At 39.1% G+C, this 124,822-nt stretch overlaps 3 protein-coding genes across 7 annotated transcripts in view; 1 reads left to right on the top strand and 2 right to left on the bottom strand.

Moving 5' to 3' along the window:
• Positions 1-3,251: 3,251 nt before the first annotated feature.
• Positions 3,252-34,603, bottom strand: LRIT3 (leucine rich repeat, Ig-like and transmembrane domains 3). Of its 2 annotated transcripts, none has more exons than XM_032145436.2 (4): positions 34,482-34,603; positions 30,937-31,409; positions 8,600-8,905; positions 3,252-6,904 (listed from the first exon to the last, which is right to left on the bottom strand). In XM_032145436.2, the coding sequence occupies exons 1-4, from the start codon at positions 34,595-34,597 to the stop codon at positions 5,760-5,762; spliced, it is 2,040 nt and encodes a 679-aa protein (XP_032001327.1). In that variant the 5' UTR covers positions 34,598-34,603; the 3' UTR covers positions 3,252-5,759. The 2 variants fall into 2 exon arrangements, with proteins under 2 accessions (XP_032001327.1, XP_058292619.1); XM_058436636.1 differs by lacking the exon at positions 34,482-34,603 and adding an exon at positions 32,218-32,346.
• A 3,416-nt stretch (positions 34,604-38,019) lies between these two features.
• On the bottom strand, positions 38,020-67,118 carry RRH (retinal pigment epithelium-derived rhodopsin homolog). 3 transcript variants are annotated; one of them, XM_058436637.1, is made up of 12 exons: positions 66,650-66,793; positions 66,275-66,500; positions 64,563-64,717; positions 63,602-63,661; positions 60,174-60,315; positions 58,655-58,723; positions 49,494-49,684; positions 47,406-47,505; positions 46,713-46,866; positions 45,259-45,427; positions 40,254-40,432; positions 38,218-38,897 (listed from the first exon to the last, which is right to left on the bottom strand). In XM_058436637.1, exons 2-12 carry the CDS (start codon positions 66,486-66,488, stop codon positions 38,783-38,785), a joined length of 1,548 nt encoding a protein of 515 aa, XP_058292620.1. In that variant the 5' UTR covers positions 66,489-66,500; positions 66,650-66,793; the 3' UTR covers positions 38,218-38,782. The 3 variants fall into 3 exon arrangements, with proteins under 3 accessions (XP_032001235.1, XP_058292620.1, XP_032001316.1); XM_032145344.2 differs by lacking the exons at positions 58,655-58,723; positions 60,174-60,315; positions 63,602-63,661; ... (1 more) ...; positions 66,275-66,500; positions 66,650-66,793 and adding an exon at positions 54,552-54,759 and having other exon boundaries at positions 38,020-38,897; XM_032145425.2 differs by lacking the exons at positions 38,218-38,897; positions 40,254-40,432; positions 45,259-45,427; ... (2 more) ...; positions 49,494-49,684; positions 66,650-66,793 and adding exons at positions 57,953-58,272; positions 66,855-67,118.
• A 13,544-nt stretch (positions 67,119-80,662) lies between these two features.
• Positions 80,663-124,822, top strand: part of CFI (complement factor I) — a 62,843-nt gene continuing 18,683 nt past the window's right edge. For both annotated transcript variants that reach the window (XM_032145311.2, XM_058436631.1), the window contains exons 1-5: positions 80,663-80,832; positions 118,397-118,667; positions 120,536-120,689; positions 123,559-123,734; positions 124,611-124,724. In XM_032145311.2, coding sequence (XP_032001202.1) covers positions 80,683-80,832; positions 118,397-118,667; positions 120,536-120,689; positions 123,559-123,734; positions 124,611-124,724 — 865 coding nt within the window. In that variant the 5' untranslated portion in view covers positions 80,663-80,682. The remainder of the gene's footprint in view (positions 80,833-118,396; positions 118,668-120,535; positions 120,690-123,558; positions 123,735-124,610; positions 124,725-124,822) is intronic.

Below are 124,822 nucleotides of genomic sequence, written 5' to 3'. Positions count from 1 at the left end.
GGGAGGAGAGAGGAGGGAAGGGGAGGAGAGAGGAGGGGAGGGGAGGGGAGCAGACGGGATGACAGGAGAGAGGAGAGGAGGGAAAAAGGAAAGGAATAAAAGGAAAAGAAAGGAAAGGAAGGGAGGGGGAAGGAAAGGAAAGAAAATTATATAAGAAGGGGAATTTGGGGAGTTCTGAGAAGGCTATCCATTCATACAGATTATGCCTAAACTAGAATTATTTTTTCTTTTTAATTAAGAAACATTTAGAATGAACAATTTTTCCATTCTACAGCTGCTTGTATTATAATTTCTAGAAAGTATTACCTTAAAGTCAATCCATTTCTTACACAAAATATTGTATTTTCTTATTATTTTAAATTTAAAAATTATTAAATTTTCTTTCTATTTCAGGACTGCTGACACAGCTTTAGAAATCTATTCTATACTCCCAAATCCTCCCTGTAACGAGAATATAATCTTTAGCAAGATGGCGGCCACAACTGCCCTCACTGCATGCTTGTGGCATCAAGAAAGGGAAGGGGGTGGAGGCCCAGAACACTAGGGGGACTTCTACCCATGCCGGGGTAGAGGTAAGGGAATCCAAGAAGGGGGTGGGTGAGACTTGTAGACAGGAGTAAGGGAGAGTCACAAGAACAGGACCTCTACACCCTCTTTGGGCGGCCAGGTGAGAGGTGCCCGGCCAGCAAGTCCAGGTACTCCAATCAGCATTAGGGTGTCCTGCAGAAAGCATATTATGAAGGAAAGACAGGAATGAGTGGCATCCTTGGAACCATCTGGTGGGAGTTGAACTGCATCGGCAGAGGGGGTATGGCAAGTCCAGCATCCAGTTGAGCAATTAAGGGAGATCATGAGAGCAGCGTTCAGCCGTGGATAGGGGTCAGTCTCACCATGGATAGGGGGCAGTCTCACCAATGGGTAGGGGGCAGTCTCACCAATGGGTAGGGGGCAGTCTCACCAATGGATAGGGGCAGTCTCACCAATGGATGGGGGCAGTCTCACCATGGATGGGGGCAGTCTCACCATGGATAGGGGGCAGTCACACCAATGGCAAAGGAGGGGCAGTTGACAGTAACCAGGGCTTGATTGTGAAGAGTGGACAAGTGGCTGAAGGTTGGTGAAGGGATGATCAGCAAGCCAGGTTTGGCCACTCAGTGGGTGACCAAAATGACCCTGAGGGTGGAAATTGTCAGTGACTTCAGTACCGAGTAATCAGTGAATAGGTCTCAAGAAGCAACATCTCAATATAGAATGTTGGGCCACCTGGAGCAGTGAAAGACAGCAGGCACACTGGGGCTTGGAAAATGGCTCTAGGGACATAAAAGGAGTTGAATGGACTTGGCAGTAGCAGGCTTGGAGCTGCTTGATTGCAGAGCAATGACAGGCCAAAATGGAAGAGGAGGACCAGGAGAACTCAGAACTAAGCAGTAATGGCTGCAGACACTGTGCACTGGAGGATGTTGTAGATACAAAAGTGTGATTTTGGAGGTGGTCCAGTGAAGTCAGAGTTTCAGGTTTTGTCCATCCCAGATGGCTGCCCAGCACAACTGAGGTTTCCAGGAGGTGCAGGCCATAGAAACTGCGGTGGAGGTGGCCTACTAGGCAAATGCCAGGTAGCGATTAGTCAAGGTTGGTGGGCCAGTCTCCATGGCTATCCTGGGTGTTAACAGTGGAGGTGTCTTCCAGCAGGTAGAGAAGTCTATGTTCGGTCCAAGAGGGCATGAAGTAGTCACTGTGGATACGATGGGACAGGGGTCCTCGTAATGCTGATACAAGGTGCACAGGCAGTGTCTGGGCCCAAAATGTGTCTGTGAGGTGAAGGTAGAGAAACTTTTGTGCACAAGGCAGCTCCTCATAGACCAGATAGACTCAAGCTGGGGTTAAGGGCTAGATGAGTGTTGCCTCTGTCCTGTGAAGATGGAAGGTGTGTAAACCCACTGGAGCACACCTAAATGTCTCAGTAGCTCTCTTCCTCTCTTTGTGGTAGGTACATCATCCACTTTCAGCCCTGGTTGTAAGGAGGCTCATGCTGGATTGTGCTGCTTGCCAGGCCATAAACAGCCACTGCGACAGAGCACAGGAATAGCTTCTGTCACGTCTGCCTGCTGTGGGCCCAGAGTCCCACCTGACTGTGCTTCCTGGAGAAGCTTGACAGAATCTTTAAGTAATGAAATCAATCTTCCCATCTTTGGAGATAGCTGCCAGCTATTGTATTCTTGGCCTGTGAATTGTAGACCCTTCCTGTTCAGTATGCACAGTACAGCCAGGTGGCACCTTTCCTGTTGGGCCTCCGCATCAGGTGTTTGAACGGGCTTCGAATTTCTGCCTGTGTCAAGGGGCCTACAGTAGTATCCCCTTATTCGAGGTTTTGTTTTCCACGTTTTCAGATACCCAACTTCAACCACAGTCTGAAAATTTTTAATGGAAAATCTACAAATAAACAATTCATAAATTTTAAGTTGATCTTGGAGGTAGTCCAATCAAGCTAGAGTTTCAGGTTTTGTCCGTTTCAGATGGCTGCCAAGCACAAGTAGGGCTCTGAGTGTTTCCAGGAGGTATGGCTGTGAGTGGTCTGATGAAATCTTTTGCCATCCTGCTCTGTCCCACCCAGGACATAAGTCATCACTTTGTCTGGAGGATCCACATCATGCACTCCCTGCCCATCAGTCACTTAGGAGCCGCCGTGGTTATCAGATAGACTGTCACGGTATCACGGTGCTTGCATTCCAGTAACCCTTGTTTAACTTGACAGTGGTCCCAAAGCACAAGAATAGTGATGCAGGCAACTTGGATATGCCAAAGAGAAGCCGTAAAGTGCTTCCTTTATGTGAAAAGTTGCAAGTTCCTGACTTAATAAGGTTAAAAAAAAAAAAAAAAAAAAAAAAAAACCCTCATACGCTTCTATGAAGCATAAGAAACCCTCATAGGTTTCTAAAGATTTAAGGTTAGAATGCATCTTCTATCCATAAGAATTTTCTTAGTCTGTTTTCTGTGGTCATAACAGAATAGACAGGCATAAGGGAGAGTCACCAGAACAGGACACTGAGTAATTTATAAAGAAGAGAGGTTTCGTTTGGCTTACAATTCTGGAGGCCTAGGAGTCAAAGATCTGCCTACTCTATCTGGTCAGCTTTCAGTTAGGCATCTGCCATGTCACAGCATGGCAGAAGTGGAAAAGGAAGTGAGTGTGAGAAAGGGATCCAAGGCAAGGAGGAACCTCACTTTGTAACAACCAGCTCTGACAGTTACTAACCCAGTCCTGCTAGAGAGAGTGCTTGCTTTGGGATCTGGGATTCGTTCTTCCTCACCCTCGCTGTTTGTGGAGGTGGCAGCTGCTTTCTTAACTGTGGCCAGGTGGTGACTGGCAATGCCTGTGGTGCTGCTGGGGGTAATCTGGTGCACTCAGGATGATCACGCCACAGCTCACAGGCCTCCAGGTCAGCCAAGTGCAGAGTGGCAACTCTGAAGTTGGATGTGCTCCTCATGGGCTGCTGCTGGCAGCACCCAGCAGGCATTGTAGGGGGTGGTAAAGCCCTGGAGAAGCCGCACTGTCTCACTGGGAGCATGCAGAGGAACAGGGATGGCAGCAACATGCCCGCTGGTGATTTGGTGACTTTGCTAATGGCATTAGACCAGGGATCTGTTGGAGAAGCCTCTTTCCCCGGTTGGTGGACAACAGATAAGCTTTCTGTGGAGAAGATGTACTTGAGCCTTCTTGATCTGCGGGATCATGATGCCAGGACCTTTGGGGACGAGGAGCTCCTCTCCCACAGCTGAGGCTAGAAACATACCATCTGGTGGTTGGCTCTTCAAGCCCAGGGTGTTCCCCAGCCTACAGCATTCCTACCACCCTCCTCCTAGGAGCCCACCTTCCTGTGGGACCAGAGTGGTCTTAAAAGTAATTTTGGCAAATTTTACCTGGTGGTGACCTCCAAAGCAGAGGCACGAAGTGAAGGTAGAAGGCAGCAATAGACGTGAAAACAGAACAAAAACTGCCAGACCCACTGTAGAGTGATCCTCAGACCTCACCCAATCTCTTGATCAGAGCCAGGCCCTGGCCACTCTCCCTTGATCCTCCTATAGAAATGTGTGTCATCACTCATTGGCTTACTCAAATTTCATCCTCACTGCTAGTTGTGTTCTGAGGTTTTGGGTGGTCCCAGTTGGCCAGCTTCACAGGGGTGATTTATCCCTGTCATCAAAGATGAGTCTTAGACACCATCTAATGCTCAAGTAGCTTATTCCAGCAGTGCTCTTACAAGACAGAAAGCAGGAGCTGGCTGGTGTCATGGGCCGGATATAGTCAGAGGTCAGATGACCAACTGACCGGAGAGCTTCTATTTGAGGACCATTCTCAGAGTTTGGGAGATCTTTCCCATTTCTTATACATGCATGTATTCAGTCTGGGTCAATTACCAAGTGTTTCTTTCATAGAGCAAGTTTAATCTAGTAAGGTTAGGCCTTGTTCTAAGATTTATGAAAGTTGCATCTGTGCTGAGGTGGCCTTGTCTTCTGGAAATCCCTGGGCCAGGCTGCATCCTGCTAAGTGACATGTAATAACACCCCTGTGAGATGCTTGAGTGGGCCTTATCACTATCATTAATCTTAAAGCCACGAGATGCCTCTTGTATTATACTACAGTTATTAAAATATTCTCTTCCTAAAAAAACTAAATTTTATTTATGAACTCCTTTCCTATGTATTTAAGTTCCCCGATGTTTTTAACCTAGGAAAAGAGTCTAACCAAATGAATCCACTGAAGCTTCCCTTTTAAAGTCCTAAAATATCCTTTGGGGTTCTAAAACAGGTTTTCAAAGGGCAGTAAGTAATTTCAAAAGCTTTCTCTTTATCAAGAGAATCAAAAGATAATATGGCAAAAGACAAACAGCTTGGCTCGTGATCTTTTGGCAACTTGTATATCTTCTGACAGAGCAGAAGAAAGAAAGAATGAAAGAATGAAGGAAGGAAAGGGAGGGAAGACAAGGAAGGAAGAAAGAAGGGAGAAAATAAGAGCAAATAGCAAAATATTAAAAGATTGATTTAAAGTTATTTTTAAATATCCATATAATCTGTCAGCAGATGTGTTTAAATGCAACAGTTACCATTTTTAAAGAAATGGTCTATTTGTCATAATCCTCTTTGTATACTTACTTTTGCTAATACCTATATTTCTAAAGAAAAGCAAAGTTTTTCTTACAAACAATATGAGCACAACTCTATAGTATCATAATGCATAATGGTACCAAGAGACAGAGCCCTCCCTCTCCCGTGAGTTAGATTTAACCTTAGTGAATGCAAAATCCTTTATGATCCCATGCTCTCCATTAGGCAATGTCAGAAAACGTCCACAGCAAATGCCATAATGCATTTTGAACATGAATAAACATCAAGGCTTAGCTGGTTTTGCTAATGCTTCCTCATTACTCAAAAAACTATATTTTTAAATACAGAGTTCACTTGCTACTTTCACATGAACTTATTTTTAAGAACTAAAACATTACCTTAAAAAGTATTAATAATTTTTTAAGCACCACTCTAAAAATTATTTCTGTAGACCTTTTCCACACAAGAAAAAAAATCAACATTATTTGTCTTTTCAGTTCAGAGGTCTCATGGCATTTTTTAAACATACTTAAAACCATTCCATTTGTGATTTTCATGTACAATGTGAAAGTCTGTCCAAAAGTCATCCAAACCTAGGGTCAATTATACCCTCAGATGCTAGTTTTGTAGCTCACATGCACCTGGGCTGCAGAACCTTAGCAATAATACTCTGGTCTGGAAGCTTCACTTTTAAAAGTCACCTGAGATTCCACACTTGACCTAGAACAAAGCAGCAATTTCTCTGAGTCATCCCTGCGCGTTCGTGTCCAGAGCTCACCTACACTTTGAGACCTGGGAAACAGGGTCTCAAATTGGATATAAGTCTCTTTTGCCAAATCATCTTCCCAAAAAGGTTCTGACTTACATTGCAGTTTGCAAACTTTGTACAACAAGAAACAAATCAATGGTAGGATAACAACACAGGCAGTACTGGTCACCACGAGAAGGAGAGACCATTGAGAATCATCTCCTTCAACTCTTTCGGTAGAAAAGGTGATGCATTGGTCTTTCTGGGGAGGCACTCCTTTTGGACAGACACAAGCCATGTATTGCCCACCAGGTTCCAAGCCATCTATGGTTACCTGGTTCTTGCTGGAGTCTGCATTCAACAGCAGCAGGTCCTTCCCACCATACTTGGAATACAACACAGTCACTGCAGAGTTATGTGTGGTGTTGATCATATTCCACGTCAATGTCACACTCTCTTTAGTCTCACTGACCACTCTGAGGTTTTCTATTGTGGCATTTGTCTCCGTAAGCATTGTTTGATCCAACAATGCCAGCTCTTCTTTCTTACTTGTGCTGGCTGGAGGAAGTTTACTTCCATTCTTTGCCACCTTTAAATTTATTTTCTCACCTGGGCGGAGCTGGAATGATCGCTTGTTGGCCATGGTGGTACTTGCTGAGATGCTTGCGCTCAGAGTTGTGGTTGAAGAAACAGTGGAGGAGAAGAAAGGAGATAAAGAGAAAGAAGCAGTAGAGGGAGGAGGCAAAGTAGAAGCAGAAAAAGAAGATGTGGGGGAGAAGGAAGAGGACCAAGGATATGATGATGCATTAGATACAGATGTAGATCTTCCAGATCCCGGCTGGACATCCCACTCAGGATGATCTCCAGTTCTTTCAGAAGTGTCTGGTGGTATTGGAGTTGTGGTAATGCCAAGCACTGTCACAGTAACCACAGCTTCTGACATCCCAGCCAGATTTTTGGCCTTACATTTGTAATCCCCAGCATCTTTGGAAGAAATGCCTGTCAAGCTCATTATGGACCATCTGACTCCTTCCTCTGGAGATTCTTGTATTACTGGAAGAAAACAAATATATACTCTGTGAGGAACAAAAGGAAAATTCAAGCCACCAGTCCAACTGAGGAGGAAACAACTATCCACTCTACATGCATCCTCTCCCAGAAGCCAAGAGGGAAATAGCACCCTGCAAGTCTCTGACAGTGGGCGATAGTTCTGCAAACTGCTTACATCCAGGTCGAGGACCTGCCAGGTGTTGTGAGGTCTGTATAGGGAATAGGATTTTTCAAAGACAAAAGGCTGGGAATCAGGAGACTTGGGTTCTAGAAATTTTTGCCCACCAAATAGTGTTTGGTTGTGGATAAGTCAATTCGTGTCTTTAGGCCTGTTTCTGCATTTATAAAATAAGAGGATGAGACAAAGTAATCTCAAAAGTCCCTTTCAATTTTAAGTCACTGTGATTCTATAGAATGTTTTTCATAAGACCTTACTTAAGTATTTCTTATTATATGTTTTCATGGTAATAAAATGCATATATCTCTATAGCCAGAGGTACGGCAGATCATTTTCTGGCATGGCAGAGTTATCATTTGTATTCCGAATAATTTATTTTATATTTAACTTAGGTAAACTGGCAAATCATGGATTCTTTTGTTTGCAGAATAACATATAGTTTTTTAAAAAACCAGAATTTTGCTATCCTAAACTCTGATATCTGGGTATATTTTCATTCTGCCTTGATTTCAGAAGCTTTTCAAAGAATAATAATAATGCGCAGAACAGTATCCCAGTAGCCCAAAACTTAACTCACTAGCTGAAACTGTGGACCACTGACTACCTATATATAGGAACATTAGGCCTCAACTTCTTTATTTCCATCAGGTTTCATTATTTCAACCTGAATTTTAGTTTAATTTTGAAGAGTTTTAAAAATATCTCACTTTAATTGTCAGAATATCACTCTTGAAATTGGGCACAAAGCATGCACACTGTCACACTAGGATCTGAAAAGTCTATATAATCAATATTTCTAAAAATTATACTTTTTGATTCATAATAAGGTGTCCATGTAATTTATTATTTAAATAATTATTCAAAAATGAGAGATTTGTACAAAAGCCCCCCGTCCTTTTTTTTTTTTTTTTTGAGACAGAGTCTTACTCTGCAGTGGCGTGATCTTAACTCACTGCAACCTCCATCCCCAAGTTCAAGCAATTCTCCTGCCTCAGCCTCCTGAGTAGCTGGGATTACAGGTGCACACTACCAAGCCCAGCTAATTTTTGTATTTTTAGTAGAGACGGAGTTTTGCCATGTTGGCCAGGCTGGTCTCAAACTCCTGACCTCAGGTGATCCACCCACCTCGGCCTCCCAAAGTGCTGGGATTACAGGCGTGAGCCACCATGCCCAACCAGCAAAAGGCCCTTTTTAAAAAATTGTAAAGGCTGTACATTTTGAAGTGAGCCGTATCCAAGATGATGAAGCAAGACAAAGGCCTTGTCTGCCATTGATCCATCCACTGCATTGTTTCATTCTACCTGAGAAAAAGAGTTTAGATTGTTTAATTTTATCTAGGTAGTTAGATAAACTGAGGAGAATACTAATGAATAAAATGTGTATCTTTAAAATCCCTTGCACCCAATAATCTTGAAATATTTTATTAGTGTTAACTAGCTAATTTCAAATCACACAACACATGATGTTAACTTCAGAGCTTAGTAAACTCCTTTGATCATGGGGCTGAATTAAGAAAATACCTGTATAATTAACTGGTGAGCTGTCAGATCTGGTCCATGTGAGCTGTGGGGTGGGGAAGCCAGTGGCATCACACCGCAGTAGAACATTACTGCCCAGAGCAGACATGATTTTGGTGGCTGAGGTCATCACTGATGGTTTCAGACAATGCTCCAATTCAGCCCGCTGAAACAAAATTCCTGTGAGGCGCTCAGGTTCACTGCAAGTCATCAGTGGATCCAGAAGCACTATAGCAGGGTCAACAACCTTTGACAACTCAATCATTTTGGAAATATGACAGTCACAGAACCAAGGATTGTCCTGTAGACCTAAAACAGAAGGTGGGAAAGGTTGACCAAGATTATTCTGATGACTTCAGTTTACCTCCTGCCTCTTGAGAAAGTAGGGATCAACACTGTCTCCCTATAAACAGAAGTGCTTTGTGGGATGAAGCAGAGTCACCTTTATGTCAGTTTTGCTCTGCAATCCAGCAATCTCGATGAACATATCCTGTCCATTAGTTCAGATCATTAATAATCATGGCTAATACTTATTGAGCATTTACTCTGTGCTAGATTATGTTCTAAGCACTTACCTGTATTATCACATGTAATCTCAATAATCCTATGAGAAAATGATATTATTATCCCTATGTTAAAGATGAAGCTCAGACTTCATCTATCCCTATGTTAAAGATGAGGCCTCAGAGGGGCCCAATAATTTGGCCAAGGTCACAAAGCGAATTAGTGTCAGAGCCAAGACTTTAATCCAGGTACCATAGAATGCCATAATACAGTAATAAAGATCTTTCAAAGGTGCTATGAAAGTATTTACAGTATTGTAAGTATTATAGGGTGCTCAGAGGCACCTAACTCAGCCTGGAATAGGTTATGGTTTTATCTGATTTGAAGGTGTACTGAGGTAATGCAAGCTTTGTGTGGCAAAAAGTATAGAATGAGATGCTGGCAATGGCAGTAGAGAAGTCTAGAAAGACTGGTGGAAGCAAGAACATGGCTTGGCATGAATGTCATATATGGTGACCATGAAGGTGACTTGCTCAATACTCCCTTCAAGAGAGAATCAGCTGCAAGCAATGCGGTTATCAGACAGCTTCCAGTTGCAAGCATCTTCAGGATGTCTCACTTTCAGAATTGTTAGCAGAAGCCTTTGGGCCTTCAAGGAGGCTATCAGTGAGGGCTTGAAGAGAAGTGAGGAAAATGTTGCTGGAAACTAGAGGAAAGAGGATCCTTGCTATGGAGTAGCAAAAAGTTTAGTAGCACTGTCACCTGTGGTCCACATGGAAAATCAAAAACATACTCAATGCAATGTGGTCTACCTGCAGATATTTCCACAAAGAGTATTGAAACTACTCCCTGGTGTGTTTTAGGTAATAAAATACAAAGGAGAGGCAAGAGTTAAAGAAGAACTGTTAAATATAAAGGAATCAAAATTTGCTGAGTTCAATTAAAAAACTGTTTCTTATTCTTGGCCTCTCCAAAATTCTCAAATTAAGATAGAACTTCAGAGCAAACATTAAATCTAGGTGGGACTATAAAATTTGGTGCTAAAATCTCAGAAGGATCTAAGATGGAGCTTTTGAGCATTCTGCCAGGCAAAAGTCTCTCTAGGATCTTAGGAGTGATGTTCCATAACAGCCTCATATAAAGCCCAAGATAGAAAAAAATTTATCACAGAGATTTGTGGTTATAGCTTTTTACTAATGGAGTGCATTATAAATTGAGAAGAAAAGACAGAACTGCAATCTTACAAATTCTAACCACGGTGGAAATGTAACTGTTAGTTCATAAATTCTATATTTTTATTATATTTTTTAAAAATTATAATAGCAAGTCATGACTGGCTCGTATTTTTCTGCCAGGATTGGTAAAACTTTACTTTCTCGTCTCCTGTTTTAGAAGCATGCTTTTCTTCCATGGGTGAATAACTTTAAACTTTTCCTCTTATATTGAATCTTGTTAATCTATACCTAGTTATTGAATCAATATTAATTTGAATTCTATTCTCTTAACTGTTGGCTCTTTCATCCAATTTTATGTGGTAAGCAGACTTTCTAGTTTATTTTATATTGCTATGACTAAGTGTGGCTCTGGAACCTAATGTCTGGGCTGAAATCTCGGTTCTGTCAAGCTTCACCCCCATGAGATACCTATAATAACAACCTCTCTCAGCCTCATCTATAGAATGCAGTAGTTCTTTCATAGAGTTGCATGAATTTTTAATTACATAATTCATGGAAATTACTTTGAACAATGGTTTATTCATAGTGATCTTTAACCTTTCTTGCTAAACATAGTACTTAAAATCTTTTGTAAAATATAGTCATTTCAATCTCTGAATAAGTAACAAATTTCATTCACATAAAACATATTCCCTATACTAGGGTCCATATTTTCTTGATCTTAACAAAAGAAACCAAATGTAATACAATCTGTATGTCTGCTAAGAAAGAATTCAAAACAAGTACATAAGTAATGGTGGAGATATGATCTGATAGATACCAAAACACCTATAATAATGCAGTCAGTTCATAGACATTCAAAAACCCATTTCACCACCAGATACCACATTAGATATTCAGTCATTATTGTACGTATTAGTTGACCTGATACGTGAAGGTCAAATTTACATATATAAAAGAGAAATTTTAAAAGTAATAGGAAATGACATTCTCACCAACTTTACTGTGCCTGGGTTCCTGATGAGGCTCAACCATTAATTAATTCTGTGACCTGGGTGATGCAACCTTGCTGAGCCTCAGTTTTCTCATCAGCAAAATGGAAGAGTTGACTAGATAAATGCTAGAGCTTTTTACAGCCATAACGTTCTATCAGCCTATAAAATAAAAATAATGATCATAGACTAAAAGAAACCAAAGATGGAACAACAAACTAACACTAAAATCCATCATCACTCAGTAAAAAGCAGAAGAAAATGATAGAATGCCTAATTTGTAACATTTTTATCTCTATTGATTGAGGTGCTAAAGATAATCTGTGGATCTAGACTCTCCTAATAGTGCTTATTTTTAAATGTTAAATCTTTCAAGTTTGTGACTTTTCTATGTTTATACTGATACACAGTTCAAATGTGAATATCATACAAAGTGAAGCCGGTTTATCAACTTTGACTACAATACAGACTAAAAGTAGTCAATTCTCCTTTTACAAAGAGTGTAACTGATTTTACTTATTAAAACGGAGGGGAGGGGGAATCATGAACCTCTTCCAAAGGCTGAAATCCCTTCAGTAGTTTATTTTACTTTGTACACGTATTTTTTACATTAACCAGTTTTGCCTTATATACATTTAAATGTTATTATAAAGAACTAAATTTGGAATTAGATTGTTAGACTGTGACCCACACAGTTTAACAAATTAATCAGGTCAGTTTGTGTATAACGTGCCAATAACCTCTACAAAAAGTTACAAAAGATTAAAAATGTTGCTATCAGTTGGTGTTGTCAGCATTGTGAGCTGTAATTTGCAAGAAATCAATGAATAAATATATGACTTGCCTCTCACAAATAATTAAATATCAAAGTGAGGATCCAATTGCATGTCTGCTCCCTGACCAAGAGAGAAAACCAGCAAAGAGAAAAGCACAGGACGCAAACTGGTAAGTGTCCTCTAGGGCAAAGGGATGTTATCATAGTGCCTAAGAGGAGGAAAGGGAATATTTTAAGTTAGATAAAAACAATCAAAAGATTTAGAAAGGAACATGTAAACACTCACCTTAATATAGTAAGAATTCATAAATAGAATGATACTAAAACATTTATATTGAAATAAAAGGTTACTTATATTTTATATCTAGAAATTTGTGTCAATATTCTATATATAAAAACTATGCTCATCATAGCTATTTTATTATTTAATTTTAAGATTAATTTCTAAATCTGCCAGCACATCAAATTTATTCACTTATATCATATGTATAGACTATTTCATACTTTGAAAACACTTCAACTTATGCCAGATTTTTTCTTTATGTAATACTACCAATGCAAGTTACAAGTTGCTGTTTGCTTCCTACGTGGCAAAGACCGTGCTCGTCCAAAACTGCAGAGGCTCTGAGATTTGACCCTACTTTAGGGTGACCAACCTATTTCAGATTGACAGCAACTCATTTCAGTTTGCCCAGGACTTTCTTGCTTTTAGCACTGAGAGGTCCACATCCTGGGAAACTTCTCAGATACGGGCAAGTTTGCCTGCTATCATTTCATGGATGTTGGTAGAAGACACAAGACTCCTGCTTAGGGTTGAAGGAGTTCATTGCTCACAGCACTGAAGGGAGACATCTTTATTATACTGGGTAGTAAGCATGCTTACCCTTTGCTCTGGAAGCAGATATATTTCTACTTCCAAAGCTGTTCTCTTGAAAAGATAGTGCAGAATAAAAGGTAATCCTTGGAAAGATAGTGCAGAATAAAAGGTAATCAATGTCTGCCTCTGCTCACAAGACATGCAGATTCAGGAGATCAAAGAACAGCAGCACTAAGCGTCTGAAGGATGGACTGACTCAATCCTCACAAAAGCATGGGATAGCTAGTACTATTATCATCCCCATTTTAAAGATGAGAAAACCAAGGTTCAGGAAGCTTAAGGAATCTGCCCAGGGTCACACAATTGGACAGCCAGGATTTGAACTTCAGTATCCTGATCTTCAACCACCATGCTGGTTAAAGATTTTAACCACCCACCACGGTGGTTAAAGCTCTTAACCGCCATGTTATGCTTTATACCACCTCCAGAATCTGGTATTATTCTTCCAGTTTTACACCAAAGGAAGCCAAAACACAAAGATATTACTATCTTGACTTTGTAAATGGCTTAGAATCCTATATCCCAGATTTTTTTAGCATCCTGATCTAATACCCTTTCTATCATAACTCATCTCTTTGCCATCTAAAAACATTTAGAGTCATAGTGACAGTCATAAGTGCTATTATCTACAAATAAAAAAATGTCCAGGCACAACGGCTCACACCTGTAATCCCAACACTTTGTGAGGCTGAGGTGGGAAGATTGCTTGAGGTCGGGAGTTCAAGGCCAGCCTGTGCAACATGGCGAGATCCTGTCTCTACAAAAAATACAAAAATACAAAAATTAGCTGGGTATGGTGGCGGCACTTGCCTGTTGTCCCAGCTACCCAGGAGGCTGAGTTGGGGGGATCAACTGAGCCCAGGAGTCATGGTTTGCTCCACTGCACTGCAGCCTGGGTGACAAAGTGAGATACTCTTTCAAAATAAAATAAAATTTAAAAATGTTAAAGCAGCAATATCTGGAGTATAAATGTTGACATAGGGAAAGATTTAAGAGCTATACAATGTTAATTTATTTCATGCTTTGAAATTATTAAAAAATGTATTAATGGTGAAAAAAATTCTTTAAAAAATTAATTTAACTGGTTATATATAAAAGTTATGTAAATATTTTTAAATCCTTCAAAAATAAAATGTCTATTTACTCCAGCTTGAAGCATCTAAGGTCAAAGGTACAATTTTTAAAACGTGAATAGAAATAGTGATCCAAGAACTGAATACATTTAAGTGTTTTTTTCTTCTGAGGACAAAGGTAAGAGAACTCTCTCAAGTTAAACTGTTACTTGCACTGCATTCCTTCAAGGCAACACATCAACTACAATTACACTAATTTGCATTAATTAGTTTACTTTATATAACTATTCTTGGATGGGACAAGTGAACTTTATCCTTTCTAAAAGAATAGTATTTATATGCATCAGAATAGTTGGACTAAATGTACTATTTTTGTGTGAAAAGTAAGCAATAAATTTTCGTACAAAAGTTATTCTGAGGACTATAAGCCCTTGAAGGCAAAGACTATGCCTACTCAGCTTTGTGGAGACAACCATGTTTAACAATTCAGTAGGGAAAGGAACGTCTTTTTAATGAATGGTGCTGGAACAAGGGGACATGTATTTGCAAGCATATAAACCTCAACCTCTACTTTACACAATACTCCAAAACTATTTTGAGATAGATAATAGCTATAAGCCTAAGAGCTAAGAGTACACAGCTAAAAATTGAGTATAAAGGCTAAAACTATAAGAAAATATCATATCTGTGATTTTGAGGTAGGCAAATATGTTTTAGATTATACACAGAAAGCATTAACTGTAAAAGAAAAAAACTAATGAATCAAATGTCATCAAAATGTAAACCTTTTTTTACCAAAGACACCAGGAAAAAATGAATAGGCAAGTCAGCCTTGGAGAAAACATTCACAATGCATATAACAGACAAAAGACTTATATTCAATAAAGAAAAGACAAATAGACCTTAAAAATTAAGCAAAAGATAGTTCATAAAGGAAGATATACAGTGACCCATAAGCAAATGAAAATCTGGCCAACACCATTAATAATCAGGGAAATGGAAATTAAAAACACATTGTGATACCCCTTCCTGACCCACCCACTCCCCAGAATAGCTGAAATGGAAAAGACCAACAACATTAAGTGTTGGTGAGGATATGGAGCAACCAGACTGTCATGCAGTACTAGTGCGAATGTATAATGTTATACAGCCTCTTTGGAAAATGAGCAGTTTCCTTAAAAGTTATACATATAGCCATTCTTTTTTTCCTTTTTTTTTCCACCCAGGATGGACTGCAGTGATGTGATCTCAATTCACTGCAACGTCCGCCTCCCAGGTTTCTCCTACCTCACCTGAGTAGCTGGGACTATAGGCACACACCACCACACCTGGCTAATTTTTGTATTTTTTAGTAGAGGTGGGGTTTTGCCACATTGACCAGGCTGGTCTCAAACTCCTGACTTCAAGTGATCTGCCTGCCTTGGCCTCCCAAAGTGTTGGGATTACAGGTGTGAGCCATGGCACCCAGCCATAGAGCCATTCTATAATCCGGCAATTTTAATCCTAGGAATTTATCCAAGAGAAATGAAAACATGTGCCACAAAAAGCTTTGTACAAGAATGCTAATTGCAGCTTAATTTATTATGGCCCCAAACTCAAAACAGTCCATGTGTCCAACATCAGGAGAAAGGATGAACAATTGCCTCATTCATACAATTGAATACAATTTTGCAATAATGAACTACCAATACATGCGACAGCATGGATGATTTTCAAAAACATGATGCTGAGTGAAAGAAGCCTGGCACAAAGGTGCATCTTATATGATTCCATTTACATAACATTCTAGAGCAGGCACAATTAACCTATAGTGATGAAAATTCAAATAGGTGAGGCAAGATTGGAAAGAAACACAGAACTTTCTGGGGTAATGGAAATACTCTGTATCTTGATGATGGTGTAAGTTATGTAAGGGTATACATTTATCAGAATTAAACAAACTGTAGACTTACAATCCTGCATTTCACCTATACAAAGTATACCTTAATATTTCCATTAAAAACAAGGTTTTAAAAAGTAAAGAGTGATGTCTTTGGAGATTAACTGTAAATTTGAAACTTGACTCTGCCAGCTATAGAAAGAGGGTGAGGATTAGAGCACCCAGCAAGGCATAAACCTTACCTATACGGATTTGTTTCCTGAAACCAAAAAAAGGGTGGGGCACATCTACAGAGATTGATAATTGTTTTTTGAACTAAATTAACACCATTTTAGAAAAGTCTGGAAATACTAGGGCTGCCACTGTCCTTCAGGCAAACTCCATTTCAAATAGGAAAAGAGCCCATGTTTACAACTCAGCAAATTTGGGTACAAGTTAAACAACACCCCCCAAAAAAAAGCATTTTATGCTTTATCCTACCACAGGCCTTTTTCTCCAAGACAAACAGTGTCAGGACTTACAGAATATGCCTGTATAAATATTTACTTAATCTTGAGAAAGAGGCCATGGAAATTTACCTGCATTGCAGAACAAAACCTGGTTTTATAGTTAATTCCAATGTTTATTTGCAAAGCAAAAGTTTAAGTTTTCATGGATACAATAAAGGACAATTTTACTAAGTTGATGTTTTTACTCCTGTAGAAGAGAAAGAGTAATTGAAAAGCCTCATCTTATGTAGGGAGACCCCCTGAAACTATTGCTACAGAATAAAAGATGAAATGCTCCTGATTATTATAAATACAAAATTGCATGCAGGATTGTGTAAAGACAATGCCAGGTTGGACTGCCAGAATGAGCCAACAGCGTGTGATGTGCTTCCCCCTGCAAAGAGCCTATGAATGGATGGCAGTCAGGGAGGTTTCACATCACCAAGATTCCTATCTCAGAAAAGCAGATGTTCATAGCTCTGGGAATGGAATGTGACCCTGGTGGAGAGCCTATAAACGGACGCATGGTGGGGGGGGGGGCGCCTGTCCATATGGATAAGATAGGGCTATAAACACCCTCATCTTGCCACAGCTCTTCTAGGCCTCTTTAGGGTGAAGGCATACTCCCTTCTGAGAATTTCTGGTTTAACTGGTTGTCTACCTTCACATCCTGTTTCTATGGATTGTTTGTAACCAGCTTTTGCTGCAACTGTTACTGCTGATTAATATCTTGCTAATCATAGGTTATGGAAAGACTGTGTTTCTGTTTTAAGGCTCTGTTAGAAATTACTGATGCACACACTATATTGTAAATTCTTATCTCTGTATACTGTATTTCTGCATACAGATGTTATGTTAAAGAATTATTTCATCCCCATGTGAACATCTCATCTCATAATCAAATGACCCTAAATCCCTCACTAACCTAACCCCACCATCACTAAACTTAATAATAAATGCTGGTATATCCAGTGCATTGGTGGCACCGTGGGACCAGAAGGCGGTGACCCCCCTGGACCCAGCTTTCACTATCTTGTGTGTGTCTATTATTTTTTGACCTGCCGATCCACCTGGGAACAAAGAAAGAGCCCCATTGCATTGTGGGCTGCTGGCCAGATCCTGCAATATCTGGCGCCCATCTTTTGGAAAATTAGCTTATGTGCATGTCACAGTTGACACCTTTTCCAATTTCATCTGGGCTACCTGTCAAACCGGAGAAGCCACTTCTCATGTTAAAAAACATATGTTTTCATGTTTTGCGGTTATGGGAATTCCTAGTGAGCTCAAAACAAACAATGGCCCAGCCTATTGCAGTAAAGCTTTTAAAAATTTTCTTGATCAGTGGCATATTAAACATATTACTGGTATTCCTTATAACCCACAAGGCCAAGCTATTGTAGAAAGAAGTAACCGAACTTTAAAATTACAATTACTTAAACAAAAAGAGGGGGATAAGGAGTTGTCTACCCCTCACATACAACTAAACTTGGCATTGCTCACGTTAAATGTTCTTAATATTCCTAAATCTAGTTCTGTTACTGCTGCCAAAAAACATTTCTTTGGTAACCATCCCATGGTAAACCAAGGAAGGGAAGTATGGTGGAAAGATGTTCAATCTAATATATGGTCAAAAGTGTCTATTTTAATGTGGGGAAGAGGCTACGCTTGTGTTTCCCCAGGTGAGCATCATTCTCCTGTCTAGATTACTGCTAGACACCTGAAATTGTGTCCTGAAGATGCATGCAACGAGACAGAGAAATTTGCTGAAAAAACGCCACAGCACGAAACAACTAACACATCCAATTGTCAAAAAGAAGAAAATGACCACGCTAACTCCTTTACAACAGACAATCCAGTCAGCCATCCTGAACAACTTGTCTACAGCAATCCAGGTCCGGCTCAACCTCTGCCTCCTCCTGATGACACTGCTCCTTCTACCCTCTGTCACTCCACAGACTGTTAAAAACTATACATATTGGGCCTATATTCCTTTTCCTCCTCTTATTCGAGCCATGATGTGGATGGACACTCCCATCGAGGTCTATGTTAATGATAGTATTTGGATGCCTGGTTCTGTAGATGATTGTTGTCCTGCCCAACCTTCAGAAGAAGGGACCCCTTTCAATATCACTTTAGGTTTTAGGTATCCACCTTTGTGCCTGGGACACACTAATGGATGTTTCTTATTAGATATTCAAACTAAGGAGGTCACATTACCAACTGGTTACTCTGTCCCTCCTTTAGGATACTTGGTATCAGGGCTCTCATTAAAACCTCTAAGATCAAAATAGGAATCGCTGATTATATTCACACATCCCAATATAAGCCTTTAGGACCTGCGTGTCCTTTCAACTTGTCTTCAAATGCTGACAAATTAATATGGAAGGATTGTGTTAGTTCAGAAGGAACTGTGTTATTTAATTCTTCTCATTACACCATTGTTGATTGGGTTCCCAAAGGTCACATTACTAATGATTGCTCTCAGGGTCACAGAGATTGTCAACATTTTCTCTATGATATTACTTATCAAAAAAGTAATGACAACCCTCCCTTATTATATCATAGATTTAACTCCTTTTTTCCTTTTAAGTGGAAAGGGGCAGGGATTGCCCCTCCAAAGCCAAGGCTCATTGCTCCCCACTTAGGACCTGAACATTCAGAATTATGGAGATTAACCATAGGTATGACTGGTATGAGAGTTTGGGCTGGAGAAAGTGTTATAAGTAAATCCACCTTGTCACCCTGAAAACTAAGACAATGGATTGATGTACACTACTATTTCCACACAGCCAAAAATATCACTATGGCAATCGTCAAAAGGTCAATTCAAAGATGGGACAGTAAAGATTATGAGGACTTATACCCCCCCTGTTGCTAATGTCCCCCCACCACCTCTCATACAACCTATTCCCCCCACCCCACATTCACAAAAAAGAGTACCATCCCAAAATATATACACTATCTATATGGAGTCCAACAAAACTATACTACTTAAAAGTTGTGTTAAACCACCATATATGTTATTAGTAGGAAAGATGCATATTAGTTCAAAAACCAACATAATTAACTGTGTTAATTGTTACTTGTATACTTGTATTGACTCATCCTTTAATCAATATCATAGTATTTTAATAGTCAGAGCCAGAGAAGGTATTTGGCTCCCTGTAGCCTTACATAGGCCTTGGGAATCTTCCGCTTCTATCCATGTTATTAATAATATTCTACAGAAAATTCTTAAAAGGAGTAAACGATTTATTTTTACATTAATTGCAGTAATAATGGGCTTGATTGCTGTTACGGCAACTGCTGCTACTGCTGGAGTTGCATTACATAAATCTATTTAAACTGCTCATTTTGTGGATAAATGGCAAAAAAATTCCCCTCGTATGTGGAATTCTCAGTCAGGTATTGATCAAAAATTGGCCAATCAAATTAATGATCTACGACAAACTATTATATGCATGGGAGATAGAATTATAAGTTTAGAACATAGATTACAAATGCAATGTGATTGGAATATTTCTGATTTTTTTATAACTCCGTTACAATATAATGAGTCTGTTCACAGTTGGGAATCAGTAAAACGCCATTTACAAGGAAGTGAAGATAATTTAAGTTTAGACATAAACAAGCTAAAAGAACAGATTTTTGACGCCTCTCAAGCACACTTAACTTCTTTACCCAGTGCTGAAGTTTTAGACAGTATCTCTGAGGGGTTATCTAATCTCAATCCCATTCAATGGGTAACATCTTTGGGAGGATCCACTATTGTTAATTTTGTTCTGTGTATAATTTGTGCTATTGGTTTATTGTTCATGTGTAAAATTGGAAAAAATATTCTTCAATCCAATCATGATCAGTGCCAAGCTATGATTGCTATGGTTCATTTAAATCAGAGAAAATGGGGAGATGTAGGGAGAGCACCTGAAACTATTGCTATGGAATAAAAGATGAAATGCTCCTGATTATTGTAAATACAAAATTGCATGCAGGATTGTGTAAAGACAATGCCAGGTTGGACTGCCAGAATGAGCCAACAGCACGTGATGTGCTTCCCCCTGCAGAGACCCTATGAATGGATGGCAGTCAGGGAGGTTTCACATCACCAAGATTCCTATCTCAGAAAAGCAGATGTTCATAGCTCTGGGAATGGAATGCGACACTGGTGGAGAGCCTATAAACGGATGCATGAGGGGCGCCTGTCCATATGGATAAGATAGGGCTATAAACACCCTCATCTTGCCACAGCTCTTCTAGGCCTCTTTAAGGTGAAGGCATACTCCCTTCTGAGAATTTCTGGTCTAACCGGTTGTCTACCTTCACATCCTGTTTCTATGGATTGTTTGTAACCAGCTTTTGCTGCAACTGTTACTGTTGATTAATATCTTGCTAATTATAGGTTATGGAAAGACTGTGTTTCTGTTTTAAGGCTCTGTTAGAAATTACTGATGCACACACTATATTGTAAATTCTTATCTCTGTATACTGTATTTCTGCATACAGATGTTATGTTAAAGAATTACTTCATCCCCATGTGACCATCTCATCTCATAATCAAATGACCCTAAATCCCTCACTAACCTACCCCCGCCCTCACTAAACTTAATAATAAATGCTGGTATATCCAGTGCATTGGTGGCACTGCGGGACCAGAAGGCGGTGACCCCCCTGGACACAGCTTTCACTATCTTGTGTGTGTCTATTATTTTTTGACCTGCCGATCTGCCTGGGAACAAAGAAAGAGCCCCATTGCATTGTGGGCTGCTGGCCAGATCCCGCAATAATCTTAATTTTTTTATTACATAAACATATGGATGTAAAGTGATAAATAAAGTAATGCATATATGAAGAAAGGAACTCTGTTATTATATACTTCACATTACAAAGAAGGGGAGAAGGGCCTGGGTTCTGGAGCTGGATGTCCTGTCCTCAAAGCCCAGCTCCACCACTATGTAGTGAGTGAATTTGGGCAAGTGTCTTAACTTGTATCTCATTTTTTCATCTATAAAATGGGGATGAAGTGGTATTTACTACAGGGTTGATGTGAGACTAGAAGTTATATAGGTCGAGTATAAGAACCCGGCCTGGCATTGAGTAACTCCACCAAAATTAACTATTAGTATTATTATTAAAAATAGAACCTCCATCTGCTAACAATAATCAACACAGAGTAATAAAAATTAAATAAAAGCAGACTGTATCCCACTATAACAGAACAGAAGCAAATTCTACAGGACACCTGGAAAGATATAAATGCTATACTTAAACACTAAGTTCTAGAAAATCTAGGACTGGTTCTTATCACTATATTCAGTGATGCAACTAAAAGGCTCAAATATTGTTGGAATAACAAAAAGGCCAAACAAAGAAGTCTTTATAGGACACTCCCATCCCAGTCACAGTTTCTATAGTTAATTGTTGATCTAAAAGCATAATCTCAGAGACTGTAGACTTCGTATTCTAAAGGACTGCTACATGAAATATTTCATTTCTTCTCATTACAGTCCTGTGAACAAAATGGAGCAAACCCTGCCATCACCATTTTCCAAATGAAAAAACTGAGTTTTCTGTGCATGATTTATCCACATCAATAAGCCCTCTCTTCTTCTCCTTTTGGGAACATATCAAACATGGCTTTGCTAAAGTCAGCTGCCACTCAACATGCTTCAAACGATCCTCTGTTATTTATTATCATGACTATTTTTATCTTTATAAAAGTAATGCATGATCATTGCAGAACATTTTGGATATATAGAAAAATGAAAACATGTCCCACTACCCAAAGAAAATAGCTAAACAGCTAGTGAATTTTTTTCAGTCTTTGTCTTTGCACATTTTTAAATAGTTATGGTAACACTTTTTATACAGTTACATAGCCTTGTATTAAAATTTAATGTTATACAAAAGTATTTTCAAGTTACTGCTTTTAAAAAATCTGGGCCCTAAAATGCAGTTAAAATTATTTGGGTAACTTCCCATGGACAGTAAAGTTTCATAACCCTTTCCCTTTGATCCCTAAATTCCCATCCAGATTTAACTCCCAAGGGAAAAATATGAATGTTCAATAATTGCTTCTTCATAGTAATGTTAGTAACTGATCATTAAAAAGTTGTTAATTGCAATTTCGTAATTGAATTTTATTTTCTACTATATTATTCCATTGGGTAATTCTATTAGAACCAAGAATTACTTGCCAGGAAACTTAGAAAAATAGATAGGGAAATAAAATCTTCTAGCTATTAATCTTACTCATAAGATTCAGATTGGTGGCTAAAATAAAGTAAATAAATACCACAGTGTAGGTTTACATGTGCCTATCAGTGTATATAATAAGAACTCCACGAATAATCTGTTAAGTTAAACTAATATGATTTTATTCTCTAACCCATTCTACAATAGTACTTTTATTGTCTAACAGAAAATGATTAAAGGACTAGATGAACAGTTGGGAAAAACATGAACTAGCTATATAAGAAGAGCTTATATGAGTTTTCCTCTTCCTACTTGGTTCTTATTAGTCATAATTTTAGTCTCATAAACACGAAATACATTGACATTTCAACAAAAGCAATGCTAAAGCCATGTGAGTGCTGTTACAGCACTTCCTTTTTTACAAATATATCTTTTACTTGTGCTTTATTTCAGCAAATATTTGATCATGTGATACTGGTCAGGAAGGATGCATGGCACAAAGTTAGCATCTATGTTGTCTTGCACTCTAAAAGGCTTGTAAGTCATTTCACTGGCCAAATGCCCAGAAGTTCTTTCACTTTCCTGAGAAATATAACCTCTGCTGCAGCTATGATGAAAATAACTTGGGAATGGACAACACAGACTTATTGGGTGAAAAATGGAACAAAATTTTAGACATCAAACTGATTGATCAAAGCTTCAGGCTTGTGTCTCATACAAAAGATTACAATGCTTCACTGCCTACAGATACCCCTGAAAAGGGTCCAGTTCACTAATTTCAATCAGGCAATTACATGTTCTAGGCATTCATCATGTACAGAGCTCCATGCAAAACTCACTCGCTTTCTCTTTCTCTCGCTAGATAGATAGATGATAGATAGATAGATAGATAGATAGATAGATAGATAGATAGATAGATGATAGATAGATACACACACGTGTGTGTGTGTGTGTGTGTGTGTGTGTGTCTGTGTGTGTGTGTGTATGAAGAGGAAGAGAGGAACTTACTGGTAGAAGGAGATTACATTTAAAGAACCACAGAGAAGGTGGCTGGCAAGACAGCCAAATAGGAGCAGCTCCAGTCTGCAGCTCCCAGTGAGATCAACACAGAAGGCAGGTGATTTCCGCATTTCCAGCTGAGGTACCTGGCTCATCTCATTGGGGCTGGTTAGACAGTGGGTGCAGCCCACAGAAGGTGAGCCAAAGCAGGGTGGGGTGTTGCCTCACCCAGGAAGTGCAAGGGGTCAGGGAACTCCCTCCCCTAGCCAAGGGAAACCATGAGGAATTGTGCCATGAGGGACGGAGCACTCTAGCCCAGATACTACACTTTTCCCATGGTCTTTGCAACCCAAAGACCAGGAGATTCCCTCACATGCCTACACCACTTGTGCCATAGCTTTCAAGCACAAAACTGGGTGGCCGTTTGGGCAGACACTGAGCTAGCTGCAGGAGGTTTTTTTCATACCCCAGTGGCACCTGAAATGCCAGTGAGACAGAACTGTTCACTTCCCTGGAAAGGGAAGTGAGGCCAGGGACCCAAGTGTTCTAGCTCAGCAGATCCCACCCCCACAGAGCCCAGCAAGCTAAGATCCACTGGCTTGAAATTCTCACTGCCAGCACAGCAGTCTGAAGTCGACCTGGAATGCTCGAGCTTGGTGGGGAGAGAGGCATCCACCATTACAGAGGCTTGAGTAGGTGGTTTTCTCCTCACAGTGTAAACAAAGCCACCGGGAAGTTCAAACTGGGCGGAGCCCACTGCAGCTGGGCAAAGCCACTGGAGTCAGACTGCCTCTCTAGATTCCTCCTCTCTGGGTGGGACATCTCTGAAAGAAAGGCAACAGCCCCAGCCAGGGGCTTATACATAAAATTCCCATCTCCCTGGGACACAGCACTTGGGGGAAGGGGCGGCTGTGGGCTCAGCTTCAGCAGACTTAAACATTCCTGCCTGCCAGCTCTGAAGAGAGCAGCAGATCTCTCAGCACAGCACTCAAGCTCTGCTAAAGAACAGACTGCCTTCTCAAGTGGGTCCCTAACCCCCGTGCCTCCTGACTGGGAGACACCTCTCAGCAGGGGCAACAGACAAATCATACAGGAGAGCTCTGGCTGGCATCTGGTGGGTGCCCCTCTGGGATGAAGCTTCCAGAGGAAGGAACAGGCAGCAATCTTTGCTGTTCTGCAGCCTCTGCTGGTGATACCCAGGCAAATAGGGTCTAGAGTGGACCTCCAGCAAATTCCAGCAAAGCCGCAGCAGAGGAGCCCCACTGTTAGAAGGAAAACTAACAAACAGAAAGGAATAGCATCAACAACAACAAAAAGGATGTTCACACAAAAACCCCATTCAAAGGTCACCAGCATCAAAGACCAAAAGTCAATAAATCCATGAAGATGAGAAAAAAACAGCACAAAAAGGCTGAAAATTCCAAAAACCAGAATGCATCTTCTCCTCCAAAGGATCACAACTCCTCACCAGCAAGGGAACAAAACTGGATGGAAAATGAGTTTGACAAATTGACAGAAGTAGGCTTCAGAAGATGGGTAATAACAAACTCCTCTGAGCTAAAGGAGCATGTCCTAACCCAATGCAAGGAAGCTAAGAATCTTGAAAAAAGGTAAAGGAATTGCTAACTAGAATAATCAGTTTAGAGAAGAATATAAATGGCTTGATGGAGCTGAAAAACACAGCACGAGAACTTCGTGAAGCATACACAAGTATCAATAGCCAAATCCATCAAGTGGAAGAAAGGATATCAGAGATTGAAGATCAATTTAATGAAATAAAGCATGAAGACAAGATTAGAGAAGAAAGAATGAAAAGGAATGAACAAAGCCTTCAAGAAATATGGCACTATGTGAAAAGACCAAACCTACATTTTATTGGTGTACCTGAAATTGATGAGGAGAATGGAACCTAGTTGGAAAACACTCTGCAGGATATTATCCAGGAGAATATCCCCAACCTAGCAAGACAGACCAACATTCAAATTCAGGAAATACAGAGAACACCTGTTGCTCAAGAAGAGCAACCCCAAGAAACATAATCGTCAGATTCACCAAGGTTGAAATGAAGGAAAAAATGTTAAGGGCAGCCAGAGAGAAAGGTCAGGTTACCCACAAAGGGAAGCCCATCAGACTAACAGCAGATCTCTCTGAAGAAACCCTACAAGCCAAAAGAGAGTGGGGGCCAATATTCAACATTCTTAAAGAAAAGAATTTTGAACCCAGAATTTCATATCCAGCCAAACTAAGTTTTATAAGCAAAGGAGAAATAAAATCCTTTACAGACAAGCAAATGCTGAGAGATTTTGTCACCACCAGGCCTGCCCTAAAAGAGCTCCTGAAGGAAGCACTAAATATGGAAAGGAAAATCCAGTACCAGCCACTGCAAAAACATACCAATTTGTAAAGATCATCAACACCATGAAGAAACTGCATCAACTAACAGGCAAAATAACCAGCTAGCATCATAATGATAGGATCAAATTCACACATAACAATATTAACCTTAAATGTAAATGGGCTAAATGCCCCAATTAAAAGACACAGACTGGCAAACTGGATAAAGAATCAAGAACTATTTGTGTGCTGTATTCGGGATACCCATCTCATGTGCAAAGACACACATAGGCTCAAAAATAAAGGGATGGAGGAATATTTATCAAGCAAATGGAAAGCAAAAAAACAAAAACAAAAAAACCAGGGGCTGCAATCCTAGTCTCTGATAAAACAGACTGTAAACCAACAAAGATCAAAAGAGACAAAGAAGCCCATTACATAATGGTAATGGGACCAACACAACAAGAAGAGCTAACTATCCTAAATATATATACACCCAATACAGGAGCACCCAGATTCATAAAGCAAGTTCTTAGAGACCTACAAAGAGACAATAATAGTGGGAGACTCTAACACCCCACTGACACCCCACTGTCAATATTAGACAGATCAACAAGACAGAAAATTAACAAGGATATTCAGGACTTGAACTCAGCTCCGAACCAAGCAGACCTAATAGACATCTACAGAACTCTCCACCCCAAATCAACGGAATACACATCCTTCTCAGCACCACATCGCACTTATTCTAAAATTGACAACATAATTGGAAGTAAAAACACTCCTCAGCAAATGCAAAAGAACGGAAATCATAACAAACAGTCTCTCAGACCACAGTGCAATCAAATTAGAACTCAGGATTGGCCCGGCATGGTGGGTCACACCTGTAATCCCAGCATTTTGGGAGGCCGAGGCAGGAGGATCACAAGATCAGGAGTTCAAGACCAGCCTGGCCAATAAAGTGAAACCCCATCTGTACTAAAAATACAAAAAATGTGCCAGGTGTGGTGGTGGGCACCTGTAATCCCAGCTACTCGGGAGCCTGAGGCAGGAGAACTGCTTGAACCTGGGAGGTGAAAGTTGCAGTGAGCCGAGATAGTGCCATTACACTCCAGCCCGGGTGACAGTGCGAGACTCTGTCTCAAAAACAAAAAAGATCTAAGGTTTACAAAACTCACTCAAAACTGCACAACTACATGGAAACTGAACAACCTGCTCCTGAATGACCACTGGGTAAATAACGAAATTAAGGCAGAAATAAAAAAGTTCTTTGAAACCAATGAGAACAAAGACACAATGTACCAGTATCTCTGGGACACAGCTAAAGCAGTGTTTAGAGGGAAATTTATAGCACAAAATGCCCATAGGAGAAAGTGAGAAAGATCTAAAATTGACACCATAAAATCACAATTAAAAGAACTAGTGAAGCAAAAGCAAACAAATTCAAAAGCTAGCAGAAGACAAGAAATAACCAAGATCAGGGTAGAACTGAAGGAGATAGAGACATGAAAACCCTTCAAAAAAATCAGTGAATCCAGGAGTTTTTTTTTTTTTTTTTTTTAAGATTAACAAAATAGACTGCTAGCAAGACTAATAAAGAAGAAAAGAGAGAAGACTCAAATAGACTCAATAAAAAATGATAAAGGGATATAACCACTGACCCCGAAGAAATACAAACTACCATCAGAGAATACTATAAACACCTCTACGCAAATAAACTAGAAAATCTAGAAGAAATGGATAAATTCCTGGACACATACACCCTCCCAATACTAAACCAGGAAGAAGTTGAATCCCTGAATAGACAAATAACAAGTTCTGAAATTGAGGCAGTAATTAAATAGCCTACCAACCAAAATCAGCCCAGGACCAGATGGATTCACAGCTGAATTCTACCAGAGGTACCAGAGGTACAAAGAAAAAAAGAAAAAGAGGAACTCATTTTATGAGGCCAGCATCATCCTGCTACCAAAACCTGGCAGAGACACAACAAAAAAAGAAAATTTCAGGCCAATATCCCTGATGAACATTGACATGAAAATCCTCAATAAAATACTGGCAAACTGAATCCAGCAGCACATCAAAAAGCTTATCCACCACGATCAAGTCAGCTTCATCCCTGGGATGCAATGCTGGTTCAACATAACGCAAATCAATAAATGTAATCCATCACATAAACAGAACCAGTGACAAAAAACACATGATTATCTCAATAGTTGCAGAAAAGGCCTTCGATAAAATTCAACATCCTTTCATGCTAAAAACTCTCAATAAACTAGGTATTGATGGAATGTATCTCAAAATGATAAGCGCTATTTATGACAAACCCACAGCCAATATCATACTGAATGGGCAAAAGCTGGAAGCCCTCTGAAAACCAGCACAAGATAAGGATGCCCTCTCTCACCACTCCTATTCAACACAGTATTGGAAGCTCTGGCCAGGGCAATCAGGCATAAGAAATAAAGGGTATTCAAATAGGAGGAGAGGAAGTCAAATGGTCTCTGTTTGCCGATGACATGATTGTATATTTAGAAAACCCCATCGTCTTAGCCAAAGCTGAAAAGCAACTTCAGCAAAGTCTCAGGATACAAAATCAATGTGCTAAAATCACAAGCATTTCTATACACCAATAATAGACAAACAGAGCCAAATCATGAGTGAATTCCCATTCGCAATTGGTAAAAAGAGAATAAAATACCTAGGCATACAATTAACAAAGGATGTGAAGGATCTCTTCAAGGAGAACTACAAACCACTGCTCAAGGAAATAAAGGAAGATACAAACAAATGGAAAAACATCCCATGCTCATGGATAGGAAGAATCAATATTGTGAAAATGGCCATACTGCCCAAAGTAATTTACAGATTCAATGCTATTCCCATCAAGTTACCATTGACTTTCTTCAAAGAATTAGGAAAAACTACCACTTTAAATTTCATTTGGGACCAAAAAAGAGCCCATATAGCCAAGACAATCCTAAGCAAAAAGATCAAAGCTACAGGCATCACGCTACCTGACTTCAAAATATACTACAAGGCTACAGTAACCAAAACAGCACAGTACTGGTACCAAAACAGATATATAGACCAATGGAACAGAACAGAGGTCTCAGAAATAACACCACACATTTACAACCATCTGATCTTTGACAAACCTGACAAAAACAAGCAATGGGGAAAGGATTCTCTATTTAATAAATGGGGTTGGGAAAATTGGCTAGCCATATGCAGAAAACTGAAACTGGACCCTTTCCTTACACCTTATACAAAAATTAACTCAAGATGGATTAAAGACTTAAATGTAAGACCTAAAATCATAAAAAACCTAGAAGAAAACCTACACCATACCATTCAGGACATAGGCATGGGTAAAGACTTCATGACTAAAACACCAAAAAGCAATGGCAACAAAAGCCAAAATTGACAAATGGGATCTAATTAAACTAAAGAGCTTCTGCACAGCAAAAGAAACTATCATCAAAGTGATGAACAGACAACCTACAGAACGGGAGAAAATGTTTGCAATCTATCCATCTGACAAAGGGCTAATATCCAGAATCTACAAGGAACTTAAACAAATTTACAAGAAAAAAAAACAACTCCATCAAAAAGTGGGCAGAGGATATGAACAGACACTTCTCAAAAGAAGACATTTATGCAACCAACAAACATATGAAAAAAAGCTCATCATCACTGGTTATTAGAGAAATGCAAATCAAAACCACAATGAGATATCATCTCACACCAGTTAGAATGGCGATCATTAAAAAGTCAGGAAACAACAGATGCTGGAGAGGATGTGGAGAAATAGGAACGCTTTTACACTGTTGGTAGGAGTATAAATTAGTTCAATCATTGTGGAAGACAGTGTGGCAATTCCTCAAGGACCTAGAACCAGAAATACCATTTGACCCAGCAATCCCATTACTGGGTATATACCCAAAGGATTATAAATCATTCTACTATAAAGACACATGCACACGTATGTTTATTGCAGCACTATTCACAATAGCAAAGACTTCAAACTAAATGCCCATCAGTGATAGACTGGATAAAGAAAATGTGCCACATATACACCATGGAATACTATGCGGCCATAAAAAAGGATGAGTTCATGTCATTTGCAGGGATATGGATGAAAGTGGAAACCATCATTCTCAGCAAACTAACACAGAAACAGAAAACCAAACACTGCATGTTCTCACTCATAAGTGGGAGTTGAACAATGAGAACACAGGGACACAGGGAGGGGAACATCACACACCGGGGCCTGTTGTGGGGTAGGGGTCTAGGGGAGGGATAGCATTAGGAGAAATACCTAATGTAAATGACAAGTTGATGGGTGCAGCAAGCCACCACGGCATGTTTATACCTATGTAACAAACCTACACGTTCTGCACATAAAGTATAATAATAATAATAAAAAGAACCAGAGAAATACACATAGAACCTAAACAAGACCAAGTTCAAAATTCCAAAACTAGTCACAGCTAAACTAAGAGACCAAATCAGTTAGCAGACCCTTCAGGGGCCAGTAAAATAACTGGTGTTTCCACCATTTCTTTTTAGATTAAGGAAATTTAGAAGCTATTCTTCCTAACTAATGAAGCCACTGCTATCGCATAAAGATGACAGTGCCCCTCTCCTGCTCCTGAAGAACCTAATGAAGAGTTCAAAAGCAAACTGAGCAGAACTTTGTACCAGAGTATGGAGCAATGCTGTGCTCACAAGAGTCTATGCAGGTTGGTGGATTCTGTCTCTCAGCTGGAGGCTCTTTAAGAGAAATGGTCCTCTCTCCATTTATGACCAAGTTCTCCTCCACTTTTCCACACATGTATGTATACACATGTGTGCACACACACACAGCCCTTATACCTTACACAGGAGAAAGAGGTAACTTGACCTAGGTTAACTAATAAGGTACTATTCCACTAAAAGTGCAATTACAGAGTAAAAAGTCAAATCCAATAAATTTTAAAAGACTGGACAACAAAAGCTACGCATAGCAAATTATCTATAGATGAAAAGCCCAGAGGCTTGCGAGCTTACCAAGAATAATCCTGCTTGGGGAAAGGTCCAGGACTCCAGAAGGTGTTGTAACTAAATGAGACCAACTCTCCAGGAAATCTGGTGGCAATGTGGTGAGTCTGTTGCTTGATAAATCCAAGTAGGCAAGGTTCTTCAGATACCTGAGCGCCTCATTTGGCACACTGGTTAGTTTGTTATTGTGCAAGTCCAGGGTCCTCAAAAGGGGCATGTCCAGCAGAGACGCCCAAGGGAAAGCAGCCAGAGAATTCCCATCCAAGCGCAACTCATGCAGTTGCTTCAGGTTGTAAAAGCTGCTGACGTCAATGCTGGCCACAGAATTGTAAGTCACCCAGAGATACTGGAGCTCCACCAGGTAATAGAAGGCCTCCGCGGAGATTCTGCGGATGACAGTCTTCTCTATGCGAAGCTTCACAGTGTCCACGGGGAGGTTCGTAGGCAGCTCGTTCATATCCATGTCATTACATAGCACCAACCTAGTGTCACAACATGAGCAATGTGAGGAAACTCACTTTCCAATACCCATTTGAAAAAAATACTTCTCATTTGAAAAATGTATCAATTTTCAGCCGGGCAGTGGCTCACGCCTGTAATCGCAGCACTTTGGGAGGCCAAGGAGGGCCCTGGTTCAAATCTAACCAAGGTCTAAGGTCGGCCACCTCCTCTGTGGCCATGGAACACCACTTCACCAGTGTCTCAACCTCATTTTCCCATATGGCACTGTTATGGATGATTAATTACAATGGATGTAAAACTCTACAACTTCCTGGCACAAAATATGTACTCAGTAGGTATTTGCTGCTACTGTCAACAACCTCCGTTTTACATGGAAAGTAACTGAGGCCCACCAACATTCAGTAACTTCCCAAGGTCACCCAGCTAGTGGGTTTCACAGCCACCTTTCAAAACCACTTCTGTCCAACTTAAAGTGCACCTCTTTAGGAAATGGTCCATTTTAAAAGAACCCCCTGTTAAAATAATAAATCAATCCTTGTTCAGAGAACAATTTATTTAGGTGAAAAAAAAAGTGTTCACAGTACATGTTTAAAGTTGAGCTCTGTTTTAATAACATTACTTGCACATTGCTTTCTGCCTGAGGAATAAACCAGAAACTAGGAGTTGACCTTGAGCAAGTCACATTTTGATCTTGTTTGTTGGCACATATAAAACAGGCATAGAAAAACAACACTGTCCCAGCTGGGCAATGTGGCTCATGGCTGTAATCCCAGCACTTTGGGAGGTCAAGGTGGGCAGATCACCTGAGGTCAGAAGTTTGAGACCAACCTGGTCAACATGGTGAAACCCCGACTCCACTAAAAATACAAAAATTAGCCAGGTGTGGTGGTAGGTGCCTGTAATCCCAGCTACTCAGGAGGTGGAGGTGGGAGAATCGCTTGAACCTGGGAAGCAGAGGTTGCAGTCAGCCAAGATCATGCCATTGCACTCCAGCCTGGGTGACAGAGTGAGACTCCATCTCAAAATAGAAAAAAAAGAAAGAAAGAAAGAAAGAAAAACAACACTGTTCCATGTGTAAATTTAAAGTATGAGGAATCTGAGAATTTAGATTCATTTTAGCCTGGAAAAAGACTTATCTCCTATGAGATACTCATCTGAATTACGAAAAATAAACAATAAGAAGTTTTGCAAAGTATCATCTAAATTATAGCACACTATAAATTTAGTAAATAATTACAATAAAATAACCCTTTAGTGAAACACATGACATTAAATCAGTGGATTTGAAAAACCAGCTCATAATGTATACACACGTAAGCAGCATAAAGCTGCAATGTAGTGGTAGTGTTATGTCCTTTCTATAACTTCAGGAGAAGACCTCATGGAATCTTTGAAATCCTGTAGGGGTATCTCTTACTTTTCATCTCTATTTTGTATCACAGATTTCAGAACTACTTTATACCAGAATGGTAGCAGTTTCTACTCATTAAGAAAGTATTGGCTGGGTGTGGTGGCTCACGCCTATAATACCAGCACTTTGGGAGGCCAAGGTGGATGGATTACCTGAGGTCAGGAGTTCGAGACCACCCTGGCCAACATGGTGAAACCCCGTCTCTACTAAAAATACAAAAACTAGCCGGGCATGGTGGCACACGCCTGTAATCCCAGCTCCTTGGGAGGCTGAGGCAGGAGAATTGCTTGAGCCCAGGAGATGGAGGTTGCAGTGAGCCGAGATTGTGCCACTGCACTCCAGCCTGGCTGACAAAGCGAGACTCTGTCTCAAAAAAATAAATAAATAAAATAAGTATCTCAGCATGCTATCACAGAAGAAAGCCTAGTTTGTACGCTAAAAGATCTAGCATCTTTATGAACTTAGTTACTATATCAGCACAATTATATGATCCAGGACAAGTCATTTGGTCTCCATACAGTTTAGTTTCTTCACTTATAAACTGACAAGGGGTTGAACTAGATTATTTCTTGCTAGGCCGAATATTCTATAATTTTTATAAAATCCATCAATAATGGGGTCACCACAAAGAAGGAAACATTTCTGTGATAGTTTCTCAAAAGTACCCTGGCCTGATCCTTCACTGCTGCACGTCCCTGGACAAGTAGGCCTTTAACTTGCTACATTCTCTTCATTGTCTTTAACCACCCAGTGAATATCTCAAAAAATACCAAGAATTGGTTAACTAAAGTTTATACAATAACAAGATAAGCTTTTCACAAATACGTCTTAGTTATTATTATTTATTTGTTTAAAGTTATAAGACATAAATTGGGCAACTCTTTTAACAAATTATTTTATCTGAGACACCGTTTACTTCAACCAAGTCACAAATAACCTGATTTTCTTATTAAATACCCTCTCAAAAAAAAATTCAAATTCCACTGTGTTTAGCTAGCAAGAGTTCTGTTTTGCATTTAACATATCTAAAAGGCCTCGTGCACATTACAAGTAAATAACTCTTCTCACTACGCAAGTAGATGCTAAAGCAACCTAGAGATTGAATAACTTCTGTGAGATCCTACAGTGTCTGCAACAGACAGTATCTTTTTCAATCTTCTTTATTTTGTAAATTCCATCAGCTTAAAATGAAAAATCTCAACTATTAACCTCTCTAACTTCACTCTTGAGATCTTTCTTTCTGCCATTCAATTGGCATGAATAATTCTCAAAGGAAGTGGAGAGCCATGAAAGCAAAGGATCTGAGCATGTCACAGAGCTCCTGTTCAGCCTGCCCTCTTAGCCTTTCTATAATCAAGGGCTGAGCTGGCCACGCACTTTTAAATGGTTTGATCTCAAGCAACAATTTGCGAACATGAGCATAATAAAAATTTTGGAACACAGAATGTGTTTAGAAATTTCCAATAACTTGAGAGACCTCTGAGAGTTAAACTACTCAAAATTAAAACAGTGAAGGAGTAGGTGACCAGTATTAACACAATTAAGTTAAAGCTTATGGACACTAAACATTCTCTTCTGCGATTTCTGATCCCCAAACATTTGCTTTCAAAAGTAGGCTTTCTTGTTTGGGTCCTTTTTGTCAAAATAATGAGAACACTTAGTAACAAGCAGAGGAGCATACCTTGATCCTGAGCCGTCATTTCTGCCGTGATAATCACAGGTGCACTGTGAAGGACATGAACAGCCCACTCCTTCCAAAAAGCTAAGGACAATGCACAGACATGCAAAGAGATGCATTGCTCCTTTTAGAGGTTATTTAAACAAAAGGTAAAAACCGAATCCTAAGCATTCAGAAACTGGTATGCCTGGAATACAAACAGCCATTTAGTAACAGCAGATTACACGGGATTAGCTGAGATCTGTAGTTACTTAACCTTCAAGTGTATCTTGCAGGAGATCAATTGATCCAGCCTTTGAATACAGTTTCAGCAAAGTAACACATTCTAAGGAAAATGAAAATCAAACACATGACAAGCAATTTCAATAGTTACCCATATCTAGATTTGCAAGAAAATGCCTATTAAATCCCTTTCCTCTGGATGTACTTGCCACTACACCTTAAAAATATACTTAATGTTAAAAATAATTCAGTCTTGGCAGATGCAAGAAAATTCTGTAGATTATTTACATGTTACAACATTATAAAATGTTTTGTGTTTGGTTTTTGCCAGCATGCATTACTAATTCAGTTTTACAAAATTTAGTTTTAAAAATAGAAGCACATGACATAAAAATGATTTAGAAAAGAGTTATCGATGTTGCCACATACTGGCTATCTCTAAAAGTAAAGTAAAACAAGTCAGTTACATAGATTTTATAGGGAAAACGCTTCAACCCACTACTGATGTGGCAGGACTAAGTTCTCCAATGAGAACGTGTTCTGAGACTCTTCCAGGTCATCTCAGTGTGTGGAAGGTTTATCCCAGCACGTTTATTTTTAATGCAGGCAACTATCTCTGTTCAATAGTTTCCCAAGTTATCAGCATCAAAGCCATATTTGAAGATCAACTCTAATTCTTTCAGCTGTACTAGACTCTGTCAGAAAATAAAAATTAACTGTAATTAAATTTAAAACTATCTCCACACTCATAAAGTGGAGAATCCACAGGGACAATCAAGGATTTAAGTAATAAATATATGTCATTTAACCTTCTTAGTGGCTGCTTCTAACCATCCTTTCTAACTAAAAACTTTTTTAAAAGAAAATTAATTCTATAAAAATAAGCATATTACAGAAAATGTTATTTAAAACTAATAGAATGTATATAAAAACCATAGAGTCTGAAAAACTGTGCTCAATTAAAATAAAATACTGCAGGTTTTCAGATTCTGCACAACTCGTTCGTTCATCAAATATTTACTGAGTACTTATTCTCTGCTGGGCACTGAGGGGTACAAAGATGAATAAGACAGTTATTACACATAAGGAACTCACACGATAAAGGGAGGAACAGACTACTAAAGAAGCACGAGAAAAGAGCATCAAACCCAGCCTGTTAGTCAAGCAAGACTTCCTAGGGTGGGTGGTGCCTGGCTGCCTTTTACAGGGTGCATGACGACGTATTATGGGAAAATCCAGAAAGTCGCATTGCAAGCAAAGGGAATAGTGGGAACAAAGGGAGGGAAGTGAGAAACAGTGTATTGGCCTCAGAGGATTTCAAGCACTTCTTGTTGCTCAGGCATAAGATTTTGAAGCAGGAAGTTAAAAAAGATAAAGCTGGAGAGATAAGTGGGGGTGAAGTTATCAAGGAAACCCTTAGATTCCCTATGGAGAGCTTACTCTCAGCCTATAGGCAATGGGAGCAATAAAAGTTAGGCTTGGGAGTGGCATATAAGCTTATCCTTTTAGGAAGAATTCTCTGGCAGCTGTGTGGAGAAAAGGTTTAGACAGAGCAAGCAAGAAGAAAGGAGGAGGCTTCTAGATAGAGCAAGCAAGAAGAAAGGAGGAGGCTTCAGGTGGATGGTCTGTGGTTATAGTCCAGGTGAGCAGCCATTCGGCTACAGCCTTGACTGCTGTGCTGGTAATAGTTAGGATAATGCAGCTTCAGGAAACATCCAGGAGAGAGAAATGATTGATTAGATGTAAGGATGAAGAAGGGATTTAAAAACAACCCTAAGGTTTCCCAGTGCTGGAGATGCAGTGAGAGGTGGTGGCCTCGAGTTTTTGAGCACAAGATGAAAAAGAAATAGGATGAGTAAAGCTCTGATCGCCAAGTGACCAAGAGTTTTTGAATCATTAATTTCATGGATGTTATGACTTACATGGAAGCAAGATGTGCCAAATTGAGCATAGAAATGCTGTTTAAAGATAAAAACATCAGAAATTAGCAAACTAAGAGGTCAGAGGGAACTATGTAACCAAAGCCAGGTCTTCCTAGTTTTATCATATAAGCAAATTAAAAAATAAATAATATAGCATTGAAATATAATTACTGTACACTGTTGAGGTCCTTTATATTTGAGGCAAAGTTGCTTCTTGCTTATTGCTGGAAATGAGTTCATGGCCTTGCAAACTGGAACTCTGAGTCCATTTTTCTAGACATTATTACAGAAGTTGTCCTGGACTTCTAATGGCTCTGGGACTTTGGGAGCAGATTTCACTATGCTTTCCCTGTAAAAAGGCTCGGCTACGATAGACAGGATGAGCAAAGAGCTAGTGAAACAAAGCATTCAGAACTCTCTGGGAACACTAGACATTTTAATTTGGCCACGAAGAAAGACAAAAAGCTGAAAAGTCCCTTTTGAAGTATGTTAAAGAGGGCCTTGAAAATCCAGCTGAGGGGTTTATACTTACTTGGTGGGTGAGTGAAGGTTTTTAGCCAAAGAATTTGGGCATTGGAACTTTATTTTTAAAAGATTAGCTATGAAATTGTATTGATTGCGGTTGTATTGTATGAATTGATTGCAGTGGGAAAGTCAGAGAGTTAGGAGATAAGGTAGATTACTATAACAGTTTACCTTTCCATATACGTAGAGGACTATACACATAAAACTAATACCTGTATTTTGCTTAATATGTAGCCAAAGGTGCTAAAGAGACAATTTACAGGAAGAAAAAATAGAGATTAAAAAATACAATATGCAAAGATACACAGCCTCACTAGCAGTTAAAGAAATGTGAAATAAAATGACTTTAAGTTAGAGTATATAACTCATAATTTAAATATATACAGCACTATTAGCAGGAATATGCAGTGAAAAGCTCACTTAGACACTGCCAGTCTCAGTGTAAACTAATTCAATCTTTCCAGAAAGGAAGCTAGCAAAAATAATAGTGTTTTTGTATTTGTATCCCGTATTTCTAGTCTGAAAAGAAACACTCACTGTAGTCCCAGCTACTCGGAGTGGCTGAGGCAGGAGAATGGCGTGAACCCGGGAGGCGGAGCTTGCAGTGAGCCGAGATCGCGCCACTGCACTCCAGCCTGGGTGACAGAGCGAGACTCCGTCTCAAAAAAAAAAAAAAAAAAAAAAAAAAAGAAACACTCAAACAGAATAACTTCTCCCAAAGAAAAAATATGTTTGCACTGAAATATTTTCAGTGGTATATCCATGAAACTAAAAACTGGAAAGCAATTTAAATGTCTACTATTTAAACAATGGTATTTTGTACTATGCTTAACAGTCATTTAGAATGACAAATATGTGAGTCTACAAATTCATTTGACATTGAAAAAATATTTATTGAGTGCCTACTACATGCCAGACAGAATTGGGTATATGTGCTAAGGATACATCAAAGAACAAACATATAAAAATCTCCACTCTGATTGAAGTTAACTCTGTTGGCATATATATGGAATATATATGCAGAAAAATGGTAATCAAAATTGCAGAAAACATCAAAATATGCACAGGGGTTATAATGCTATATAATATATATGCATTGACTTAACATTTTATTTAGAAACAATCATGTTTAATGTTCATTTGATTATTTTTGTTTAATAACTTAATTGATTTAAATGTTAAAATGTTGAAATGCAAAAAATGCTTTCTATTCTAACTGGGAACATCCAACAACTCATTTCAGTAATTATCTAGAATTATTCATTATTATTGTTTTTATTCATTTATTCTAACATTAAATTAGTGACTGCTTCTATTCTAATAGAGGAGCCAGGCAAGTTAAAGGTCATCAGTACAGTGTAATGCATGCTATAATAGGGAGAAAGAAAGGGGACCTTAACCTCCGATGCCTAATTCATCAAAGGAGATGAGCAATAAGTTGACATATCAGGACACAGAGAGGCATGCACTACAGCAGCCAGAATGCACAAACAGAAGCATGAGCTGCGCTTGAGGAGCTTACAGTCTCATAGGACAATGATCCATGTCTGCACTTGATCTAAATGGGGTCATATTGAAAAGAAAAGCATTGTCAAAATACTAAAGTGTTTTGATAGTGTGTCCTTTTCTCTTATTTCAGATTCTTCCAGAAGTCAATGGGTTTTGAGATACATCCATGGGTAAAATACTTGTCACAGGCATTGTTTGGTGAGTCTGACATTTGAACATGGCAAGCATTGCCCTCCGAAACCTACAATAAAAAAGGAAAATCTGGCATTAACCCATAATGATTTGGAACTTCTAAAGCATTTTCAAATATGGCTAAGATGCCACTACTGCCAATTTACATCTCTAGATAAATTTCTGCCTCCAACTTTAACATGTCCTGTTGAGAACCTTTATAAATATATAAGGTATATGGTACCGTTAAAGGCCAGTTTTGCACTGTTGATTCTATAGATTGAAGATATCTAATAAAAGTAAATAATTATATGTATTTAAAAGGACGCTACTAATGTCAAGTGCCATGAGTTGTTTATTTGAACTAACAATGTGTATTTCATCCATCTGTTCTTCCTAGCAAGAATTTTCCAAAAGAACTACCAGCAGATTCTGAATTTAAAATGTGTTCTTCATTCTTCTTATGTGGTCTGTTTGGTCTGTAAAATTTTATGTTTCTTCACGTACCTGTAGCTAAAACTGCTTTTCCAAACATTGCCATTCCAGGATAAAATTACCTGACCTCGGCTGGGCGAAGTGGCTCACGCCTGTAATCCCAGCGCTTTGGGAGGCCAAGGTGGGCGGATCATGAGGTCAGGAGTTCAAGATGAGCCTGGCCAAGATGGTGAAACCCTGTCTCTACTAAAAATACAAAAATTAGCCAGGCGTGGTGGTAGGCACCTGTAATCCCAGCTACTCGGGAGGCTGAGGCAGGGAATTGCTTGAACCCGGAGGCAGAGGTTGCAGTGAGCTGAGATCACGCCACTGCACTCCAGCCTGGGTGACAGAGACAGACTCCATCTAAACTTCACTAAGGAGGCAGCAAAGGAACATTTTGCTAAGAAACCCAAAAAAGAGAGGAGGTAAGAATTCTCTAGTATCCAGATGCCTTTTATGCTGGGACTAAACTTTTCCCTTGCATTTGAATGATATGTCTTATTTCTTGTAAATATACATCTATGCTACCCACCAAGTGAGCCCAATGTTGCCTTGTCCATTTTCCAGTAATAGAATCACTCTTTTCTTTGGAAACCACTATTCCATGTATTTGGGGTGGGGGTAACCATTTGAACTAAGCTGACCACTGACATCCCAGGGGCTTTTCTGCCAGAGAGCCATCTGAGATGCAGTTGGCATTTGGGGATGCTTAGCTTGTAGAACTTGGGTCTGGGGTTGCCCACAATCATCTCTGCCACTGTGTGGGAAGAGTCTGTAACAAATCTGGAGCTCTAGGCATTTAAGGTCCTAGATGCTGCTCCAGTCACATGAGGCAAATGACCTTTATGCTAGATTGAAGTGGGTTTCTGTCACTTCTCTCCCAAGAAGTCTTAACATTCTTTTTATATCAGTTTTATTTTGTATTGCAAGCATTTTAGACATTACTTACTTTTTATTAGCAACCACATAAATGCAGGGGTTATAGAATGTAGAAGATTTTGCAAACAGTGGAGCTATGATGGCCATGGGGGGAGGAATCTTCTTTGGATCACCAAAAGAAGCCCATAAGCACACGATGGAATAAGGGGACCATGCCACCAGAAACATGCAGATCATGATCACAGACATCTGAAAAGAAATAAATATTCACCAAGCCCAATACCTAAAATATTTAAATATTAATATATCTAAATTTGGGTAAAAATCTATCTAGGTTGGAATTTGAATGTGTTTATGTTTTTGAGGACATAAAGGAAATAGCTGAGTTTTTTTTTTTTGCCTTCAATGTTCTTTTTTCAAGTGCCTGAAGTCCTCTATCATAATAAGACCTTGTGGCATGGGTATATCAAGAATATGTAACATTGCTTTTAAGAATGGTACACACACATAAGGAATGCCCTCTTTCTTTCTGTATGCTAGGGGAGAGTACAAAAGCTGACTTTGATGAAAGACAGATAAAAACCCACCCCATCCCACTTCACACCATTATGCTATGAACTCCTGGCATGGCTATTATTATTATTATCATCATTATTATTATTTGCTCTTACTGGGATTATCTGCTAAATTAACAAAAGTAACTTCCTAACTTTCTAAACTCAATCTGGAAACAAATACAATCCTATCTTGAGCTCAGTGAATTCTAACACAAGCCATTTCTGCTGTGTTAGAATCTCTTGCATCTTGTTTAAATGGAAAAATTATATTTTTATATTGCTTCCCTAGATTGCCTGCTAAAATTATGGAACAGAGGTTAAAGAAGACATAAAACTGTGAGGACAGAGAATCAGAGATTAGATAATACATATTTTTTAACAGAAACAATGACCATTGGACAAGTGGCAAATTATGTAAGAAACATGAGAATAATTTTATAAATAAGTAAATAAATAAATGTTAAAAAGAGCCAACTATGAGGGAAAACCAGATACAGACCAATCCATACTACAGAGCTACAGAAATTCTGGTAACAAAGGGTACCAGAAAACTCTAGATGTGGGGGTGTACATGGAGCTCAAAATAGAACTGGTTGAAATCTACGAAGAAAGTAGACTTCCAAATCTTTTTCCCTGTCCACTCAGTCTACTCAGTAACTTCCCCTTCCTCTCCCTGGAAGACTTCCAGAGGCTCAGTATAAAAAAAAAAAAAAAAAAAAAAGAAGGCTAATTTGGGAAACTCAGAACACAGGGACACCAGGTTCAGCTAAGCACTTCAGTACTGTATTGAAAAGAGGGGTATCTGTGTGCTGCCCCCTCCCTGCACTGAGTGTGAAAAAACTTGGAGATAGACTTTTACCTCCCACCAAGGAACATGAAAGGAACTGATCTGCCCAGAATAAAATACCTAAAGATAGTTACCTAGACAGTTAGAAATTCCCCCAAACCTCCATTACATCATTTTAGCAGGCAATCAGGAGGGAGCAACATGAAAAATATAATTTTTCCATTTAAACAAGATACAAGAGAGCTCCTTTACAAAATTATCTGCATCATGTGTAATATATATCCAGCAGAAATGGCCTGTGCTAGAATTCACTGAGCTCAAAATAGGATTGTATTTGTTTCCAGATTGAGTTTGGAAGTTAGAAAAAAAATTTTTTTTGATTAGCAGATAATCACAGTGAGAGCAAATAATAATAATGATGATGGTGGTCATAATAGTAATAATAACTACAGAGACAATTAGAAATTCCCCCAGAAGAAACATCTTGCTAATGAGCATCTCCATGCTCACAATCAATATTTTTAATGCATCACTCTTAAGTATGAAGGGACAATCATTGACCACCAGACATTAAGAAAACTTTTACACTGACAGGCAAAGAAAAAAAAAAAACAGTGCAAGAACTCAAGGGAAACAAAAATATGTGGTAAACAGAAGGAAATATAAATATATACATAATATCACAGAAATAACAGGAGATATACATCCATAAAACAAGGAGAGAATGGAGTATAAAATAGCTGTTTTATGAATAAAAATGGTTTTTAACTCTAGAAGGGAACCCAGGCAATACCATTCAGGACATAGGCACAGGCAAAGATTTCATGATGAAGATGCCAAAAGCAATTGCAACAGAAGCAAAAGTTGACAAATAAGATCTAATTAAACTAAAGAGCTTCTACACTGCAAAAGAAACTATAAACAGAGTAACAGACAACCTACAGAATGGCAGAAAATTTTTGCAATCTGTGCATCTGACAAAGGTCTAATATCCAGCATCTACAAGGAACTTAAAAAAATTTATAAGAAAAAAACAAGCAACCCCATTAAATAGTGGGCAAGGGACATGAACAGGCATTTCTCAACAGAAGACATACATGCAGCCAAGAAACATGAAAAAAAAAAAGCTCATCACTGATCACGAGAGAAATGCAAATCAAAACCACAATGAGATACCATCTCATACCAGTCAGAATGGCTGCTAAAAGAAAGTCAAAAAATAACAGATGCTGGTGAGGTTGTGGGAAAAAAACACTTTTACAGTCTTGATGGGAGTATAACTTAATTCAACCATTGTGGAAGATTGTGTGTGGCAATTCGTTAAAGACCTAGAGACAGAAATACCATTTGTCCCACCAATTCTTTTACTGAGTATATACCCAAAGGAATATAAATCATTCTATTATAAAGACACATGCACATGTATGTTTATTGCAGCACTATTCACAATAGCAATCATGGACATGACATGGAATTAACCTAAATTCTCATCAATGATAGACTGGATAAAGAAAATGTGGTACATATACACCATGGAATACCATGCAGCCATAAAGGAATGAGATCATGTCCTTTGCAGGGACATCGATGGAGCTGGAGGCCATTATCTTTAACGAACTAATGCAGGAACAGAAAACCAAATACCATATGTTCTCACTTATAAGTGGGAGCTAAATGATGGAAACACACAGACACACGGCGGAAGAAACACACACTGGGGCTTGTCGAAGGGTAGAGGGATGGAGGTGGGAGAGCATTAGGAAGAACAGCTAATGGATGCTGGGCTTAATACCTGGATGGTCTGTGCAGCAAACCACCATGGCACACGTTTACCTATGTAACAAACCTACACATCCTACACATATACCCCTGAACTTAAAATAAAAGCTGGAAATTAAAAAAAAAATGGTTTTTATCCTATCTGTAAAAGTGAGAGTAGAATGTTAAAAATGTTACAGAAAGGTTGTATGATATTATCAGGCTGGGATCAGGGGGAGGTGAATCAGGTGAATTATATAAGTGCAGGGTTGGATCCTGTTTTTATTTAAAATTTCTATTTTGTTCAACATAATTTTTACATTAATATTGTTCTTTAAGTACTAGATTAAACTACTTTTTTTTATTAATGAGTTTTTTGGTGCTTGCTTGAATTTTGCACCCAAGGGTTGGCCTTCACTATCCTCACCCTTATCCTAGACCTAGATATGGTTAAGCAAATCTCCCAGAAAGTAGAAACAAAAAGAAACAAACAACAACCACAAAAGAAACAAACAAAAATAGACAATATAGGAGAGAAAATTTAAGAAAATTGGAAGATAAATCTAGCAGATTAAATATCTAAATAAAAGGAATTCCAGGAAAAGAGAAGAAAAGAAAAAACAGAGGGACCGGAATAATCAGAGAAATGATACTAGAAATCTCCTAGAAGAGGAAGACTGGAGTCTCCACACTGAAAGTACTCACCAAGTACCCAGCGCTGGATAAATACTCATACCAAGGTGCATCAGTATACATTTTCAGAAAACTAGAGACATAGAGAAGATCCTATAAGCTTCCAGAGAGAACCCACAGATCACCACAGAGCATCAACCACCAGAATGCCATCAGCCTTTGTAGCAGCAATGCTGGAAGCTAGGAGACTGTAGAGCAATGCCTTCAAAACTCTATTACTTTTGCACCTAGAATTCTAGACCAGGCAAACAATCAGTCAAATAAGATAGTAAAATTAAGACATTTTCAGTCATGCAAAGTCATAAAAATATTTACCTCTCCCATAGCCTCAGGAATTACTTGAAGAATGTGCTCCACCAAATCAGAGGAAATAAACTAAGAAAAAAAAAAAGGAAGACAAGCATTCCAGAAAACAGGGAATTTGACCCTGGAAGGAGGTGAAAGCATCCTGAGCTGGTGATGAAGGGAGACCTGAGGATGTTGGCTTTCTGAGCAGCGGTCCTCAGGAGCAATCAGTTCAAACCAGAGCAAGAGGCCCCAGGGAACCAGGAGGATGGCTCCAAGAAGAGGATAAGGTTCATCACATCTGTGGTGTGTTTTAACATACTGAGAGCAGAGAAAGAGCCTCTTTATCTAACCAAATATTGTTAACATTATACTGACAGGTAAGGAGAGAGAAAGGTGTGGAGGAGGAGTTGGGCAGGTGGGTGGTGTAAGAGAATAAATCCTCATCATCCATAGTAGGAAATCAAGAGATGATGGCCAACAAAAATATCCAAAACAGCAAACAGCATATCATTCAGAAATAAGAAGGCAAGTGGCCAGGTGCATTGGCTCACACCTGTAATCCCAGCACTTTGGGAGGCCAAGGCAGGCAGATCACCTGAGGTCAGGAGTTCAAGACCAGCCTGGCCCAACATGGTGAAACCCCATCTCTACTAAAAATACAAAAAAAATTAGCCAAGTGTGGCAGTAGGTGCCTGTAATCCCAGCTACTGGGGAGGCTGAGGCAGGAGAATCACTTGAACCTGGGAGGCGGAGGTTGCAGTGAGCCGAGATCGTGCAATTGCACTCCAGCCTGGACGATAAGAGTGAAACTCCATTTCAAAAAACAAAAACAAAAGCAAAAAAAGAAATAAGGAGGCAAACACAGAAGAAAGAGCTGGGGGGTGAGAATTGGAGATGAGGGAGAGAAGACTGCGGTGGTCCCAGGGACTCTTTCAACTATGAGTGGGTAAAAGCTCCATGACAACAATTTTTCAAGGATTTTGATCTCTTACCTTTGTTACATCTATCTGATCTGACCAGTCTCTGTTGAGGGACTCAGTGCAGTCACTGGTAGTGTGATGTTTAATGGATAGCGTGACATGGTAATAGCAGTAAAACATCACTGTCAAGGGCACAATAAAATTTATCGCAATAACTGTCATGGTGTAAGACACAAAAGATCTGAAAATAAGAAAAGGCAATCATGATTGCTCATTTAATGTCCTAAACAGGGGAAGGGGAAAGAGGAGATAATTATTAAAAACAATACTGGTAGTCATTATATTGTTAAATAGTTTTAGAAGTATATTTGACTTTTAGTTCATTTAGGCCCGGAATTGACAAACTATGGACTGTAGGCCTATTTCAGCCTTTCACTCATCTTTGTAAATAAAGTTTTATTGGAACACAGCCATGTACCCTCATTTACATACTGGCTATGGCTGGTTTTACAGGACGATGACAGAGTTGAAGAGCTGTGATACAGAATATCTGGGCTATAAAGCCTAAATTATTTACTTTTAATTCTTTTCAAGACATAATCTTGCTCTGTCACCCAGGCTGGAGTGCAGTGGTGCAATCACGTCTCACTGTAGCCTTGAACTCCCCAGCTCAAGCCAGTCTCCACTTTAGCCTACCGAGTAGCTGAGACCACAGGCATACACCACCACAGCCAGCTAATTTCCCACCACCCCCCGCCCCCCGCACCACCCTCCACATTTTTTTTTTTTTTTTTTGTAGAGACAGGGTCTCAATATGTTGCCCGGGCGGGTCTCAAACTCCTGGGCTGAAGTGATCTTCCTGCCCCAGCCTCACAAAGTGCTGGGATTACAGGCATGAACCACTGTGCCCAGCCTTTACTTTCTGAATCTACAGAAGAAACTTTAGATCTGGTTTGAGATCTAGAAATTTTCTGTTCATTTTTATATCATCCTTCATTTCCTTTAATGAACTAAATTATCATCTTGTTCCTGGAAAATATAAAGAAGCCTCACTAACTAGCAGGCAAATCTTTGCAGTGACTGTACTTTTGCTACACAGTTCTCAGAATGTGCTTGAACACCAGACCATCTTGAAAAGACAGCAGGGAGGCAGCCTGGGCTTTTGCCAGAACTGCACACTCTGTCTAGCTTCACTAACCCTTTTCCTGCTCATGATCCTATCTTTGAGATGTGCAAATATTGGAAGGGTGATTGGTACCCTGCATTGCTGCCTTAAGAGAGAACACAGGGGAGGGAGGAAGGAATGGGGTAAAGGAGACAAAGGGAGCTGGATGACCTTTACTTGCAAACAAGCATAAGTCACTTTTCTCAATTCCGACTTTGAACTGAGAATCACATCATCACTACCAGGGAAGTGCTTTGCCACCTTCTGTATGAAGAACACATGATCTGAGCTTAAATTTGAAAGGGTGAGAAAATGTCTACATTAGAAGCATTTGATTATAAAGTGTAAACTTGTCTCTCACCTATCATTTTTCCTCCAGTTTATGGTACACGTAGCACCAGTAGGATCTGGGGCATAACTAGCCCACCCTATGATAGGCATCAAAGCCCAAAACAGGCCATTGATCCAGGCTCCCAGAATCAAGCCGATGTAAGTGTTAGTGGTCATTCTTCTCCCTATTATCAGGCATAGGAAATATTAGCAGCATTTGCCATTAATGGGACTCACTTTTTTAAACTTGCTTGTTCGTAAGTGTAATCAAGTAGATTCTTTACAGAGCACTTTGGTTGGCCTTAGGAGCCAAAACGTGAGTGCAACACCAAATAAAATTAACAAAAATATTCTCCCTTTTACTAAGCCTATCTACAGAAGTTCACATTCCGGAAAAAAAAAAAGACATTTAAGCTGAAACCTAAATGAGAAAAGAATCAGCCAGAGGATAAGCAGGAAGAGTAGCTTTCCAGACCTAGCAAAACAGCAGATGCGAAGCCCTCACTTTGGGCTTGGACCGTACCTCAAAGTGTGAATGGCCTTATGAAATTTGGATTTTATTCTAAGTACAATAGGAAGCCACTGAAACATTTGAACAATTATTGCCAGAGAAATAAAACTGACCCTAACTACAAACCATTAGGTTTATATTTTAGAGTATATATATTGAGTGGCCATTAGTCAAGAAATGGATTCATTAAGAAAGCTGAGAAAAGTGTTGTACCTACGTCAGGAAGGCAGATGGTCAGGTATCGGTCCACAGCCACAACCGTGAGTAATCCAATGCTTGCCATTCCAAAAAAAATATTCAATCCAGCATAAACCTGAAAACCAAAATTGAAAAGACTCTACCATTCTAAACACCCTCCCAAGAAACATTTAGATTTTTGTCCATTGTTAGAATATATCTCAACTATACTAAAGGTTTTTTACTTTACTACTTTAAAATACATCTTCATTGTCAAATTATAACTGGTTTAATAAAAGAATTTATGGAAAGTAGTTTGTAATTTCATTAACTAAAATGAACTTTTTTGAAAATTTTAAGACTTACAGTGAAATTTCTTTACAACACTCTAGGAACAGAGTGCAGAACAACCACAAACCAGCAAAAGACTAGTATTCAGAAGATGGGCAATTCAACAGGAGGAAAAGACAAACGCAATAGAAAAATGGCCAGATGATGAACGGAGTATTCACACAAGCCCATTAGCATTTGAATGTTTATAACATAAGACATACAACCACAATAAATATTCAAAGAAATACTGATTATAAGATGGCATTTCACACTCATGAAAATGAAAATTTAAAAGTCTGACAATCCCAAATGTTAAGGAGAATGTGGAGTAATAGATGTTCTCATAATTTGAATAACTATTTTGGACAGCAATTTGGCTACTTCTGATAAAGTTGAAGATGAACATTCTCCACAACTTAACCATTCCACTCCTAAGCAATGTGGCTAAAGAAACTCACATATTGCAGAAGGAGACATATATAAGAACATTTATTGAAGCCTTGTCTGCGATAGAAAAAAAAACGGGGGGGCTGGGCACGGTGGCTCACACCTGTAATCCCAGCACTTTGGGAGGCTGAGGCGGGCAGATCATGAGGTCAGGAGATCAAGACCATCCTGGCTAACATGATGAAACTCCGTTTTTACTAAAAAAAAAAATTAGCCGGGCTTGGTGGCAGGCACCTGTAGTCCCAGCTACTCCGGAGGCTGAGGCAGGAGAATGGTGTGAATCCGGAAGGTAGAGCTTGCAGTGAGCGGAGATCACGCCACTGCACTCCAGCCTGGGCAACAGAGTGAGACTCCATCTCAAAAAAGAAAAGAAAAAAAATGGGAACAAAGGTCCAATAAGAGTAAAATGAAAATATACATTGGGCTTTCTATGTTCACAAAATGGAATATTATATAGCAGTTAAAATGAATGACTTACAGTCATATCCATCAACATGGATAAACCTCAAAAACATAATATCTAACAATGAAAGGAAATAGCATAATGCAAACAATATGATACCATTTACACAAAACCTAAAGTATTTAGACAGTATCTGGTTTATGTGCACATATATTAGAAAGAAAAACATGCATGGGAGGAATAAGATTTAAGATGGTATGTGGTGCCCTTCATCATTATCTGTATAGTTTTATATCTTTAAAAAGAAAAACAATCTGAAGCACAGATTGCAAAACATTAAGATTTAACAAAACTGGTTGGTACTTACGTGGTTATTCAGTATTCACTACTACTTTCATTTTATTCTCTATAGTTTTTGGCTTATGATAGTAAACTGCTAAAAGAATTAGGCCAAAAGTAATATTTGCTTACTATCTTAAGGCAAATTAATATTAACTCATTTCTTTTTTACTAAAAAATAACAAATTACATTTAGTAGCAATTCTCATGGAGGACTTTCTATAGGAAAAATTCAACATGGTAGCTTAACTATCTTCCATAATATTATGATTAAATCACTACTTTATTGTTTCAGATGAAAGCAGGGTATTTCTTTTTTAATTTGCAATATGCAAATACTTATTTGAATATGCAAATCAGCACTCTTCTTTAGTTGAATGCTAGTTGTTTTGTTTGTTTCTTCCTTTGGGTTGGGAGAATTTTGAAAATATAACAATGGTTGGTGATTTAATTTCTCCTAGTCACTTCTGTTGTTTTCCATAAAAGCACTGTATCTATTATTCTACGATATTCAATTTAAACTCTTGGGATCCTTTTTAGACATTTAAATTTACATTTATTTGATCTATTTATTTTGTTTTCATTCCAATGATTGCCAATACCTGACAGCCTGCGTATCCAAATTTCCAACTTCCATACAGATCTGAGGCAGCAGACATGGGATAGCCAATGCTACTGACCCCTATATCAGTAACAGCCAGGTTAATAATAATTGCATTTGTGGGTGTCCGAAGTTCCTTGTACTTAATGAAGATGCCCAGAACTATTATGTTGCTGATAATACTTATCATACCTGAGAACACACACAAAAATACGATGCATTTTGTTTAATTTGAATGTTTCAAAGTAGACTCAAAATTAAATATTTAAGCCCCTTTAAAAACATAACAGATCTATTTTAGTTCATTTATTTGAAGAGCTCCTGCTGTTCTTAAAACTGTATGCAACATCTTCACATCCCTTCTGTGAAACAGAAATGAGAAAATTAAAACACGAAGAATCTGCTAATTGCACAAGGCAGCACTGAAGGTTGGTTTTAATGTCATCGCTATTGAGTGTTCTGTCCTTGAAACTCCTTCATTGGCTTTCATACCATTCCTGTTGATTTTTAGGACAAATGTATGACTGACCATACCGTCTTTTTGGCAGCTTAACTTCCTCCTCTTCCTTCCTGGGGCCTGGGGCTCTTCTTTTTCGATAGTTGCCTTTCTCAAACTTTTTCTTGAAACTCAACATGTCCAAATTCTTCATTCACACACACACACACACACACACACTACCCCAATAGAAGAATGCATACTACAAGACTTGACTATCAGAGTGGAAGTTGAGCCAGCTTTTTGGTTCATAGAGAAGCCTCACAGCTGATACCACCTTAATCAAGTTTCTGACTCTTTGCTTGCAGGTCCAGAACCTCAGTGTTGTCAGTGCCCCAGATTGGTTGCACTGAGATAGACAGATAACTAAACTTATTAACCAGAATGCCACTGTATTATTTTACACTGAGAAATACTGTTGAGTGTACTGGATGTGCATGTTCAACATACCCTACATGCTGTAAAGGGCATAAGCCAGATATGGGCATACTAGATCCTAAAGGGATGTGAGGGGGTGGGGTGTGAATAGATTTCAGCCAAGAAGCTAGAATCATTACTGGATTGTTAGAGACTAAAGGAGGGTTGCGCAACAAGCAGGAATAGAGTTGAGTTCCCCATCAAGAAAAGAATTACTTGGTGATCAATCCCCAACTATTGTCAGAGAGGGACAGTTTCCAAGCACCAACATACAACATCAGCTCAGTAAAAACTTTTAACATATCTTGGCACTTCAGTCAGAACTTCTGCCTTAGCCTGTTACACTAACCTTCCAGATTCCTGTTCTTTTCCCCTCCTTGCTTCTGGCAGAATCAGCTTGCTATAACATAGACTTAACCATGGTTCTTCTCCTCCGGAAAACTTGTGGTATTTCCCACTGGCTGTGGGATAAAAATCCAAATGTCCCAACCTGATATTCCAGGCTCTTTGCCTCAATCTGTTGTCACTCTCTAGAAGCAAATTTCTACACTTGTCAAGTGAACTCTCCATTCTAGTTTTTCCCCAGATACACCATGCTTGACTCATATTTCTCCCACTTGGAGCACCCTGTTCCTTCCCTTTGCCTATCCAAATGCCATCCATCCTTCAAACTTCAGTTCAAGCCCCTAAGCCTTATCCTACCCACACTATCCTCTCCTCCCTAAATTTCCGAACTACTTGCTTATGATTAACTTAGTCTTATGTAACACTATATAATTTAACTGTTACTTTTCCTTGTCTTTTCATGCAGATTTCAGGCTCCTCATGATTTCTGTGGTTTTTGAATACGTGACATACAGCAGATTTATTTAATAAGTGGGCTACAACTAAAACCCATATTGCTTAATTTCTATCATTCCTTCAAGATAATTAGCACACAATGACAGCAAATTTGATTCTTTGGCCCTATTTTTAGCATCTAGGATTGTAGCATGTATACAAGATACACTCCGAAGAATTTAATGAAATGAAGACTCTTTCTGGGCTAGCTACAAATTCAACGACTTTTTAAAGTTAGATAAAAACAGTGCAGTAAATTGCTGCCTACCAAGTACGCAACCAGAATAAAGGAATTATAATTCTGGGAGTCTTAGAAATAATGGGGGTTATGAACTAAACAGTTTAGCCCTTTTCTCTATTCTCTCTGTAGCTGTGCCAAGCATGCTGCCTTGTTTCCACAGCTGTAGGTCTTGTAATGAGTATATAATAGATCACCTAGTTGTTAGATTTTAGTTAAGTCCCATTTCACAGTCAGTGTAAACACTAAGTAGCACTTGATGTTGACTTCTCCTTCACTCTTGAAATATTTTCCTTCTTGTCTTCCGTGACTTCCATCCAATCTCTTCGACAGACCCTTCTTGATCTACTTCCTGGCCTTTCTTTCTCCATCTATGTCTTATTAAATATGTGCATTGTCCAACCTTCTGTCCTAGATCCCTTTATTTTCACATTTAACACATACTCTGAGTGATTTCTTCATACCCAAGGCTATACTCTGATACTTTTCAGCCTCCAGACACTCAAACCCATGTGTCCAGCTTTTTATTGGACACCTCTCAAACTGAACTGAGAGACTTTTTCTCCTGCCTCAAACCTCTTCTTCCCCAGGTGTGCTCCCATCTGATGAAGAGCATCACCATCTATTCAGTGGCTCAAAAAAGAAACCTAGGCATCATCTTTGATACTTCTCTCCTTCTCCCACAATCCCATTATCCAATCATCAATTCCACCTTCTAGCTCTTGAATGTATTTACTTTTTTCTGTCCCCACTACGATTACTCCCTCCTCAGAATCACTGCAATGGCCTCCTATGTGGTCTCTTAGCTACCACGATAGCACATTTCTAAAACGCAAATCAGATCATGTCACTCCCATTTCAAACCCTTCAGTGACTCCCTGTCACCTTTAAAACTTACATGGCTCGTCACTGTCTGGTACTCAGCCATCTTTTTCAACCTCTCACCCTTCATTTTACAGTTCATCCATAATGGTTTATTTCAGATCTTCAAATTCACCATGTCCTCTTACCTCCCAGCCTTAATTGGGGAAAGGCAGAGTGCTCAAGGACACTAAATTAACAAAATGTCTGTTGCACTGGAAGTTGTAACAGTTTATAGGAGCCAAAATATAAATGAAAGATCAAATTAAAAATTAAATAAAAAATAAAAAATCTAAATACGCTCTTGGTAAAAGTAACAAATGAAATAAATGCTTTCACTACACCCTTTCCTCATAGTTTTTGTTTTGATTTGCAACTTTAAGTGAGTTTTATTAAAGGAGGAAAGTTAGGGGATCTAAAGAAAAATAGATGCTTGATACAGGGGCAGAACAAAAGCATGAAGAGGTCAGATATGCTTCCCTCAGTGGATCCACCAGAAACACAAGCAAACCACACACACTCATTGTATACCTTGATAAAGCTGACTCTTGGATTTATATGTGAGGGCTCTAGAACCAAAATGCCTGGGTTCAAATCCTGGTGTAGCTACTTAGTAGATGTGTGTGCTGGACAAGTTTCTTAAGCTCTTCATCTGTGCAAACTACAGAAATAAAACTGAAGAGTAACTTACTGAATTAGTGTAAGGATGAATTATTCTGTACGTGTAAGGTTTTAGAACAGGGCTTGGTATATAGCAAGTATTCAAATGATAACATTAGTAGCAGTAGTAGTAAGATTACTATTATTATTACTGTTACAGAGATAAGAACTAAATAGAATATTTCCTGCATGCTAATTTTGTAAGCAGGTCAAAAAAGGATAGTTTTGGTTGTTTTTTGGATTTTTTTTCTTTTTTTGGTCATCTACAAATAACTAACTAAACCAAACACTTGTATACAAAGTATTTCCATGTAATTGTTAGGAGATTTTCTCAGTCTTTTTTGCAATTACAAAAAAACTAGAACTTGTCTAGTACTTATCATACAGAGGTATTCAAATGAACGAGATAACATGTCACTAAAATCGCAAAACTTAACTGAGGAACTCAATTTCTAGTACTAGAAGTAATACACTGAATTATAAGGAAGAAACTAAACAATTATAAACTGGGTATAGGATGATGTGTTATACTTTTCACTCTACTTTTGAATGTTTGAAAATTTTTATAAAAGTCAATCCAAAAAATAATGAACTCAATATAACAGTTACTTCTACAACTCATTAGAGTATAAAGTTGAAAATTAAGTGATTGCTCAATATAAAAGTTACACAATTCAATGATACACTAAAAAGATAAAAAGTTTCTGTCATTCCCCCATCCCTTTTTTTCTGCAAACAATCCTTCACATCAACGAGTGTGTGAGGAGGAAAGGGAAAAAGAAACAAATATTTGTCCAACACCTACTATATGGCATTTATGTGTCACTTAATTTTACTCCTTATAACAATCATGACAGGTAACTTACTCTTATCCTTGTTTTACAGATGAGAAAATGGAAGAACAAAAAGGGAAGAAACTTGCTCACAGTTGCAAATATACTAAAAGATGAAATCCAAAACTCAAGAGTTTTCTAATAAGCATTCTGGAACAAGCTGAATTTTCAGACTCTGTCTTCAATGACAATATACTCTGCTCTGTCTTCTTAGGACTTTTTCTTTCCAGAACCTTTAAGTTCTTAGCTAAATTCTACCACCAAGAACAAAAATATGAGGGTTATAAGAATAGTAAATGATATAAAAATATATTTTTGCCATGGTGCATACTCTTCTCCAAAAAAAACTTTAACAATGCAATAACCAAATACATAGATTTTTATAAAAGAACTATTTATCACACAGAAAACTTTTCTCAGCCCCACTTCACTGCTCTTACATTATTTATCAAAATTCAAAATAACCTGTGACAATGGCCATCACTAACAATGCTTTCACTTATTCTTTCACCCACATTCTCTTATTTGCTCTTTACAGCCCAGAAATAGAATATCATCGTCCTCATTTACCAACAAGCAAGCCAAGTCAGGATAAATGACTTGTCAAGGTTGGCCAATAATATGGAACTTGAAACGATGCATGCCTTATGCTGAAAACTTCTGCCTTTCTTCACCCATTCTAAAGAAAGATAACTGTTACTTAAATATCCATACCTGCCATAATCAAGTAAGTTGCAACAATATTGTGTTCAGTCTGTGAAAAGACCGAGCCATCTTCATTTTTAGAGTCTGAACTGTTGCCTAAATTATTTCTCAGCATTTTGGAGGGAAGATACCGAGACACCCTTCATAATAAGCCTTTGATAATTATGAACTGCTTTATGAGCTACTGAGGAAAGATTTTTTAGGACCAATCATTTCCACTTAGAGACCTCAAAGAAGGGCCTTTTCATAGAGGCCCTCCCTTAACAAATTTAATTGGGCTAAAGAGGAAAGGACTTTAATTCCCAGAATAAGGGAAAAGCTTATTAGCAAAACAAAAAGAAATACCAAGCACCACACATTGTAACCTATTTGGGCATCAGTCTTCTATCTAAGGAGATTATCAAGCACACACATCCTATTTAACAATAAACAAACTCAGGAAATCAGTATAGGAGCCAGCCTTAGTCCTCTAAAACTATTCGGATTAAGGTCCCTGTTTTCTGTTGACCATTCAAGTCTTTCCATTTCGTCTCCTTTTGCTTTTTTTTCTTAACAATTTAAATATCAGTGATAAAGAAGTAGTCTCCTTCCTACTTCCAAATCTCACTCTCCTAAAGGTACCAGTATTGTTTGGTGCATATCCTTTCTTAGGCTTTTCTCTGCTTATACACATATTCATACAAGTGTTTGAGGTTTCCTCCACTTTTTTCTTATAAATAAAAATGAGGGAAAAAATAAGTACAAATGTATATATATAATGCAACTTTGCAACTTGTTTTCCCGTAAGGCTATATTATAATATCCAAGTCAATAAACCCAGAATCTAATAAAGTCTAATTTATTAGTAGCTATGTACTTCATACCATGGATATAACATGATCAACTCCACCATCCATCTGTTAATTTCCCCTATAGTTTGATATGCACGAGTAATTAATATTATCTGATGATAGTAATCATTGTATACTTTGCCAAAGTATCTGAATTCAATCACTGATATTGTAAAGTACAGAATAAAAATATTCTGGATTATCACATTACAACCTGAAAACCAACCTGAACATGTTTTGTTAGAATAATAAGGTATCCCTATTACCTTTTTTCCCCATATTCTTTATGCCATTAACATTATTAAAATCTGATTCTCCTCAGTTTCCTAAAATCAGTAAACATTAGAGAAATGCTTAGATGCACCAAAGTTAACAGTGTAAGCATAAAACAGAACCACTAGAGGGCTACATTTACCCACTTAGTTTAATTTTATAAAAATCCTAGAATGGCACAGGAGAAACCTAAGATAATCCTTTTGCCTCAGTTCTCTTGCCTGTGTATAAACTCAAGATGAACAGGTTGATTTATCTGTCCCAAATCTTATAGCTACCAGTACTCACATTTTTATAAATGTAATATTGTTATACCTATACTAGAAAAGCGAATCTCATCAGTATTGTTTTCAAATGACCCTAGAGCAAAAAACATAATACCCAAGATGAAATCACTCCCTTTAAAATGTCTTTTATGTCTTTTCTTTCATTCAGTATGCAAAACAAAACTTAAAATTTTTGAATTTGCTTTGGGTCATACTACCTTCTTTTTCTGTAATAAGTTATACCTAGTTGTAGCATCCATGAAAAATTTTCCAGAAATAATTATTTCTAAGAACTGAGAAATATATAATTTCAGATAGTCAGCTTTCTGCTGCAGATGAAAGTTTTGATATGAGTGAGGTACATGCATTCAAAGTTCTTTTTTATGCTTCCTTCATGGGTGATACAGAAAAGCTATATTGGGATAAGGCTTAGAAATACATGTGAACTTGATTCAAAATGAAATGCCTCAAAAAAACCCAGAAACTAGGCCAGGCGCAGTGGCTCACACCTGTAATCCTAGCACTTTGGGAGGCCAAAGCAGGCGGATCACCTGAGGTCAGGAGTTCGAGACCAGCCTGACCAACATGGGGAAACCCCGTCTCTACTAAAAATACAAAATTAGCTGGGCATGGTGGTGCATGCCTGTAATCCCAGCTACTCGGGAGGCTGAGGCGGGAGAATTGCTTGAACCCGGGAGGTGGAGGTTGCAGTGAGCCGAGATTGCACCACCGCACTCCAGCCTGGGCAACAAAGAACAAAACTCCGTCTTAAATAATAATAATAAATAAATAAATAAACCCAGAAACTATAAGGAAAAAAAAGGAAAAGATGCGGAAATAAAAGCTTAAAGATGGACAGTGACCAAAAGATATATATAAGCTAAAAGGTAAAATTTCCAAGTGGTTTGTCTACTGATCTATACATTATTTCCATTATTGCCATTTTAGATTTATTTTTAATGTTAAAAAAACAAACTCTAGAAATGTTGCACTATTATTATTTGTCCTCGGGACAATGCCATCACCCTTTGGTGCTTACTAACATCTTTTCCAAACCACGAGCAAAAGCCCTGGCCCTAACACTCCATGAAAATTTCATCACCACAGTCCTAAATCAAATAATCTCCTGTCCTAAGCTGTAAAAGCATAACTGCCTATTCCTGTAAAAACTGTAATTTTCAACACATTTGCTCATCATATATATTAATGGCCTATGTATTCATCCTGCTGCAATTCCATCAATCAGAAAAAGATAAAACCCCAAATACTGACAAAGACAACACTGTATGCTCCTCAAATGAGCATTCAAGAGCATTCCTCCATGAGCATGTTAGAAAATTTAACAAATGATATAGAAACATCATTCCTTTTGAGAAGTGAAAAATGAATGGCAGAGTAAATGGCTCCATATCATGGCATTCTAACTTGCTACCACAGTCATTTCTTTACATCCACTAGCAATGGTGACCAAAACCAATTTCATTTTTAACATCCTTACCCAGCAATCTGAACATGTAGTATGCAATCGAATTCATGTAGTATACTACACGAATATTTACGTGTAGTATATAACACCTTAAACTTTTAGAGTCCCTTTAAAAAAGTAAAAATAAAATAACATTCAGTAAAACTGTTAATATTCCATTTATGTTGGATGAGAAAAATTAACTGTTTTTTTAGAAATTTCTTGCTATAGTTTTCACTTCAACAGAGCTACTCTGTCTTTAATACATTACTAATATGGAAAATTTTTAAATCAATTATTAATTGCAATTAGAGAAACAGCTTAACTGATTTATGTATTAAAATACAAAAGGCAAATACAAAGCTATCTTCTCATACGTAAAAGCCCAGGGTTTTGAAAGGCGGTGTCAACTTGTAAATTATTTTAAAGTACTGCTACAGTAGTCTATTTTTTAAAAGATCAGTAATATAAATAAACAAATCCTTTTCTTGATCTGCAATTCACTGGGTTTAAGCTTTAGTTATTCCTTTCTACTTTAAAAAATGGGTTTCATTTAATAAACACACTCTAAATAACTTAAGGGAATAAAACACTTTATTTTAAAAATTCAAATATGCTTCAAATGAAAACTCCTATCCATTTATTGAGCACCCACAGAGTGCCAGGCACTGTACAAAACATTAGAAAGACTTGTTCATGCTCTTTTAGAGCAAAATTCACTATTCCGTTGCACTTTGCATGATGCTGACATTTTAGATCCATTGTCATAAAATGACCAAGATCTTCAAGACTTGTTCAAGAAACAAGTTTCTAATCCATAGTAGAAACAGATCATGCAGGTTAATGCAGAAGTCAACTGGTGATGTCTGTCAACTGTTTCACTTAATGTCCTCTCCCTGATTAAGAGAAAATTAAAGTATTAAGGGCACAGAAAATGGATTTTTAATAGTATTATAACCTAAATCTCAAGTTTAAAATCAGCATTAGTTCCAATAATGTTTAGCAAACATACTTTACCAAATTTAACTGTCATTCATATTACACCTTTATTTTTCAAATTAATAATAAAGCAAAACAAATTAGAATTAGGCGAAAAAATTGAAAAGAAAAGGCAAAAAAAGTGATATAAAATGAAACCACAAATTAGGCTAAGCAAAGAACACCATGGTGTTCTATACACTTGCTGGCAGAGAAAATTAAACTTACGTAAAAACAGAAAATGCCAGATAATATCAATTTTAAAAATTAAGCAATTTAAAGACTTTTTAAAATACTCACCTCTGAAACCACCACCTCTTCCTCCTCTGAAGCCCCCACCTGCACCTCCTCTTCCACCTCTAAAACCACCTAAAAAAATTTATTAAATAATGCAAAATATTTAAATAACAATATAATATAAATAAACATTAAGTTATTAACTGTAAAACCTCTTATATTGATAAGCCTAAAAAGATCAATACAATAACTAATTATAATGAATAAATATAGATTCACATATTTTATCATGGAAAAAATTTTAGAAGATAAAAATGGAGAAACTATACTAGTTTACCAACTGGGCAACAGGCTAAAACCCCAGATTATTCCATTTCAATAAATTAGAAAAACTTGTTACTTTAAAGTATGATTCAGTCTTGTTAAATGTATGATTATTGCCTTAGCTCTTGCTTATGATAAATACTTTTTTGATTCAACTAAGGATAGTTTGATGGAACTGTGGCTTTTTATCCTAACAACAAAGGGTGGCAGATATGGGTGCTTTTGTTCTGAGGGTAAGATAATAAATATGATAGTTAAGGTCAATTGAGCTACATAAGTAAGAGTTTTAAAAAAATAAGACAGCTGTGAATTTTTTGAAATGTTAAATGATACTCAACATCAAATGAGAATAGGGGAATCTCTGTTCATCAAATTCTCAAGAAGGTACCCCTGAAAATTTTCCTACCTATATGGACACAAAAAAATACCTTTATAGAGTGAAATGGTGATTAAATTAAGAAATGCCAAAAGTGAGGCGTTCCTTCTCTTTTTCTGATCCAGTAACAAAAGCTGTCCGAGCCCAACTTTCAGCTCCTCTCCCTTTCCACTTTGGCTCTGCCCATTACCCCACCACTCGCCCACTCCCCAGAGCCCTGCTCATCACCTAGCTATCCATAATGATGAATGTGCCCAAACCTTGGGGGAAAGGCATACATCAAAACAGGCATACATCAAAATACTCCAAAACCTTGGGGGAAAGGCATACATCACAACAGTGAGATCACAGTAATGAATTTATTAGTAATAGTTCTTGATATGACATCAGAAGATATGCATTTTAATTCTTGGTCTGCCAATTGTTTGACTGGGACAAATTAATTTCTGTAAGTCTCCATTTCCTCATTCATAAAATAAGGATATCATCTATGTCAAAAGGTTTCGCTGAGTATTAAAAATATATACATGGAAATTAAAAGAATGTATGACCAGCTTTCAGCATGCAGTCTACACTCAATAATATTAATAACTAAGGAATTAAAATTAAGATAATCTTATGGTTTATTAAAATGCCCAAGAAAACATGAATAACCCAAAGAAATGAAGTCCCTCAAAAGTATACTTTAGTAGATTTTCTTCTTTTTAAGTAAGTTGTTGAAATGAAGCATTATTATTATGGACAATCTGCCAATATTTGAAAGCAGCTTTAATAAAAAGAACCATAAGGGAGGTTTGCTATGTACAAAGCTAAATTCTATTATATGAATTCGCTGTGAAAGTCACAGCTAATTTCATTAGAAATTTTCCCCAAGTAACTTACCGCCTCTGCCACCACCTCTGCCACCTCCTCCTCTTCCTCCTCCTCGGCCTCCCCTGCCACCACCTCTTGGAGGTCCTTTCTCACCTGGAGGTCGAGGTAAAAACCTCTGCAGTGGCAGCAGCTTATATGGGTCTATATAAAACTGGAAACATAATAGAAGCAATTAGTGTACAACTTGGGGGATAGTATAGTATAATCATTAAGAAGCTACATGATAGAGTCAAAACTACCTGGGTTCAAACCCCAGTCCTACCACTTTCTACCACGTATCCCTGGGTAGAGACTTAATTTCTTACTACCTTAGGTTTCTTTTTCTTTTTTTTTTTTTTTTTTTCACTTTAAGTTCTGGGATACATGTGCAGAATATGCAGGTTTGTTACATAGGTATACATGTGCCATGGTGGTTTGCTGCACCTATCAACCCATCATCTAGGTTTTAAGCCCCGCATGCATTGGGTATTTGCCCTATTGCTCTCCCTCCCCTTCCCCCCTAACCCCCGACAGGCCCAGGTGTGTGATATTCCCCTCCCTGTGTCCATATGTTCTCATTGTTCAACTCTCACTTATGAGTGAGAACATGTGGTGTTTGGTTTTCTATTCCTGTGTTAGTTTACCTTAGTTTCCTTATCTGTAAAATGGAGAGAATAGAGTATCTATCTCACATGTTTGTGTGATGATCAAAAAAGTGATGTATATAAGGCACTTGTACTTTGGCACACAATAAGCATTACATGCATATTAAAAAATCAAGACCAATTCAATATCATTTCTCTTTAGAAATAGATTATTTAACATTTCCACTCAACAGAACTGCCGTTAAGAAAAATAAAACTATTTTAAAACATAGCATTAAAATTCAGAATAATTTTAGTAAGCATTCCCATACTAGTTGTTTGAAATCTTTAATAAAGGATCAAAAGGGTATCTTCTGAACACACAAAGTAATGAAGGATATACAGAAACTATACCCATCCTATAATTGGGGTTAAAGACGACATTTCTCAGATAATGAGATGTAAAGAGCATATTGTATCATAGTTCTTCTACACAAAACACATGAGGATTTCAAAACTGTAATATATTAATAAGATCTCTGAATCCCTCTCTAGATATCACCTAGATATTACTCATCTTCCCTTCACAGCCCATCGTCTCAAAAATATTGTCTAGATCTACATTGTTCAATATGGTGGCCACCAGCCACAGTTGGCTTATATTTAAATTAATTAATGATTAAAAATTCAGTTCCTGAGTTATATGAGCCACACTTCAGGTGCTCAATAGCTACATGTGGCTAAGAGCTACTTTACTGGGCAGGGATTCTCATCACTACAAAAAGTTCAAGTGGAGAGCACTGGTCTACAAACTTCATAATAGTGCAGGCTGGGTAAGGAGGGCTGAATCTCAACATAGCAGGGGTTATGGAAACCGGGAGAGGTAGAATGTACTCAAGTTAGTATCTGTAATTAAAAAGCAAAAACCCAAAAAACTAAACAATAAGCCCCCAAATAAATAATTCTGAGAAATTTAAGTGATTTAAGGGATTCTGATGAATTTAAGTGGCTATTACCAGCATTTTTTTTTCAGGTCACAAGATGAGAATCCCTTTTCAGCATTGTTTCTTTCTGGGCTCAACAGCTCCAGGCATGCCAGAAGCAGTCAATCCCCTGAGTACTTGCCAAGGTTTCTACAACCGGTAGCCATATGCTAACAACAAGCTATTGTCTCCCTCTCACTTCCTAATCCATTCTGGCTCCTGGGCCCACCAAGGCACTGGCTCCATGACTCCGTGATGTCTATGTGGCTGTCTTCCAATGAATACTTTGCAGCGTTTTGCCATAGCTGAGCAGTCCCTCCTGGAAACACTCTTTGAATTTTTGTGATACCACTTTTATGACAGGGTTGTGGTTTGCCTTTTTTTTTTTTTTTAACTGGCAATTACTTCTGAGTTTCCACTAACAGAACTTTAGTTTTAAGAGGTACCCCAAAACTCTTCATAGGTGCTCTTTTCCTTTCATTCTTTCTTCCTACACTGTTTCATGTACTGTCTGTATACTTAACAAATTCCCAACTCTATTTCCAGTCTAGACTCTTCCTTTAAACTGACCATGACTGTCTCACAAGTACCTCAACCTCACTATGTCCAAAACCGAACTCACTATCTTCCCCCAATCCCCCTCCTCTGCATTGTTGCCCATTTCATTAATCAGTACCATCACCCACAAAGATGTTGATGTCAGACATCTGAAAGATGGTGATATTTTTTACTTCTTCAATTTCAATAGCTAGTCAACTACCAAGTCCTATTGATTCTACTTCCTGTACCTTTCATAAATCCATTTTTTCCATTTCCACTGTCACTAGCGAGTCCAAAATACCACCTCTTTTAGAACTATTATAGCCTCCTATCTGGCCCCTCTCACACAATATTGACCTCTTCCCAAGGTGCCTTTTTATCTTCCCAGTATTCTTTTGAAGCATTCATTTAACTGTGTTATCCCATTATTCAAAAATAAAACACAATTGAAACTAAGGTCTAAACTCTTTCCTGTCACCTGAAGGCTTAAGTTAATCAAACCCCCTCCTACCTCTCTGGTCTTAATTCACAACTTTCCCCACCTCTCCTAAATGTTTCATTCCTAACCTATATGTCTGCCTTTTCGTATCCTTTCAGTTGCGTGCTCTCAGAGACTGCACATACTGTTCTCTCTACTTGGAATGCACTTTCCTCTTCCTCTGACTAGCTCAGCAGCTCTCAAGTGTTTGCCTAACTACATCAAAATTATCCAAGTGCTTTTCCTTTTTAAAATTGAATCCTGGACCCTACTTAAGAGCTCCTAGGTCAAATTTCCAAAAGTGGAAACTAGAGGTACATCTTCTTAAAAGCTCCCCAAGATAACTCTGACATGCAACCAGGTGTGGAAATCACTGTTAGTCAACAATCAGGCCTCAGCTTCAAGCTCACTTTTTCAGGAAACACTACAGACTAAAAAGTTGGTGGCACTACAAAGCTTCTCACGGCAACCTGTATTTTTCCTTCACAGCATCTACCATGTTATTGAAGTTCTTGTGAAATCACTTAGTACCTACGGCCTCTCAAATAACGTAAGTTTTATAAATTAAGATTCTACCTAGAATGTTTGGTCATGAAAGCTTTTCAATAAGAGAGTTTTACATAAACAAAAAACTCTTACTCTAGCAGTTTACAGATTTTGGCAAAAGTTGTAATTTTTACTTTCTAAAGGCTGTATCAAATAAATCACTTTTAAAGATTAGTGTGTTCAATATTTATAGCACAGAACATTTCAGTTTAAGAGCTTTACTAGTGATACGTTGGGGAAAGTCTCAAGTGCTCCAAGCAGGACTTTCCTAAGATAGGTCATTCCTTTATAAAACCAAGGATCCCAAGTATCATAAGTTTGACTCACCTTCTGTAGTTTTTTAAAGGATGAAGCCTTCATGTTCTCTGACAATTTAACTGAAAAATACTGTTATTTTTATTAAGGAAAAAATGAGCAATCAAGATGAAAGACGATATTGAATGTTCTGAATTCATGTATAATTTCAAAAACAAGGTTAGAATGTACGGACATATATATGAAAGATAAGAAATGAATTTCCAGGGGCTGGGCATTGTGGCTCACACCTGCAAACCCAGCACTTTGGGGGGCCAAGGCGGATGGATCACTTGAGGCCAGGAGTTTGAGACCAGCCTGGCCAACATGGTGAAACCCCACCTCCACTAAAAATACAACAATTAGCCAGGCATGGTGGCGCTCATCTGTAATCTCAGCTACTTGAAAGGCTGAGGCACGAGAATTGCTCGAACCCAGGAGGCGGAGGTTGTAGTGAGATGAGATCGTGCCACTGCACTCCACCCTGGGCAACAGAGTGAGTCTCTGTCAAAAAAAAAAAAAGAAAGAAAAAAGAAAGGAAGGAAGGGAGGAAGGGAGGGAGGGAAGAAGGCAGGGAAAGAGCAAGAGAGAGAAAGCCAATAGAGAAACAGAGAGAGAAAGAAAGAGAGAAAGAGAAAAAGAGAGACAGAAAGGAAGGAAGGAGTTTCCAGAGTAGTGGGGGCACCAAACAACTTCTAATTCTACATTTCCAGTGGCACCACTACATCCAAATCAGCCAACTTAATCCTGTAGTACTTACCCAAATAGCCACCATCAATAGAATTTTCCAAAAAAAAGTCACCATTCTAGGGTCTGTCATTTTAATATCTATGGATGAATACATTCTCCCCTTGATTCTCCTTCATGGTCCAATCTGTAGCAATCCTGTCTAATTTAATGAAGCAACAACTTTAATTTATACTTAACTGCCGCCTCAGAAAAATACAAATAGCAACCTTTGAATATTATTAGGCCTTCCAATGAAAAAGGATACAAAATCTCTCAGTTGTCCAAATATTTCATCCACTTTTCCAATTTGTTCTTTGTTTTCTAAGTAAACAGGAGCATTGAAATAAGGCACCTTATTTTCATCTGTGGTACATTTACAAACTATGTCATCTTCACAGGGATGCAGGAACTCTCCTAATACTGAAACAGGACAAGAAAATGTTAAAACATAGAACTATTTCAAACGATACTGACCGACTACTTCTGGAAGCTTTCTTCTTGGCTACCTGGGACCTCATCATAACTGCTCTCCTCTGAGGCAGAAGACCACAGTCTTAGGACTTCCTGGGCTGGTATACCAGCTCCACAACACACTAGCTATGTGACCTAGAATAAGTTGCCCACCCTCTCTCTAATTCAGTGTCTCATCTTTAGTATGCACTAATAACATATAATGTATAGCTATACCTAATATACAGTAATGTAAGGACTCAATGGTATAACAAATGTCAAGTGCTTAGAACAGTGCCTGGCACATTGAGACTATTCAACCTGTAACAGTTATCTTATTATAACTTATTATCTGATTCAAAACTCTGCTTCATTCTCTTGGTTCTTCCTTTTCTTCAATGCCTAACAGAATCAGCCTTCATTCTTTTTTTTTCTCTTGCCTTAGAACTTTCTCATTCCCACTACCACCTCTTTAACAATGATTTATTGTTTTCAAGGACATCTGGAATCTCAAAATAACTACCTTTATTTCTAACTAGACTGTCACCTCACACTAAAACACTTACCACATTCCTGCAAAACCAACTCTTCATTCCTATCACCCAAGCTCTAAACCTGGAACCCTTTATTATCGGCATTAGCTAAGTTCTACCAATTTTGTTTCCTTGGAAATCTCTCTCCTATCTAACCCTTCCTTTTTTTCCTCACTGTCACCATCCTGATTCAGGCTCTCAAGGTCTCATGTATGGACTGGTACAACAGCTTGTGGGCTGGGACCTTTTATTCCAGAAACTGCTCCTTTCAAACCATCCTGCATACTCATCCAACCCATTCTTAATTAGACACTCTTCACCCTCTCTCCTCTTTAATGTAGAAAGTTTCACTTTCTGTGACTTCCATTCCCATCTCATTGTTAATTACTCTAAAACTACCCTAAATGGGTCTTTTTCTCGACTTCCTCTCTGGCAGTTTCCCTCTCAGGCAAATTGTTTTCTCACTTATCTACTTTTGAGCAGTAATAGAAAGTATGGGCTTTGGAGTCAGAATACTTGGCTTTGTATTTCTTTCTTTTCTGTACAGACAGGGTCTCTTGCTTTATTGTCCAGGCTGGTCTCTAACTCCCGGCTTCAAAAGATCCTCCCGTCTCAGCTTCCCAAAGTGTTGGGATTACAGGCGTGAGCCACCGCACCCAGCTTGTATTTCAGCTGTATCACTAATTGATCACTTATCACTAACCTTATGACCCTAGCAAAAAAACCTTAACTCTAAATCATAGTTTTCTCATCTGTAAAATCGGGGAATTAGGGATAAGTACTCATGATTACCTATTTAATACCTTCCTGTCAACCCTCAAGTTCCACCTCCATGATGCATTCTAAGTATCCCTCAGCTTTCTTGATCTCCCCACCCCACCCTTAAATGCTACATTCTCCACAGGCTTGTGTATCCCAAACTTGCTGACTAACAACACAAACCCCCAACCCACCACTACTCCTTCAAATAGGCTAAATATTGAAGACTGCATACAGACTACACGTTCTGGAGGTCCTTGGTCTTGGCCTTTGTTAAAGCCTCCGCGGCCACCCCCTCGTCCAAATCCTCCCCTGCCGCCGCCTCTGAAATTGCCGCCGCCTCCACCGCCGCCTCCACCTCGGAAGTGGTTGCTGCTGCCGCCTCGGTTGAAGCCGCCACCTCCACCACCTCGATTAAAGCCTCCACGACCTCCGCCTCGAAAAGACATTCTCTCTCCTCCCTGATGAAAAAAAACGACCCGTGTCTTCTCATCACTGTGGCCTCTGAGTACACTCCAACCCCTCGGAGCCGCGGTGAGAACACCATAAAGGGGACAAAAGCAGCCCTGTCACCTCACCCACGGTCAGACAGCCAGTGAGGACCACCAACCTGATGGGTGAAGAGTTTACTTCTCCATGGTCTCGTGAGCGCCGACCGACCACACACCAGCCTTGCCGCCCCAGGATTAGTATCTCCTCCCCCTACAGACAGCAAGGTCTTCGCACCGCACCCGCTTCCTTCCTCCCCCCCTCCCTCCGGCAGCTGGGTTCCACATCCAGCATTTTCAAACCCTCCGGCTTCTACGGCCACTCACCGGCGCCACGTGCCCCTCTGGCCCTGGCCTTGCGCACACACCCACCCGCGGGGTACTTCCGCCGCGCTGGAACCTCCTCGGCTACCGTAACGCCACAGGGTTTTTTAAAGACCAGAAACTTGAATAACTGGTTTGCAAAAAAAAAAGCCAGTCACCCGCGGAACAAGCAACACTGCTTCCAAAACAGCCTTTAGCGCTGGAAAAGTGGCAATAATAGCTAACCTTAACCACTAATTTATAACAGTGAGGTCAACTTGCCTAACGCTGAGCCGTGGAAGTGACGTATAACAGCGGCGTCCTTTGCAGCACTACGTCCCGGAAGTGCTGCGGCAATGTTGCTCTTGGAGATAGCTGGAGTTAGGGATCCGCCTTCTCTCCCAGAGGCGGGGCAGGTTTCTGTTTCGTTGCCGCCCTGACTGCCAGAACTAAAGCACCTTGCAAGGAATGAGGTTGGTTCTTGAAGTCCGCGCTGACTGGCTGGGCGCATTTGCGCATTTGCTTCTCAGGCTGCGAAATGGTCCGCAACAGCGCTCACGAGTTTGTTGCTAACTTCAGCAACTGTGCGGACAGGTCTCTGAGGCTTCTGAGCCGCGCTAGGTCCAGTAGATCTGGGCGCCTCAGAACCTGTCACAGCCGACGGAAGCGTTTGAGTTTCTTGTTTCTTCCCGACCTTTTGATTTTCGCACCATTGCGCGCTCAACTATGCCTCTTTTTTTGTCCTGTGGTCTCAACTAATTAAAGGAAGAAAAGCAATGCATGTGTGTGTGTAATTTTAAAGAAACTATGCTGCCTTATAGAAAACCAAGCCATCATTTTTATCTTTTGTACCAGGTATTCAAGTATGTTTTGAGCACCGACGGGCTGTGAAGCGGACTGTGCTGGAAGCTCCTCTTCATATTCTCTCCTTAAGCCCTTTATATTTGACATCAGCTTCCCCCACATTCTCCAAAGCTTCTCTCACAAATAAAGGTAATGATTTCCCATTTATTAAATTTGGTTGGAGTCTTTTACACCCAAACCCTCTGAGACCTTACCTTGATATTTGACATCGTGTTTAGAAGAGGGTGGGACTTGGTACCTATCTAATTGAGAGGGTTATCGTAAATGGGATTTTAAAATACCTTTGTAGGCGGGGTGCGGTGGCTCACGCCTGTAATCCCAGCACTTTGGGAGGCCAAGGCGGATGGATCACTTGAGGTCAGGAGCTCAGGACCAGCCTGGCCAATACGGTGAAACCCCTTCTCTACTAAAAATACAAAAATTAGCCGGGCATGGTGGCGCACGCCTATAATCGCAGCTACTCGGGAGGCTGAGGCAGGAGAATCGCTTGAACCCGGGAGGCGGAGGTTGCAGTGAGTCGAGATCACGCCACCGCACTCCAGCCTGGACGACAGAGCAAGACTTGGTCTCAAAACAAACAAAAAACAAAAGAAGTGAGAGAGGAAACTTTACTTGTTCCTTTTCTTTTAGTTTAGTAAATGCTGCAATTTGATTTTAACGAATGTTAGTCTTTTTATGGGCCTATATATTATTTTTGAAACAAAAAATGAAAATTACCTATTTAGTGTGAAACCTTTGCTTGTCTTTTGCTGTATATTTGCTCAATTCTGAATTGAACTTGAGATTGTCACACACAGATTTCATTTTCAACTGAAATGAGATGATTTCTGTCTTTACTCTTAAAACTTAGTAAGAAAAAGCTTGCTTGAACAAGAAGTTTAAAAGTATGTCAAAATGTTTATTACTTTCCTAAAAATGTCGAGCTCCTCTTCTTTCTCAGAAATCCAAAACTTGTAGAAGCACAAATCAGGCCAGGCGCCGTGGCTCACGCCTGTAATCCCAGGATTTTGGGAGGCTGAGGCAGGCAGATCACCTGCAGTCAGGAGTTCAAGACCGGCCTGGCCGACGTGGTGAAACCATGTCTCTACTAAAAATACAAAACTTAGGCGGGCGTGGGTGGCGGGCGCCTGTAATCCTAGCTATTTGGGAGGCTGAGGCAGGAGAATCGCTTGAACCCGGGAGGCGGAGGTTGCAGTGAGCCAAGATCACGCCACTGCATTCCAGCCTGGGCAACAGAGCAAGACTCCGTCTCAAAAAAAAAAAAAAGAAGAAGAAACACAAATAAGTACATTTCATCTTATATCTACAGTCATACATTCACAAACTTCTTCCTCTTTTCTCAAAGTCAGGTACTCAGACTGAGAAGATTCAAGGAAAGGGCTCCTCACCTAGTTGTAAAGTTGTGTTCAAGGGGAAGGAAAATATTGTTCAGTTGTGTTCTGCAATTCCCCATGGTGGTTTTCGGTAAGACTTGAGACTTCCTTACTCTAAAGTCCAAGCAGCAGTGGAAACATTTCAAGATCCCTTTTTGCAATATAAGTTTTCCAAAGATTCAATTTTTATTTAAACCCAAAAATCTTGTCACTTGAAGTAAAACGATTTTCTCCAGGGCCTGAAGATCCTTGTTCAACTAGTTCATGTGATGAAAATGTCTGTTAAGTAGGTGATATGGTTTGGATGTTTGTTCCCTCCAAATCTCATGCTGAAGTTTGATTCCCAGTGTTGTAGGTGGGACCTGGTGGGAGGTGATTGGATGGATCATGGGGGCAGAATTCTTATGAATGGCTTAGCACCATCCCCTTGGTGATAAGTGAGTTTTCACTCAGTTCACTTGAGATGTGGTTGTTTGAAGAGTCTGTGACTTCTTCCATTTCTCTCTTGCTCCCACTCCTGCCATGTGACATACTGGCTCCCCATCACCTTCCGCCATGATTGTAAGCTTCTAGAGACCTCACCAGAAACTGGTGCCAGCACCATGCTTCCTGTAAAGCCTCCAGAACCATAAGCCAATTAAACCTCTTTCTTTATAAATTACCTAGCCTCAGGTATTTCTTTATAGCAATGTAAAAAAAAAAAAAAATGCTGGTTTCTGCAGCCATTCTTTATCTTCAAAGAATTTGGTAAAATCTGGGCTACTGTTTTCTTGAATGTATTTCTGTGATTCACTTTCTAGGTCAAGCGTCCTGTTAAGGAGCAGAATCTGTATTAGTTTCTCTCACTCCAATCCATGGTGTCAATAAACATTATTTTGCGTAATTTCTGTGGGTCAGAAATTAAGGAGCAGCTTAGCTGGATAATTTTGACCTAGGGTCTCTCATAAGGTTGCAATCAAGGTATCACCTGGGGCGGCAGTCCACTGAAGACTTGACTAGGCCTAGAGGATCCTTTTCTGAGGGAGCTCACTGACATGCCTAGCAAGCTGATGCTGCCTACTGCCAGCCCCAGTTCCTTGCCATACGGACCTCTTTACAGGGTGCTTGAGTACTGACATGACATGCCAGCTGGATTCCCCCAAAACGATCTGCTAAGCCATAAGATTTATGCATGTGGAAGGAGATTTATATGGGCCTTGTCCAGGTTTTCACATAGTTAAAAAAAAAATTTAGAAGTGAATTGCCCTATGTTTGATAAGTCATCTACATAGCATCATCTAGAACTTTTTTCATTTCTGCTCCAAAACTTTCTGACATCAGCACTCTCTGGGAAGAAAGCAGTGGGTTGTGAATATGTCAGAATGTTAATGAGAATTGAAATCTATGAGGGAACCAATCGTTGATAGGGTACCATAAGTAGATACTGACACAGTTCTTCCAAGAGGTACCTTCTTTTTCCAATATGAAGACAAGACAGTAAATATATCTTTACCTTTGCTTCTTTGCAGCAGTGTTTAATAGAAGAAAAAATTTCTTGAATTTTGCCATAATTTATAAATCTTGCAAATGCTACTCTATGACATTTGTTGTTGAAATCTGATGATTCATCAACCTGGATAAGAAGTTGTTAGGTTCTTTTGATGCTATGCAGCATTATGTGACATGTCATCAATCACATCAATTTATCAAACTTTGAAAGTGAAACCATTTTAGTTTCTCATTACATCATATGCTGATGTCTGACTCTCTGTAATTATACATGCTGAAATTGTGAGGTCCCATCAATTGTGGGGCTTTTTCCTTTTCTGGTCAAAAAGTTCTTCTGCTAAATAACTTGCTTTCTGGGCCTTTTTACTGAACGTGACTTATAAAAAAAATACATTCTTTACTCTGGGTTTCCAAAGGCCATATAAAATTATCTGCTCCTTTACTATGGTTTGCAGTTAAGCGTCTTTTCAATTTTGCTGGAGCCATTGCTTCATTTATAAGTTGTGATTCTTCATTACTAACTTTATCAGAATTATTAAGACTTAGAATTCTCTTCCATCTCCCAGTTCATCTTCAAAAACCACCACATTGGACTATAAGTCATGTTTGTAAAACACAGATGCTAATAAAATATAAAACAAGCAAACTAAACAAGGAAATTTTTTTTTAAAATGATATCTTCAAATGCAATTCACTTTTAACCTACAAGCTCCATGTGTCAGGCCTCTGAGCCCAAGCCTGCATGTATACATCCAGATGGCCTGAGTCAACTGAAAACTACAAAGGAAGTGAAACAGCCTGCTCCTGTCTTAACTGATTGACCAACCTTAAGACATTCCATTATGACCTGTTCCTGCCCTGCCCCAACTGATTGATCGATCGACCTCGTGACATTCTTCTTCTGGACTGTGGGTCTTATGATCTCCCCACCATGCACCTTGTGACCCCCTCCTCTGCTGACAATAGATAGCCACCTTTAACTGTAACTTTCCACTGCTTATCCCAGTCCTATAAAACTGCCCCACCCCACCTCCCTTTGCCAACTCTCTTTTCAGACTCAGCCCACTTGCTCCCACGTGAAATAAACAGCCTTGTTGCTCACACAAAGCCTGTTGGTGGACTCTCTTCACATGGACACGGACGAGCGTGACACCATGTTTTACAATGTTTACAACATTAGCAAAGCAACAGGGAGGCATTTGAGTTATGGGGCATTAAAATTGCTTCCTTAAAATATTGTCTTTGATTGTCTATTACATCAGGAGAGCTCATTAGCTGTCAGTTGACTGTGAATAAGGGGAGGCCAGGGGAGATTAGGAAATGTAAATCAGGAAGGAGAGGCTGATGTCATCAACCTATTGTCTCTCCCTCTCCCTCAACCTGTTGTCCCTCCTTCTTAATTCAGCACCCACCAGTCATCAACAGCACCCTGTTTGCATCAAAAGCTGAGAATGGACTCAATGAAATGAACATAGTTGTGTGGAGCACTGTCATGTTTGTGAATGACCTCTAGCGAAATTCCTAACAGTTATTTGATCACTAGTCATTACTACAAGTGTTGGCATTACAGGGAGAAGGAAGTTCAAAAGAATGCAAAAAAAAAAAAAAAAAATTCCAATCTCTTCTGGAATCCCTAGTAACCGCTCCTAGACCCCTAATGACATCTGCAGAAACTCACACTAGAGTATAAGCTCCTGAAGAGTGAGAACTACATCTTCTTTGTTTTGGTATCCTCAGCACTTAGTACAGTGCCTGGAATAAAATTGATGCCCAATAAATATTTGTTAAATGGAACTGAATTCCTCTGTGCTTTGAATTGCTGCTCATGCCTTGAGAACCTACTTATCAAAAAATGATCATAGAATGATGGTCAAAGAGACAAAATATAAAAGAGATGGGGGTAGAGAAAGTATATAAGCACAGCCTAGTTGTAGTATTCAAGATCTAAGGAGGTATCCTAACTGGAAGGTTAGGACATCTAATTAAAATACCCAGTAAGGAGATACAGATGTTCCTCAACTTATGATGGGGTTATATCCCAATAAACCCATCATGAGTTGAAAATATCTGAGTGGAAAATACATTTCATATATGTAACATACTGAACATCATAGCGTGGCCTAGTCTACCTTGAAGGTGCTTAGAACACTTACATTAGCCTACAGTTGGGCAAAACCATCTGGCAGCACAGCACACTGGAGAGTCTCATTTGCTGCTGCTGCCCAGCATCATAAGAGAATATTGCACGCATATCACTAGCCAGGGAGAAGATCAAAGTTTAAAATTTGAAATACAGGTTTTGCTGAATGCTTATTGCTTTCACACCATTGTAAAGTAGAAAAATTGTTCAGTGTAACCATTGTAAGTTGGGAGACTGTATTGCTAACGACAGAGAAGAGGGCTGGTAGCTAGGAATAGGGCTGAAAATTTTTATATTAGAACAAAATTTTAAAAGTACTTAGCCAAAGCTAGGCGTGGTGGCTCGTGCCTGTAATCCCAGCACTTTGGGAGACTGAGGGGGGCAGATCACCTTAGGTAAGGAGTTGGAGACTAGCCTGGCCAACATGGTGAAACCCTTTCTCTACTAAAAATACCAAAATTAGCCGGGCTTGGTGGCGTGGGCCTGTAATCCCAGCTACTCGGGAGGCCAAGGCAGGAGAATCACTTGAATCCGGGAGGCTGAGTTTGCAGTGAGCCAAGATCACGCCACTGCACTCCAGCAACACAGCGAGACTCCACCTAAAAAAAACTTCTACTTCAACGAGGCCGGGCGGGGTTCGTGGCCCCAATCCTAAAACCCCGCACCTTTGGGGGCCAAAGGCGGGGGGGTACGAGGTCAAGAGATCAAGACCATCCTGGCCAACATGGTGAAACCTCATCTCTACTAAAAATACAAAAATTAGCTGGCCATGGTGGCACACATCTGTAGTCCCAGCTACTTGGGAGGCTGAGGCAGGAGAATCGCTTGAACCTGGGAGGCGGAGATTACAGTGAACCAAAATGATGCTACTGCACTCCGGCCTGGTGACAGAGTGAGACTCCATCTCAAAAAAAAAAAAAAAAAAGTACTTAGCCAAGGTGCCATTAATTGTAAATATTAATGTGAACTCATGACTTTCTCTTTTATTTGGTTTTTATTATGAAAATTTCAAACGTAAACAGTTGAAAGAACAATATAATGAACCTCTCTATACAACACCTTCAATCAGCCTTTTGCAAATGTTGTTCCTCCTGTTTCCTCACTGTTATTATTAAAATTATTATTGCTAGAGTGTTTTATAGTAAGCATTCTGTTCATAAATCTCCAGCAGAGGACTTTTTTAAAAAACATAAGCACAATACCATTACCACACCTAACAAAAATAATATTTTCTTAGTATTAGCGAATATCCATGTGGAATTTTTCCAAGTTATTTCAAAATGTATTTTAATAGTTGGATCAGTCAAATGAAGATCCAAACAAGGACCATACATTGTATTTTATTGGTGTGTCTCTTAATTTTCTTTTATTCTGTGTCAGTTTCCTCTCCCTGTTTTTTTTCCGCCCCCCCCCCCCCAACCACCGTGGCATTTATTTGTTGAAAAAACTGAGTCTTTTTGTCATGTAGAATTTCCTACTTTCTCACTGATTACATCCTTGTGATGGTATAAATTGTTCTTCTATCCTCTGTATTTCCCATAAACTGATAGTTAATTGATAGTGAGATCTAGAGACTTGATTGTGTTCAGGTTCTTTTTTTTTTTTTTTGTCCTGCAAGAATACTTCCTACCATCCCATGAAGAGACACATAATGTCTGGTTGTCTGTCTTTGGAGATGAGATCAGTCAGTGGGATCAGTGTTATCAGCCTCATCCATCTCTTAGAGTTCCCTGCCAGCTTTTCACCTAATGGTTTTAGCAGCTGTTGATGATCATCACTAGATCCATTGGCTCATAAGGTAGTGCAAAATAGTAATGTGATAATTCTATCATTTCTTTTGCAATTATTAACTGAAATAAAGAAATTTCCTTTTTTATTTCAATTTTTTGCTACCATTGTTCCTTATAATGCTTAAAATATTTCATCTTTGAGAGCCCCTTCAAGTATTTTAATACCACCACTAGCCTCCGATGGCTTCCTTGCTTTCTGGTACAAAATATTTCTTTTACATTTTATGCCCCAGATGTGGAATCGCCCTTTCTCCAAAGAGTCTTGGTTTTTTAAATGGAAAATGGTAAGTAGAGAAGACAATCTGCCACTAAGGAGTGCTCATTGCTTCTGGATTGTTAGGACTTCTAGGCCCTATCAGTGGACACAATGGACAACTAGAAGGTAATTATTTTTAGAAAGAAAAAAAACTGTGGGTCATAGTGATATTTCCAATTCAAAGTTAAGACTACAGGGTTTCCATTTCTTTGAATTTAAACTTGTGTATGTCTTACCCTGAAATTCTTTTTTTTTTTTTTTTTTTTTGAGACGGAGTCTCGCTCTGTCACCCAGGCTGGAGTGCAGTGGCGCAATCTCGGCTCACTGCAAGCTCCGCCTCCCGGGTTCACGCCATTCTCCTGCCTCAGCCTCTCCGAGTAGCTGGGACTACAGGCGCCCGCCACCGCGCCCGGCTAATTTTTTGTATTTTTAGTAGAGACGGGGTTTCACCATGGTCTCGATCTCCTGACCTCGTGATCCGCCCGCCTCGGCCTCCCAAAGTGCTGGGATTACAAGCGTGAGCCACCGCGCCCGGCCCGTCTTACCCTGAAATTCTTATGACATTAGCATAATTACTTATTTGCCTTAGCCTCCATTTATATATATATATATGTTGTCAAGTAAGTATTAACGGTAAGATTACTGAATACTACTACTCAAGATTTTGTTTGTATCAGTTTGCCAATATTTTGTTTAGAGTTTTTGCATCTATATTCATAAGTGAGGTTGGTCTTTTTCTTTTTATTGTGCTGTACTTCTGCTTTTGTAGATTCTGATTATAGAGCTCTGCCTTCAATGACTGCAGGAGAAGGGTGGGATACGAGGCCTCAGGGGTTTGCCTATGGCTTGCCTCTTAAGTGCAGAGACTCCCTCACTTCATGGAGGCTGGTGTCGTCTAGAATGCTTCTCTGCTTCTGCCTCAGTGTCCACTCAAGGGGTTCTGGGTTAGAACATGTGCTATAGAGAGCCTTACTGTGGGCTTTAGCCTGGAATGAATGCTCAAGTTGCCCCTGTGTGGGGCACTGGCTCAAATGTTCTTCCCTTTATTTATTAATTACTTAGTCCATCACTTCTCTCAGATTCTACTGTTTCTATTTATTCTATGGTCTTTCTTATTTTGGATATCTTGTTGTCACCTATATGAATTTGACACTTCTTAAACTCCTTGAAGTTTTGCAGTTAATCTTTTCCTGTCTATTATATGTATTCTAGTAATTCCTCACTATTTATGTCCTATTAATGAATCCTTCTTCATTTTTCAATGGTGCAATGGAATTACTTTTATTTTTATATTTATTTTCATTGAGATCATAGGAGGAAAGAGACTTAAACTGAATAAAATTTCAGTCCTCATGAGCACTTTACATTTTCTTTTTGTTAACTACTATATTGGTCCATTCTTGCACTGCTATAAAGAAATACCTGAGACTGGATAATTTATAAATAAAATAGGTTTAATTCGTTCGTGGTTCCACAGGCTGTACAGAAAGCATGATGCTGGCATCTGCTCTGGTTCTGGGGAGGCCTCAGGAAACTTACGATCATGGCAGAAAGCAAACGGAAAGCACGTGCATTACGGGGCTGGAGTAGGAGCGAGAGAGAGGGGGCATTTTAGTCAGAAAGGATCAGAAACAGTTTTCATTCACATGGAATGGGCAACATATACACTTAAAGTTTTCCCAGGCCTTATCTGCCACCTTCTGACATAATGTTAATATGCAGAGATCTGGATCATCTGGATTTCCCATAAGACACCATTGTTTTTCCATTGATAGCATTATCTTGATCAGAGGAGATGAGGAAGTAGCATGCTAAATACTTTGGTAAGACACATGTGCTCCAGAGGGTCGGAAATAAAGCCTGGCACATCAGTAAAATTTTTAGGAAACCAGTATTCAGGAACGTGCTAGCACATTCTCTTTAATGGAAAAGACAAATTATTGTATCTTGTACTTTCTTTAACAAAGAAGGAAGCACAAAATCTGATGAGGCTTTTTGGACTCTGGGAGCAAATATTCTGCAGTAGGGAATACTGCTCCAGCTGCCAAAGCAGAAAAGGCTTCTGCAGTGGTCCAGCAGACTCTATGGCATCAGAAGTCTCAGTGATGGGGGAAAAAGTGCTGTGTGGTGTTTGAGGAAGATCCTGTGGGAGAACCACAATATAGGACCTCAGGGTTCTGGAGCAAGGCCATGCCATCTGCAGCAGAGAATTGTGTGTCTTTTAAAAACCAATTTGTATATTACTCATTCCTGGTAAATGTAGAATAGTGAATCATAGGACACTACATCACCATACGGCCAGAACTGCCCATTATGATCTGGATCCAAATGGACCCGCAAAGTGTAAGGACAAGCAGGCCTAGGAAAAATGTATTGTAAGATAGAAGTGTGACATCCAGAGCCAAACACAAACAGGACCAGAGGTATCAGCAACATGCATAAACAGGTAGCAGGTAGCCTAGACTGCCCTGTCCCCAGCATCCAAACAGTTGCACTCATGGCCCTTCCTCAGCTCACACCTATAGCTCCCTGGGGAATCTGGTATCACCAGCTGAAGGAGGAGAGAAAAGGTCACGTTTTGTTTACAGATGGGTTGGCTTGGTATATAGGTACAAGTTGAAAATAGAGGTGGCTTTACAGCCACACTTTGGAGTGGTTTTGAAAGACACTGGTGAGAGAAAGTCCTCCCAAAGGGCAGAGCTGCAGGTGGTACACCTGGTCATCCACTTTGTGTGGAAAGAGAGGTGGCCTGAGGCTAGACTTATATAGAATCACAGGCAATAGTGATTTCCTGATAATCTTTTGTTCCTGAAATGAAAAATATTCAAAGATCAAGAGCAAAAAGTTCTGGGATACAAACAGCAACTTTAGCCTGAGAAGTGAATGGTAACCAAGGGCTCAGACCACTCCTGAAAGAGACCGTGGGTCATGTCATCAGGTATGTCACTGAGATCAGCAGAGGTGGGAGGTCGGAGTGAAGAGAATCTAGAATGGATACGTGTACATACAGGACTGGGCATGAAGTATAAAAATTTTTGTATCACGGCCGGGCGCGGTGGCTCACGCCTGTAATCCCAGCACTTTGGAGGCCGAGGCAGGCAGATCACGAGGTCAGGAGATCACATCCTGGCTAACACAGTGAAACCTCATCTCTACTAAAAATACAAAACATTAGCCGGGCATCGTGGCGGGCGCCTGTAGTCCCAGCTACTCGGGAGGCTGAGGCAGAAGAATGGCATAAACCTGGGAGCTGGAGCTTGCAGTGAGCTGAGATCACGCCACTGCACTCTAACCTGGGTGACAGAGCGAGACACTGTCTCAGAAAAAAAAAAAAAAAAAAGAGAAAAAAGAAAAAGAAAAAAAAATCTTTGTATCACATGTTAATGCCTACCAGAAACCATCCACCAAAGAAAAGGCACTAAATAACCAACAAAATGGCTCAACCAATTTGGCTCAACAAAACGATTGAACCAAAATGACTGAGTCTCAGTCATCAGCCACCCCAGTGCTGGCACGATGGGCACAAGAATGAAGTGACCATGGTAACAGAGATAGAGGCCACCCAAGGCCAATAGCATGGACCCCGAGGCTTATCTAGCTCCCATCATTAACAAATGCCCAACCTGACAGCAGCTGACACTAATACTGTCCCCACAAGATGGCACAATTCATCAAGGAGACCAACTAGTCACTTAGTGGCAAGTTAATTACATCTGATTCTTTCACTCTTTGGAGGGTCGGTGGTCTCTTCTTACAGGAATAGACATATATTTGAGGTATGAGTGTGCCTTTCTTGCCTGCAGGGCCTCCATTAGCACCATAATCCAGAGAATTATAGAGTGCTTAATTATCTAGCAAAGATCACATCCTGCCAGACAAGCGTGCCCACTTTACAGCAAAGCAGGCCCAGGAGTAGGCCTGTGATCATGCAATCCCCTGGTCATATCACATACCACACCACTCAGAAGCTGGCGGACTTACAGAATGTTATAATGGGCTGCTGAGGGCAGAGCTGAGGTGCCAGTTAAATGCAAAACTTTTTGAGAATGCAGTGCTGTCCTCCAGGAAGCAGTACATACATTCAATCAAAGACTTTCTTATAGCATTGTATTCCCAATAGGAAGAATACCTGGGTCTGGGAACCAAGGAATAAAGGCAAGAATGACCACACTTACCATCACCCCCATTGACAAACTGGGGGCTTTGTGTATCTTGTCTCCACAATTGTAAACTCTGCAGGGTTCGTTATCTTGGTCTCCAAAGGACTATACTTTCACCAGGGGCAAGCAAGAGTCCCATGGAATTATAAACCAGAGCTGTTGCCTGGTGTACACTGGGCTCTTTGTGTCTAGGAACTAGCAAGAAAGAGTCAGAATCCACAAGGGTAATTGACCCTGATCATTCTGAGGAAGTAGGGCTGCTATTACTATAATGTGGGCAGGGAGGAAAATGTGTAGAACCCACATAACCTACTGGGGTACCTCTTATTTTTTGCTTTTTTTGGTTTCTTTTTTAAGAGAGGGTCTCTCTTTGTCACTCAGGCTAGAGTGCAGTGGTGCAATCGTGGCTAACTGCAGCCTCAACCTCTCCCTGTGTTGCCCAGGCTCATCTCAAACTCCTGGCTTCAAGCACTCCTCCTGCCTTGACCTCCCAAAGTGCTAGGATTACAGGAGTGAGCCACCATGTCCAGCCTGCCTCTTGTGACAGTAAGGATACAAATGGCAACTTTTGCCTGAGAAACAAAAGGTAACCAGAGGCTCAGACCACTCCTGAAAGAGAGTGTGAGACATGTCATCCAGTAAGTCACCAAGACCAGCAGAGGTGGGAGGTCAGGGTAAAGGGAATCTAAAATGGGTAGGAAGGGGGCCAAGGGTGAGTATCAACTACAGCCCGAAGATCAACTGCAAGGGTAGGAGCTGTAGTTTTTCCCATTAACTTCCTCTTCTAAGTTTTCTCTCAAGAATAGAGACCCACTGAAATGTTTAAGGAGCCACTCCTGGAGTGTATATGGAACATAGATCTAAAAGGTGCAAGTGTGTACTCTGAAAGACACAGAGATGAGTTTCCCAGAACCCCTATCAAGGAAGGTCTTGCTACCTGGCTATAAAGAATGTAGTCAGAAGATACCTCCTCCTGATAGCACATAACTGTCAGATCCTTCTGTGTCTGCCTTCGCTACAGAAAACTGTTTCACCTAAGTGTATGCCCTTCCTGGGCAATACATAGTAGGGGACCGAGCAAGGCAGAATATAATGGCCCAGCCATTTATACTGAAATCAGGGGCGCTGTGACAGGTCACACTCACTCCAGTTCAACTTCTGCCTCTGCTCACCCCTGCTTCCCCTCCCTTCCTTGTGTGCGTATCGATCCCTAACAAACACTTGTACCCCACGCTCACTGTCTCAAGTCTGCTTCTGATGAACCCAACTGTGTCAGCATTTCTGCTATCACAGATTTTTTTCATAAATAGATAAATCCTGCATGATAGTTGGTACTGGCACAAGAGTACTTGTTTCTAAAATTTCTTGTACTCCAAAAATACAATTTGATCACAGCACAACAAATGCATGGTAAATAAGCTGGTTTCTAGAGTTTTAAATGTATTTTGCAGCCTTCACTATGGTCTACTTTTATTCTTACTGTCTCCTAGTCTTCAACCTTAAGTTTAAAAAATTATATTTTTATTGTACAAAAAAAAACAAAAAGTTCCTCCAATATAATTTCTCTCTTCCCTGGAATACAGAATTGAGTCATTGCAATTAACAGGGTGGGAGGAAATCAGTCTCTTCTGGTGGAAACAAGTTCCTGTTGGTCACCTCCCTCAGATCTTTAATGGGAAGGCCATTTTTTGGTTTCAGTTACGGTAAATCTCTCTGGATTTCGGCCAAATTCTTTCAGAGTTCAAAAGTACAAAGCTCATTAGGAGGTTTGTTCTTTTGAAATGTTTTTTCAGAGGTTAAAAATTAAATTTCAAAAGAATACCTGGGGTGGAAAAGAGTTCTCAGCAGAGACAAAGACCCCGAACACCTCCAACATGAAGCTTCTTCATGTTTTCCTGTTATTTCTGAGCTTCCACTTAAGTTTTTGCAAGGTAAGTAATTCAACCTTTATGCAAACAATTTTAATTGATAATTTAAAGGTTGTAAAAATATAGAAAATAATCTTAAATATATAATTTTGATTTAAATATTACATAGTTCAGTTACAACAATGCCACTCTATAGTCAGCAACAAATGTTTTATGTTAATATCTTGATAAAAGTGATTTTTTAAAAATAGTTCTTTTTATGTGCATATATATGTAGAGGCATTGAATTGAATAAGAGTTTTACTAATACAAGGCTGTGATTTACTGTGATTGTAGTAAATAAAAAATATTTACCAGGCTCCTCCTGTGTGTAAGGTACAGTGCTAGGAAGACAGTGAGACTGATCTCTTCCTTCAACAGCCTCTTAGTACACTCTATAGTTATAGAAAGGGGAAATAATAAGCAAATTTGAAACATCTGAAAACACAAAAGTGCAACTTACAAGACAGTATATATTTAATTGTCAAAAGTGATACAAATATGTGGTAAAGGACTTTAATGAGAGGACAAATCACTTCATCCTGAGAGGTCATGAAAAGATTATAGATCAAGTAGGATTTGAGCTGAACCTTTAATTCTGTATTACATGTGATCAGTGGTGAGAAAGAGGAGTGATTTCCAGCTTCTTTAGCCAGGAAAAGCAGCAAGTGCTACCATAGGAAGGCAGCAATGCACTAGGCCCTTCCAAATAAATGAATCCATTTGATCAGAATGCAGGCTTTGTGGGCTACAAAGGAACTTGAAACTGAAATGACATGTTTTATTGAAGTTAGAGTGTCATCTATTAAGGTGAAAAATGTTTAAAACATTTTAGATACTTATTGATGATTGCCAACTTTGGTGGCAATCCAAAACTATCTTGTCTTAGTGCCAGCTTGTAGAAGAAAGTATTTAAAGAAAACTACTTAAGAAAACACACTTTAAGATTCTTGTAACTTCTAAAATAGTTGCCATCACCATTGCAATGTTTATAATAGAGAATAAATGGAAATAACTAAATGCTTATTAATAAGACACTGGTTAAATTATCATATATCCAAAATTGAACCATTACGTAGCCATTGAAATGACATATTTATATAAATAAAAAGTCCTTACTACAATTTTATTTTTATTGAAGAAAAACACACACACACGCATATGTATGTGTGTTTATATGCATACATATAAATGCATACTTATACCTACTTATATATATGACTAAAAGATCTTACAGTATATGTATCAAACAGTTAATAGTTGCTGTCATTGGCTAATAAGATTACTGGTGATTCTATTTTCTGTTTTTGGTTTTACTGAACCTACTCAGACAAGGAAACTAGGGGATTCAGAAAAGATGAAAAAGAAACCCATAGCACAGTGGGAGTGGCTGCTGGGGCCTTCTGATGGGAGGAATAACCAAAGGATTTTCAACAACAAGGAAGCTGGCTGGGTGTGGGGGTTCACACATGTAATCCCAGTACTTTAGGAGGCTGAGGCAAGAGGATTTCTTGAGCCCAGGAGTTTGAGGCTGCGGGGAGCTCTGATCATGTCACTGTATTCCAGCCTGGGTGACACAGCAAGATCCTGTCTCAAAAAAAAAAAAAACAAAAAACAGAGGAGCCAAATGTTTCAGTCGACATGATTACCTACTATAATTGTGCTGTGACATAATCACCAACTGATACCCTAAATTTTATTTTACCCTAAAATTTTATTACAAACTCAGGTATATATGGGTGGCATTTTAGAGAGAAAGAACTGGGGTAATGTTAAGCAGAATGACAACATCCTGGAAACAAGGGTGGCACACAGGAGGGTGTGCAGTGCAAGTGATGGCAGCAGAAATGGCAGAGTAGGCAGATCCACCAAAACCAAAAACCAAAAATCCACTTCCACAAAAACCAAAGGGAAGCTGTCAGAACCAACTTTATTTAGAACTCCGGAAAACAGTCAAAGATTTATAGCACCTAAGCAAATGTTGAATGAAGGAACAGGCAACTAAAAATGGTAGGAAAGCTTTGTGGCATTTTGTATGTCTGTCCTTTGTGTCCTTGCCCCATACCCTCCCTGATTTGGCAGTGGTCTTGAAGGATATCGTGTACATAAAATAGCCTTAACACAATAACAACAAATTTTGGTTTATTAAAACAAGTTCACACATTGTCATTAAAAAGGCATTTTGAAATTCACTGTATTCTCATTACCTTAGTTTGCAAATGTTGAAGCAATTTTCTTCTAAAATACAAACTGTTTCTCTTACTATGCAGAATATTATCCTAATCACTTACCACACTTCTATCACCCTGTCACTTATAATACTGTTGTAAACCAACCACTAAATGGCCTTTCCACTTATAATTTATTCATGTATCTTAGATTTCAGTTCCTTAATCTTCCATGGGAAAGTATATAAATCTGTCTATCTAATATGGAAGAAATTCTCCTAACTGGTTCAGCAACCACTGACCATGTATGTTTCTCACTCAGGGAGGGACCCTGTTCCCTAGCACTGGAAAGAACAGAGAAAACCTTGTTCAAAAATAATGTGTTTGTCTTTTCTATCCTAAGGCCTTCCTGTAGGACAGACCCCAGGCACTTGTCTTGGTTTCACCTAACTCAGAACTCAGAGCAGAAAAGCATTAGTATTACAAAGCACAGGCATTGTAAGATTAATGAGCAATCTCAGCTGTCTGGGGCAAAGGATTACAGTGGAGGCACACAACAGAGCACCAAAGCGTGGGGAAAAACTAAGATCCTATGGAAAATTAGGGCATTCAAAAGTGCCTGTGTGTATTGGGGAGTTTAGGAAGCCCCATACATGCTCAGGACAGGATACATGCTCAGAAAGACCTCAGAAGACTCTGAGCCTGCACCTCTGGTGGATGTCTAAGTTCAGTGCAAGTATGAAGTGAAGGCTAAGGTAGAGTTGCAAATGGCCTGGATGAGTGAGTGCCCAGGACAGAACCAATCTGCAAAGACTGGGAGAGATTTTGAGATTTCGATTTATTTTTCTGGGTTTCTTTTTCTTCTCTCTCTCTCTGTCCTCTTGCATTGAAGGAAATCTCTGTCTAAATACTAGCCGAATATAAGTCAAAGGAACAGACTTCAAAAACCACATGTGATAAAGAATAGACTTGCCAAAAGTAGTTTAGAAAAGTCATCAAACAAACACCAAGCAACCAAAACAAACCCCAAGCAGAAGGAAGTCTGATTTCAAGAGTTACTATAAGAGTCAAAGTGTCAACCAAAAATTTTCAACCAAAAATTATGATGCATGCAAAGATATGAGAAAGTATGGACCATTTACAGAAGAAATGAACATAATCTGTTCCAGAAGAAGCACAAACTTTGGACTCACTAAACAAAGACTTAATGGTCGTTTTAAAAAAAAAAAACACTTTATTGAGTTATGATTGACATATAATAAACTATACATGTTTAGTGTACATAACTTGATGAGTTTGAGTTTGTAGATTAGTATATGTCTGTGAAAATATCACAACATATGCCATAAACATATTCACCGCTTCCAAAAGTTTCCTCTCACCCTCTTTATTTATTATTTTGTGTGGGCATATTAACAACTCTTAACAAAGAAATTATGCTCTTAGCAAATTTTTAAGTATACAATACAGTATTATGAACAATAGGCACTATTCTGTAGCATAGATCTCTAAGAATTATACATCTTGACCTTTGACTAATACTTCCCTGTTTCCCCCTCACCCAGTGCTTGGCAACCACCATCCCACTCTCTGGTTCCATGAGTTTGACTATCTTAGATTCCTAATATAAGTGGTATTATGTGGTATTTATCTTCCTGTCCCTGCCTTGTTTCACTTAGATTAATGTCCTCTAGGTTCATCCATATTGTCACAAATGGCAGGGTTTCTTTCTTTTTTAAGGCCAAATAATATTTCATTGCATGTATATACCACATTTTCTTTATCAATTCTTCCACAACTGTAGAAGAATTTCCCATTCTCCATATCCTCAGCTACATTTGTTACCTTTGGTTATTTTGACAATAACCATCCTAACTGGTGTGTGATTTTGATTTTCATTTCCCTAATGGTTAGTGATATTAAATACCTTTTCAAGTACCTATTGACCATTTACATATCTTATTTGAAGAAATGTCTATTCAGCTCCTTTGTCCGCTTTTTAAAGTGGACTATTTGGTTCTTGGCTTTTGAGTTGTAGGAATTCCCTATGTATTTTAGATAGATATTAACTTCTTACCAGATGTATAGTTTGCAAATATTTCTTCCATTGTATATGTTGTCTTTTCATTTTGCTGTGCAGAAGGTTTTTAGCTGATGTAGTCCTGCTTGTCTATTTTTGCTTTTGTTGCCTGTGTTTTTGTCATCATAGTCAAGAAATTATTGCCAAGACTAACGTCAAGAAGGTTATCCCTTATGTTTTATTCTAAAAGTTTTATGATTTCAGGTGTATGTGTAAGTCTTTAATCCATTTTGAGTTGATTTTTGTGTATGGGGTAATATAGGGTCCAATTTCATTTTTTGCATGTGGATTTCCAGTTTTCCCATTACCACTTATTGAAAAGACTATTCTTCACCCATTGTACATTCTTGGCTCCCTTGTTGAAGAGCAGTTGACTATCTATGCATGGGTTTATCTCTGAACTTTCTACTTTGTTCCATGAATCTATATGTCTGTTTTTATGAGAGTACCATATTGTTTTCATTACTGCAGGTTTGTGATATTTTTTGAAATCAGGAAGTGTGATGCCTCTGGCTTTGTTCTTCTTGCTCAAAAAAATGTTTTGGCTATTTTGTGTCTTTTGAAATTCCATATAAATTTTAGAATTATATTTTCTATTTCTGTAAAAAAATGCCTTTGCAATTTTGGTAGGGATTGTATCGAATCTGTAGATTATTTGTAATAGTATAAACATTTAACAATATTAATTCCTTCAGTGAAGGAATGTTAGTTGTCTTGCCATTTCTTTGTGCCTACTTTAATTTCTTTCAACAGTGTTTTACAGTCTTCAGGGTACCAGTTTTTCACCTTGTTGGTTAAATTTATTTCTAAGTACTTTATTCTTTTAACTGCTATTGTAAATGAGATTGTTTTGTTTTGTTATAGACAGGGTTTTGCACTGTTGCCCGGGTGGGAATGCAATGGCAAATTGTAGCCCATTGCAGTCTTTGCCTCCTGTGCTCAAGCTACCCTCCTACCCCAGCATCTCAAGTAACTGTGACCAAAGGTGTGCACTACCATGCCAACAAATTTTATTTTTTGTAGTGATGGGACCTTGCTATGTTGCCCAGACTGGTCTCAAACTCCTGGCCTCAAAGGATCCTCCCACCGTGGCCTCTCAAAGCACTGGGATATAGGCATGAGCTGCTGCACCTGGCCTGAGATGGTTTTCTTAAATTCTTTCTAGGACAGTTCATTATTGATGTATAGAAACACCACTGATTTTGTATGTTGATTTTGTATCCTGCAGCTTTAATGTTGCTGTTTATCATCTTTTCATTTCAACTTGAATAAAACCTATTATCATTTCTTATAAGGCAGGTGATGTATTTCCTGTTTTGATTTATTGGGGAAAGTCTTTATCTCTCTTTCATTTTTTTTTTGTTTTTTTTATTTTTTTATTTTTTATTTTAATTTTTTTGTCTGAGGTCTTTTTTTTTCTTTTTCTTTTTCTTTTTCTTTTTATTTTATTATTATACTTTAGGTTTTAGGGTACATGTGCACAATGTGCAGGTTTGTTACATATGTATCCGTGTGCCATGTTGTTTTGCTGCACCCATTAACTCGTCATTTAGCATTAGGTATATCTCCTAATGCTGTCCCTCCCCCATCCCCCCAACCCCCACCAGTCCCTGGAGTGTGATGTTCCCCTTCCTGTGTCCATGAGTTCTCATTGTTCAATTCCCACCTATGAGTGAGAACATGCGGTGTTTGGTTTTTTGTCCTTGTGATAGTTTACTGAGATTGATGTTTTCCAGTTTCATCCATGTCCCTACAAAGGACATGAACTCATCCTTTTTTATGGCTGCATAGTATTCCATGGTGTATATGTGCCACATTTTCTTAATCCAGTCTATCGTTGTTGGACATTTGGGTTGGTTCCAACTCTTTGCTATTGTGAATAGTGCCGCAATAAACATACGTGTGCATGTGTCTTTATAGCAGCATGATTTATAGTCCTTTGGGTATATACCCAGTAATGGGATGGCTGGGTCAAATGGTATTTCTAGTTCTAGATCCCTGAGGAATCACCACACTGACTTCCACAATGGTTGAACTAGTTTACAGTCCCACCAACAGTGTAAAAGTGTTCCTATTTCTCCACATCCTCTCCAGCACCTGTTGTTTCCTGACTTTTTAATGATGGCCATTCTAACTGGTGTGAGATGGTATCTCACTGTGGTTTTGATTTTCATTTCTCTGATGGCCAGTGATGATGAGCATTTTTTCATGTGTTTTATGGCTGCATAAATGTCTTCTTTTGAGAAGTGTCTGTTCATGTCCTTCGCCCACTTTTTGATGGGGTTGTTTGTTTTTTTCTTATAAATTTGTTTGAGTTCATTGTAGATTCTGGATATTAGCCCTTTGTCAGATGAGTAGGTTGCAAAAATTTTCTCCCATCCTGTAGGTTGCCTGTTCACTCTGATGGTAGTTTCTTTTGCTGTGCAGAAGCTCTTTAGTTTAATTAGATCCCATTTGTCAATTTTGGCTTTTGTGGCCATTGCTTTTGGTGTTTTAGACATGAAGTCCTTGCCCACGCCTATGTCCTGAATGGTATTGTCTAGGTTTTCTTGTAGGATTTTAATGGTTTTAGGTCTAACATTTAAGTCTTTAATCCATCTTGAATTAATTTTTGTATAAGGTGTAATGAAGGGATCCAGTTTCAGCTTTCTCCATATGGCTAGCCAGGTTTCCCAGCACCATTTATTAAATAGGGAATCCTTTCCCCATTTCTTGTTTTTGTCAGGTTTGTCAAAGATCAGATGGTTGTAGATATGCGGCATCATTTCTGAGGGCTCTGTTCTGTTCCATTGATCTATGTCTCTGTTGTGGTACCAGTACCATGCTGTTTTGGTTACTGTAGCCTTGTAGTATAGTATGAAGTCAGGTAGCGTGATGCCTCCAGCTTTGTTCTTTTGGTTTAGGATTGACTTGGCGATGCAGGCTCTTTTTTGGTTCCATATGAACTTTAGTTTTTTCCAATTCTGTGAAGAAAGTCATTGGTAGCTCGATGAGGATGGCATTGCATCTATAAATTACCTTGGGCAGTATGGCCATTTTCACAATATTGATTCTTCCAACCCATGAGCATGGAATGTTCTTCCATTTGTTTGTATCCTCTTTTATTTCATTGAGCAGTGGTTTGTAGTTCTCCTTGAAGAGGTCCTTCACATCCCTTGTAAGTTGGATTCCTAGGTACTTTATTCTCTTTGAAGCAATTGTGAATGGGAGTTCACTCATGATTTGGCTCTCTGTTTGTCTGTGATTGGTGTACAAGAATGCTTGTGATTTTTGTACATTGATTTTGTATCCTGAGACTTTGCTGAAGTTGCTAATCAGCTTAAGGAGATTTTGGGCTGAGACAATGGGGTTTTCTAGATATACAATCATGTCATCTGCAAACAGGGACAATTTGACTTCCTCTTTTCCTAATTGAATACCCTTTATTTCCTTCTCCTGCCTGATTGCCCTGGCCAGAACTTCCAGCACTATGTTGAATAGGAGTGGTGAGAGAGGGCATCCCTGTCTTGTGCCAGTTTTCAAAGGGAATGCTTCTAGTTTTTGCCCATTCAGTATGATATTGGCTGTGGGTTTGTCATAGATAGCTCTTATTATTTTGAGATACGTCCCATCAATACCTAATTTATGGAGAGTTTTTAGCATGAAGGGTTGTTGAATTTTGTCAAAGGCCTTTTCTGCAACTATTGAGATAATCATGTGGTTTTTGTCTTTGGTTCTGTTTATATGCTGGATTACATTTATTGATTTGCGTATGTTGAACCAGCCTTGCATCCCAGGGATGAAGCCCACTTGATCATGGTGTATAAGGTTTTTGATGTGCTGCTGGATTCGGTTTTCCAGTATTTTATTGAGGATTTTTGCATCAATGTTCATCAAGGATATTGGTCTGAAATTCTCTTTTTTGGTTATGTCTCTGCCAGGCTTTGGTATCAGGATGATGCTGGCTTCATAAAATGTGTTAGGGAGGATTCTCTCTTTTTCTATCGATTGGAATAGTTTCAGAAGGAATGGTACCAGTTCCTCCTTGTACCTCTGGTAGAATTCAGCTGTGAATCCGTCAGGTCCTGGACTCTTTTTGGTTGGTAAGCTATTGATTATTGCCACAATTTCAGAACCTGTTATTGGTCTATTCAGAGATTCAACTTCTTCCTGGTTTAGTCTTGGGAGGGTGTATTTGTCAAGGAATTTATCCATTTCTTCTAGATTTTCTAGTTTATTTGCATAGAGGTGTTTGTAGTATTCTCTGATGGTAGATTGTATTTCTGTGGGATCGGTGGTGATATCCCCTTTTTCGTTTTTTATTGCATCTATTTGATTCTTCTCTCTTTTCTTCTTTATTAGTCTTGCTAGCGGTCCATCAATTTTGTTGATCTTTTCAAAAAACCAGCTCCTGGATTCATTAATTTTTTGAAGGGTTTTTTGTGTCTCTATTTCCTTCAGTTCTGCTCTGATTTTAGTTATTTCTAGCCTTCTGCTAGCTTTTGAATGTGTTTGCTCTTGCTTTTCTAGTTCTTTTAATTGTGATGTTAGGGTGTCAATTTTGGATCTTTCCTGCTTTCTCTTGTGGGCATTTAGTGCTATAAATTTCCCTCTACACACTGCTTTGAATGTGTCCCAGAGATTCTGGTATGTTGTATCTTTGTTCTCGTTGGTTTCAAAGAACATCTTTATTTCTGCCTTCATTTCATTATGTACCCAATAGTCATTCAGGAGCAGGTTGTTCAGTTTCCATGTAGTTGAGCGGTTTTGAGTGAATTTCTTAATCCTGAGTTCTAGTTTGATTGCACTGTGGTCTGAGAGACAGTTTGTTATAATTTCTGTTCTTTTACATTTGCTGAGCAGAGCTTTACTTCCAACTATGTGGTCAATTTTGGAATAGGTGTGGTGTGGTGCTGAAAAAAATGTATATTCTGTTGACTTGGGGTGGAGAGTTCTGTAGATGTCTATTAGGTCCACTTTATGTAGAGCTGAGTTCAATTCCTGGATATCCTTGTTAACTTTCTGTCTTGTTGATCTGTCTAATGTTGACAGTGGGGTGTTAAAATCTCCCATTATTATTGTGTGGGAGTTTAAGTCCCTTTGTAGGTCACTGAGGACTTGCTTTATGAATCTGGGTGCTCCTGTGTTGGGTGCATATATATTTAGGATAGTTAGCTCTTCTTGTTGAATTGATCCCTTTACCATTATGTAATGGCCTTCTTTGTCTCTTTTGATCTTTGTTGGTTTAAAGTCTATTTTATCAGAGACTAGGATTGCAACCCCTGCCGTTTTTTGTTTTCCCGTTGCTTGATAGATCTTCCTCCATCCCTTTATTTTGAGTCTATGTGTGTCTCTGCACGTAAGATGGGTTTCCTGAATACAGCACACTGATGGGTCCTGACTCCTTATCCAGTTTGCCAGTCTGTGTCTTTTGATTGGAGCATTTAGCCCATTTACATTTAACGTTAATATTGTTATGTGTGAATCTGATCCTGTCATTATGATGTTAGTTGGTTATTTTGCTCGTTAGTTGCTATTGTTTCTTCCTAGCCTCGATGGTCTTTACAATTTGGCATGTTTTTGCAGTGGCTGGTACCGGTTGTTCCTTTCCATGTTTAGTGCTTCCTTCAGGAGCTCTTTTAGGGCAGGCCTGGTGGTGACAAAATCACTCAGCGTTTGCTTGTCTGTAAAGTATTTTATTTCTCCTTCACTTATGAAGCTTAGTTTGGCGGGATAGCAAATTCTGGGTTGAAAATTCTTTTCTTTAAGAATGTTGAATATCGGCCCCCACTCTCTTCTGGCTTGTAGAGTTTCTGCTGAGAGATCAGCTGTTAGTCTGATGGGCTTCCCTTTGTGGGTAACCCGACCTTTCTCTCTGGCTGCCCTTAACATTTTTTCCTTCATTTCAACTTTGGTGAATCTGACAATTATGTGTCTTGGAGTTGCCCTTCTCGAGGAGTATCTTTGTGGCGTTCTCTGTATTTCCTGAATCTGAATGCTGGCCTGCCTTGCTAGATTGGGGAAGTTCTCCTGGATAATATCTTGCAGAGTGTTTTCCAACTTGGTTCCATTCTCCCCATCATTTTCAGGTACACCAATCAGACGTAGGTTTGGTCTTTTCACATAGTCCCAAATTTCTTGGAGGCTTTGTTCATTTCTTTTTATTCTTTTTTCTCTAAACTTCCCTTCTCTCTTCATTTCATTCATTTCATCTTCCATCAGTGATACCCTTTCTTCCAGTTGATCGCATCTGCTACTGAGGCTTCTGCAATCTTCGCGTAGTTCTCGAAACTTGGCTTTCAGCTCCATCAGCTCCTTTAAGCCCTTCTCTCCATTGGTTATTCTAGTTATCCATTCTTCTAATATTTTTTCAAAGTTTTTAACTTCTTTGCTATTGTTTTGAATTTCCTCTCGTAGCTCAGAGTAGTTTGATCGTCTGAAGCCTTCTTCTCTCAACTCATCAAAGTCATCCTCCATCCAGCTTTGTTCCGTTGCTGGTGAGGAACTGCGTTCCTTTGGAGGAGGAGAGGTGCTCTGTTGTTTAGAGTTTCCAGTTTTTCTGCTCTGTTTTTTCCCCATCTTTGTGGTTTTATCTACTTTTTGTCTTTGGTGATGGTGATGTACAGATGGGTTTTTGGTGTTGAAGTCCTTTCTGTTTGTTAGTTTTCCTTCTACCAGACAGGACCCTCAGCTGCAGGTCTGTTGGAGTTTACTAGAGGTCCACTCCAGACCCTGTTTGGCTGGGTGTCAGCAGCGGTGGCTGCAGAACAGCGGATTTTCGTGAGACCACAAATTCAGCTGTCTGATAGTTCCTCTGAAAGTTTTGTCTCAGAGGAGTACCCGGTTGAATGAGGTGTCAGTCTGACCCTACTGGGGGGGTGCCTCCCAGTTAGGCTGCTCAGGGGTGAGGGACCCACTTTAGGAGGCAGTCTGTCTGTTCTCAGATCTCCAGCTGCGTGCTGGGAGAACCACTACTCTCTTCAAAGCTGTCAGTCAGACAGGGGCATTTAAGTCTGTGGAGGTTCTTTGCTGAGTTTTTGTTTGTCTGTGCCCTGCCCCCAGAGGTGGAGCCTACAGAGGCAGGCAGGCCTCCTTGAGCTATGGTGGGCTCCACCCAGTTCGAGCTTCCTGGCTGCTTTGTTTACCTAAGCAAGCCTGGGCAATGGCGGGCGCCCCTCCCCCAGCCTCGCTGCCGCCTTGCAGCTTGATCTCAGACTGCTGTGCTAGCAATCAGCGAGACTCCGTGGGCACAGGACCCTCCGAGCCAGGTGCGGGACACAATCTCCTAGTGTGCCGTTTTCCAGGCCCGTTGGAAAAGCGCAGTATTGGGGTGGGACTGACCCGATATTCCAGGTGCCGTCTGTTTCCCCTTTCTTTGACTAGGAAAGGGAACTCCCTGACCCCTTGCACTTCCCGAGTGAGGTAATGCCTCGCCCTGCTTCGGCTCGCGCACAGTGCGCTTCACCGACTGTCCTGCACCCACTGTTAGGCACTCCCTAGTGAGATGAAACCGGTACCTCAAGCAGAAATGCAGAAATCATCCGTCTTCTGTGTCGCTGGGGCTGGGAGCTGGAGACCGGAGCTGTTCCTATTCGGCCATCTTGGCTCCACCCTCCTGTTTTTGTTTTTGAGATGGAGTCATCCAGGCTGGAATGCAGTGGCATGATCTCGGCTCTCTGCAACTGGTTCAAGTGATTCTCATGCCTCAGCCTCCCAAGTAGTTGGGATTACAGGATTGCACCACCACGCCCAGCTAATTTTTGTGTTTTTAGTAGAGACAGGGTTTCACCATGTTGCCCAGGCTGGTCTTGAACTCCTGACCTCAGGTGATCTGCCCTTGGCCTCCCAAAGTGCTGGGATTACAGGCGTGAGTCACTGTGCCTGACCAGAAATAGACAATAATATAATCATTGTTGGAAGCTTCAGTACTCCACTTTCTAGAATGAATAGAAGGTCAATAAGGAATAGAGAACTTGAACAGCACTGTAAGCCCAGTAGACCTAATAACTAGACATATATAGAACTCTTCACTCAATAATAGCAGAATACACATTTTTCTCAAGTGCACATGGAACAATTTCTAAGATAGACCATATAGGACTTGTCACAAAATGAGTCTTAATAAATTTTACAAATATTGAAATTATACAGAGTAGCTTCTCTAACCACAGTGGAATAAGGCTGGAAACCAATAACAGAAAGAAAATTAGAAAATTTACAAATATGTGGAAATTAAACAACACATTCTTAAGCAACCAATGGTCAGAGAAGAAATCACAAGGGAAATTGTGAATACTTAGAGATAAATGAAAACAAAACACAACATACCAAAACATATGATATGCAGTGAAAGCAGTTATCAAAGATAAATGTATAGCAGTAAATGCCTACATTAAAAAAGAATAGAGGACCCAGAAATAAGGCTGCACTCTTACAAGTATCTGATCTTCTACAAATCTGACAAAAAGAAGCAATGGGGAAAGGACTCCCTATTCAATAAATGATGCTGGGATAACTGGCTAGCCATATGCAGAAAATTGAAACTGGACCCCTTCCTTAGACCATATACAAAAATTAACTCAAGATAGATTAAAGAATTAAATGTAAAACCCAAAACTTTTAAAACCCTGGAAGACAACCTAGGCAATACTATTCTGGACATAGGAATGAGCAAGGATTTCATGACTAAGACACCAAAAGCAATCACAACAAAGCAAAAATTGACAAATGGGATCTAATTAAACTAAAGAGCTTCTGCACAGCAAAATAAATTATCAACAGAGTGAACAGACACCCTACAGATGGGAGAAAATGTTTGCAAATTATGCATTTGACAAAGGTCTAATATCTAGTATCTATAAGGAACTTAAACAAATTTACAAGAAAAAAACAACCCATTAAAAAGTGGACAAAGGACATGAACAGATACTTTTCAAAAGAAGACTTAGATGCAGCAACAATCATGTGAAAAAAAGCCCAACATCAGTGATCATTGGATAAATGCAAATTAAAACCACAGTGAAATACCATCTCACACCAGTCAGAATGGCACTATTAAAAAGTCCAAAAAAATAACATGCTGGCGAGGTTGTGGAGAAAAAGGAATGCTTATACACATTTAGTGGTAGTGTAAATTAGCTCAACCATTGTGGAACACAGTGTGGCAATTCCACGAAGACCTAAAAAGAGAAATTCCATTCAACCCAGCAATCCCATTACTGGGTATATACCTAAAGGAATACAAATTGTTCTGTCATAAAGACACATGTACACATATGTACATTGCAGCACTATTCACAATAGCAAAGACATGGAATCACCTTAAATGCCCATCAATGGTAGACTGGATAAAGAAAATGTGGTAAATATACACCATGGAATACTACTCAGCCCTAAAAGAGAACAAGATCAACAAGATCATGTCTTTTACAGGAACATGGATGGAGCCAGAGGCCATTTCCTCAGTAAACAAATGCAGAAACAGAAAACCAAATACCACATGTTCTCATTTGTAAGTGGAAGCTAAATTATGAGAACACATGGACACATAGAGGGGCCTATCAGACACAATGGGCCTCTTAGAAGATGGAGGCTGGGAGGAGAAAGAGCATCAGGAAAAATAACTAATGGGTACTAGGCTTAATACCTGGGTGATACAATAATCTGTACAACAAACCCCCATGACACAAGTTTACCTATATAACAAACCTGCACAAGTTTACCTATAAAACAAACCCTGAACTTAAAAGTTTTTAAAAAGAGTAAAGATCTGAAATTGATATCCTAACTTTACAACTTAAGAAGCACATCGTCTTTAGAAAAAGGAAGAGCAAACTAAACCCAAAGCTAGAAGAAGAAATAAAGATTAGAGTAGAAACAAAAAAATATATAGTAAGACAATAGAATCAATGAAATCACAAGTTGGTTCTTTGGAAATAGCCACAAAATTGTCAGACCTTAGCTAAACTGAGAAAGAAAAAAGAGAGAAGACACAAATAACTAAAATCAGAAGTGAAATTGGAGGTATTACTACTGATCTTACAGAAATAAAAAGAATGATAAGAGAATGGTATGAGCAATTATATGCCAGCAAATTAGATAACCTAGATAAATTAATAAATTCCTAGAAACACACAAATCACCAAAACTAATTCAAGAAGAAATAGAAAATCTGAACAGACCTATAGCAAGTAAAGGTATTAAATCAGTAATTTTAAAATTTCCCAAAAAAGAAATATCTGTAACCAGATGGCTTCACTAGTGAATTCTACCAAACATATAAAGAGAATTAACACTAATTCTCTTTAGAATTAGTGGGAACACTTCCTATGCGTTCTGTGAGGCCAATAAATTACCATAATAGCAAAGTCAAAGATACCACAAGAAAAATTGCAAAACAGAGATGAAGACTATTTTCCCACCAAATCAAAAACTCCCAAAGATTTCCAGTATCCTTAATTTATTTGTATAGATCAGATTTCCCTCTGTGATAATTTTCCTTCTGCTTTTTCTTGCACTGCAGGTATGCTGCTGACTAATTCCTTCAGCTTTTGTGTGTCTAAAAAGGTTATTCTTTTGCCTAAATTTTTGAATGATATTTTTGCTGGGTATAGAATTATAGATTGCCAATTTTCTCTTTCAGTACTTTAAAAATGTTGCTGCATTGTCTTCGCATTTGCATTATTGATGAGAAATGTCATACTTATCTTCGTTTCTCTGTACATAGTGTGTCTTTTTTCCTTGACTCTTCTGAAGATTTTCTCTTAGTTATTGGTTTCCAAGTAATTTGAGTGTGACGTGGTTTGGTGCAGTTTCCCTCATTATTCTCCTGCTTGGGGTTCATTCCCCATTTGTTCTCAAATTTGGATAAATTTCAGCCATTATTTCTTCAAATATGTTTTTTGTTCCCTCATTTTGTCCTCTTTTTTGGAGGCTCCAATTACAGATGTACTAGGCTAGTTGAAGTTGCCCCACAGTTCATTTATACTCTGTTCTTTAATTTTTTTATTTTTTAAAATTTTATTGTAGTTTCCATTGATATGTCTTTAAGTTTCCCAGTCTTTTCTTCTGCATATCTGGTTTGGTTTTGGTTCCATCAAGTGTATTGTAGTTTTTATCCCTAGAAGTTCAATTTGGATCTTTTTCATATCATCTGTGTCTCTATTTTTGAACATGTGGAATACAGTTAAAATAACTTTTTAAATCTCCTTGCCTGGTAATGCTAACATCTGTTTTAGAATTCTGGGTAAGTTTCAATTGCCTGTTTTTTCTCCTAATCATGGGTCATATTTTATGACTTCTCTGATGCCTACTATTTTGTATTAAATGTCAAATATTATTAATTTTGCCTTGTTGGATGTTGTTTGTACTGTAATATGCATTTTAAATTTACTTTTTAAATTTTTTACAGATTTGATTATATATCTGAATTTCCATTTTAAAATGTTCACTGTTTGCATTTTCTTCATAATTCATTATTCCTTTCATTTCATGATTTTTACTAAAAATAATTTTCTTATATGAGGGTGTTTTAAAAGTGTCTGTGCTGTGGGACAAATACACTAAACATGCTATTAGTTTTGCAATTCATATTCCAGATAAAGTGCTGGTTTCTTTAATATATAAAGAGTTACTACAAAAAAACAAGAAAAAATCTATATCACTGAAAGATATGGTTAGGATGTAAAGAAAGAAGTAAAAATCTCTCTTAAAATTTAAGCATACTGAAGATGCTCAACTTCACTCATAGGAAAAAAATGCAAGTAAAAGTGTGCTCTGGTAACATAATATATACTCTGTAGTCAAGAGTGTGGAAACTAGATATTCTCATATATTGATGATGGGAATGCAATTTAAAACAGCCTTTGTAGAGCAAAATTAGCCAATATCTTTCAGGATATTAAAAGTACTCATTCCTTTGATTCAGCAATTTCACTTCCAGAGAAGTATCTGGCAGATATACTTAGCATATGTGAGAAATGATGTGTATTATATAAGGAGATTCATAATAGCATTATTTATAATAGTAAAACATTAGAAACTATCTAACTGCCCTTTGGGGGCTGATTATAGGGCCACTAGTTACAAATGCACTGATGCTGGGGCACAGATTGGAGAGTAACATGGGCTCATGTATACATTCATGATCTCTGGAAAGACTCACAAAGAGCTGTTAAGTGGTTGCCTCTGAAGTGGGGCCTGAGTGGATTGAGAGGATAAGGAAAGGAAGGAAACATAACTTTTACAGGCACATTTTTGAACCTGTTTGAACAATTCTTTATGTTTCCTATTCAAAAAAAAAAATCTATTAAAAAATTTAAAAATAGACAAAATTTTAGCCATCTTACATTCATTATGAAAAAAACAAGACCAGAAAACTAGACAAATGATTTTCTTTTTAATCTCTGAGACAAAAATAATGGAGTTGACCCCAAAACAATATTTCCAGTTTTTTAGAGAGACTAAAAATTAGCACACAAGAATCCATCCTACCTGACCACAGCATACAGTCATCTTCCCACAATTCCCAACAACATTCTGATTCTGGAAAAAAGACGAATATTTATTTTTAAAATAAAAAAATAACAAAAGACCTTATCAAATTTCTTATGTGAATTGGAACAATTCATTGTTAAGTATTACCAGAGAAACATTCTCTCCCTATTTTTTTAATCTGAATAGAATGGTTGCTGATTAAGGAGTTTGTGGGGTATCTGTGGCATCACTTTATGTCAAAAGCAGGGCTGCTCCCAGGTACAATGCAAAATGGGCAGCTCCAAGGAGAGAAAAAAGTGGAAGAAAAATTGCTAGTAAAGACCATGATGGGGATAACTAAGGCCACAGGCGGCCTAAAACTCTTTCGGTGGAAAGGTTTCTGATGTGGTTGTTAACTCTTGGGATCCAAGTTGCTTATTCACTTCCGGAAGAAAGACAACAGTTATATAATTGACTGTTTTTGAAAGTTTTCCAATTTTTTTCTCAGTGTTTTCCAGGGAAATCATCATTGTACCAGTTGGTTAATGCTATAATAATAAAAGCACTACATAATCTCAGTGGTATACAACTTTATTAGGTATACAAGTCCGTAGGTCAGTTGAGAGTCAGCTGGCCTATACTGGGCTCAGCAGGGCTGGTTCTTCTTTTTATGTCTGTGCTAGCCTGGTCATGCTCTTCTCCTAGCTATTCAGAGAAACACAAGGACAAACCCAGTTGCACAAGTACTTTCCAAGCATCTTTCAAAGAACAGGGAAATACACCCTGTGCCCAGTAAAGCATACAGTAAAGAACTAGGATGAAATGAGGATAGAACAAGGGGGGGCTATAGGCAGTCTACCAAAATCATCATCATATTCACATTTATACAGATCTTCCATGTTTATTTCTGTTTCCCATGTATTTTTCATCTGATCCTCACAATATCTCTGTGTGAACATTATTTTTATTTTCCACATTTTATAGAAAAGGAACAGGATCAGAAGGATAAAGTCACTTATCCAAGATCACACAGCTAATTAGCAATAGAAGGGGAATATTCCAATAGTACCCAGAAGAAAGGGAAAGGGGTGGACTTTTCCTTGCTTTGCTCATAATTGATCATCTTTTTTTTTTTGTTTATAGGTTAAATATGGAAAAGACAGACAAAACAGGGCAATGAAGAAACTTGAGGATAAGGCATATAGCTATATACTGGGTTAATAAGGTGTAGAAAAAGGAGGTTGTTTTATTTCTTGTTTGTTGTCTAATGAACGACCATCTAAAATTGTTTCACTGGTCTCCTGCCTAGAGAAAAAAAAGATAAAGTCTACATAAAAATAATTGCTATGTCACTGCAAATACCAAATAAATAATTTTTAGGCTGGATGTGGTGGCTTATGCCTGTAATCCCAGCATTTTGGGAGGCTGAGGCGAGTGGATTAATGGAAGTCAGGAGTTCAAGACCAGCCTGGCCATTATAGTGAAACAGCATCTCTACTAAAAACACAAAAATTAGCCGGGCATGGTGGCAGGCACTGGTAATCCCAGCTACACAGGAGGTTGAGGCAGAAGAATTGCTTGAACCCAGGAGACGGAAGTTGCAGTGAGCTGAGATCGTGTCACTGCACTCACTCGCAGAGCTAGACTTTGGTTTTTTTTTGTTTTTTTTTTAAAGAATTTTTTAAAAGCCCATTGTATTAGTCCATTTTCATACTACTATAAAGAACTGCCCAAGACTAGGTAATTTATAAAGGAAAGAGGTTTAATCGACTCACAGTTCAGCATGGCTGGCGAGGCCTCAGGAAACTTACAATCATGATGGAAGATGAAGAGGAAGCAAGGCACCTTCTCACAAAGCGGCAGGAAGAAGTATTGAGTGAAGGAGGAAGAGCCCCTTATGAAACCATCAGGTCTCGTAAAAATTCACTTGCTATTGCTAGAACAGCATAGGTGAAACCACCCCCATGATTTAATTACCTCCACTTGGTCTCTCCGTTGACACAGAATTATGGGGATTATGGGGATTATAATTCAAGATGAGATTTGGGTGGGGACACAAAGCCTAACCATATCACCCATATACACAGAGAAGCAGCAGCAGCTAGAGATGGAATCATGTTTTGTAGATGACCAGGCTGATTAATAATTGTTAAAAAGATTTTAGGGGGGGCAGGTGGAGAGCAAAACGTGAGTGGGGAGCAAAAATACAAATCAATAAATTTCTGAATATGTGCTCCTAATATATGTGAATGTATTTATATATAAATAATAAGTGCACTGCTGTACAAAGAAATGCATCTTAAAACAAACAAAATTTTCAACACAAAGATAATATTTTAACAATTTTGACTACTACTCTTTCATGGAATAATGCCATTAATCACACCTCATTATTTTTAAAATTTTCGCTTGATTTTAATAACATATTGGCTGGGAAAGATGTCATGTATGTCTGTGTGAAGAGACCACCAAACAGGCTTTGTGTGAGCAATAAAGCTTTTTAATCACCTGGGTGCAGGCGGGCTGAGTCCGAAAAGAGTCAGCAAAGGGTGGTAAGATTATCATTAGTTCTTATAGGTTTGGGATAGGCGGTGGAGTTAGGAGCAATTTGTGGGCAGGGGGTGGATCTCACAAAGTACATTCTCAAGGGCGGGGAGAATATTACAAAGTAGCTTCTTGGTTGGGTGAATATCACAAAGTACATTATCGCAAGGGTGGGGAGGGTGTATTGTCATAAGGTCAATTGATCAGTTAGAGTGGGGCAGGAACAGATCACAGTGGTGAAATGTCATCTTTTGTGGTTCTTCAGTTGCTTCAGGCCATCTGGATGTATATGTGTGGGTCACAGGGGATATGATGGCTTAGCTTGGGCTCAAAGGCCTGACAAAAGATACTTGAGAAAGAGCAACATGCACAGTAAATACATAGGGGGAAGTTCATCATTAATGTATTAGATGTAAGTCTGTATTTCAAGTAGTCTTTTTAGTACTGCTGATGGAGAGAAAGACCTGACTTCTTTTCATATCCGATTAGCTTTTCATTATTTTTTCTTCTCATAATGTGGCTAATGAACAGCTTCTACTGATGCTAGAAGTGTAGACTCTGACATTTTTTGTTTTTCATTGGTGTTGTATTTTGGCATTGTTTTTAATCCAGGATTCATCTATCAACAAGAATCTCTTTAAATCACTTGTCAATTTATGAGGATTAATTTAGCTAAAACTAGATCACATAAAATTCCTTAATCAAACTCATGTATATGATCCTCTATCTCAAAAGAAAAACTCTCCTTTAACCCTATACCCTCCTCCAACTATTGTCCCATTTCTCTAAACTGTGCCCCTTGACATCTAAACTCTTAAAAATTTGTTATGCTTATTTCTCTCTTTCTATTCTTTCTTGAGTGTAATTAGGCTTGGTTTTCCCCATTCCACTAAAATTACACTTGTCAAAGTCAAAATGGGGAAGTATTTAACACAGTTGTTCATCACTTCTTTTTATTTTTTATTTTTTTATTTTTCCATTAGTTATTAGGGTACAGGTGGTATTTGGTTACATGAGCAAGTTCTTTAGTGGTGATTTGTGAGATTTTGGTGCACCCATCACCCGAGCAGTATACACTGCACCATATTTGTAGTCTTTTATCCCTTGCCTCCCTCCCACTCTTCCCTCCAAGTCTCCAAAGTCCATTTTATTATTCTTATGTCTTTGTGTCCTCATAACTTAGCTTCCACATATTGGTGAGAACATACGATATTTGGTTTTCCATTCCTGAGTTACTTCACTTAGAACAATAGTCTCCAATCTCATCCAGGTCACTGCAAATGCTGTTAATTCATTCCTTTTTATGGCTGAGTAGTATTCCATCATATATATATATCACAGTTTCTTTATCCACTCATTGATTGGTGGGCATTTGGGTTGGCTCTATGATTTTTCAATTGTAAATTGTGCTGCCATAAACATACATGTGCAAGTATCTTTTCAGAATAATAACTTAGTTTCCTCTGAGTAGATACCCAGTAGTGGGATTGCTGAATCCGATGGTAGTTCTACTTTTAGTCCTTTAAGGAATCTCCACACTGTTTTCCATAGTGGCTGTACTACTTTACATTCCCACCAGCAGTGTAGAAGTGTTCCCTGATCACCACATCCACACCAACATCTACTGTTTTTTAATTTTTTTATTATGGCCATTCTTGCAGGAGTAAGGTGGTATCACATTGTGGTTTTGATTTGCATTTCCCTGATCATTAGTGATGTTGAGCATTTTTTCATATGTTTGTTGGCCGTTTGTATATCTTCTTTTGAAAATTATCTATCCATGTCCTTAGCCCATTTTTTGATGGGATTGTTTTTTCTTACTGATTTGTATGAGTTCATTGTAGATTATGGATATTAGTCTTTTTTCAGATGTAAAGATTGTGAAGATTTTCTCACACCCTATGGGTTGTCTGTTTACTCTGCCGACTGTTCCTTTTGCTGTGCAAAGGTTCTTTAGTTTAATTAAGTCCCAGCTATTTATCTTTGTTTTTATTGCATTTGCTTTTGGGTTCTTGGTCATGAAATCCTTGCCTAAGCCTATGTCTAGAAGGGTTTTGCCAATGTTATCTTCTAGAATTTTTATACTTTCAGGTCTTAGGTTTAAGTCCTTAATCCATCTTGAGTTGATTTTTGTATAAGATGACAGATGAGAATCCACTTTCATTCTCCTACATGTGGCTAGCCAATTATCCCAGTACCATTTGTTGAAAAGGGTGTCCTTTCCCCACTTTATGTTTTTGCTTGCTTTGTTGAAGATCAGTTGGCTGTAAGTATTTGGGTTTATTTCTGGGTTCTTATTCTGTTTCATTGGTTTATGTGCCTATTTTTATACCAGTACGACACTGTTTTGGTGACTATGACCTTATAGTATAGTTTGAAATCAGGTAGTGTGATGCCTCCAGATTTGCTCTTTTTGCTTAGTCTTGCTTTGGCTATGTGGGCTCTTTTTTTGGTTCTATATGAATTTTAGAATTTTTTTTTCTAATTCTGTGAAGAATGATGGTGGTATTTTGGTATTTGGATTGCATTGAATTTATAGATTTCTTTTGGCGGTATGGTCATTTTCACAATATTGATTCTATCCATCCATGAGCATGGGATGTGTTTCCATTTGTCTTTGTCATCTATGATTTCTTTCAGCACTGTTTTGTAGTTTTCCTTGTAGAAGTTTTTCAACTCCTTGGTTAGGTATATTCCTAAGTATTTTTTTTTTTTTTTTTTTTTTTTTTTGCAGCTATTGTAAAAGGGGTTGAGTTCTTGATTTGATTCTCTGCTTGGTCGCTGTTGGTGTATAGAAGAGCTATTGATTTGCGTACATTAATCTTGTATCCAGAAACTTTACTAAATTCTTGTATCAGTTCTAGAGCTTTCTGGAGGAGTCTTTAGGGTTTTCAGGGTAAACAATCATTATGTCAGCAAAAAGTGACCATTTGACTTCCTCTTTACCGATTTGGATGCCCATAAAGAGAGAGAAATAAAATTATTTCTCTTGTCTGTTTACTCTGGCTAGGACTTCCAATACTGTGTTGAAGAGGAATGGTGAGAGTGGGCATCCTTGTCTTGTTCCAGTTCTCAGAGGGAATGCTTTCAACTTTTCCCCATTCAGTACTATGTTAGCTGTGGGTTTTATTACATTAAGGTATGCCCCTTGTATGCCGATTTTGCTGAGAGTTTTAATCATAAAGGGTTGCTAGATTTTGTCGAATGCTTTTTCTGCATCTACTGAGATGATCATGTGATTTTTGTTTTTCATTCTGTTTATGTTGTGTATCACATTTATTGACTTGTGTATGTTAAACCACCCCTGCATCCCTGGTATGAAGCCTACTTGATCATGGTAGATTATCTTTTTGATATGTTGTTTGATTTGGTTAGCTAGTATTTGGTTAAGGATTTTAGCTTCTATGTTCTTCAAAGATATCAGTTTGTAGTTTTGTTTTTTGGTTATGTCCTTTCCTGGGTTTGGTATAAGGGTGATGCTGGCTTCATAGAATGAATTGGGGAGGGTTCCTTCTTTCTCTATCTTGTGGAATAGTGTCAAAAGGATAGGTACAAATTCTTCTTTGAATGTCTGGTAGAATTCTGCTGTGAATCTGTCTGGTCCTGGACCTTTTGTTCATTGGTAATTTTTTAATTACCATTTCAATATGGCTGATTGTTATTGGTCTGTTCAGGGTATCTAATTCTTTCTGATTTAAGCTAGAAGGGTTGTATTTTTCCAGGAATTTATCCATCTCTTCTAGTCTAGTTTATGTGCATAAAGATGTTGATAATAGCCTTGAATGATCTTTTGTATTTCAGTGGTGTCAGTTGTAGTACTTCCTGTTTCGTTTCTTATCGAGCTTTTTTGAATTTTTTTCTCTTCTTTTCTTGGTTAATCTTGCTAATGGTCTGTCAATTTTATTTATATTTTCAAAGAACCAGCTTCTTGTTTCATTTATCTTTAATTTTTTTTTCAATTTCATTGGGTCAAAAAGAAAATCAAGTTGGAAACTTTTTTTTTATACTTTAAGTTCTAGGGTGCATGTGCACAACGTGCAGTTTTGTTACATATGTATACATGTGCCATGTTGGTGTGCTGCACCTGTTAACTCGTCATTTACATTAGGTTTATCTCCTAATGCTATCTCTCCCCCCTCCCCTGACCCCATGACAGGCCCCAGTGTGTGATGTTCCCCACCCTGTGTCCAAGCGTTCTCATTGTTCAATTCCCATCAATGAGTGAGAACATGCAGTGTTTGGTTTTCTGTCCTTGCGATAGTTTGATCAGAATGATGGTTTCTAGCTTCATCCATGTCCCTACAAAGGACATGAACTCATACTTTTTATGGCTGCATAGTATTCCATGGTGTGTATGTGCCACATTTTCTTAATCCAGTCTATCATTGTTGGACATTTGGCTTGGTTCCAAGTCTTTGCTATTGTGAATAGTGCCACAGTAAACATATGTGTGCATGTGTCTTTATAGCAGCATGATTTATAATCCTTTGGGTATATGCCCAGTAATGGGATGGCTGGGTCAAATGATATTTCTAGTTCTAGATCCTTGAGGAATCGCCACACTGTCTTCCACAATGGTTGAACTAGTTTATAGTCCCACCAACAATGTAAAAGCGTTCCTATTTCTCCATATCCTCTCCAGCACCTGTTGCTTCCTGACTTTTTAATGATTGCCATTCTAACTGGTGTGCGATGGTATCTCATTGTGGTTTTGATTTGCATTTCTCTGATCGCCAGTGATGATGAGCATTTTTTCATGTGTCTGTTGGCTGCATAAATGTCTTCTTTTGAGAAGTGTCTCTTCATATCCTTTGCCCACTTTTTGATGGGGTTTTTTTATTTTTTCTTGTAAATTTGTTTGAGTTCTTTGTAGAGTCTGGATATTAGCCCTTTGTCAGACAGGGAGATTGCACAAAATTTTCTGCCATTCTGTAGGTTGCCTGTTCACTCTGATGGTAGTTTCTTTTGCTGTGCAGAAGCTCTTTAGTTTAATTAGATCCCATTTGTCAATTTTGGCTTTTGTTGCCATTGCTTTTTGGTGTTTTAGTCATGAAGTCCTTGCCCATGCCTATGGCCTGAATGGTGTTGCGTACGTTTTCTTCTAGGGTTTTTATGGTTTTAGGTCTAACATTTAAGTCTCTAATCCATCTTGATTTAATTTTTTTATAAGGTGTAAATATACACCTTATAAGGAAGGGATCTAGTTTCAGCTTTCTACTTATGGCTAGCCAGTTTTCCCAGCACCATTTATTAAATAGGGAATCCTTTCCCCATTTCTTGTTGTCAGGTTTATCAAAGATCAGACGGTTGTCGATGTGTGGTATTATTTCTGAGGCCTCTGTTCTGTTGCATTGGTCTATATCTCTGTTTTGGTACTAGTACCGTGCTGTTTTGGTTACTATAGACTTGTAGTATAGTTTGAAATCAGGTCACATGATGCCTAAAGCTTTCTTCTTTTGGCTTAGGATTGTCTTGGCAATGCGGGCTCTTTTTTGGTTCCATATGAACTTTAAAGTAGTTTTTTCCAATTCTGTGAAGAAAGTCATTGGTAGCTTGATGGGGATGGCATTGAATCTATAAATTACCTTGGGTAGTATGGCCATTTTCACAATATTGATTCTTCCTCTCCATGAGCATGGATTGTTCTTCCATTTGTTTGTATCCTCTTTTATTTCATTGAGCAGTGGTTTGTAGTTCTCCTTGAAGAGGTCCTTCACATCCCTTGTAAGTTGGATTCCTAGGTATTTTATTCTCTTTGAAGCAATTGTGAATGGGAGTTCACTCATGATTTGGCTCTCTGTGTGTCTGTTCTTGGTGTATAGGAATGCTGGTGATTTTTGCACATTGATTTTGTATCCTGAGACTTTGCTGAAGTTGCTTATCAGCTTAAGGAGATTTGGGGCTGAGATGATGGGGTTTTCTAAATATACAATCATGTCATCTGCAAACACGGACAATTTGACTTCCTCTTCTCCTAATTGAATACCCTTTATTTCTTTCTCTTGCCTGATTGCCCTGGCCAGAACTTCCAACACTATGTTGAATAGGAGTGGTGAAAGAGGGTATCCCTGTCTTGTGCCAGTTTTCAAAGGGAATACTTCCAGTTTTTGCTCATTCAGTATGATATTGGCTGTGGGTTTGTCATAATTAGCTCTTATTATTTTGAGATACATCCCATCAATACCTAGTTTGTTGAGAGTTTTTAGCATGAAGTGCTGTTGAATTTTGTCCAAGGCCTTTTCTGCATCTGTTGAGATAATCATGTGGTTTTTGTCTTTTGTTCTGTTTATATGATGGATTACGTTTATTGATTTGCATATGTTGAACCAGCCTTGCATCGCAGGGATGAAGCCAACTTGATCGTAGTGGATAAGCTTTTTGATGTGCTGCTGGATTCAGTTTGCCAGGATTTTATTGAGGATTTTTGCATCGATATTCATCAGGGATATTGGTCTAAAATTCTCCTTTTTGGTTGTGTCTCTGCCAGGCTTTGGTATCAGGATGATGTTGGCCTCATAAAATGAATTAGGGAGGATTCCCTCTCTTTCTATTGATTGGAATAGTTTAAGAAGGAATGGTACCAGCTCTTCTTTGTACCTCTGGTAGAATTTGGCTGTGAATCCGTCTGGTCCTGGACTCTTTTTGGTTGGTAGGCTATTAATGATTGCCTCAATTTCAGAACCTCTTATTGGTCTATTCAGGGATTCAACCTCTTCGTGGTTTAGTCTTGGGAGGGTGTACGTGTCCAGGAATTGATCCATTTCTTATAGATTTTCTAGTTTATTTGCATAGAGGTGTTTATAGTATTCTGTGATGGTAGTTTGTATTTCTGTGGGATCGGTGGTGATATCCCCTTTATCATTTTTTATTGTGTCTGTTTGATTCTTCTCTCTTTTCTTCTTTATTAGTCTTGCTAGCAGTCTAGCAATTTTGTTGATCTTTTCAAAAAACCAGCTCCTGGATTCATTGATTTTTTGAAGGTTTTTTTCTGTCTCTATCTCCTTCAGTTCTGCTCTGATCTTAGTTATTTCTTGCCTTCTGCTAGCTTTTGAATGTGTTTGCTCTTGCTTCTCTAGTTCTTTTAATTGTGATGTTAGGGTGTCAATTTTAGATCTTTCCTGCTTTCTCTTGTGGGCACTGAGTGCTATAAATTTCCCTCTACACACTGCTTTGAATGTGTCCCAGAGATTCTGGTATGTTGTGTCTTTGTTCTCGTTGGTTTCAAAGAACATCTTTATTTCTGCCTTCATTTTGTTATGTACCCAGTAGTCATTCAGGAGCAGGTTGTTCAGTTTCCATGTAGTTGAGTGGTTTTGAGTGAGTTTCTTAATCCTGAGTTCTAGTTTGATTGCACTGTGGTCTGAGAGACAGTTTGTTATAATTTCTGTTGTTTTACATTTGCTGAGGAGTGCTTCACTTCCAACTATGTGGTCAATTTTGGAATAAGTGTGATGTGGTGCTGAGAAGAATGTATATTCTGTTGATTTGGTATGGAGAGTTCTGTAGATGTCTATTAGGTCCGCTTGGTGCAGAGCTGAGTTCAATTCCTGGATATCCTTGTTAACTTTCTGTCTCATTGATCTGTCTAATGTTGACAGTGGGGTGTTAAAATCTCCCATTATTATTGTGTGGGAGTCTAAGTCTCTTTGTAGGTCTCTAAGGACTTGCTTTATGAATCTGGGTGTTCCTGTATTGGGTGCATGTATATTCAGGATAGTTAGCTCTTCTTGTTGAATTGATCCCTTTACCAATATGTAATGGCTTTCTTTGTCTCTTTTGATCTTTGTTGGTTTAAAGTCTGTTTTATCAGAGACTAGGATTGCAACCCCTGCCTTTTTCTTGTTGTTGTTTTCCATTTTCTTGGTAGATCTTCCTCCATCCCTTTATTTTGAGCCTATGTGTGTCTCTGCACGTGAGATGGGCTTCCTGAATACAGCACACTGATCGGTCTTGACTCTATCCAGTTTGCCAGTCTGTGTCTTTTAATTGGCGCATTTAGCCCATTTACATTTAAGATTAGTATTGTTATGTGTGAATTTGATCCTGTCATTATGATGTTAGCTGGTTATTTTGCTCGTTAGTTGATGCAGTTTCTTCCTAGCCTCGATGGTCTTTACAATTTGGCATGTTTTTGCAGTGGCTGGTACTGGTTGTTCCTTTCCATGTTTAGTGGTTCCTTCAGGAGCTCTTGTAAGGCAGGCCTGATGGTGACAAAATCTCTCAGCCTTTGTTTGTCTGTAAAGGATTTTATTTCTCCTTAGTTTGGCTCGATGTGAAATTCTGGGTTGAAAATTCTTTTCTTTAAGAATGTTGAATATTGGCTCCCACTCTCTTCTGGCTTGTAGAGTTTCTGCTGAGAGATCCACTGTTAGTCTGATGGGCTTCCCTTTGTGGGTTACCCAACCTTTTTCTCTGGCTGCCCTTAACATTTTTTCCTTCATTTCAACTTTAGTGAATCTGACAATTATGTGTCTTGGAGTTGCTCTTCTCGAGGAGTATCCTTTTGGTGTTCTCTGTATTTCCTGAATTTGAATGTTGGCCTGCCTTGCTAGGTTGGGGAAGTTCTCCTGGATAATATCCTGAAGAGTGTTTTCCAGCTTGGTTCCGTTCTCCTTGTCACTTTCAGGTACACCAATCAGATGTAGATTTGGTCTTTTCACATATTCCCATATTTCTTGGAGGCTTTGTTCATTTCTTTTTACTCTTTTTTCTCTAAACTTCTCTTCTAGCTTCATTTCATTCATTTGATCTTCAATAATTGATACCCTTTCTTCCACTTGATCAAATTGGCTACTGAAGCTTGTGCATGTGTCATGTAGTTCTCGTGCCATGGTTTTCAGCTCCATCAGGTCATTTAAGGACTTCTCCACACTGTTTATTCTAGTTAGCCATTCGTCTAATCTTTTTTCAAGGTTTTTAGCTTCTTTGCGTTGGGTTCGAACATCCTCCTTTAGCTCGGAGAAGTTTGTTATTACTGATTATCTGAAGCCTTCTTCTCTCAACTTGTCAAAATCATTCTCCATCCAGCTTTGTTCCGTTGCTGGCAAGGAGAAGAGGCACTCTGATTTTTAGAATTTTCAGCTTTTTTGCTCTGATTTCTCCCCATCTTTGTGGTTTTATCTACCTTTGGTCTTTGATGATGGTGATGTACAGATGGGGTTTTGGTGTGGATGTCCTTGTTTGTTAGTTTTTCTTCTAACAGTCAGGACCCTCAGCTGCAGGTCTGTTGAAGTTTGCTGGAGGCCCACTCCAGACCCTGTTTGCCTGGGTATCACCAGTGGGCCTGCAGACCAGCAAATATTGCAGAACAGCAAATGTTGCTGCCTGATCCTTCCTCTGGAAGCTTTGTCTCAGAGGGGCACTCGGCTGTATGAGGTGTCAGTCGGCTCCTACTGAGAGGTGTCTCCCAGTTAGGCTACTCAGAGGTCATGAACCCACTTGAGGAGGCAGTCTGTCCATTCTCAGATCTCAAACTCCGTGCTGGGAGAACCACTACTCTCATCAAAGCTGTCAGACAGGGACATTTAAGTCTGCAGAAGTTTCTGCTGCCTTTTGTTCAGCTATGCCCTGCCCCCAGAGGTGGAGTCTACAAAGGCAGGCAGGCCTCCTTGAGCTGTGGTGGGCTCCACCCAGTTCGAGCTTTCCGGATGCTTTCTTTACCTACTCAAGCTTCAGCAATGGCAGACGCCCCTCCCCCAGCCTTGATGCCGCCTTGCAGTTTGATCTCAGACTGCTGTGCTAGCAATGAGCGGGGCTCCATGGGCGTGGGAACCTCTGAGCCAGGCACGGGATATAATCTCCTGGTGTGCCGTTTGCTTAGACCATTGGAAAAATGCAGCATTAGGGTGGGAGTGTCCCAATTTTCCGGGTACCGTCTGTCATGGCTTCCCTTTGCTAGGAAAGGGAATTCCCCGACCCTTTGCACTTCCTGGGTGAGGCGATGCCCCACCCTGCTCCATGGGCTGTACCCACTGTCTGACAAGCCCCAGTGACATGAACTTGGTACCTCAGTTGGAAATGGAGAAATCACCCGTCTTCTGCATCGCTCACACTGGGAGCTGCAGACTGGAGCTGTTCCTATTCGGCCATATTGGAACCTCCTCAATTTGGAAATTTAAAAATTCTTTGAACTGAATGACAATAATGACACAACCTACCAAAACCTCTGGGATACAGGAAAGGCAGTGCTAAAAGGAAAGTTCATAACCCTAAACGCCTACATCAAAAAGACTGAAAGAGCACAAATTGACATTCTAAGATCACACCTCAAGGAACTAGAGAAATAAGAACAAACCATATGCAAACCCAGCAGAAGAAAGGAAATAACCACGATCAGAGCAGAACTAAATGAAACTGTCACTCCTTTTTTATTGCTTTTGTGCCATCTGCAATTTATTTGCCTTTTGCTTCACTGACCACATATTCTCAGTCTCCTTTACTAGTTCTGCAGCATCTGCTCAACTTCTACACACTGGAGGGTTTACACCCTCCAAGGGCTTTATGATTCATTCAGAGTATAAGCCAGTCTTTACAGTAGCCAATGGGTTCCTACAAGATCTGTCACCCACTCCTCCAATTCTCTGACCTGATCTCCTCCTATTCCCCCCGTTACTTATTCCCATCCAGCCACACTGGTCCCCTTGACCAAGAATGTACCACATACACTCTTCCTCAGAGCTCTTGCCCTGCTATCTCCTCTGACCATGATACATCACCCCTAGAGAGCTGCATAGCTTGCTCCCTCACCTTCAGGTCCCTAGTCCAAGGGAAGGTTTTCTCCAAAATCTTCTCTGACCACCCTATAAAAACAGCAATTCTCCCCTCACTTCCCATATTCTGTATCTTTCTTACCCTACATAGCATTTATCAGCTTATGTCATCTTATATATTTACTGTTTATTCATTTTTGTCTGTCTTGCCTACTAGAATGTAAACTCTATGACTTTGTCCTGCTCACTCTTGTATCTCCAGGACTTAGAACAGTGACTGGCCATAGTAGGCTCTCAGTAAATATTGAATGAATATGCTATGAATATAGGCCCAAGTGATAATCCACGTTTAAATATTAGTAAAGATTTTTTTCTTACTACTTTCTAAATAAAACATATAAATCAATAAAACTTCTGATATTTTTTCCACATTCCACTGATTCTTTCATATATCCCAAGGTGTGAATAAGCCACTTTGGAAATTACTGGGCTACAATAGTGGTTTTCAGTTTTGGGGACACATAAGAATATTTATGGAGCTTGTTTACAGTGTAGAATCCAAGATCTGTCCCAGAGATTCTGATTAAGAAGGTCTATTGTTTGGGTCCAAGAATCTGCATTTGTAGGATGATGCACCTCAGGTGGTTTTGATGCAACTAGTCTGGGGCCACAGTCAGGAATACCTGATCCATGTGTTTGATAGTCTCCTATTTCAGCTCTTAACAGCAAACCCAGTAAAAATGGGAAAAACTTATTTAACATGCCTCCCACCCACAGAATGATTTAAGTCCCATACTCCCTGCACCAGTAGTTCTCGAGGGTTTGAATTATAAAGAGTGTCTCATCCATATAGGCTAGGTTGTGCACCAGTAAGAACCAATCCCCAACTTTCAGTGGCTAAAACACAACAGTTTATGTTTGTTTGTTTGTTTGTTTGTTTGTTTGTTTGTTTGTTTGTTTTTGAGACGGAGTCTTACTTTGTCGTCAGGCTGGAGTGCAGTGGCGCAATCTCGGCTCACTGCAACCTCTGCCTCCCGGGTTCAAGCGATTCTCCTGCCTCAGCCTCCCGAGTAGCTGGGATTACACGCACACGCCACCATGCCTGGCTAATTTTTGTATTTTTAGTAGAGACCGTGTTGGCCAGGATGGTCTCTATCTCCTGACTTTGTGATCCACCTGCCTCAGCCTCCCAAAGTGCTGGGATTACAGGCGTAAGCCACCACACCTGGCAAAAGTTTATGTTTTGTTCATGCAAAGCTTACTGTGGGTCTGGGTCACTCTGTAGGGAACCCATGTTACGTGTGTTGGCCCTGCATTCTAGGCTACTTTGATTCTACAGTATCTCTACAATTTGTGTTCCCATGATCACATGACACAGGAAGAGAAAGTTGGGTTGTTGAGCAGTGGCAATTAAATGCTTCTCTCTGAACCCAACAAATTATTTCAGCTTACATTTCATTGGCCAAAGGAAATCACCATGCCCAACCTCAAGGGGAAAATGCAATCTTTCTATTTTTCCAGAAGTAGAGGAAAATACGATTTTAGTAAGCAGTATTAATGTTTACCACAAAACTAAACATTAAAAGACTCTCAGGTTAGGCAGGGTGGCACACACCTGTAATCCTAGCATGTTGGGAGGCCGAGATGGGAGGATTGTTTAAGGCCAAGAGTTTAAGACCAGCCTGGGCAGCATAGTGAGGCCCCATCTCTACAAAAATATTTTAAAAATAAAAATTAACTGGGCATGGTAGCATGTGTCTGTCCTAGCTACTCAGGAGACTGAGGCAGGATGATCACTTGAGCCTATGAGTTTAGGATTACAGTGAGCTATGATCATACCACTGCACTTCAGCTTAGGCAACACAGTGAGACTCTGTCTCAAGAAAAAAAAAAATGATCAAATTCACCACTCCATCTTATACCACCAAAAACACACATAATAGTAGTTGTTATTTTAATCTGTTATTGTGGGAGACACAGAAATGACAGTAACTATAGTTTCAATGGTGATTTAAATAATTTTTCTTATTACCCATAATAGCATTTACATATATTCAAAACACAGGTGTACATAGACATATGAGGCATACTCACATCGTTTATATTTTATCTTCAGGCAAAGCTTGGTGTACACATGCATTTACAAACCTCTTTAATAACGTCCTCAAAGATCATCAGCTTGTATTTTGGCAACCGCTGTTCTAGACATTGAGATACATGTGACTTACCAATTCTTTTAAATTAAAGCTACTGTCGTCACGTTTTAGACAGTGTATAAATAAACCACATTCTTACTATGCCCAGCTATTTTTCAACAGTGATTTTCTGTCTCTCCGTTGATTAATGTGGCCCTTGTTAACATCCACTGTGTTAGTGTTATCCTTTACCATCCATCTGAAATTTAAAATGGTAATGTTATCATAAAATTGCTTTCAATTTACACTAGGAAATTATAAGTACAGCAAACTGCTTAATTTCTAAGATGAACTTCACCGTGCTCTGATTGCTTCTCCTATCCCCTCCTCAACCTTGTTTCAACAATTTCCCCCTCTCTCTCCCTCTTGAAAATGCAATCTCTCCCGTTTTGTTAGATTCCTCCCCTTAGCCTATAACCATGATGAAATCTCTTTTATCCTAACGAAAACAAAACTCTCCCTTTACTCTGTGGCCCTTTATGCTACTATCCCATCAAATGTTCTCCTGCTTCAGAGCCTAGCACTTAATCTTCTACTTTTTTTTTTTTTTTTTTTATAGTGACGTAGTCTTGCTGTGTTGCCCAGGCTGGAGTGAACTGGTGCAATCTCAGCTCACTGCAACCTCCACCTCGTTGGTTCAAGCAATTCCCCTGCCTCAGCCTCCCGAGTAGCTGGGATTACAGGTGCACACCACTATGCCCGGCTAATTTTTGTGTGTGTGTGTATTTTTAGTAGAGATGGGGTTTCATCATGTTGGCCAGAATGGTCTCCAACTGCTGACCTCAGGCAATCTGCCTGCCTCAGCATCCCAGAGTGCTGGGATTATAGGCATGAGCCACCATGCACAGCCTGCCTGGCTAATTTTTTTTTTTTTTTTTTTTTTTGTATTTTTAGTAGAGATGGGGTTTCATCATGTTGGCCAGAATGGTCTCGAACTGCTGACCTCAGGCAATCTGCCTGCCTCAGCATCCCAAAGTGCTGAGATTATAGGCATGAGCCACCGTGCACAGCCTGCCTGGCTAATTATTTATTTATTTATTTATTTATTTATTTTGTATTTTGAGTAGAGTTGGGGTTTCACCATGCTAGCCTGGCTGGTCTCGAACTCTTGACCTCAAGATCTGCTGGCCTCAGCCTCCCAAAGTGCTGGGATTACAGGAATGAGCCACTGCGCCTGGCCCTAATCTTCTACTTCTCTACTGAAAGCATAAGGACATCAGATCTTACTTAAAATGAAAAACACTCCTATCACCCCTCTCCTACCCCTAACTCTCTCTCCAGGGGCAAGCACTTTCAAATCTTTGCTGTTTCTTCTGCTGTTTACAACAGATTCCTCAGTAACATGTTCATACAACCATCTCTTTCAACCAGTTCCCTGTTTGTTAGCCACTCCTTCAGAGGTACTAGGTCCCCTAGTTCCTAAGCTTTTCTGGGGTTCTGTGGGGCTTAGCTTTCAGTTCTCCTTGGTCTGCTAAATGCATTAGCACTAGCCCATCTGTTTTCCAGCTTCCAACATTTTGATATCTTATATCCTGCAGTCCTCTCCCCATTCTCTTTGACCTTATGGTTTATGCCCTTTAAAAAAAATTCCTGTATTCTCAATTTAACAGAGCTCGGAGAGGAGACAGACACTTTCTTTTTTTTTTTTTTCGTCTGTGTTCATATTTTCACGTCTAAATGGCAAAACCAGTAAAGCGGATTTTTGTTTTTCTTTTTTTTTTTTAGAGACGGAGTCTCGCTCTGTCACCCAGGTTGGAGTGCAGTGGTGCGGTCTCCACCCACTGCAAACTCCACCTCCTGGGTTCAAGTGATTCTCCTACCTCAGCCTCCTGAGGAGCTGGGATTACAGGTGCCATCATGCCTGGCTAATTTTTGTATTTTTAGTAGAGACGGGGTTTTGCCATGTTGGCCAGGTTGGTCTCAAACTCTCGACCTCAACTGATCCGCCCGTCTCAGCCTCCCAAAGGGCTGGGATTACAGGCGTGAGCCACTGTGCTTAGTCAAAACTAGTCAAGCTTCTACTTCCACTTCCTCACCTCCTATTCCAGCCTCAACTCACCAATGTGTGGTTTCCCATTTCCTGAAAGTTTCAGTTTAATTACATGCCACTTAGCATAAGTGACTCCATTTTGATTTGGTCTTTGGGGCTTGGTGCAGGAGTACAGTTTAAAAAAATGGCTTCCCGTAATTTTATGTAACAGAGTGAGGTAGCGTTTTCCCTTCCATCTCCCACCTGCACCCCAGGCAGAGGATGGAAGGTGCTGCCGCTTCTCTTCATTGTGAAAGGGCTTCCCACAGGTTCCCTTGGAGTGCTTGACATGTGTTCCCTGAAGTCTGAGGAGAAAAAAGAACTAGTACTTCACCCATACCTGAAAGGAATAAGGACCCAAGGCTGGAGGTGCCTGGTGGCAGAGATAAAAGAGGTGGCTGTGTTGGAGCAAGCCGTGTTTCAGTAGTAGGCAGCAGGGCAGGCAACAGACAGGTGTGGGCCCTCAGGGGGGAAATAGGACTCCTGCCCAAGAGGCTCCCTGCCAAAGGTAAGCAACCTCAGCAGAAAGGGGCTAGTACTGTTGGATACTGGAGCTGAGAACACATGGACCATGAGCAGCCAGCTGGAGGAGAGGCACTGCCAGCATTAAGTGAATTGACATCAAATGTCCCCAGTAGTGCAATCTCTAGAGAACCTCATAGTACCCTGCATGAGAGAGTTGGCTTAAACCCCCACCTCGCCAAGGCTAATTCTCAGCAGTAAGAATCAGGCGAGACCTGGCTGCCGTCACTCTCTTCCTCTCCTGAGAGGTGGGAAGCATGACCTGAAAGCTGTGGAATGGAGGAGAGCTCAGAAAGGACCCATCACACACCCTGGAAGCAACTCTGAGCTGAGAGGAAGGAGAGGCTTTCATCTGACATGAAGGTCAGAGCTTCAATGGTTCCACGGCACTAGACATTGTCATTGCTATTTAGTGACTATTCCTGGGACTAAACATCCTTTAATTTTTTGTTTTTGTTTAAATCTAAGAGTGACTGAGAAAGTTATGACACTTGCCAAAGTTTCTATCCAAAGATCAAGGAGGAATGAGATTTCAGAAATGATTTAAAGGAATAAAGGTAGAAAAAAATCAGGTTGCTTGGATTTCTCATCCAATGAGAGCATCATTGTTTCAATATAAAGGTGATACATAAAACCTGCTGTCAGGACACTTGCAAGCTGGTCAGTGGAAGATACAGGAGAGAAATTATTACAAAAATTCCAACTCTAATAAGTGCCAAAAAGAGATACATGGAACCATGAAAAGTGTGTAACTGGCATATTTCATTCTAGATCACTGTGTCAAAAGCCAGTTTCCAGAATGACCAATTTGTCATTTGTGTGTGCGCTTGTGTGTGTAAAGCTATTTGTAAACTTTATTGAAAAGCAAATTATGGAGAATGACTTTGACAATCCTTCCAAGGTTTTGCATGGTTTTAATTAGCTTCTTTATTTGCCTTCTTAACGGCATTTAAAGACTATGATTTTTGTCTGCCCCAGCTTGATGCTTCGCAGCTGCAGGGCACTGAGGAAGGAGCGGGGCTCACTGCAGGCAGCAGGGGAGACTAGAGGACAGGAGGTGCATCCTCAGGAGGAAGCTCTGGGGGGCAGGAAGAGAGCATTGGCTTTTCTTCGCAGATTGACTTTTGGCCCAATTGGCCTGTTCCCAGCCCTCATATTATTTCTACTGGAGTCCTGCGGGGTAATAATAGCTCTCATTAATTTTACGCCTAGTACCTGTCAACCATTACAAACATAGTATTTCTAATCTTGCAAAATAGGAGATATTATCTCATTTTACAGATGAGGAAATTCGCGTTTCAGGAGGGTCACTTGCCCTGGGTCATGTAACAGTAAGTCCCAAAACTGGGTCTAGAAGCCAGGTTTGTCTGACTCTTTTTTTTTTAGGATTTCTTCATGGTCAAGATGGCAGTCATACCATTCTTTTTTTTTTTTATACTTTAAGTTTTAGGTACATGTGCACAACGTGCAGGTTAGTTACGTATGTATACACATGCCATGTTGGTGTGCTGCACCCAGTAACTCGTCATTTAACATTAGGTATATCTCCAAATGCTATCCTTCCCCCCTCCCCCCACCCCACAACAGGCCCCAGTGTGTAATGTTCCCCTTCCTGTGTCCATGTGTTCTCATTGTTCAATTCCCACCTATGAGTGAGAACATGCAGTGTTTGTTTTTTTGTCCTTGCAATAGTTTGCTGAGAATGATGGTTTCCAGCTTCATCCATGTCCCTACAAAGGACATGAACTCATACTTTTTTATGGCTACATAGTATTCAATGGTGTATATGTGCCACATTTTCTTAATCCAGTCTATCATTGTTGGATATTTGGGTTGGTTCCAAGTCTTTCTTATTGTGAATCGTGCCGCAATAAACATACGTGTGCATGTGTCTTTATAGCAGCATGATTTACAATCCTTTGGGTATACACCCAGTACTGGGATGGCTGGGTCAAATGGTATTTCTAGTTCTAGATCCCTGAGGAATCGCCACACTGACTTCCACAATGGTTGAACTAGTTTACAGTCCCACCAACAGTGTAAAAGTGTTCCTATTTCTCCACATCCTCTCCAGCACCTGTTGTTTCCTAACTTTTTAATGATCGCCATTCTAACTGGTGTGAGATGGTATCTCATTGTGGTTTTGATTTGCATTTCACTGATGTCCAGTGATGATGAGCATTTTTTCATGTGTCTTTTGGCTGCATAAATGTCTTCTTATGAGAAATGTCTGTTCATATCCTTTGCCCACTTTTTGATGGGGTTGTTTTTTTTTTTCTTGTAAATTTGTTTGAGTTCATTGTAGATTCTGGGTATTAGCCCTTTGTCAGATGAGTAGATTGCAAAAATTTTCTCCCATTCTGTAGGTTGCCTGTTCACTCTGATGGTGGTTTCTTTTGCTGTGCAGAAGCTCTTTAGTTTAATTAGATCCCATTTGTCAATTTTGGCTTTTGTTGCCATTGCTTTTGGTGTTTTAGACATGAAGTCCTTGCCCATGCCTATGTCCTGAATGGTATTGCCTAGGTTTTCTTCTAGGGTTTTTATGGTTTTAGGTCTAACATTTAAGTCTTTAATCCATCTTGAATTAATTTTTGTATAAGGTGTAAGGAAGGGATCCAGTTTCAGCTTTCTCCATATGGCTAGCCAGGTTTCCCAGCACCATTTATTAAATAGGGAATCCTTTCCCCATTTCTTGTTTTTGTCATGTTTGTCAAAGATCAGATGGTTGTAGATATGTGGCATTATTTCTGATTCTTAAAGCCACCAGACCACACCATCCTCATCTGTACTGTAAGCTGTATCTGTTTTGCTCTTTTCCTTCACTTACTCATCTTCAAACAGGAGTCTTTAGTTTGTTGCTAAGTTAATGTTTATTTTGCATTTTACAGGTCACTTATACATCTCAAGAAGATCTGGTGGAGAAAAAGTGCTTAGCAAAAAAATATACTCACCTCTCCTGCAATAAAGTCTTCTGCCAGCCATGGCAGAGATGCATTGAGGGCACCTGTATTTGTAAACTACCATATCAGTGCCCAAAGAATGGCACTGCAGTGTGTGCAACTAACGGGAGAAGCTTCCCAACATACTGTCAACAAAAGAGTTTGGAATGTCTTCGTCCAGGGACAAAGTTTTTAAATAATGGAACATGCACAGCCGAAGGTAGCAAGAGCCTAGTTTTCAAGTCATTCTATGATATAAGAGGGTATTTGTATGCCATACTTTCTATCAGAAAATAATTCTCTTGTGTATGTTATGATGACAACTCAAAATTTTTTTCTAGAGTCTCAATAATAATTGGAGTAATCACTAAAGAAATCAGGGGTCACCAGAATCCAGCCAGCCTTTGAGTGCAGAGCATGGGATGCTGCATCCAGACCTTCCTTCAGTGCCGGTGCCACTCCCTGCTGCCCAGCCCTTTAGAATTGTCCCCATCCTCACTTCTACTTGGTTAAAGGGATTATTCCCAGGGCCATCGAGTTGGTTCAGAACCCAGTGAAAAGTCTTCCAGTAAGGTTGGTACTCACACGTAGGCTAGTCAGGCCTCAGGTCCTCCTGTGGCCCCAGTAATTTCTGTTTTTGTTTGTTTTGTTTTGTTTTTTTGGGGACAGAGTCTGGCTCTGTTGCCCAGGCTGGAGTGCAGTGGTGCGATCTTGGCTCACTGCAACCTCTGCCTCCTGGGTTCATGCCATTCTCCTGCCTCAGCCTCCCAAGTAGCTGGGATTACAGGTGCCTGCCACCACGCCCAGCTAATTTTTTGTATTTTTAGTAGAGATGGAGTTTCACCGTGTTAGCCAGGATGGTCTCGATCTCCTGACCTCATGATCAGCCTGCCTCGGCCTCCCAAAGTGCTGGGATTACAGGCATGAGCCACCGTGCGTGGCCTACCCCAGTAATTTATTTCAACAGCCATCCCCCCCAACCCTCTCCCCAAGCCCTGACCCCATTGTTCCTAAATATCCAAGGGCCGCTTGAGCCACTGCTAACCTGGGACATACTCCAACCTAGCAAACCCAGACATCAGACCCAGAGAGCTTGTCTACAGTCCCTTCCAGGTGCTTCATGTGCTGAGGAGGCTGGGGCCCTAGCATTCAGACTAGTGGGCAGTTATGATTAGGGATTTCACTGTGAGTCCAATTGAGTTTCAAGTCCCTCCAAACCCCACCTTGGTTGTTGACAAGCTGGACCTCACTGGACCCCAGTTCCCTCGTCTGTAAAATGTGAAGTTTCTAAGTGGTACAATTCTTGTGAAAATTAAATAAAACAACGTATGCAGGGCTCTTCACACAGTGCTTGGCATGCAGAAAGTGCTTGTTACATTTTATGTCTGACAGCAAAGCTTAGGCTCATTGTCTTCTGATAGCAAGTTATTACAGACACTTCATTACCTTAGGAACGCTTAAAACATTCTTTTTAAAAGCACCATGACATATACCAGCTCACAGCAGCCTGTATGTTTTTGAGATGCTGAGTTAAGATGTTGAGATACTGTGGAAAAGAAGAGGGAAAGCTCCCTGTTTGAGCTCATCTATAATCCCTGTTGGAAAGGCAGAAGGCAATAGTGGAGGTTATTTCATCAGTGTCAGACTTTTCTTCTCTTGAGGCATTAAATGCCTTAAATATGTGAGAATACATAAACCCTTTCTACTTTTTACATTTTCACTGTTGGGCTTACTTTTGAGAGCATGGACTTTGGAGTGAGATCAATTGAGCGAGTTCCAAATCCTGGCTTCACCACTTGGGCCAGGAACTTAACTTCCCCTAGATTTAGGTTCCTCATGTAAAAATGGGAATAAACACGCTTTATCCTCATAGGGTTGATGTGAGGATTTGATGATCCTCTTTACAGCTGAATAGCACTGCCACTGGCACATAATAAGCACTCATAAAATGATTGCTTACTATTACTTGTTAAAATCGTCATGATGTTCAAAGCTCACTTGACATTAAGTATTATTTTTAAAGACTTTTAATTAAGAGAAAAAAGTGAATGGCTACATATTGCACATTATTTTGTTTTTTTATTTTAGGAAAGTTTAGTGTTTCCTTGAAGCATGGAAATACAGATTCAGAGGGAATAGTTGAAGTAAAACTTGTGGACCAAGATAAGACAACGTTCATATGCAAAAGCAGCTGGAGCATGAGGGAAGCCAACGTGGCCTGCTTTGACCTTGGGTTTCAACAGTGAGCGCTTGTATCAGTGGATTTTCTCATGGTTGATTTAATTGTTCTGTTTGCTTTTTGATTACCTAACCTTTCTGTGTATTAATTTCCACATATGTAACCTAAGAAAATTAACTACGTGCATCATAGCATTGTTATGAAGATGATATGCATTCAGGTTTACCCAACACTTGGAACCTTGCTGACAACAAAGCATGGATAATAAGTCTGTTGAAGTATCTGGATGTGAATCCTTTAGTGATTCTGAGAGTCACAAACACATTCATTTCTGTCTGTCTCCTACTCATCTACAATTATGTACACTTTTTCACACTTAGTATAGTTTATATACTGTGTGTGAGTATAGTTTATAGTTAAATAATATAGTTTATACTATAAACTACAGTGAGTATAAACTATAGTTATAGTATAAACTATATAGTTAGGATAAATTATAGTTTATAGTTTTATAGTATAGTTTACTATAATTATAGTATATAAGTATATATACTATATAGTATAGTATATAAACTATAATTTATATATAGCTTATATACTATAATTATAATATATACTTATATATAAGTGATATTTTATTTATTGTTTGGTTCAAAATATCTTCTAACTTTCAATATAATTTCTTCTTTGCCCCATATGTAATTTAGAAGTTTTCTTTATTATAATATTAGTTTTAATTAATACATTAGTTTGCTTTTGGTTAACTTTGTGTTATTGATTTTCTTATTCTCTGTGGTTAGAGAATATCCCTGTATGAGAACAATTTTTTCAAATATTTCTTGAGACTTGCTTTGCGGCTGAGTATTTTTCAAATGCTCCACGTGCAGGGTTCTAGATAATAGATATGTTACTCATTATTAATAGAATTAGCAAAGTTGTTAGCTGCTCTGTTTAGATCTTTTTCTATTTCTTTACTTTCAGTCTTCCTATATCTTTAGATTTTAAGCATTTTCCTTATAAACAGCACATATCTAGATTTGTTTTAATTCAATATTACAATCACTGTTAACTGAAGAGTTTAGTCCATTTACATTATTATACTTATATTGTTGAATTTATTTTTCCTCTTGTTTTTAGGCTTATTATTTACCCTGCTTTTTGTGTGCTTTTGTCTTTTTCCCTTTTATAATTTCTACTAAATTAAAGATTTTTAAAAATCTTCCCTCTTTTCCACCTCTAGTTGGTTTGAAAATTATGCATTATATTTCTACTTCTTTAGTTACCTTTGAACTTATACCATAAATCATTGATTTAGGAAGTCCTCACCCTCTTCAGTAATAATAAAAAAACGTAATTAACTCATCAAGTTTCTAATATTTAGTTCCATCTTATTTTTCTATATCCCAGAAGTTAATCACTATGATGATATAATAAGCCATTATCACTACTGTTAAGGCAATGCTTACTCAGATTTACTTCATGTTTACCAACTTCTTGGTTTGTTCTTTCTTGTATCTCACCCCTTCTTTCTGAATTCAATTTTCTTCTTCTTAAACCACATCTGCTAGTAGTTCATTAGTGAAAGTCTCTTATATTGTTACATTAAGCCATAGGCTATTTCTGACTTTCATCAGTTTGTTACCTACAACTTATGGTTCAACCTACTGGTAGATTCTCTCAGTATTTGATTTCTCAGTATTTTGCTGTTATATTTTGCATAAGCTCATGAACAGACATCTCTAATTTTAACCAGTGCAGATTTCCCTTACTTCCTTAAGAACTTATTGAGGAAAAAGATGGCATTTTATATAGTATTTTTAGATATTTTTAGGTTGGTACGTTTTTCAGATTATTAACCTATAAGATTGCCTCAAATGGCTCTTGTTTGTTCTCATGGCACAGCCTCATGATCTGAAATAATTACAAATCCTGGCTTCACCTTGTTTTCTTTTTGCCTTTTATCCTAGTTAGTCTAATATTTATATTGTCATTACTGTTCTATTTTTGTTTCCATTTACCTGATGCTTCTTTCCTCAATTTTTTATTTTTAACCTATTTTCCCCATTTACTTCTAGAGAGAGGCAAGGAACAATTGAATGTCCTAGAAGAGTAGTTCACTGTAAATCATCACCTCTAGGATAATACGTCACTGAGGCAGTCCCTTCTCACAAATTCTGAACAAATTGAGAAGTCCAAGCAATGGCACACAGATGCCAAAATATCACCTTAATACTGTCAAGGCTGAAGTGAAGATGTAGCTTACTTTAAGCAAAATTGACCTACAGGAATTAAACTAACCTAACCTTCCAAGTCTTAGGCAATAATTGAACCAACCAGCTAAAGTTTACTGTATGGGGCAGGCGGAGAGATTCCCAAAAGGAAACAATGGAAAATCTTTTTTTTTTTTTTTTTTTTTTTTTTTTTTTTTTTTTTTTTGAGACATAGTCTCACTCTGTTGCCCAGGCTGGAGTGCAGTGGCACGATCTCAGCTCACTGCAACCTCCACCTCCTGGGTTCAAGTGATTCTTCTGCCTCAGCCTCCCGAGTAGCTGAGACTACAGGTGTGGGCCACCACACCCAGCTAATTTTTGTATTTTTGGTAGAGATAGGATTTTCACCATGTTGGCCAGGCTGGTCTCGAACTCTTGACCTCAGGTAATCCACCCTCCTTGGCCTCCCAAAGTGCTGGGATTATAGGCATGAACCACCACCCCAGCCAAGTTTTAATTAATCTTTACAAACCCAGTGAGGTACTTATATTCTCTTTTATAGATGAAGGTACTGAGGCTTAGAGTTTCAGTATCTTGCCCAATCTGTAATTCCTATATAGAGAATGAGAGGACATTACTCTAGTTTCTTACCTGCTACAGTAGGGTTATAAATGCAAAGTACTAATTATTCTACCATAATGTTTCCTTTATTCTATTTGCAGAGGTGCTGATACTCAAAGAAGGTTTAAGTTGTCTGATCTCTCTATAAATTCCACTGAATGTCTACATGTGCATTGCCGAGGAATAGAGACCAGTTTGGCTGAATGTACTTTTACTAAGAGAAGAACTATGGGTTACCAGGATTTAGCTGATGTGGTGTGTTATACACAGAAAGCAGGTTGGTGGAGTATTTGCCTGTTATTTTCCCTTCTTTGAAGGTTATTTTACACCAAGCCTATAGTAAACAAATGATTGATGCCTCGTTGCCAGTCACAGAGGCAATAATATAGATTCTATGAAGTTTTGGGCTTTAGAGCCTAAATTGGTGCCTTTCCCCTATTGTACCATTTTGCCATTCAAACATTGCCTGTCTACAGGTTCATATATGGGGAGCAAAGTTGCCTGACTCCCCTTGCTTTGTTTGAACATCTGGATTAAAGTTACTATAGCAAACACAAGTCAATCAAACATAAGAAGAAAGCTCAGCATCTCCTTTAAGAGGGCCAGCATATATGAATTTATTTAAAACCTTTAAGCGACCACATTGGTGCCTCAGTTTTCAGGCATTCATTGAGACTTTTCTCCTCCTTCCTGACACTGGAATATTTTAGTCATGCATGTAGATTTAAAGACCAAACCTATACCCATTCCTTTTCAGTGCTAAAAAGAAGTACCATCAAAATGTAAACAAATGGCACTAACCAAGCAAGTCTTGGGAGTAGGGGTGAGGATGAGTATAGCAGCATGAAAGAAATGGGTGGAAACCAGTGTTTGTCAATGTCAGCACGTACTCTTAATTCCTCCCCATCTCAGCAAATACAGACTTTCACAATAAATACTGACTTTCAGAGATAATAGAAGAGCCTCCATAAGCCAGCTTTGACATTTATTTTCTGTATGAATCATATGTACTATGTTGATAATACCAATACATTTTATACATTTTTTTGAAGTTTAACTTTCTCTTAATGACTCCATTATCCCAAAAATCTGATAAGGATGTCATGCCACCACTCCATAAATAAATCTCACAAAGATAATTCCTGCTTTACAGATTCTCCAACAAATGACTTCTTTCAGTGTGTGAATAGGAAATACATTTCTCAGATGAAGGCCTGTGATGGTATCAATGATTGTGGAGACCAAAGTGATGAACTGTGTTGTAAAGGTAGACATAAATCTAGCCTCTAAATCCTCTAAATTCATTTTTCTGAATAAAAGAGGAAAAACAACTTTACTATTGAATTTTAGATTGTACCTCATTCA

This window comes from Hylobates moloch, unplaced genomic scaffold (assembly GCF_009828535.3).
Source record: "Hylobates moloch isolate HMO894 unplaced genomic scaffold, HMol_V3 SCAFFOLD_3, whole genome shotgun sequence".
Taxonomy (NCBI): domain Eukaryota; kingdom Metazoa; phylum Chordata; class Mammalia; order Primates; family Hylobatidae; genus Hylobates; species Hylobates moloch.
The sequence above is the reverse complement of the archived record's forward strand: the minus strand, read 5'-3'. Positions and strand labels throughout refer to the sequence as shown.

What these genes read in the sequence shown, in the direction of transcription:
- LRIT3 (XM_032145436.2), bottom strand. Translation starts at nt 34,597, where the DNA reads ATGCATCTCTTTGCATGTCTGTGCATTGTCCTTAGCTTTTTGGAAGGA. An exon ending in CCCAAGCAGGATTATTCTTG is followed by an intron (nt 8,906 to 30,936) that starts GTAAGCTCGCAA and finishes CTTCTGTTTTAG; the next exon opens with GTCTACAGGACAATCCTTGG. An exon ending in CTCACCAGTTAATTATACAG is followed by an intron (nt 6,905 to 8,599) that starts GTATTTTCTTAA and finishes GTTTTCTTCCAG; the next exon opens with TAATACAAGAATCTCCAGAG.
- RRH (XM_058436637.1), bottom strand. Translation starts at nt 66,488, where the DNA reads ATGTCTTTTCGAGGCGGAGGTCGTGGAGGCTTTAATCGAGGTGGTGGA. An exon ending in ACCTCCAGAACGTGTAGTCT is followed by an intron (nt 64,718 to 66,274) that starts GTATGCAGTCTT and finishes GTCCTGTTTCAG; the next exon opens with TATTAGGAGAGTTCCTGCAT. An exon ending in CATCTGCCTTCCTGACGTAG is followed by an intron (nt 46,867 to 47,405) that starts GTACAACACTTT and finishes GCCTGATAATAG; the next exon opens with GGAGAAGAATGACCACTAAC.